This window comes from Carcharhinus amblyrhynchos, chromosome 7 (assembly GCF_965287045.1).
Source record: "Carcharhinus amblyrhynchos chromosome 7, sCarAmb.v2.hapA, whole genome shotgun sequence".
Lineage (NCBI taxonomy): Eukaryota > Metazoa > Chordata > Chondrichthyes > Carcharhiniformes > Carcharhinidae > Carcharhinus > Carcharhinus amblyrhynchos.
The window spans coordinates 5,435,049-5,553,761 of record NC_137330.1 but is presented as its reverse complement, the minus strand read 5'-3'; the positions used below and the strand labels follow the sequence as shown (position 1 = coordinate 5,553,761).

The 118,713-nt window shown below is 45.1% G+C and overlaps 3 protein-coding genes across 6 annotated transcripts; 2 read left to right on the top strand and 1 right to left on the bottom strand.

Moving 5' to 3' along the window:
* Positions 1-17,372: 17,372 nt before the first annotated feature.
* Positions 17,373-28,602, top strand: eef1a1a (eukaryotic translation elongation factor 1 alpha 1a). 4 transcript variants are annotated; one of them, XM_080191853.1, is made up of 8 exons: positions 17,373-17,394; positions 18,871-19,053; positions 22,508-22,687; positions 22,772-23,068; positions 23,845-23,995; positions 25,668-25,924; positions 27,900-28,134; positions 28,213-28,602. In XM_080191853.1, exons 2-8 carry the CDS (start codon positions 18,910-18,912, stop codon positions 28,335-28,337), a joined length of 1,389 nt encoding a protein of 462 aa, XP_080047979.1. In that variant the 5' UTR covers positions 17,373-17,394; positions 18,871-18,909; the 3' UTR covers positions 28,338-28,602. The 4 variants fall into 4 exon arrangements, with proteins under 4 accessions (XP_080047979.1, XP_080047978.1, XP_080047976.1 ...); XM_080191852.1 differs by having other exon boundaries at positions 17,394-17,508; XM_080191850.1 differs by lacking the exon at positions 17,373-17,394 and adding an exon at positions 17,563-17,911.
* A 2,825-nt stretch (positions 28,603-31,427) lies between these two features.
* Positions 31,428-52,545, top strand: cgasa (cyclic GMP-AMP synthase a). The gene is made up of 5 exons (XM_080193157.1): positions 31,428-32,399; positions 39,300-39,519; positions 47,435-47,704; positions 49,038-49,137; positions 51,778-52,545. Exons 1-5 carry the CDS (start codon positions 31,428-31,430, stop codon positions 52,124-52,126), a joined length of 1,911 nt encoding a protein of 636 aa, XP_080049283.1. The 3' UTR covers positions 52,127-52,545.
* A 7,442-nt stretch (positions 52,546-59,987) lies between these two features.
* Positions 59,988-117,722, bottom strand: ddx43 (DEAD (Asp-Glu-Ala-Asp) box polypeptide 43). Its single transcript, XM_080191849.1, has 17 exons — positions 117,435-117,722; positions 104,140-104,195; positions 101,166-101,304; positions 100,380-100,526; positions 100,167-100,248; positions 92,576-92,732; positions 92,361-92,479; positions 89,134-89,244; positions 88,268-88,409; positions 80,850-80,950; positions 78,997-79,084; positions 76,602-76,729; positions 72,475-72,584; positions 66,373-66,511; positions 64,571-64,658; positions 62,816-62,953; positions 59,988-60,346 (listed from the first exon to the last, which is right to left on the bottom strand). Exons 1-17 carry the CDS (start codon positions 117,715-117,717, stop codon positions 60,338-60,340), a joined length of 2,037 nt encoding a protein of 678 aa, XP_080047975.1. The 5' UTR covers positions 117,718-117,722; the 3' UTR covers positions 59,988-60,337.
* Between the last annotated feature and the right edge of the window lie 991 nt (positions 117,723-118,713).

Below are 118,713 nucleotides of genomic sequence, written 5' to 3'. Positions count from 1 at the left end.
AGGACCATGATGGGATGAGTGGATAAAACATTGTCAGCTGGAATTAAATGCGAGGTCATCCACTTTGGAGGAAAAAATGAAAAATCAATATTCTCAATAGCAAAGAGACTAGAAACTGGAAAGGCAAAGGGATGTACAGGTACAGAAACTAGAGCTGGTGCTCAGAAATGTACATTGGTGAATGTTATGAAAGTATTGGCCTTCCTCTCAAAGACTCTATTACAACGAGGAAGTTAAATTAAGTTGACTCATCTGTGTTTGGGTATCGTGCCTTTAACAAAACAAAATTCCCAAGGGCATCATAACATAAACAATTTGATACTGATTGTCTTAAAGGAAAGCGATTTAAGGATAGCATTTCACAGCATAAAGAGCGCTGAATGCAAAGACAAAGGAATCAGAGGTGCACTGTTATCACAGGGCTGCAGGAGGTAAGCGATAAAGAGAAGATAAAATTTGAGAAATTTAAATTGGTGAACATTAAACCAATATAGGTCAGTAAGTACAGTGATGGTTATATTAAACTAGGATATGGGCAACAGAGTTATGGAAAAGTTTGATATTTTTCACTCAGCTAAACTTATCAAAATAATGAGGGCTTAGAGGGTCACATGGAGGATACAGGTTAAACAGACTTGAGCTGTATTCCCTTGCATTTAATTCGTAGGTCATCTAATTGTGCTTTAAGCGATAATGGCATCCAGTTAACTGTTTTTTCTGGTGGGAATTCAGAACAAAGATGCACAACTTTAAGATCAAGAGGTGAGCTCCATGAGGGAAACGAGGAATCACTTTTCACAAGTGGGCCCAGAATTAATTGAAGTTTTAAAGCCTGAGATCAACAGATTTTATTTGGTAAATGTCTTGAGAAATAAGTTTAAGTTTTAAAATTTATTTATTAGTGTCACAAGTAGACTTACATTAACACTGCAATGAAGTTACTGTGAAAATCCCTTCCAAACCTGTTCAGGTACATGAGGGAGAATTTAGCATGACCAAGTCACCTAACCGGCACGTCTTTCAGATTGTGGGAGGAAACAGGAGCACCCAGAGGAAACCCACACACTCACGGGGAGAATATGCAGACTCCTCACAGACAGTGACCCAAGCTGGGAATTGAACCTGGTTCCCTGGCATTGTGAGGCAGCAATGCTAACCACAAAGGCAGGTAAAACACAATTAAGGTATAGACTATTTGTGGTAGAACTGAATGGCTGAGTTGGCGTGAGAGGATGGATAGTCTACATTTCTTCCTATAGGCTGCAATTCATAGCGATAGTTGGTTGTGATGGCCTCTCAGCAAGCTGTAGGCTTGAAAATTGGGTGAATTTGGTTTTCTACTGGATTGAAATGTAGCTTGGCATCAGTGTATCATAAAATGCCTCTCAAGGAAATATTAAACATGTACATCTTAGGAAAGAAAACTGCAGCCAAAAGGAATCACTTGCCATTGCCTAGGATGGTGAAGTCAAACGCAACACTCAGAAGCCCAGCTCTGGCTCAAAATAAATGTGTCGTAAGCCTTCAGTAGTTATGGTAGTCTAGTATTCATTTTGGCTAAACCATGGCCCAATTACACTGCTTTAAACTATCCCAGAGAGCTCTGAGTTTGTTGTAAGCAGGCATGCTTCTCTCCTTTGGTTTAGATCTAAGTGCTTCAAGAATATGGGTGAGAGCAACACTATCATTTAAATGGAGACGTAAAAGTATCCAAGGATATTCATTCTGGTAGCACATTAACAGTATACTTTGAGCACTGATTAAAAATGTGGTACAAGTACAGCTGACCCTCCACTTTTACCCTGACATGACTCACTGGAACCAGACCATTAGCCACAAACACTGAGTTCTAGCTTAGAATCTTAAATGGCCCTTCAACAAAAGCAGTAAATGTCATAGCATTTATACTTCATCAAGGAAACAAGCAGCTTCTCAATTTGATCACTTGATGGAAAGGACTTAACCAAAATTCCTACTTCAGATCAGAAAAGTATAGTTTAGTGTTAGTGGTGGCGATACAAGCTGAGCAGCCCAGAGTTTGTCAGTTGAAACCCCACCAGAGAAAGTTGTGAAATTGAGTTCAACAAATCAAGTAATTTGTCAGCTGGCTCCAGAAACTGGCCCTGAACTCTGCAAGATTGCAATAAAACCAGACTGTCTCATGGTTCAGTTGTCCAGAATGAGTGGGCAGAGATATTACATTAAATGCATGAGATGTAAGACAAACAGCAGAACAAACCTTTTTATACAGAGCATAGTGAGGCTGTAGGATGCACCACTTGATAAAGATGGGATTGAAGACTATGCTAAAATTTAGATGGTACAAGGAAAGAATTAGGACTATCACTGTCATGAAGGATAAAATGCTGTTCCCTCCCCCAGGGAAAGAGTGGTCTTGATGCTGGAGGTGACATTGCACAGAAGTTCTGACTTCACTCTCACCTCATTCCCCCTGCACGATCAGCTCCAGATGCTTTCACTACTTGTCTCTCTCTCTCTCTCACCTCCACTCCCCAAACGTGTCCCATTTTTCATGTAAGAAGTTGAGATTGCTGATTCCCCTCAGCCAGTTGAGGGGAAGGAGTCCAGTATCCCTGGAGATGTTGCAAACGCCAGTTCAGATACATACACCACGGAGGCTTTACGGCTACAGAGGGATCTGCGGGTAGTGGTTCACAGATTCATTGAAGCTAGAGCAGAGGAAGTAAGATCCATTGGTATCAGCAGCCCAAGGGTGAGGATGCATGCTGGTTCTGCTGCATAGCACTCAGATACGAACAGAAAACCCCAGCTTACTGCAGAGGATTCAGGGGTATACACTGGGTGCTTGGTGCACAGGGCAGTTAGCAAGACAGCTTGCACACAATGCATCAAGCACGGATGAATCAATCTCCAAGATGTCTCAAAGCTTTTGCAGAATTTGAAGACCATTTTGTTTAGTATAGAACAAGTGATCAAATCCATGATCACTGGCACAGTGGTTAGCACTGCTGCTTCACAGCTCCAGGGACCCGAATCTGTTTCCTGGCTTGAGTCACTGTCTGTGTGGAGTCTGCACGTTCTTCCCTTTATCTGCGTGGGTTTCCTCCAGGTGCTCCAATTTCCTCCCACACTCCAAAGATGTGTGGGTTAGGTTGATTGGTCTGGCTAAATTGCCCCCTAGTATCCTGGGATGCGTAGGCTCAAGGGATTAGCAGTGTAAATATGTGTGTTTATGGGGATAGGGCCTGGGTGGGATTGTTGTTGGTGCAGACTCGATGGGTCGAATGGGTCTTTCTGCACCTTAGGGATTCTATGATGAGCATCATAATGGAGCACCTTAGGGCAATTCCTAGTGTATATGAATGAGTGTTTCTCAGTAGCCTGTGCTCTCAATGACTGCACCTGATTCCTGTGTAGCAGGACTAGTATGCATCCTCATTCCTGGCTTGGGTCACTGTCTGTGCGGAGTCTGCATGTTCTCTCAGTTTCTGCGTGGGTTTCTTCTGGGTGTTCCAGTTTCCTCCCACAGTCTGAAAGACGCGCTGGTCAGTTGCATTGGCCGTGCGAAATTCTCCCTCTGTGTTCACTTGGGAAGTAGCCTGACCCTTTGGGAAATAGGTTCCTGTTCCATGAATCCAAGAGGAACCAAAACCACAAAGAATTACTAGAGGCCAGTTAAAAATCTGCCCTTGTTAGATGCCCATAAAGCAAACAAAGACACCATTAATGGCCTGCAAAAAGAAATAATTTTCATCTTGGTGCTGATCCAAGCATCTCATTTCAAGAAGGCATCATGAAACATGTTCTATCGAAATATCAATACTAAAATACCTTGCCAACATTGAATTATTTTTCTCTTTAAAATAATATCTACAGAACCTAATTTAAACTGTACATTAATGACTGTAACTGAAAGTGTGAAGCTGTGATAACATTAGTTTTCTAGTTCTATATAGTCCTTTCTAATCAGTAATCTTTCCTCTGAGAAAGCCCATATAGCAAGCAGTGATGAGGAGAACATAAGAACATAAGAAATAGGAGCAGGAGTAGGCCAACTAGCCCTTCGAGCCTGCCCCGCCATTCAATAAGATCATGGCTGATCTGTCGTGGCTCAGTTCCACATTCCCACCCTCTCCCCATAACCCTTAATCCCCTCTCTTATCAAAAACCCATCAACCTGCATCTTAAAAATATTTAGCGAGGTAGCCTCCACCACTTCAATGGGCAGAGAATTCCAGAGATTCACCACCCTTTGAGTGAAGAAGTTCCTCCTCAATTCTGTTCTAAACCGCCCCCCCCTTTATCTTGAGGCTGTGCCCCCTAGTCCTGCTATCCTTTCTGAGCGGGAAGAGTCTCTCCACCTCTATCCTATCCATCCCATTCATCATCTTACACGTCTCAATGAGATCTCCCCTCATTCTTCTAAACTCTAACGAGTACAAGCCTAATTTATTCAGCCTCTCCTCATAGCTCAACCCCCTCAACTCCGGCATCAGCCTAGTAAACCTCCTCTGTGCTCCCTCCAAGGCCAAAATATCCTTGCGTAAGTACGGCGCCCAAAACTGCACACAGTACTCCAGCTGCGGCCTCTCCACTTCACCTTAACTCCTTTTCTAGTGTCGATCACAACTCTGCAATTCATTTCTAGATTAACCTTTATCTACAAAACTAAAAACAAATGACTACAGTGACTTGTTTTAAACTGTTAGGATTTGCTAAGTTTTGGTTTTTGGGAAACAATGTCAAAATGGCAATGCAGTTTTCAACCATTTTCCGATAAGTTTACAACTTGAATGCAGAATCCTGATAGTGCAGGCATATTATAAAAAGTAGACTTTTCCTTTTTCACCTACTCTGGCTTGCTATTATTATATTATTAAATTTGTAATTGGATAAGAGATTACACATTTCTGAACAGTTCAATCATTTGCCCCTAAACAAATTATGTAAATCGAATGTGTGGGTTTTACCCTTCCCACAATGGTCAATAGGAAAGATTGTCACCATCTCTGACAAGCTTCTTAAAATGCAGGATCCAGGCTACAACTCTATTTTTCTGATTTTTTTCAGCTCATACATATACTAATCAAACTCAGCACCGTACAGACAATTAACTAGATAAAAGGTGAGTTTGTTGGTATATTGAGCTGGAGAGGTTCAGTTGGTTAGGCAGCCCAGTGAGCCACAAAACCAAGTAATAAAACCATAGGATCCCTACAGTGCAGAAAGAGGTCAGTCAGCCTATCAAGTCTGCGCCCACTCTCCAACAGAGCATCCTACCCAGGCCCTCCCCTCTGTCCCATTTACCATGCTAATCCACCTAACCTACACATCTTGGGACATGAAGCAATTTAATATGGCCAATCACCTAACCTGCACATCTTTGGACTGAGGAAGTAAACCAGAGCACCTAGAAGAACTCCACAGGGAGAATGTGCAAACTCATATGGTCATCTGAGGCCAGAATCGAACCTGGGTCCTTTTGCTGTGAGGCAGCAGTGTTAAACACTGTGCCACATTAGCTTCCACATAATATGAAAGAAAATAAACTGCTTGATCTTAGAAACTCCATTCTGTCCACATATTATAACCAGTTTGAATAACAAGTTGCCTTGTTTTATGTACTTCATCTCTTATTTTTCAAAATAATGAAAAATAATTTTTTTATTGGTTGTCAGGCAAAAATGAAAGCAAGATTTTAAGGGAAGTGTACTGGTGGAGATGGATGAAAACCAATCTCAAAACAAAAATAACTGGGTTACTTTATGGATCAACTCCAGCTTTTAATTTTTTTTCACTCTTAAATAAATCCTTTTAATGCTGCCATTTCTTTAATTACTATGCCACAAATAAAGTGGAATCCTTCACACTGCATAAATGTCAGATGTAATCTGCATAATTGTTGACAGTTGCTTTTAAAATGTTACCTGCCATTTCTTTCAGTTGACACACACAAGTATTTGAAGGATTCCAATCTGCTGCCTGATTATTTAGCTTTAAATACCAGGAACTCTGTTGCGTTTCTGAGGTAATCCTGAAATCCGGTAATAAATGCATTCTTCATTCCAAGATGTGAAGATTGTAGTTTCATTACTCAGTTGAAAATAAATAGTTAAAGTAACTTGGCATTTTTTATTTTTCATTTGTATCTTCAACCTAACTAAAGAACATCAAGTTGGTTATAGCTGATTAAAAATGTCCATGATCTTGTCATTGGCAGCATTTTGATTGATAAATAGTGGTATGATTATTCAAGGGTGGTGTTGCAGGCAGATACGACAGGGGTGTTTAAAGGGCTCTTAAATAAGCACATGAATATGCAAGGAATTGACCGATTTGGACCAAGGGCAGGCAGAAGGGATTAATTTAATTTGACATCATATTTGGCACAACATTGTCAGCCGAAGGGCCTATTTCTGTGTTATACTGTCCTTGGCCAGTCGTATAACTCAGAATGGGCATTCTGTACGTGGGATTGATTAACTCATCCCAAGCAGCACTGTGGCACAGTGATTAGCATTGCGCCAGGGACATGGGTTCGATTCCCGGTTTGGGTCACTGGCTGTGCGGACTTTGTGAGTCTGCATGTTCTCCCCGTGTGTGCATGGGTTTTCTCTGGGTGCATCTTTCAGACTGTGGGAGCAAACTGGAGCACCTGGAGGAAACCCATACAGATTTGGGGAGAACGTGCAAACTCTACACAGACAGTGACCCAAGCCACGAATCGAACCCAGGTCTCTGGCACTGTGAGGCAGCAGTGCTAACCACTGTGCCATCAAAGATTATGGTTTATCTCATTGTAGTTTCAATTCCACTTTCCTATCTGTTCCATAAGAACATAAGAACATAAGAAATAGGAGCAGGAGTAGGCCATCCAGCCCTTCGAGCCTGCCCCGCCATTCAATAAGACCACTTTCCCGCCCTCTCCCCATAACCCTTAATCCCCTCTCCTATCAAAAACCCATCAACCCGCGTCTTAAAAATATTTAGCGAGGCAGCCTCCACCACTTCAACGGGCAGAGAATTCCAGAGATTCACCACCCTTTGAGTGAAGAAGTTCCTCCTCAACTCCGTTCTAAACCGCCCCCCTTTTATCTTGAGGCTGTGCCCCCTAGTCCTACTGTCTTTTTTGAGTGGGAAGAGTCTCTCCACCTCTATCCTATCCATCCCATTCATCATCTTATACGTCTCAATGAGATCTCCCCTCATTCTTCTAAACTCTAACGAGTACAAGCCCAGTTTATTCAGCCTCTCCTCATAGCTCAACCCCCTCAACTCTGGTATCAGCCTAGTAAACCTCCTCTGCACTCCCTCCAAGGCCAAAATATCTTTGCGCAGGTGCGGCGCCCAAAACTGCACACAGTACTCCAGCTGCGGCCTCACTAATGCCCTATACAGCTGCAGCAAGACCTCCCTACTTTTATATTCAATCCCCCTCGCTATGAAGGCCAGCATCCCATTCGCCTTCCTGACCACCTGCTGCACCTGCAAGCTGGGTTTTTGCGACTCATGCACAAGGACCCCGAGGTCCCTCTGCACCGTCGCCTGCTGCAGTTTTTCGCCCCGTAAGTAATAGTCCTTCCTACCATTCTTCCTACCAAAGTTTCCCATAATCCTTGACTCCTTGTCTATCAAAAATCTGTCTAACTCAGCCTTGGATAAATTCAATGGCCAGCCTGAACTGTTTTCTGAGGAAAACAGATAAAGTAATTCTCCTCATCTCTGTCTTAAATGGTGGAGTTCTTATTTTTAAACTGTGTCCCCTGATTCTAGTTTCCCTCACAAGTGGAAACATTCTCCTGGTATTTACCCTGTCAAATTCCCTCAGGATCATTTATGTTCCAATAAGCTCACTTCCAATTCTTCTAAACTCCACATAGGATCAACTTGTTCAATTTTTCTTCATAAGCCCCTCTTCCCAGGAATGAATTAAGTGAACCTTCTCTGTACTGCTTCTAACACAATTACATATAGTTTTTCAAATAAGGAGACTAAAACTTTACACAGAGCAGCTTTTGCCAAGGTCTTATACAGTTGGAATAAAACTTCCCAACTTTTACAGTCCATTCCCTTACAAGAAATGCCAATATTCTTTCTGTCTTCCTAATTCCTTTCTGTACCTGCTTATTAACCTTGTCTGATCCATGTTCCAGGACACTCAAATCCCTCTAGATCAATGAATTTTGCAATCTCTCTCCAGTTAAATCGTGGTGCTTTTCTATTCTTCCATCCAAAGTAGATCAGTTCACATTTTCTCACATTATACTCCATCTGTCAAATGTTTGCCTGCTCACTTAGGCTGACCCCATCCCTTTACAGATAACACCATAAGATCATAAGACAGAGGAGCAGCATTAGGCCACTAAGTCCATCGAGTCTGCTCCGCCATTCAATCATGGCTGATAAATTTCTCAATCCTGTTTACCTGCCCTTTCCCCATAACCTTTGAACCTCTTAACAATCAAGGACCTATCTCTCTGTCTTAAATACACTCAATGACATGGCCTCCACAGTCTTCTGTGGCAATGAATCCCATCCTCTGGCTGAAGAAATTCCTTCTTATCTAGATTCTAAAGTGTTGTCCCTTTATTCTGAGGCTGTGCCCTCGGATCCTAATCTCTGCTACCACTTGAAACATATTCCCACATCCACTCTGTCCAGGGCTTTTCAGTATTCTACAAATTTCAATGAGATCCCCCTCATCCTTCTAAACTTCATTGAGTACAGACCCAGAGTCCTCAAATGCTCCTCGTACGACAAGCTATTCATCCCTGGATTATTCTCATGAACCTCCTCTGGAACCCTCTCCAAGGCCAGCACATCCTTTCTTAGAACGGGGCCCAAAATTGTTCACAATACTCCAAATGTAGTCTGACCAGAGCCTCACACAGCCTTAGCATCGCATCCCTGCTTTTGTATTCCAGTCCTTTGCCTCCCCTCGCTGATTTATTTTCTGACTAACCCTGGCGACATCAGTAAGTTCAGCTACCATACATTGGCTCCCTTCATCCAAACCATCAACTAAGATTATGATATATGGAGCGGCCAGCACTGCATTTGTTCCAGCTTGCTGGCCTAATACATTTACAGCAGCAGATGTCAATCTGTAAGTAGAAAGGAATCATGCTAATCTTCATAATCCATCATGCCACCTGCCTATTATCGATTAACACAGCACATGTCCAGGAATCAAAAATAGTCTGTATGAGCCAACTTCGATTGGAAAAGCCCGCAGAATCACTGGGCTAGGTTGTTGGGGCGGGTGGGGGGGTGGAGAGGCTGACCTATTCAGTATTCAGAGATTAATATACAGTGAATTATGACAATAACAAGCTCTTCAACCACTGTGCTACTATAAAGTGTAGATGCTATCATCCAATAACAATACTGCTTCAAGTCTTTAGCTTGCTTGGCCCAGACACATCTGTTACCAGGAATAGAAGGTTTGAATTATAAGGAGAGGTTGGATAAGCTGGGACTTTTTTCCCGGGAGTGTAGGAGGATGAGGGGTGACCTTATAGAGATTTAAAATTCATAAGGGGCATAAACAAGGTGAATAGCGAAGATGTTTTCCCCAGTGTAAGGGAGTCCAAAACTAGAGGGCATAGGTCTAAGGTGAAAGGGGAAAGATTTTAAAAGGGACCTGAGGGGCAACTTTTTCACACAGGGGGTGATGTGTGTATGGAATGAGCTCCCAGAAGAGGTGGTAAAGGCGGGTAAAATTACAACATTTACAACACATTTGAACAGGTACATGGATAGGAAATGTTGAGAGGGATATGGGCCAAACTTTTCTAAGACATAGAAGCAGAATTAAACCACTTGACTCATGGAGTCTGCTGTGCCATTCAATCATCCCCATTTTTCTCATCCCCATTCTCCTGTCTTTTCCCCATACTCCTGATCCCCTCATTAATCAAGAACCTGTCCATCTCTGTCTTAAAGACACTCAATGACCTGGCCTCCACAGCCTTCTGCAGCAAAGCGTTCCACAGATTCACCACTCTCTGGCTGAAGAAATTCCTCCTCATCTATGTTTTATAGGATCATCCCTTTAGCCTAAGGTTGTGCTCTCTGGTTCTAGTTTTTCCTACTAGTGGAAACATCCTTTCCACATCCACTCTATCCAGGCCTCGCAGTATCCTGTAAGTTTCAATAAGATCCCCCCTCATCCTTCTAAACTCCAATGAGTACAGACCCAGAGTCCTCAACCGTTCCTCATATGACAAGTTCTTCATTCCAGGGGTCATTGTGTACCTCCCCTAGACCTTTTCCAAGGCTGGTACATCCTTCCTTAGATATGGGGCCCAAAACTGCTCACAATACTCAAAATTGGGTCTGACCAGAGACTTACACAGCCTCAGAAGTACATTCGTGCTCTTGTATTCTAGCCCTCTTGACATGAATGCTAACATTGCATTTGCCTTCCTAACTGCCGAATGAACCAGAACATCAATCTTAAGAGAATCTTGAACAAGAACTTCCTTTGTGTTCCTGATTTCCTAAGCATTTCCACATTTAGAAAATAGTCTATGCCTCCATTCCTCCTTCCAAAGTGCATAACCTCACACTTTTCCACATTGTATTCTATCTGCCACTTCTTTGCCCACTCTCCTAATCTGTCCACGTCCTTCTGTTGTTGCTCTGCTTCCTCAATACTACCTGTCCCTCTAATACCTTTGTATCATTGACAAACTTGCTAACAGTGCCTTCAGTTCCTTCTTCCAAATTATTAATGTATATTGTGAAACATTGTGATCCCAGCACCGACCCCTGAGGCACACCATGAGTCACCAGCTGCCACACTAAAAAAGACCCCTTTATCCCTGCTCTCTGCTTTCTGCCAGTCAGCCAATTCTCTATCCATACCAGGATCTTACCCTTAACACCATGAGCACTTAACTTATTTAACAGTCTCCTTTGCGGCATCCTGTCAAAGGCCTTTGGGAAATCTAAGTAAATCACATCCACTGGTTCTCCTTTATCTAAATTCCTTGTTACCTCCTCAAGGTACTCTAACAGATTTGTCAGACGTGACCTCTCCTTGACGAAGCTGTGTTGACTCAAAGCTATTTTATCATGCACTTCCAAGTACTCTACAATCTCATCTTTAATAATGGACTCTAAAATCTTGCCAATGACTGAAGTCAGGCTAACTGGTCTATAATTTCCCATCTGCTGCCTCCCTCCCTTCTTAAACACCGGTCCTCTGGGACCCTCTCTGCCTCCAGTGATTGCTGAAAGATCACCACCAATGCCTCCACAATTTCCTCAGCTATCTCTTTTAGAACTCTGGGGTGTAGTCCATCCAGTCCAGGTGATTTATCCACCTTCAGAACTTTCAGTTTCCCCAAAACCTTCTACTTAGTGATGGCCACTACACTTATCTGTACCCCTGGATTCTCCTGGAACTCTGGCATCCCACTGGTGTCTTCCACCATGAAACCTGATGCAAAATAACTATTCAGTCCCTCTGTCATTTCTTTGTTTCTTATTATTACTTCTCCAGCCTCATTTTCCAGTGGTCCAATGTCTATTTTTGCCTCTCTCTTACCTTTTATATATTGAAAAAACACTTCCTATCTTCTTTGATATTACTAGCTAGCTTACGCTCATAGTTCATCTTCTGTCCTCTTATTGCTTTTTTAGTTGTCCTCTGCTCACTTTTAAAGGCTTCCCAATTCTCTGGCTTCCCACTAATCCTCACGACTTTGTATGCTTTTTCTTTTGCTTTTATGCTATCCCTGACATCCCTCATCAGCCATGGATGCCTCATCCTCCCCTTGTCATATTTCCTCCTCCTTGAGATGAATTTCTGTTGTGTCTCCCAAATAACCCCCAAAAACCCCTGCCATTGCTGCTCCACAGTCTTCCCTGCTAGCTTCCCTTTCCAATCAACTCTGGCCAGCTCCTCCCTCATCTTTTTGTAGTTACCTTTATTTAATTGTAATACCATTACATCTGATTCCAGCTTCTCCCTTTCAAACTGCAGGGTAAATGCTATCATATTGTGGTCACTGCTCCCTAAGGGTTCCTTCACCCTAATCAAGTCTGCTTTATTGCAAATCACCAAATCCAAACTTGCCTGTTCCCTAGTGGGCTCTGCCACAAGCTGCTCCTAAAAACCATCTCTTAGACACTCCACAAATTCCTTTTCTTGGGATCCACTATCTACCTGATCTTCCCACTCCACCTACATATTGAAGTTCCCCCATAATTATTGTAATATTGCCTTTTTCGTATGCCTTTTCTAACTCCTGATTTATTTTTGCCCCACATCCTGACTTCTGCTTTATGAACTCAGTAATTATATATTTTTTTCAAATTATCACTCGGCTACAGGAATGCCACTGACATGCTTCATAACTGGCTACTATTATCAAGTGTGTGTCTGTAATATCAGATAGCTAATCTGTATTTTAGTAATATTGAGAAATGCTGCCTTGTCCTCATGGTGGCCCACCATTCTGAAACTGAGCCTATGAATACACTCGACAGTCTGTCTCCCACTTCTTTTTCTGAAACCATATAGTACCTGTCAACCTCACAGTCACTCCAATTCAGATGAACTTCAGACATTGTCTGGATGCCCTAATTTAACAGAGGATTAAAACTACCTGTCAATTTTAAATGCTGGTTTAGCTAATACAGTAAGAAGTCTCACAACACCAGGTTAAAGTCCAACAAGTCACGCATATTGACACAGACATCAATTCCTATTGGACTTTAACCTGGTGTTGTGAGACTTCTTACTGTGTTTACCCCAGTCCAACGCCAGCATCTCCACATCATAGCTAATACAGTAGCAGAGTTGGTGCAGACACGATGGGCTGAATGGCCTCCTTCTGCACTGTAGGGATTCTATGATGGATGGCACAGTGGTTAGCACTGCTGCCTCACAGCTCCAGGGACTGGGGTTCGATTACCAGTTTCGGTCATTGTCTGTGTGGAGTTTGCACATTCTTCCCGTGTTTGCGTGTTGAAGAAGACAATTGGCATGTTTGGTTTCATCGGACAGAACACTGAACACAGAAATTGGAATGTCTTGTTGAAGTTGTACAAGACTTTGGTAAGGCCATAGTTGGAATACTGTGTGCAATTCTGGTCACCCTATTATAGAAAGGATATTATTTAACGAGAAAAAGTACAGAAAAGATTTACTAGGACGCTACTGGGACTTGATGGATTGAGTTATAAGGAGAGGCTGAATAGACTGGGACTTTCCTCTCCAGAGTGTAGGAGGCTGAGTGGTGACTTTATTGGGGTCTATAAAATAATGAGGAGTATAGACAAGGTAGATAGTTAATATCTTTTCCCAAAAATAGGGGAGTCTAAAACAAGAGCGCATAGGTTTAAGGTGAGAGGGGAGAGGTACAAAAGTGTCCAGTGGGGCAATTTTTTTCACACAGAGGGTGGTGAGTGTCTGGAACAAGCTGCCAGATGTAGTAGTAGAGGCAGGTACAATTTTATCTTTTAATAAGCATTTAGATAGTTACATGGGTACGATGGGAATAGAGGGATATGGGCCAAAAGCGGGCAACTGGGATTAGCTTAGGGGTTTTAAAAAAAGGGAGGCATGGACAAGTTGGGCCCTAGGGCCTGTTTCCATGCTGTAAACCTCTATGACTCTAAATACAGTTTGTTTGCTTCGTCCTGTTGAGGTTCAGCAGCAACAAATGACATGAACAGGGAATGAATTTATGAGTCGTAATAAGCAGTTGTTTTGATCTGACGGTTTGAGCTAACCTTTCTTTAGTCTCAGAGAAGGTTAAAATGGGTCTGTATGTGAGAGAGAAGTGTGTGTACTGGAATCCGTGTGATCCCCCAAACTACAGCTCTATAAAGAGAGCAGTAAAGCGATAAAGAAGGCAAATGGCATGATGGCCTTCATTGCGAGAGGTTTCAAATACAAGAGCAGGGATGTATTGTTGCAATACATGGCCTTGGTGAGGCCACACCTAGAATATTATGTGCTGTTTTAGTCTCCTTTTCTGAGGAAGAATGTTCTTGCTCTCGAGGGAGTGCACCAAAGGTTTACCAGGCTGATTCCAGTAATGGTGGGACTGATGTATGAGGAGAGATTGACTAGGTTAGGATTGTTTTCACTGGAGTTCAGATGAATGAGGGGGATCTCATGAGAGACTTATAAAATTCCAACATGACTAGCCTGGGTAGATACAGGGATGATATTCCCAATGGTGGGGGAGTCCAGAACTAGGGGTCACAGTCTGAGGATTCAGGGCAGAGATGAGAAGACATTTTTTCACCCAAAGATTGGTGAGCCTATGGAATTCATTACCACAGAAAATAGCTGATGCCAAAACATTGAATGTATTCAAGAGGCAGCTGGATACAGCACTTGGGGCAAATGGAATCAAAGGTTATGGGGAAAAAGCAGGATTAGGCTATGAGTTGGATGGCCAGCCATGCTCATAATGAATGGTGGAACAGGCTCAAAGAGATGAATGGCCTCCTCCTGCTCCTATTTTTAATGTTTCTATCAGGTAAATTTGAAGTTTGAAATTTCAGGGCATTTCATTCAACTCATATTTTCTTTCAATTTGATAAAATGAGGGACAAATTGCTTTAAGTGCACAATAATTAAATACAAGGGTTGACAAATTTGTCTCACCAGACCATCCAATGTCCACACCTTTCTCACATACACCCCACACCATCCCCACTCAACACCCACCTCACACCAGCGCTAACCATGCCCCCCCAACATATACATCTACCTTACATCTACTGCTCCACACACCCCCTCCACCAAGCACACACAATCCACCATCATTTCCACAACCCCCACCTCACACACACACACCTCTGCACAAACATGTATACTCATCACCATCCCCACCCCTCCTACATACACACCCAACACCATCCCCAAACCCTCTCCCTACACACAATCCCATCATTCCCAACAGCAACTCCAGGAATCAGCTGTAAAGGAACAGTGCTTTATTGCACTAAAGAAAAACACAACCACACGCTTGTGGTGAATACAACAGGCCCCAACCAAGCCAATGGAATAATGGACCCACTCAGGGGCCTGCTTTATACAGGGCTTGGTATATGAGCTCCACCTGATGAGTTAATTACCAATCCTCAGGGAGCTCGTATTCAACGAGTCTTAAAGGGAGGTCAATCTGTGATTCCCCATGCAAGTCCAGGGGTTTATAACATCTACCAATCCACCCTACCACAATCTCTCCCCACACACACCTACCACAGTGCACCTACATACACACCCAATACCATTCCCCCTGCTTGCCTTCCTACCACCCACATACACATCATAAACCTTATGCACTCATCATCAAACCCAACCAACACACAACCTCCAGCATCCCTATCCACACATCCCATACCTATCACAAATTGCAGCACAAATGTCCATTTAGCCCATAAAATCTTTTTTTTGGTGCATATTCACCCCCCCCCCACCTTTGCTGCCAATGATATGCTGAACTCAGATTAGTAATCAGTAAATTTTAGTACATGCATGTTTCACTTACCCACACCTTATGACTGGATGCAAGGGATCAAGCAGATACAGGCAGTGGTGAGGAAAGGCAGGCGTTTAAGACACATACACTCTTGGCATCAGATGCTGGTGACATTTTAAACTGGCCATGGTTCATTTTACTTGGGGAATAAGTTGCTTCCTGCTTCTGCAGCAATTTTTCCAGGCTTCAAATGTTGATTTATCTGCTGACATGTACAGTACCTCAACCCCTCTCATCACCTCTCCTGTTCCCCCAGCCCTGGTTCCTCTCTCCTGTAGCCAATTTAGCACAGTGGCTGCTAAGGCAAAGTTGTCACGGAGAGGGCGTCAACGGGGGACAAAGAGCTCATATAACAAATGAAGTAACAGATTATATTACAGCAGACAGGGAGAAACTGTTTGCATTGGAAGGATGGAGAACCAGCGGGCACGGATTTGAGGTTAAAGCAGCAATGGTCTCGTGACAAAAATTATTGATCTTTCTCTACACCCTAGCTATGACTGTAACACTACATTCTGCACCTTTCCCTTTCTTCTCCCTATATACTCTATGAATGGTGTGCTTGGTCTGTAAAGCGCAGAAGAAACAACATTTTTCACGGTTTCCTAATACATGTGACAATAATAAGTCAAATCTTTCCCATGGTGAGTGGTTAACATCTGGGTTATACTCCCTGCAAATGTGGATTTAATAGACGTTTTCAAAAAGATAATAGATTGGTCGGTTATGTGAAGAGGAAGAAGTTTCAGGGCTACCGGGGAAGGACAGGTTGGCAGGCGGGGAGAGGGGGGATTGGGTTCAGGTGAATGGGCAGCATTGGCACCGACGGCCCCAATGGCCTCTGGAACCGTTCAGCTCCACCCGCCCCCCAACGGTAAGAGCACGAGCCGGAGAAAAGAGGCGGGTACAGAACACGAGCCCGCGTGAAATGGGCGGAGTCAGAGCACAAGCCCGTGTGAAATGGGCGGAGTCAGCACGCGCAAGAGAGAAGAGGCGGGGTCACAGCACGAGCCCGTGTGAAAGAGGCGGGGTCTTAGCACGAGCCCGTGTGAAATATGCGGAGTCAGAGCACAAACCCATGTGAAAGGTGCGGGATCTGAACACGAGCCCGTGTAAAAGGGGCGGGGTCAGAGCACGCGCCCGTCCGAAGTGATCGAGCTCGATGCACGATCCGACGTGAAGGGGCGGGGCTTGAGCCAACGTGAAGGGGTGGGGCTAGAAGCGGTGAGAAGGGGACTGCTTGGTATGTCGAGACGTGTGAAGGAGGCGGGGTCAGAGCACGGACCGGTGAGAAGGGGCGGGGTCGAGTTCTCAAGCTGTTTGAAGGGGCGGGGCTCCAGCTGGTGCGAACGGGTGGGCTCTAGTCAGTGTAAAGGGGACGGAGTCGCGGCGCGAGCTGGTGTGAAGGGGGCGTGGTCGGCACGAGCCGGTGTGAAGGGGGCGTGATCGGAGCTGGAGCCGGTGTGAGGTGGCGGAGTCGGGGTTCGAGACGGTGTGAAGGGGCGGGGTGGGGGGTTCGAGACGGTCTGAAGGACAGCATCAGAACTGATGCTTGTGTGAAGTGGGCAGGGTCGGGCTTGGAGCCGGTGTGAGGGGGCGGGGTCAAGCTGGACACGGTGTGAAGAGGCGGGGTCGGATCTGAAATCGGCGTGAAAGGGGCGGGGTTAGGCTTGGAGCCGGTGTGAGGGGGCGGGGTCGGGCTGGGAGCCGGTGTGAAGGTGCGGGGTCGGAGCTGAAATCGGCGTGAAAGGGGCGGGGTTAGGCTTGGAGCCGGTGTGAGGGGGCGGGGTCGGGCTGGGAGCCGGTGTGAAGGTGCGGGGTCGGAGCTGGAGCTGGTGTGAAAGGGGGCGGATTCGGGGCTGGAAATGGTGTGAAGGGGGCGGAGTCGGGGCTGGAGCCGGTGAGTGTCGAAGGGGGGTCGGCAATTGACGTCAATCGGCGGACCCCCTCCGGGGCTTATTAAAAGCAGTGACGCAGCCGCTTTCGGCTTGTCTCCCGAGCGCGTGTGGAGCAGGTGGGTTACGGGAGGTGCTGCAGCTCGACGCGGCCATCCGGCCAAAACCTCCCCGGTTCCTTATGGAGGGGTGATGGTGGTGATGATGGAGTGACAAACGGCGGGGTTGGGGGGGAAGGAGCACTGCGGCCGAGAGCCGGTGCGAAGGGACTGAGGGGAATTGGAAGCCGCGGGGCCGACTCCGTTAGGCGCATCACCGGGTGGTCGGTCAGTCAGTGCGGTGGGAATCGGACTCTGTTCCCCGGGGGGAATCTCCGCTCCCGGGGGGGGGGGAGGAAATCTCCGCTCCCTGGGGCCCCCCAAACTACAGCCGCCGCTGGTCGTTTACTGTCCGTGAAGCTGCCTCTTCCCCATCTCTTGTAGCATCGACAATAAAAGGGCAGAGAGCCAGTGCAGCCGACAGGTGGGCGTTTTTATTGTGAACAATTCCTTGGGACTTATTTAAATACGAAATAATAAATCTGCTCGGGTTGTTATTTAATGAAGGGAACAAAATTCCTCGCTGTTTTTCTCTTTTTCCCGTTGCCCGGGCGGGGAGCGGCTCCCCGCGGCTCGGTGCCCGTTAGCCAGAAAATGGCCGGTGTCCCAGGCCGGGACCGTCAGTCAAAATGGAGGCGAGCGGCAGGGAGAGGGGGAGCTGTCCAGCTGGCAAAGCAGCAGCAGCAGCATTACCCCCCCCCCCCTCCAAAAAAAAAGGAGGGAAAAGACTTTGGAGGGCGAGGCAGGCTTTACCTCCCAATTGGTAACCCGGGAGAAAGCAACGTTTGCTTCCAGTGACAAGGGATTATTGTAATCACAGAATCCTTACAGTACAGGAGGAGGTCATTCAGCCCAGCTAGTCTGCACCCACCACAATCCCACCCTGGCCCTATCCTGGTAACCCCATATCTTTACCCTCTTAATCCCCCTGACACGGGGCAGGATTTTACCATGGCCAATCCACTTAAACTGCATGTCTTCAGACATTAAGGGGCAATAGCCTATTGCAAATCCATCTAAATTGCACATGTTTGGACACGTGGGCATTTTACCATGGCCAATCCACCTAAACTGCACATCTTAAGACCCTAAGGTGCAATTTTATATGGCTGATCCTTCTAAGCTGCATATTTGTGGAGTGCGGAAGGAAACTGGAGTACCTGGAGGAAATCCATGGGGAATGTGCAAACTCAGCACAGTTACCCAAGGCTGCATTTGAAGCTGGGTCCCTGGTGCTCTGAGGTGTCAGTACTAACCACTGTGTCATAATGAATCCCATAGGGTGGAGAGTGGGGTTTGCATGAAGGAGTTTTGGCCTCAACACTGATTCACTTTTCCTTTTTTTTCTCGCCAATGAATTGACTACCATTCCTGATTCCTTAGGGCTGAGTAGCACCTAGGCAACATCATCTGGCTGAAGCAATGGGTAAGGAAAAGGTCCACATCAACATTGTTGTGATTGGCCATGTGGACTCTGGCAAGTCCACCACCACTGGCCACTTGATCTACAAATGTGGTGGCATTGACAAGAGAACCATTGAGAAGTTTGAAAAGGAAGCTGCTGAGGTGAGAAAGCGAGGAAGATCAATTTTATTTGGATGCTAATGTAAAGCTGGAATGTTGCCTTGTTCAGTTCTATAATTAAAGACCTGATGACTACGACAATGTTTTAACTGCCATGTAGGATACTGAACAAGCTGCATTGTAATTAAATTGTCTTTTTTTAACCCTCCCACTTCAGTTGTATCCATCACTGCAACTAGACACGAAGTTACTATTCTGTTTTTGTGGATCCGAGCTCTTGAAAAATGAGAATGAAACTACCAAAATGAATGGTAGGCTAAATTCTGAAGAGAATCCAAGATGTTGCATCTATAGAGTCAGCAGGATTTGCGCTTACCTATCTTTCTCTCCATTCATTTCTGCTAAGCTCTAATTTACAGAAAACAGTTAATGTTCCACAATGTGGTAGAAGGTTTTCTGGCTTTCGGGTGGAAAAATAATCCTTTGAGTACAAGAAAGCTTTTATCCTGTGGTCTCAAATGAGTACTTGATTGAATATGATCAAATTTAAATTTCTCTATCTGTATGATCATAACCGGAATGAATGTATATCCAAGTTAAGTTATGGCTCAGTAATGGTAGAGTGCTCAAAGGTTTAAATTGCTTCTTGGTCTTGCATGATTGGAGCATTGAATTACTAGGATCCCTACATCAGCGTACTATAATGATTATCCTGTTTGTATTTTTCTTTTTCTCTAGAGAGGCCCCTAAATAGTAAATCCTGGAGTTGTTGTACTTCAAAGGAAGTAGTTGGATTGGGTGGGTGGTTAACTGATGTATAGATCTGTACAGGTTGATTTTAGTTTTTGAAATTGTGTCCTGGGTAAACAAATTCGAAAGTTAGTAAGTTGCTGTGTTGCAGGAGGACAATTTTCAAGTATTTTATTGCCAACTTTTTTTTCTTATCACACAATTATTTTTTAATGGTATAGGCTGCAGCTTGAGACCAGTCCCTGAGACATTTGTGCTGTCTTAGTTCAAATGCAACAGTAGATGTTGTCTGCTGTCAAAAGAAACAGATTGAGTTTACACAAGCTTTTGAAAATGACTGACTGACAGCAGTTCAAAAGAAAAATAAGTTGCAGTTTTAATTGTATTACTGTGAGGCTGCATTTCTCTTGCAGGATTCACTTATCAGCCTCAGGCTGATCTAGAGTACAGAGTTCATAGCAAATTCCTCTCGATTCTCTGTTTTAGTGCTCAGATCATGGCTGTCATACATAGCTTAAATCGTAAAGCATCGTAGAATGGTTGCACAACAGAAGGCCATTCCTTTCATCTTGCGTTAGTTTGAGAGCATCTTGGTTAGTCCCACTCTTGTCTGTTTTCCCTGTAGCCACTCAGCTTTTCTTTTCAAATAATTATTGTTCCTGTTTCAAAACCTCTATTGAGTCTTGCTCCACCATAATCTCAAATGCATTCCAGATCCTAACCACTGTTTCAAAACCTCTATTGAGTCTTGCTCCACCATAATCTCAAATGCATTCCAGATCCTAACCACTGTTTCAAAACCTCTATTGAGTCTTGCTCCACCATAATCTCAAATGCATTCCAGATCCTAACCACTTGCTACATCAAATAAACGTTGTCCCTCATGTTTCTCCTGGCTCTTTTGCCATCAGCTCAGGTAGAGTTGAGACTGAATCAGTGTCTTAGAAACATAACTTCCTTGCCTTTGTAGTCTGTGCCTTGATTTTATAAAACCCAAGATCTCCTATGCCTGACTTAACACACTGTCAAACTGCTGTGCCATCTTCAACAATTTGGCACACAAATCCCCAGGTCCTTTCTATTCCTGTTCTTCTTTGGAGTTGTATCCTTTGTTTTATATTCCTTTTCCTTATCCTACCAAAATGCATCATTTCATGCATTCCTCTGGATTAAGTTGTATGTCATATATCTATATATTCCACCAGCTTGTCTATGTCCTCTTAAACCCTGAAGTTCCAATACTTCTAAGTCTTGTTAATTACAAATTCTGATAGTGTTTTGCACACCCAAGTTAGATTCATGTAAATCACAAAGTAGTGATTTCTGGGGAACTGCACTGTATAGTGCGCTCCAATCAGGAAAAAGCAGCTGATCGCCACTACTGTTTCCAGTCACTCAGTCAGCTGTGTACATGTTGTCTTTCATTTCATGGGCTTCAACTTCACTGACAAGTCTGTTAATGTGACAGTTTATCTGATGCCTTTAGGAAATCACTGTCCACATCAATTGCTTAACCCTGATTATGTAACCCTGTTACATAGTCAAAAAACCCAAGCAACTTTTCTTCCCATTTATGTGCTATTGTGGAAGTTTAGATTCCTTTTATGTTGGCTGCCAGTCTATTTTCACATTCTGCCTTTCATTTCTTCCTTCACTTCCCTTCTGAATTTTTTGTCAGCTTAATTCTCATTTGTATTATCCACCTAGCATCTAGCCCCACACAAACATTTCAAGTGGCATACGCACAACTTTAAACAATCGATAGTTAAATTTTGTTCACTGAGAGCAGCCATTTGCAGCATTTTTGTGTATGTGGATTGAATGTAGAAATTGAATTATTCAGCTCCAAATGCAATTTTAATCTACTTTACATCCAAATCAACTGCTGCAGTCCTTGTGAAAGAAGGAAAGCATTTCTGAGTGACTAAGCAGCAAGTAAAATGTGGAAATACTTGATTGAGCATCTTAGGAAAGAATCAGTCAAACTAAACAAAATTCTTTAGGACACAAGACCTGCTGAACCTGGTTCTGGGGAACCTTGATGCTAAGGACCATGTGAACAAAAACTGGTATTTGCCACGATCCTTCTGAAAATTGATTGAAGGAACCCTGTCTCTCAAGTTCTGGATGCACAACCAAAGCCCTGATGTAGGTGCGTTGCTGAGTCCACATGCAAAATCTTCAGCATGACCACAGGAATCACCAGTTAAATCCTCAAACTTGCTTTCCATAATTTATTCCTGATTACTGTAATAAGTTGTGATCATCAGTAGTTAAGCTGGTAAAATGTGTCTTTTCTGCCTGATGAGAGACAGAAGCAAAAGAAAAGTAAGCTACAATTTCTCAACAGTTAGTGTCATTGAAGACCAGTTAAGAGGTAAAGAATACACTGAACCTACGCACATCTACTCTTCCATTCTGCAGTGGGGCAATAGGGAAGGCAGGAGTTTTAGTGAGTCACCAGTGTGAAAAATGCTTGGCTTTGTGGTCTGATTGAGGGAAAACAGCTATTTATTGGCTTCAGCACACAAAATATTGTGACAAGTGCTGATGTAGAAATCTGCTAGTGATTAGTATATAACATTGATCTGCATGAATAAGATTTGCTTTAAAACTTTGTCTTTGAAGCGTGTTTTCATTTAACAGAACTCATTAATGTGCTGGAATTATGTCCCCACATAATTTCAGCACTCTGTATTAGCTTGTAGCAGCTCTGATACACAATTAATTACATTTATTCTCTTAGATGGGCAAGGGTTCCTTCAAGTATGCCTGGGTTTTGGACAAGTTGAAGGCAGAACGTGAGCGTGGTATTACTATTGACATTTCTCTCTGGAAATTTGAAACCAGCAAGTATTATATTACCATTATTGATGCTCCAGGACACAGAGATTTCATTAAGAACATGATTACTGGTACTTCTCAGGTGGGTATATAACAAAGTTGCCAAGGTATTTTGAAATCATGGCAGTTTTGTCAATGAGTCAGTGAATTTTTTCTTTATTTATAGGCTGATTGTGCTGTATTGATTGTTGCGGCTGGCGTTGGTGAGTTTGAAGCTGGCATATCTAAGAATGGCCAGACTCGGGAGCATGCCTTGCTGGCCTACACACTGGGTGTGAAGCAGCTCATTGTTGGAGTAAATAAGATGGATTCCACTGAACCCCCATATAGCCAGAAGAGATATGAAGAGATTGTCAAGGAAGTCAGTACTTATATCAAGAAAATTGGTTATAATCCAGATACTGTGGCCTTTGTACCAATCTCTGGCTGGCATGGTGACAACATGCTAGAGGCTAGTGCCAACGTAAGTAACTTCATGAGGGACTGTTGGCTTTGCTGCAACTTGTTTGTTGGTTTGTAACAGCCTAATGTAATCTTAAATGGGTGGCACAGTGGTTAGCACTGCTGCCTCACAGCTCCAGGGGCCTGGAATCGATTCCCAGCTAGGATCACTGTTTGTGCATAGTCTGCATATATTCCCTGTGTCTGTGGGTTTCCTCCGGGAGCTCTGGTTTTCCTCCCACAGTCCAAAGATGTGCGGGTTAGGTGCATTGGCCATGCTCAATTGTCCCTTAGTGTCCTGGGATGTGTAGGTTAGAGGGATTAGTGGGGTTAATATATGGGGTTGCAGGCATTGGGCCTTGTGGGATAGTCAAGCAGACTTGATGGGCTGAATGGCCTCCTGCACTGTAGGGATTCTATGATAAAGGCTGCTAATGGTGGCTATGGTGACTGACAGTGGCTGGGATTTTGTTGGGTCACTGGGGTCTTGCCTTCTGGGCCGAAAACGAGTGGGGAAGCCCCCTGCTCATTAAGGAGCCCAGTTGACATCCAGTCTACAGCAGTTGGGAATTCTGACTGATGTGGTGTCTGTCATGTGGGCCTGTTTGCCATGTTTCCCTCTGAAGGGAAATCCAGACCAGCATTAATCTAATTGAATTGTTTGCTCCTTCCTAAGTGCTAAAATGTAAATAAGTTAGGTAATTACCTGTGGAATCTATTACAATATAAATTTTATTTTACATGGATTATCTTGAAGTTCAACAATAGGAAAATATATTTGAGTTGTCTTTTATGCAGATGACTTGGTTCAAAGGTTGGAAGATCAACCGTAAGGAGGGTAATGCTAACGGAGTTATGCTGTTGGAGGCGCTGGATTCTATCCTGCCACCTCAACGGCCCACAGAAAAGCCTCTTCGTCTTCCTCTGCAAGATGTCTACAAAATTGGTGGCAAGTATTTCAGTTTTCAAAGTAATCAGCTGGCTGTTGAAAGCAAAGCATATTCATAACATCTAGATTTTGACAGACAAATTAATAATGGACTTTCCCTTTTACAAAAAAAATCCATTATTGGGTGGCCAGAAATGACTATTGGACATCTTATGATGTGAAAATTCAGAAGGTGGCCCAGTTATCTACCTTCTGTACAGTACAATTTGTTAAAACTACACAAGTCATTCAGATATGAAATAAGAACATGAGAAATAGGAGCAGGAGTAGGCCATCTAGCCCTTCGAGCCTGCCCCGCCATTCAATAAGATCATGGCTGATCTGAAGTGGATCAGTTCCACTTTCCTGCTTTCTCCCCATAACCCTTAATCCCCTTGCCTACCAAAAACCTATCTACCCATGTCTTAAATATATTTAGCGAGGTAGCCTCCGCCACTTCAACGGGCAGAGAATTCCAGAGATTCACCACCCTTTGAGTGAAGAAGTTCCTCCTCAACTCTGTTATAAACTGCCCCCCCCCCCCCCCCCCCCAGTCTTGAGAACAACATAAGAACATAAGAAATAGGAGCAGGAGTAGGCCATCTGGCCCTTCGAGCCTGCCCCGCCATTCAATAAGATCATGGCTGATCTGTCGTGGCTCAGTTCCACTTTCCAGCCCTCTCCCCATAACCCTTAATCCCCTCTCTTATCAAAAACCCATCAACCCACTTCTTGAAAATATTTAGCGAGGCAGCCTCCACCACTTCAATGGGTAGAGAATTCCAGAGATTCACCACCCTTTGAGTGAAGAAGTTCCTCCTCAACTCCGTTCTAAAACGCCCCCCCTTTATCTTGAGGCTGTGCCCCCTAGTCCTACTGTCTTTTTTGAGCGGGAAGAGTCTCTCCACCTCTATCCTATCCATCCCATTCATCATCTTATACGTCTCAATGAGATCTCCCCTCGTTCTTCTAAACTCCAACGAGTACAAGCTTACTTTATTCAGCCTCTCCTCATAGTTCAACCCCCTCAACTCCGGTATCAGCCTAGTAAACCTCCTCTGCACTCCCTCCAAGGCCAAAATATCTTTGCGCAGGTGCGGCGCCCAAAACTGCACACAGTACTCCAGCTGCGGCCTCACCAATGCCCTATACAGCTGCAGCAAGACCTCCCCATAACCCTTAATCCTTGAGGCTGTGTCCTCTAGCCCTGCTGTCCTTTCTGAGCAGGAAGAACCTCTCCACCTCTACCCTATCCATCCCTTTCATCATCTTATACGTCTCAATAAGATTCCCCCCCCCCCCCCCCCATCCTTCTAAACTCTAACGAGTACAAGCCCAGAAATGCTAAAATAATAGTAACTCAGTACAAGTTCTTAAATGTCAAGGAAGCTTATCTAATAAAAAGCAGTCAGCAAACTTGTATTCATGACACTAATCTGTTGCTTTCTCATCAATTGAAATAAATGAAATGTATACTACATTATTGCATTGTAGAATTGTGAGGGTGTGGGAGGGCAAAAAGGTAGCAACTGTTAAAAGAAATGTCTGTGATCTGAATGACAATTTGTTGCAATCATATCTATAGTTGCTGTTTATTCAGCAACAGTTTAAGCAGTGGTGTTGTTGAACTGGGTCAGCAAGTGTGAACACTTAATATTCTCTTATGAATCTAAACTGATTTCTTTTCTCACAGGTATTGGTACTGTACCAGTGGGTCGTGTTGAAACTGGTATTATGAAACCTGGTATGGTAGTTACCTTTGCTCCTGTTAACGTGACAACAGAAGTAAAATCTGTTGAAATGCATCATGAAGCCCTGACTGAAGCTATGCCTGGTGACAATGTTGGTTTCAATGTCAAAAACGTGTCTGTCAAAGATGTCCGTCGTGGCAACGTTGCTGGGGATAGTAAGAATGATCCACCGATGGAGGCTGCAAACTTCACTTCGCAAGTCAGTGATTTTTCATTCATTCCTATTAGTTTGGTTAATCGTGAGGCTGGCTTTTGGTCCTGAAAGGAAGCCTATTCTGTAGTTTTTGAGATTTTTGTTCTATGATTCTTGAATTGTGGTACTGGTAACGTTAACAATTGCATCCTTGTCGCTGTCAAAATGCAACCAGCAGTTGGAGCAACAGTGATTGGAATGGTGCCTGCTCTTTTTGATCTTTGATGTAATGGCAGCAACAGCTGGGAACTAGTTCCATAGAACTTTTTTCACAATCAAATCTTTATTCTCCATTTTTGGTTAGAAAAATAGTGCCTTCTTCTATCCCATTATCAGCAGTGATTCATAAGAGACTGGTAAGCAGACATTCTTGGTATGGGCACTAGTAGCAGCTGTTTCACTAGGGCCAAAGAAAATATTTGAGATATACACCTCGTTCCAATATACACTTTGGTTCATTCAACGTATTGGTGACCAGATGTCAGTTCATTGCTGATTCTGTCTAATCTACAGTAACTTCATCAGACCTTGAATTTTAATCTTGGTTTTCCCATGTCTGTTTGCCTGCATGCATTTACTGCTGCTGTGAACCTGAGCCCTCACTCTTTCTTTTGCTCTTTACCCCTGCCTTTTTACTGTGCCTTCTTTCTTTTTTCTACCTTCCACATACTCTATCTTCAAAACCAATACTTGTTCTGTATTGCCTGCCCAAATGTGGCACCAAGTTTCTTCCTCCATCAGCCTCTGATCAACTTCTCAGCTTTGACTTCAACTTCCATCTCAACTGTTTCTCTTTCCCCCTGAGTTTACTGCTGCCCTATCCTTTCAAAATCTTTCCCACCCATATATATGGCCACTCCTCTGAATCTTCTGAACTCACATGGTCTCTTCAGTCCCTTTTGAAAGCAATACTAAGGCAAGCGAGTCTTTGATTTTCTTGTATAGCTCTATGCCCATTGTTACCTTCCCCCTTCAATTTCATTTTTGTCTGTCTGTGGAAAAACTTCCAGGAGTAAATGACCATTTACTCCTGAACTTGAATTCCCAATTGTTTAGCCTGTGGACTACAATTCATGACTTTTTTGTGGTTATTGATAAACCAAACCATTTGATGCCCTTGTTCCCATTAACCTTGGTATATCCCTCATTCTGTTCCCTTGGCTGCTAAGAGTTACAGATCTGGCTGGAACACTTGAAACATTCAGTTATCCTATCTATTACTAAAATTGTTTGAAGAACATCCAGGAATGCAAATTTATAATCCCTGCTTTTCTTCGCCACAAATCATCTTCTTAAAATCTGTTTCTTCCAATTCTGATCTGGTCACACACACAAACAGTCCTAGTCAAAGACAAATATAAAACATTCTTTGTAACTCTGAGTATAGAAACTTGTCCTTTTTCTCATTCGTTCAGTCTGTCTGCAACCTTTGATAAGGTTGACCATACCATCCTCCTTCAACCCCTCTTCCTTTACCAGCTGGATGAAGCTACCCTATCTTTTGTTCCATTCTTATTTATCATGTCTTAATCATGGCTTCTGTCATTCTGTAACCTCGAGTTCTCCAAGGATTTCTGCTTGAACAGACCAGCTTCCACACGTCTGCCAGTGACATGCTTTAACACCTACCACTGCCTTTTTGGATCCCTCTGCTTTTTTTTTATTTGTGATGTTGCTTGTCTGAGCAGAAATTTTCTTGTGCTAAATATTAAGAAGACTGGAGCTGTTGTCTTTTGGAGCCATAACAAAAATTTGTTCCCTAATCGCAGTTTCTTTCATTGGTAATCTGTCTTAAGCTTGTACTTGAGATTAAGATGCCCCTTAACTGATCTCAGCAGTAAAGCTTTTGATCATCTGTTCTAATGTTTGTCTGGGTTTGTGTATTTATTGATATTACAGCTGTATAATTGTAATTATCCTTTCTTTAAAAAAAGTCCTGTTTGTATTACACAGTGCAAATCCAATTTGATGCTTATTGCAGGTAATCATCTTGAACCACCCAGGGCAGATAACTGCTGGCTACGCTCCTGTCTTGGATTGCCATACTGCTCACATTGCTTGCAAGTTTGCTGAGTTAAAGGAGAAGATTGACCGTCGCTCTGGAAAGAAGCTGGAAGACAATCCCAAGTCCCTGAAGTCTGGGGATGCTGCCATTGTTGAAATGATTCCTGGAAAGCCCATGTGTGTTGAAAGCTTCTCTGAGTATCCACCTCTGGGTAAGTTAAACCACATGCACCTGCTTCCCCTGTTGCCATACCAAGCTGAAAGTAACAAAGACTCTTTAAATATTGCAGGTCGTTTTGCGGTTCGTGACATGAGGCAGACTGTGGCTGTTGGTGTCATCAAAGCTGTTGAGAGGAAGACTACTGGTGCTGGCAAAGTCACCAAGTCTGCCCAGAAGGCTCAGAAAAGCAGATGAATTCTACATCTCTTAGCTGCCACTTCAGCCTCAGTTGGAGGCCCAGCTTTAGAGTGGAAGATCACAGTTTATCATTTAAGCTCTATAATGAAAGACTGGTTAATCAAAATGCATCGAAAATACTTCAGAAGGAAAGGATTGTGGACCATTTCATTAATCTACGTTGTAGCAGTTTTAAGTTATTAGTTTTAAAAGCTGTACTTTTAAGTGGAAACCAATGCCTTGACCAACATTTCTGTCATAGAAATTAAAGCTGTTAAACATTTATGGCACCCGTTTTCTCAGTTTTCTGGCAAGAACTCAACTTCTGAAACCCACGTCTTTCTTTCTTGCCCAGATTCCATTCTTATGTTTCATTCAGTTGCTTCAGACTATTGTGCTGTTATCTCTTCACTCATTTGCTTTTGCGTCCATCCCTTGATGCTCATATCTTCAATCTAGCAATCCATGTTTTGAGAAATCTAGCAGGACTAGTGATTAGTTGTATAAAACTAACGTTTATGTTAAAATTTGGTGATAAAACTAACATTTGAGTGGTTACACAAATACATTTGAAATGGCTGGTTGGAAGCCATTGGGTTTTGTTTGTAGTTACTGTTACTATGCAAGGTGGATCTTGCATCTGTTTGACTTTGACAGTGTTATTTCATAAACAGCTGATATTTTGTATAGATTATGCATGCAAGAGGGGAAGCAAAGAGGATGGTGTGAGGGAATATCACATGGGGAGGTGGTGGTGTAGTGGTGTTGTCACTGGACTAGTAAGCCAAACATTTAGGTACTGCTCTGGGGAGCCAGTTGAATCTCAAAATCTGGATGATCATGAAAGGGTGGCATAGTCGTTAGCACTGTTGCCTCACAGCTCCAGGGACCTGGGTTTGATTCCCAGCTTGGTTCACTGTCTAGAGTCTGCACGTTCTCCCCCTGTCTGCATGGGTTTCCTCCAGGTGCTCTGGTTTCCTCCAACACTGCATTCTAAATTGACCCTTAGTGTTCTGGGATGTGAAGGTTGGAGAGATTAGCAGGGTAAATATGTGGGGTAATGGGGATAGGGCCTGGGTGGAATTGTGGTCAGTACAGGTTTAATGGCCAAATGGCCTCCTTCTGCATTGTAGGGATTCTATGTTCATTGTCAATTGTAAAAACCCATCTGATTCACTAGTGCCCTTTTAGGGAAGGAAATCTGCTGTCCTGGCCTGTTCTACATGTGAATCTAGACCCATAGCAATGTGGTTGACTCTTAACTGCCATACAGTTCAAGAGCAATTGGATGGACAACAAACGCTGGCACCCACATTCCACAATTTAAAATAAAACATACAGGATCACAAACGAGCACCACTTAAATCATTCCAGTTTAAATTGATAAGTGTAATTCCTGGGTATTGTTTCATTAAATTTGTAAATCAATATGATAAGCCCCTCAAACGAGATTGGCTTCTTGGTATTGATATGGTTCATGAAGTCATTATGTTAATTGAGCTAGTGTACAGGAGGGCACGGTTGTCCAGTGACTAGTGACCCAGAGGTTGTAAATTTTGTTGTGGTCAGGAATGTTACTGGCACCAGCAAAGACTACAAAACTTGGGTTTGCTGATCCTGTTTTGGGAGGAAAGGGATCTGCCAACCAGTCTGTGCGTGTGACATCATATGGTCTATGTTGCCATTTAGGTAACAAGTTAGATGAAACAATTATTGACTTGTCCCACCCATAGCCAATTTTTTTTAAAAAGTGATTTCCATATTCTAAGAGGTTTACGAAGTGCTGGATCATTATTACCGTAATTTTGAAAGCTCTGAACAAGGATCATCCGGTCTCAAAATGTTAATTTTTTTTTCACTCTACAGATGCTGGAGACCTACTGAGTTTATCCAGCATTCTCTGCTTTCATCCCAGATTTCCAGCATTTAGTATTTTGATTTTAATAAATTGGAACCTTCCCAAATTAATGTTATCTGGTGCTGCTATGCTCATCAGTGGGGTTACTTTGTAAGTTTTGAGTTTTTTTTTATTTTCTGACATCAGTTTGGGGTTCTTGTCTTTTTCGAAAGTACATTGTTTCTCTCCAGCGCCTCCATAGATATAAAACAGCGCTGTAATACTTGCTCACAATACCATTTAAATAGATAGAATAAACTGTCAGAGACATCTGTAGTAGTGAGAAGCTACAATAGCTGTCTTTTAACATTCAGCAGGTAAAGAGTCCATCAAATTAATCAGCCTGCCATTGGGGAATTGAGTGTTCTTTGGCTTTGAACGGAGAATGGAGCAATTGCAGCGATTAAGTGCACAGTGGGCGTGGGATACTTGGAGCTGCCAGGGTTCTGTCAATCCATACTAACAAACTGCTGAGTCCTAAATTTACAACGCCAAAGAGAAGTCTTGAGCACTGTTTAACTTAAGTTCTACCCAATGATCTTTTCAGCTGTAAATGTTTTTGCTATCTTTTATAATTCACATTTTGTTAGCATGGATTTTGTGTTATTGTTGCTGACAAGTTAATGCTCTCCATGGTCCTGTCATGGTTGTGCTACTAGTTGGAGCTGTAATGGTCATTTGATGGCAATACCACATTTTTCTCATGGACTATTGAAGAACCCATTGGGACTAACCGAATAAGTCAGAACAGGTATTTTCGGCCAACCAGTGTAATTCCTTGTTTGAGAGTGTAGATGTGTGACACGTTCTGCTTTATCTGACTAAACTGTACTTGTGATTCTCTGCAGCATGTAGTCCTGTGTTACAGCCCTTTCGTGCTGTGCCTCTAGTAATGGATGGCTAGTAGTCCTGTGACTAATCAAACATCAAATGAAAGAACGCAGGAGGCAGTGCAACAGCACTGAGTTCTGACATTTTGGTTGTATAACTGAAGTCTTCAGTTATACAACCAAAATGTTGTCAGAACTCAGTGGTTTTAAACTGGCTGCACCAGCCAAGCTGTGGATCCAGAGTTGGAATGGGAGTAACTGCAAGTGATTCTGGATTGAGAGGGGCGGGATCGCAGCCAGATTTGGGCGGGGATTCGTCCACTTCCGTTTCGGCGCCAGTTTGAGAAGCGCGGGCAAAGTGGGACCGAGTTTCGGAGGGAGATGAGCCGGAGGAAAGCAGCAGGGACTGGGGTCAGGGTCGCTGGCCGGCCAGCAGCTCCAGCAGGCAGCCCATCTGCCCAGCACCCCGCCCTCAAAATGACTGCTGGTGCCAACCCAAAGAACCAGCCGAGGAAAGTCTCCAAGGAGCGGCAGAGCAGCTATCCCGATAGTAAATCCCAGAGCAGCTCCGCAGACCCCAGCAGTAAGAGTGGCAGCCACAAAGAGGGGAATGGAGGCAAGAATCAGGGCACCAGGTCCAGCAGGGCTGGGGGTGAGCAGGGAACCAGGACCAGCAGGGCTGGGGGTGAGCAGGGAACCAGGTCCAGCAGGGCTGGGGGTGAGCAGGGAACCAGGACCAGCAGGGCTGGGGGTGAGCAGAGCAGCAGGACCAGCAGGGCTGGGGGTGAGCAGGGAACCAGGTCCAGCAGGGCTGGGGGTGAGCAGGGAACCAGGTCCAGCAGGGCTGGGGGTGAGCAGGGAACCAGGACCAGCAGGGCTGGGGGTGAGCAGGGAACCAGGACCAGCAGGGCTGGGGGTGAGCAGGGAACCAGGTCCAGCAGGGCTGGGGGTGAGCAGGGAACCAGGTCCAGCAGGGCTGGGGGTGAGCAGGGAACCAGGTCCAGCAGGGCTGGGGGTGAGCAGGGAACCAGGTCCAGCAGGGCTGGGGGTGAGCAGGGCAGCAGGTCCAGCAGGGCTGGGGGTGAGCAGGGAACCAGGACCAGCAGGGCTGGGGGTGAGCAGGGAACCAGGTCCAGCAGGGCTGGGGGTGATAATGAGAAGGATCTGAATTTGAACAAAATCTTGAGAAATGTGGTTGAAAATCTGCGGATTCGATCTGACCAGAAATGCCGAGCATCGAAGCAGGTCAATGAGGTGGTGGATCATTTGCTGCGTTACATCAAGAAGGATTCTGCTGGATGCTTTGCAGCAATTGAAAAGTTAGCGAGTGGCAGCTACTACGAGAACGTGAAGGTATTTTTAAATGCATCTGCCTGTTTCACTGCTTATTTCCCCTCCATTTTTGTTCAGCAAAGATTTCCCTTCCCTCGGACATGGTTTCTTTTGGTTTCATTTTCTCGAGTGTTGGAACGGATTCCACCTCCTGTGGTGTGAAGAATAAGTGACTAGGCAGGTTGGGCCGCATCTGGAGTACTGCGTGCAGTTTTGGCTACCACACTACCCAGCAGGACGTACATGGTCTGGAGACCGTGCAAAGAAAGTTTACCAGGATGTTGCCTAGTCTGGAGGGTTTTAGGTATGAGGAGAGGCTGGATAAGCTGGGATTGTTTGGAAAGATAAAGGTTGAGGGGTGACCTGATAGAGATCTACAAAATTGAGGCATAGAGGCTTTTTCCCAGGGTAGGAGGGTCAAATACAAGAGGGCACAGGTTTAAGATGAGAGGTGGTAAGTTTAGGGGGAGATGTGTGAGGAAAGTTTAAGGTTATTAGTGTCACAGCTTACATTAACATTGCAATGAAGTTACTGTGAAAATACCTCAGTTGCCACACTTTGGCACCTGTTAGGGTAAACTGTCAGGGAATTTAGCATGGACAGTGCACCTAACCAGCATGTCTTTTGGACTGCGGAAGGAAACCGGAGCACCTGGACGAAACCTATGCAGACATGGGAAGCTTTTCACAGAGGGTGGTGAGTGCCTGGAACGCACTGCCAGTGGAGGTTAGCAATGTTCAAAGTGTATCTTGATAGACACATGAACAGGAGGTAAACAGAGGGATAAAAACTGTGTAATGGCACAGATTTGGTGGGCTGAAGGGCCTGTTCCGATGCTGTTTTGTTCTTTGTTGAGGCGAGGTTCACACTTTGGTCTTGGGCTCTGTCTGAACAGCCTTGGCTTTTGGATAGATATTTTATCCCTGAATAGTTGTGGGGGACTTTCCCAAACCACGCTTGCAATCTCAAAATGTATTTTGCTTGAAAAAAACCTGACAACAGCCAGTTGATTCTCTCTGAATTTCCAAATACGTGTTTGTTCTCTTCACACACTCTCTCTTTATCTGCTTGTAGCTGCTCCTGGTACCGTGGTATGCCACACCTGTCAGTGCTGTGCCATATCCACACACACGTAACTCATCTGTGACGCCTGTCATCCAATTATGTCAAGGTTGGCTCCCCTTATTGCTGCCCTGCACCTTACCCTTTAGTGGAGATTTGTGTAGCTTTTCCGCTCGGATCAAATGGCCAAAATGCTGACATTTTCTTTCTCTTCATCTACTGACAGGAATTTAGTTTGCCTGTGTTTGCTAGTGACTGTGTAACTATTAAAAAGGATTTGCATTTATATCACGCTTTCCATGACCGGACATTGCCAAGTGCTTTAAAGCCAGTGGAACACTTTTGAAGTGCAGGGACAGTTTAAACATAGGAAACAGAACAACCAATTTGTGCACAGCAAGCTCCCACACATAGCAATGTGATAGTGACCAGATCATAGAAACTAGAAGCAGGAGGAGGCCATTTGGTCCTTTTGAGCCTGTTCCACCATTAGTTGTGATCACGGCTGATCATCAAATTCAATATCCTGATCCCCCCTTCCACCCCACATCTCTTGATCCCTTTAGCCCAAAAGCTATATCTAATTTATTTTTGAAATCACACACGTTTGGCCTTAACTACTTTCTGTGATAGTGAATTCCACATATTCACCATTCTCTGTGTGAAGAAATTTCTCCTCACCTCAGTTCTAAAAGATTTACCCCTTATCCTCAAACTATAACCCCTAGTTTTGAATTCCCACACCATTGGGAACTTTCTTTCTGAATCCACCTAGCCTAAACCTGTTAGAATTTTATAAGTTTCTATGTGGTTCCCCCTCGCATTTTAAAACTCCAATGAATTCAATCCTAACAGACTTAATCACCCCTCATTTGACAGACATAGCCCAGTCCATCACACACACCAGCCTCCCATCCATTGACTCCGTCTACACTTCCTGCTGCCTCGGAAAAACAGCCAGCATAATTAAGGACCCCACACATCCAGACAATCTCTCTCCCACGTTTTTCAGCAGTGAAAAAGATACAGAAGCCTGAGATCACATACCAACCGACTCAAGAACAGCTTCTTCCCTGCTGCAATCAGATTTTTGAATGAACCTGCCTTATATTAAGTTGATCTTTCTCTATATCCTAGCTATGATTGTAATAGTATATTCTGCACCCTCTCCTTTCCTTCTCCCCTATGTACTCTATGAATGGAATGCTTTGTCTGTATAGCATGCAAGAAATGATACTTTTCGCTGCATAGCAATACATGTGACAATAATAAATTAAACCAAAAAAGACTTACCATCACAGGAATCAGCCTGGTAAACCTTCTCTGCACTCCCTCTGTTTATTGTGATGTTGATTTGAATATTGGTCAGGATTTCGGGGGGAATTCCGCTGTCCTTTGTTGCAGTGATGCTATGGGGGGGTATAAAAACCCACATGAGCAGGGAGATGGGGCCTCAGTTTAACATCTTATCCCAAAGCAGTCCCTCAGCACTGAACTGGAGTGTCAGCCAGTTTGTGCTCACGTCCCGGAGTGCGACTTGAACCCAGAATCACATGACTCCGAGGCGAGCCTGTTACTAATTGAGCCAGTGTTGCCACTAACTGGAGAGTTATTCATTGTCAACACAGGAACAGATGGAAAGACATTGAGAAAGAGATCGGGTGAACAGGCGATGGGAACCAGGACACAAAAAGAGTGGGCAAGTTGAACAACTCTTCTGAAACAAAATAAGGGGCACTTTGACGTGGGACGGGTGAGGGGAGCGGGTGGGTTGGGGCAACATAACAACCCTTGGTTGCCAGAGGCAAAGGCGAGAGGATAGTCCCAGGCCCAGCCTCCCATTGGCAGTCTGAGAAATAAGGGACAAATGAGATCCCTGAGGACAAACGATCAAAATAAGGGACAATCCCTTGAAACATGTACCAGGGAGCAGGCAGACACGGAAGAGAGGCAGGGAAGAGGGTACGGAGGATGGGGAGGCTTGGGGGAGCAGATAGGCAGAGAGAAAGGGACAGGTTGAGGCAAAAATAGCAGAAAGGCACAGAGAGTGTCTGGGAGAGGATTTTGATTTGATTTATTGTCACATGTATTAGTAAACAGTGAAAAGTATTGTTTCTTGCACTATACAGACAAAGCTTACCATTTATAGAGTACATAGGGAAGGAAAGGAGAGGGTGCAGAGTGTAGTGTTACAGTAATAGTTAGGGTGGAGAGAAAGATTAGCTTAATATAAGGTAAGTCCATTCAAAAGTCTGATGGCAGCAGGGAAGAAGCTGTTCTTGAGTTGGTTGGTATGTGACTTCAGACTTTTGTATCTTTTCCCCAACGGAAGAAGGTGGAAGAGAGAATGTTCAGGGTCCTTAACGATACTGACTGCTTTTCCGAGGAGTAAATGGAGTCAATGGAGAAGGAGGGAGAGTGAGAGACAGGCAAAGATTTTGAGAGACAGGGGTAGGCAGAGAACATAAAGAGGGACAGATAGAATCAAAATGAGAGGGAGAAGGATGATCAGAAAGAATGATGGAAAGCAGCTTTGGCAATGATTGGTAAAATAAAGCATGGATTTGATTGTCTCTTACACATCTTTAAATAATACGAGTTTTATCTGCATTTCATTGCATGGGCAGCACAGTGGTTAGCACTGCTGCCTCACAACACCAGGGACCTGGGTTTAATTCCTGCTTGGATCACTGTCTGCGTGGAGTTTGCACATTCTCTCCATGTCTGTGTGGGTTTCCTCCGGGTGCTCCAGTTTTCTTCCACACTCCAAAGATGTGCGGGTTAGGTTGATTAACCATGCTAAATTGTCGCTAAGTGTCAGGAGGACTAGCTGGGGATAAGGTCTGGATGGGATTGTGGTCAGTGCAGACTTGCTGGGCCTAATGGCCTCCTTCTGCACTGTAGGATACAATGATTACTTGTTAATTTGAATGAAAGCAATGCAACAAATGATTTAAATCAATTACCACAAAGTATCTAAAAACTTGAGATTTTTCAAGTTAAAAATAACTTTGCATGAAACAGAATAAGATGTAATTTTGAAATATGTAATTTATCCGTTTAATGTCCTAGGTAGTGATCTTTTTTAGAACAGTCTCTAAAGAAAAGTGAATTTTGACAATGTTATCTTGGATTGTTTGCAGCCTAGGGAGGCTCTTTCAGCCCATTATGTGCATGCTGCCTCTCCGAATCTCATTATACCGCAACGATATAGTATTAAACCACGAGGGAAATAAAGGCTTGTTATAAATTGGCGATGGAGATCAAGGTTTGAGGCATAGCATTTGTATACCACCCATGGTTACATCTGCTGAGCCCAGGGCTAATGAGCTGCATGTGTCACCAGTATATACCCTGGAGTGAAGGTGTGGCTTGCTCCCACACAGCCCAGGCATAGAGGCACACATTTAACATTTCTGCATGTCACACAAGATACTGGGCAAACCTGAGAAAAGGAGGCCTCACTTCTCCTCAAGGGCAGCAAATCCTCCTTTTCCCCAGGGAAAAACTTTAAAGTTTTTATTTATTAGTGTCACAAGTAGGCTTACATGAAGTTACTGTGAAAATCCCCGAGTCACCTCACTCCGGCGCCTGTTCGGGTACACGATGGAATTTAACATGACCAATGCACCTAACCAGCACATGTTTCGGACTGTGGGAGGAAACTGGAACACCCGGAGGAAACCTGCGCAGACACGGGGAGAATGTGCAGACTCTGCAAAGTCAGTGACCCAAGCCGGGAATCAAACTCGTGTCCCTGGCGCTGTGAGGCAGCAGAGCTAACTGCTGTGCCACTGTGCCCCACCCTTAAGAACATAAGAACTAGGAGCAGGAGTTGGCATTTCAGCTTCTCAAGTCTGTTCTGCCATTTAATAGAGCCATGGCTGATCTTGTGTCAGCCTTAACTCCTCTTTCCTGTCTGTTCCTCATAACCCTTCAACCTATTGCTAACTAAAAACTCATCTATCTCCTCAAATTTACTCAATGTCCTGGCACCCTCTGCATTCTGGCGTAGTGAGTCCCACAGATTCACAACCCATCGAGAGAAGCAGTTTCTCCTCGTCTCTGTTTTAAATCTGCTATCCGTTATCCTAAAACTATGACCCCTTGTTCTAAATTGCCCACAAGAGGAAGCATCAGCTATACCTCTACTTTGTCTATACATTTTATCTATATACTTCAATGAGATCCCCTCATTTTTCTAAACTTTGAAGAGTATCAATCTAAACTGCTCAATCTCTCTTCATTAGATAAACCCCTCATCTCTGAATCAATCTAGCGAATCTCCTAAGAACTACAACCTTCCTCAATTAAGGGAACCAAAACTATACACAGTACACTAGATGTAATCTCACCAATGTCTTGTATAGTTGCAGCAACATTTCCTTACTGTTATACTCTATTCCTTTGGCTGTAAATGCCAAATTCCCATTTACTTTCTTATTACCTCAATACCAACCATAAGCAACTCATTCACAAGAACACCTAGTTCCTTCTGCACCAAGGCACCCCAAAGTCTCTCTCCATTTATGTAAGTTGCCTTTCCATTTTTCTGACCAAAATGCATGACCTCACACTTAACCATCTGTCACATGTTGGTTCACTAACCTGACCTATCTATATCCATTTCTCAATTTCTGATTTCCTCATTACAACTTACTATCCCACTTATTATTTTAGTGTCATTTGCAAACTTGGCTTTTGTACCTTCTATCCCTGTATGCAAGTCATTAATATAGATTGTAAATAGTTTGGGTCCAAGGATTGAACCCTGTATCATACCACTTGTTACATCTTGCCAATCAGAAAAATACCCATTTAGCCTGATTCTCTGCCTTCTGCCAGTCTTCTATTCAAGCTAATAAATTACCATTAACCCCATGTGATCTTACCTTCTTTGTGGCCTTTGTGAAGTCCAGATATACATCTACAGGATCTCCATTATCCACCCTGCTTGTTATATCTTCAAAGTTCTCTCACAAATTAGTCAAAACACTATTAAGATTGGAGGATGTTCAGTTAGGTGAAAGGAGTTTCTGGAAAGTGTTGTGGAAGGATATGAAGGATAGGAAAAGTTTGCATTCCTATCCTGATCTCATGGGTAGATGGCAGGCAAGAGCATTCGAACACATGACCAGAGTCTCAGAAAGCAATTACAACTTCCTATCAAAGCATAAGAAATAAGAGTTGGAGTAAGCAATAAATCCCTGAAGCTGAGTCATTTACTAAGTTCATAGTTAAACTCACGTTTGAGTTTTAATTTTAAGTTTATTCATTAGTCACAAGTAGTTTACATTAACACTCATGAAATCTCTGGCACCCATTCAGATACACCTGGGTTAATTTAGCATGGCCAATCCACCTAAACTAGCACGCCTTTCAGACTGTGGGAGGAAACTGGAGCACCTGGAGGAAACGCACACAGACACGGGGAGATTGTGTAGACTCCACACAGACAGTGACTCAAGGCTGGAATCGAACCTGAGTCCCTGGAGCTATGAGGCAGCAGTGCCGACCACAATGCCACCGTGTCACATCAACTCTGCTTCCCTACCCTCTCCCTTGGTTCCACTAGAGTCCAAAAATCTCAATCTTAGACCCACTGAACGACTGAGTGTATCCAGCTGTCCAGGGGCTGGGAATTCTAAAGATCCACAACGCTCAGGTCATCATAGTCTCAAATGGACAAATCATTCTGTCATTGGAGCGAGGAGGGTATTTCTTGGCAGGATCACACTGAAGGGGGTATTTGCTGATAACGTGGGGTGCGTGCTGCTGGTTTGGGACAGGGATGTGGTGGGGGGGGTCCAATCAGCCAGTCAGCTTCATTTCAGCAATTCCTTTGGAATCTCTTGCAGATCTCAGCACCGAATGAGTTTGACATAATGATCACCATTCCTGTCAAAAGGATCGATTTTACCGAAGTGGATTCTGAAGGCGCTTTCTACCAGGTGGCATTTAAGAGAAACTCGGGGCCCAACCCACTCAGTCAGTTTGTTTACAATGGAACTCTGTCTGCTGAAGAAATGATCGGACACCTCAGGAAACTCATAAAAGAAGCAGCAAAAACTCTGCCAGGTGGGTTCCAGGTTGTACCCATTGAAATTACTCCCAGTGCAGGGGGGGGGGGTGGTTTGTGTATTGAAATTACTCCCAGTGTGGGTGGGGGTGGTTTGTGTATTGAAATTACTCCCAGTGCAGGGGGGGGGGTGGTTTGTGTATTGAAATTACTCCCAGTGCAGGGGGGGGGGGGGTTTGTGTATTGAAATTACTCCCAGTGTGGGTGGGAGTGGTTTGTGTATTGAAATTACTCCCAGTGCAGGGGGGTGGGGGTGGTTTGTGTATTGAAATTACTCCCAGTGCAGGGGGGTGGGGGTGGTTTGTGTATTGAAATTACTCCCAGTGCAGGGGGGGATTGTGTATTGAAATTACTCCCAGTGTGGGTGGGGGTGGTTTGTGTATTGAAATTACTCCCAGTGCAGGGGGGTGGGGGTGGTTTGTGTATTGAAATTACTCCCAGTGCAGGGGGGTGGGGGTGGTTTGTGTATTGAAATTACTCCCAGTGCAGGGGGGGTTTGTGTATTGAAATTACTCCCAGTGCGGGGGGGGTTTGTGTATTGAAATTACTCCCAGTGCAGGGGGGGGGGATTGTGTATTGAAATTACTCCCAGTGCAGGGGGGGGGGGGTTTGTGTATTGAAATTACTCCCAGTGTGGGGGGGGGGATTGTGTATTGAAATTACTCCCAGTGCAGGGGGGGATTGTGTATTGAAATTACTCCCAGTGCAGGGGGGGGAGGTTTGTGTATTGAAATTACTCCCAGTGCAGGGGGGGATTGTGTATTGAAATTACTCCCAGTGCAGGGGGGGTGGTTTGTGTATTGAAATTACTCCCAGTGTGGGGGGGGGGAGGTTTGTGTATTGAAATTACTCCCAGTGCAGGGGGGGGGGGGTTTGTGTATTGAAATTACTCCCAGTGCAGGGGGGGATTGTGTATTGAAATTACTCCCAGTGCAGGGGGGGGAGGGGTTGTGTATTGAAATTACTCCCAGTGCAGGGGGGGGATTGTGTATTGAAATTACTCCCAGTGCAGGGGGGGGAGGGGTTGTGTATTGAAATTACTCCCAGTGCAGGGGGGGGATTGTGTATTGAAATTACTCCCAGTGCAGGGGGGGGAGGGGTTGTGTATTGAAATTACTCCCAGTGCAGGGGGGGGATTGTGTATTGAAATTACTCCCAGTTCAGGGGGGTGGTTTGTGTATTGAAATTACTCCCAGTGCAGGGGGGGATTGTGTATTGAAATTACTCCCAGTGCAGGGGGGTGGGGGTGGTTTGTGTATTGAAATTACTCCCAGTGCAGGGGGGGATTGTGTATTGAAATTACTCCCAGTGCAGGGGGGTGGGGGTGGTTTGTGTATTGAAATTACTCCCAGTGCAGGGGGGTGGGGGTGGTTTGTGTATTGAAATTACTCCCAGTGCAGGGGGGGGGGGGTTTGTGTATTGAAATTACTCCCAGTGTGGGTGGGAGTGGTTTGTGTATTGAAATTACTCCCAGTGCAGGGGGGTGGGGGTGGTTTGTGTATTGAAATTACTCCCAGTGCAGGGGGGTGGGGGTGGTTTGTGTATTGAAATTACTCCCAGTGCAGGGGGGGATTGTGTATTGAAATTACTCCCAGTGTGGGTGGGGGTGGTTTGTGTATTGAAATTACTCCCAGTGCAGGGGGGTGGGGGTGGTTTGTGTATTGAAATTACTCCCAGTGCAGGGGGGTGGGGGTGGTTTGTGTATTGAAATTACTCCCAGTGCAGGGGGGGTTTGTGTATTGAAATTACTCCCAGTGCGGGGGGGGGTTTGTGTATTGAAATTACTCCCAGTGCAGGGGGGGGGGATTGTGTATTGAAATTACTCCCAGTGCAGGGGGGGGGGGTTTGTGTATTGAAATTACTCCCAGTGTGGGGGGGGGATTGTGTATTGAAATTACTCCCAGTGCAGGGGGGGATTGTGTATTGAAATTACTCCCAGTGCAGGGGGGGGAGGTTTGTGTATTGAAATTACTCCCAGTGCAGGGGGGGATTGTGTATTGAAATTACTCCCAGTGCAGGGGGGGTGGTTTGTGTATTGAAATTACTCCCAGTGTGGGGGGGGGGAGGTTTGTGTATTGAAATTACTCCCAGTGCAGGGGGGGGGGGGTTTGTGTATTGAAATTACTCCCAGTGCAGGGGGGGGGGGTTTGTGTATTGAAATTACTCCCAGTGTGGGGGGGGGGAGGTTTGTGTATTGAAATTACTCCCAGTGCAGGGGGGGATTGTGTATTGAAATTACTCCCAGTGCAGGGGGGGATTGTGTATTGAAATTACTCCCAGTGCAGGGGGGGGAGGGGTTGTGTATTGAAATTACTCCCAGTGCAGGGGGGGGATTGTGTATTGAAATTACTCCCAGTGCAGGGGGGGGAGGGGTTGTGTATTGAAATTACTCCCAGTGCAGGGGGGGGATTGTGTATTGAAATTACTCCCAGTGCAGGGGGGGGAGGGGTTGTGTATTGAAATTACTCCCAGTGCAGGGGGGGGATTGTGTATTGAAATTACTCCCAGTTCAGGGGGGTGGTTTGTGTATTGAAATTACTCCCAGTGCAGGGGGGGATTGTGTATTGAAATTACTCCCAGTGCAGGGGGGGATTGTGTATTGAAATTACTCCCAGTGCAGGGGGGGGATTGTGTATTGAAATTACTCCCAGTGCAGGGGGGGGTTTGTGTATTGAAATTACTCCCAGTGCAGGGGGGGATTGTGTATTGAAATTACTCCCAGTGTGGGGGGGTTTGTGTATTGAAATTACTCCCAGTGCAGGGGGGGATTGTGTATTGAAATTACTCCCAGTGCAGGGGGGGAGGTTTGTGTATTGAAATTACTCCCAGTGCAGGGGGGGATTGTGTATTGAAATTACTCCCAGTGCAGGGGGGGGGAGGTTTGTGTATTGAAATTACTCCCAGTGCAGGGGGGGATTGTGTATTGAAATTACTCCCAGTGCAGGGGGGGGTTTGTGTATTGAAATTACTCCCAGTGCAGGGGGGGGGATTGTGTATTGAAATTACTCCCAGTGCGGGGAGGGATTGTGTATTGAAATTACTCCCAGTGCGGGGAGGGATTGTGTATTGAAATTACTCCCAGTGCAGGGGGGGATTGTGTATTGAAATTACTCCCAGTGCAGGGCGGGTTTGTGTATTGAAATTACTCCCAGTTCAGGGGGGGATTGTGTATTGAAATTACTCCCAGTGCAGGGGGGGATTGTGTATTGAAATTACTCCCAGTGCAGGGGGGAGGTTTGTGTATTGAAATTACTCCCAGTGCAGGGGGGGGATTGTGTATTGAAATTACTCCCAGTGCAGGGGGGGATTGTGTATTGAAATTACTCCCAGTGCGGGGAGGGATTGTGTATTGAAATTACTCCCAGTGCAGGGGGGGATTGTGTATTGAAATTACTCCCAGTGCAGGGGGGGGTTTGTGTATTGAAATTACTCCCAGTGCAGGGGGGGTTTGTGTATTGAAATTACTCCCAGTGCAGGGGGAGGATTGTGTATTGAAATTACTCCCAGTGCAGGGGGGGGTTTGTGTATTGAAATTACTCCCAGTGCAGGGGGGGATTGTGTATTGAAATTACTCCCAGTGCAGGGGGGGGTTTGTGTATTGAAATTACTCCCAGTGCAGGGGGGGTTTGTGTATTGAAATTACTCCCAGTGCAGGGGGAGGATTGTGTATTGAAATTACTCCCAGTGCAGGGGGGGATTGTGTATTGAAATTACTCCCAGTGCAGGGGGGGTTTGTGTATTGAAATTACTCCCAGTGCAGGGGGGGATTGTGTATTGAAATTACTCCCAGTGTGGGGAGGGATTGTGTATTGAAATTACTCCCAGTGCAGGGGGGGGGGTTTGTGTATTGAAATTACTCCCAGTGCGGGGGGGGGGTTCGTGTATTGAAATTACTCCCAGTGCAGGGGGGGATTGTGTATTGAAATTACTCCCAGTGTGGGGAGGGATTGTGTATTGAAATTACTCCCAGTGCAGGGGGGGGGTTTGTGTATTGAAATTACTCCCAGTGCAGGGGGGGATTGTGTATTGAAATTACTCCCAGTGCAGGGCGGGTTTGTGTATTGAAATTACTCCCAGTTCAGGGGGGGATTGTGTATTGAAATTACTCCCAGTGCAGGGGGGGATTGTGTATTGAAATTACTCCCAGTGCAGGGGGGAGGTTTGTGTATTGAAATTACTCCCAGTGCAGGGGGGGGATTGTGTATTGAAATTACTCCCAGTGCAGGGGGGGATTGTGTATTGAAATTACTCCCAGTGCGGGGAGGGATTGTGTATTGAAATTACTCCCAGTGCAGGGGGGGATTGTGTATTGAAATTACTCCCAGTGCAGGGCGGGTTTGTGTATTGAAATTACTCCCAGTTCAGGGGGGGATTGTGTATTGAAATTACTCCCAGTGCAGGGGGGGATTGTGTATTGAAATTACTCCCAGTGCAGGGGGGAGGTTTGTGTATTGAAATTACTCCCAGTGCAGGGGGGGGATTGTGTATTGAAATTACTCCCAGTGCAGGGGGGGATTGTGTATTGAAATTACTCCCAGTGCGGGGAGGGATTGTGTATTGAAATTACTCCCAGTGCAGGGGGGGATTGTGTATTGAAATTACTCCCAGTGCAGGGGGGGGTTTGTGTATTGAAATTACTCCCAGTGCAGGGGGGGTTTGTGTATTGAAATTACTCCCAGTGCAGGGGGAGGATTGTGTATTGAAATTACTCCCAGTGCAGGGGGGGGTTTGTGTATTGAAATTACTCCCAGTGCAGGGGGGGATTGTGTATTGAAATTACTCCCAGTGCAGGGGGAGGATTGTGTATTGAAATTACTCCCAGTGCAGGGGGGGGTTTGTGTATTGAAATTACTCCCAGTGCAGGGGAGGATTGTGTATTGAAATTACTCCCAGTGCAGGGGGTTTGTGTATTGAAATTACTCCCAGTGCAGGGGGGGGGTTTGTGTATTGAAATTACTCCCAGTGCAGGGGGGGTTTGTGTATTGAAATTACTCCCAGTGCAGGGGAGGATTGTGTATTGAAATTACTCCCAGTGCGGGGAGGGATTGTGTATTGAAATTACTCCCAGTTCAGGGGGGGTTTGTGTATTGAAATTACTCCCAGTGCAGGGGGGGATTGTGTATTGAAATTACTCCCAGTGCAGGGGGTTTGTGCGCAATAACTGGGTTAGTGTGTTTCTGTATTGAAATTGCCCTCTTTCTCTTCCATTCTGTTGCCACCCAGGCTGGGATACAGCTCGTCTCACTCACATTTAATCACAGAGCTTGACCAATGGCTCTTTTCTGGGTGAGATGACAGCATTGCTGACACATTGGTTTGCGTACCAGTTGTGTGTGAGACACCTTGACACCTCCATCCGGGTTGAGGGATACTGTTGTCTGCGCCCCACTCGGCTGGTTTCAATTTCAACCACTTCTGTATCTCTCTCACACAGCAGTCATACAAAGGGTTTGATTTGATTTGATTTATTATTGTCACATGTATTGGGATGCAGTTAAAAGCATTGTTTCTTGCACACTATGTAGACAAAGCATACCGTTCATAGGGGAGAAGGAAAGAAGAGTGTAGAATGTAGTGTTACAGTCTTAGCTCGGGCGTAGAGAAAGATCGACTTAATATAAGGTAGATCCATTCAAAAGTCTGATGGCAGCAGAGAAGAAGCTGTTCTTGAGTCGGTTGGCAGGTGACCTCAGCCATTTGTATCTTTTCCCGATGGAAGAAGGTGGAAGAGAGAATGTCCGGGGTGCATGGGGTCCTTGATTGTGCTGGCTGCTTTTCCGAGACAGCGGGAAGTGTAGACAGAGTTAATGGATGGGAGGCTGGTTTGTGTGATGGATTGGGCTGCGTTCACAACGCTTTGTAGTTTCTTGCAATCTTGGGCAGAACAGGAGCCCAGACCAAGCTGTAATACATCCGGAAAGGATGCTTTCCGTGGAGCATCTGTAAAAGTTCGTGCGAGTCAGACGTGCCAAATTTTCTGAAGCTTTTGAGAAAGTAGAGGCGTTGGTGGGCTTTCTTTCCTGCAGTGTTGGCTTAGACGGAGCAGGACAGTTTGTTGGTGATCTGGACACTGAGGAACTTGAAGCTCTCTATCATTTCCACTTTGTTTTCATTGATGTAGACAGGGGCACGTCCTCCATTACACTTCCTGAAGGCCTTCGTTTAGTTGACATTGAGGGAGAGATTATTGTCATCGAACCAGTTCACCTGATTCTCTATCTTTTTCCTGTACTCAGTGTCTCATCATTGTTTGAGAGCTGACCCGCTATGGTGGTATCATCAGCAACCTTGAGAATGGAGTTGGAGGGGAAAGGTGATGGAAATCTGGTCTTCCCACTCCTCCCAAAAGACTCTGGATGTTAGGGGACCAGCGAAAGTTTCCAAGAACAAGAGCAAAAGATTATTGTTGGTTGCCGAAGGATATAGATCGGGGGTGGGTAATGGAGCTGAGGAGAGCAGATTGATCAGAATTAAATTGAATAATGAGACAGGCTTGAGGGGCTGAATGGTCTCCTATTATTGTAATAACTCAAGGAGCCAGCTGCAAAGGAACAGTGCTTTTATTGCACAGGATAAAAAAAGGGCAAAACCATAATCCCATGGTGAACACAACAGGTCCCAACCGGTACTAAGCAATAGTGAACCCACTCAGGGGCTTGCTTTATACAGAGCTCGGTATACGAGCTCCACCTGGTGGGTTCATTAGCAATCCACAGGGAGCTCGTATTCAACAAGTCCGACAGGGAGGTCACTCAGTGATTTCCCCAAGCAAGTCCTGGGGGTTATCACAATGATCGCTTTCCTTTAGGTTACTGGGACAGGGAGCCATCCACAGCCACCAACAGTCCCTTCACCCTCTGATTCTGGCTTCTTCCTGTTGGCCGTTAGTCACTCACTGCGGAGGAGAAACGCCAGTGAATGTTTTACTGGGATTGCTCTCCCGGGAAAGAGGGAGGCTGAGGGGCAATCTAATAGAAATTTATAAAATGATGAGAGGTATAGATAGGGTGAACATTGAAATCTTTTTCCCAGGGCAGAAATGACAATTACAAAGGGAGCTTAAGTTCAAGATAAGGGGGGGGGAAGGTTCAGTGGCGATGTGTGGGAGATGTTTTTTTACACAGGGGGTGGTGGGGGCCTGGAATGCACTGCCAAGTGAAGTGATTGAGGCAGATACATTAGCCACATTTAAGACTGATCTCGATAGACATTTGAACAGAAGGGGAAATAGGAGGATATAAGCGTTGGTCTAGATTGGTAAATGTGATTGGCGCAGAATTGGTGGGCCAAAGGACCTGTTCCTGTGCTGTACTGTTCTTTGTTAACATAGAAACATAGACGACAGGAGCAGGAGGAGGCCATTTGGCCCTTTGAGCCTGCTCCACCATTCATTACGATCATGGCTGTTCGTTCAACTCAATAACCTAATCCTGCTTTCTCCCCATAACCTTCGATCCCATTGCCCCAAGTGCTATATCCAGCCGCCTCTTGAATACATTCAATGTTTTGGAATCAACAATTTCCTGTGGTAATGAATTCCACAGGCTCACCGCTCTTTGGGTGAAGAAATGCCTCCTCACCTCCATCCCAAATGGTCTACCCTGAATCCTCAGACTGTGATCCCTGGTTCTGGACTCCCCCACCGTTGGGCATATTGTCCCTGCATCTACCCTGTCTGGGCCTGTTAGAATTTTATACGTCTCTATGAGATCCCCCCCTCATTCGTTTGAACTCCAGCAAAAATAATCCTAACCTAGTCAATCTCTCCTCATGTATCAGTCCCGCTGTCCCCGGGATCAGCCTGGTAAACCTTAGTGGTCTAACCCCAGTGCTCTAAGATTATTCAAGATTGACGTTATTGATAGAACTCCACAGGGTCCAAAATGTAATTTTTTGCAATTGATTCTTTGATAGGACACAAAATCAAAGTGGAAAAGAAAAAGGTTGGAAGTCCCGCTGTGACCCTGCAGATTGAGGATAAGGAGCACGGTCCGATCTCGCTGGACATGGTGCTAGCTCTGAAAGTTCATGCACAGAGCTGGCCAGCCAGTACCACACATGGTCTGAGGATTGAAGATTGGTTGGGAAAGAAGGTTAGGAGGGATTTCCGAATGGAGCCCTTCTATCTTGTACCAAAGCAGCCACCTAATGCAACACAAGCACCACAGAGTCAGTCACCTAAAGGTATTTACCTACCTGTTACACCCACTTTGGCTCCAACTCACTGCTATCTGGAAGTATAGAGAACCCCATATATACCAGCAGCGTCACCACGCCTGTCCTCCACATATCGGACAATTTGCCATAAACACAATAGGTTTATTTATTAGTGTCACAAGTTGGCTTACATTAACACTGCAATGAAGTTACTGTGAAAATCAGCAGAGTGGCACAGTGGTTAGCACTGCTGCCTCACAGCGCCAGGGACCCGTGTTCGATTCCCGGCTTGGGTCACTGTCTGTGCGGAGTCTGCATGTTCTCCCCGTGTCTGCGTGGGTTTCCTCCGGGTGCTCCGATTTCCTCCCACAGTCTGAAAGACGAGCTGGTTAGGTGCATTGACATGAACAGGTGCCGGAGTGTGGCGATTAGGGGAATTTCACAGTAACTTCAATGCAGTGTTAATGTAAACCTGCCTTGTGACTAATAAATAAATTTTACTTTATTTCTACTTTACTGTGAAAATCCCCTAGTTGCCACACTCCAGCGCCTGTTCGGGTACACTGAGGGAGAATTTAGCACGGCCAATGTACCTAACCAGCACGCCTTTCAGACTGTGGGAGGAAACCGGAGCACCCAGAGGAAACCTACGCAGACATGGGGAGAATGTGCAGACTCCACACAGACAGTGACCCAAGCTGGGACTCAAACCCGGGTCCCTGGCACTGTGAGCGCTAACCACTGCATCGGGAACATCCTTCCTACATCTCCCCATCTAGTCCTGTTAACATTTTATAGGTTTCTATGAGATGCCCCTCATTCTTCTGAACTTGAATAGAATCCTAACTGATGTAATTTTTCCTTCTATGCCAGACCTGCCATCCCTGGGATCAGCCTGGTAAACCTTCCCAACACCCCCTCGAGAGCAAGGGCATCCTTCCTTAGATAAGGAGACCAAAACTGCACACATTATTCCAGGTGGGACTTCACCGAGTCCCTGTGTAATTGCTTCCGAACATCCCCGCTCCTACATTTGAGTTCCCTCGCAATGAAGGCCAACATACCATTTGCTTTCTTTACTGGCTGCTGCACCTGCACGCTGTACGAGGACACCAGGTCTCATTGCACATTGCCATCTCCCAATCTGTAGCCAATCTGATAATAATCTGCCTTCCTGTTTTTGCTACCAAAGTGGAGAACCAAACATTTATCCAAATTAAACTGCATTTGCCAATCACTTGCTCACTCACTCGACTTGTCCGCGTCACACTGAAGGGCCTCTGTACCCTCCCCACAGTTCACCCTCCCACCCAGCATCTGACCCGAACCTGAGCTTTTGAATTGATTTGAATCTTTGCAGAAATGTGGCGGATTTCATTCTCACATATTGAGAAGAAGATGCTCTTGAACCATGGCAGTTTAAAGACATGCTGTGAGAATGGATCACCCAAGTGTTGCAGGTTAGACATTTGTCTTTGCTCTACCATCTTGGACTGTTTCCAATCATTTACTTTCTCTCGGAGACTCCAGTCTGAGGGTGTTAGCAGATAATGTGCTTTACACAAGTCTCATAAAATTGTCTGCACAAAGTGAATAATGGTGTGGGAAATCGAAATAAAACACACAGGAAGATTGTGGATTAATGTCAGTTACAGAGTGAAAAGTGAGGAACAGGAACAGGATTAATGTCAGTTACAGGACGGACGGTGAGGAACAGGATTAATGTCAGTTACAGGACGGACGGTGAGGAACAGGATTAATGTCAGTTACAGGACGGACGGTGAGGAACAGGATTAATGTCAGTTACAGGACGGACGGGGAGGAACAGGATTAATGTCAGTTACAGGACGGACGGGGAGGAACAGGATTAATGTCAGTTACAGGACGGACAGGGAGGAACAGGATTAATGTCAGTTACAGGACGGACGGTGAGGAACAGGATTAATGTCAGTTACAGGACGGACGGTGAGGAACAGGATTAATGTCAGTTACAGGACGGACGGGGAGGAACAGGATTAATGTCAGTTACAGGACGGACGGGGAGGAACAGGATTAATGTCAGTTACAGGACGGACGGGGAGGAACAGGATTAATGTCAGTTACAGGACGGACGGGGAGGAACAGGATTAATGTCAGTTACAGGACGGACGGTGAGGAACAGGATTAATGTCAGTTACAGGACGGACGGTGAGGAACAGGATTAATGTCAGTTACAGGACGGACGGTGAGGAACAGGATTAATGTCAGTTACAGGACGGACGGTGAGGAACAGGATTAATGTCAGTTACAGGACGGACGGTGAGGAACAGGATTAATGTCAGTTACAGGACGGACAGGGAGGAACAGGATTAATGTCAGTTACAGGACGGACGGTGAGGAACAGGATTAATGTCAGTTACAGGACAGACGGTGAGGAACAGGATTAATGTCAGTTACAGGACGGACGGTGAGGAACAGGATTAATGTCAGTTACAGGACAGACGGTGAGGAACAGGATTAATGTCAGTTACAGGACAGACGGGGAGGAACAGGATTAATGTCAGTTACAGGACGGACAGGGAGGAACAGGATTAATGTCAGTTACAGGACGGACGGTGAGGAACAGGATTAATGTCAGTTACAGGACGGACGGTGAGGAACAGGATTAATGTCAGTTACAGGACGGACGGTGAGGAACAGGATTAATGTCAGTTACAGGACGGACAGGGAGGAACAGGATTAATGTCAGTTACAGGACGGACGGTGAGGAACAGGATTAATGTCAGTTACAGGACGGACAGGGAGGAACAGGATTAATGTCAGTTACAGGACGGACGGTGAGGAACAGGATTAATGTCAGTTACAGGACGGACGGTGAGGAACAGGATTAATGTCAGTTACAGGACGGACGGGGAGGAACAGGATTAATGTCAGTTACAGGACGGACGGGGAGGAACAGGATTAATGTCAGTTACAGGACGGACGGGGAGGAACAGGATTAATGTCAGTTACAGGACGGACGGTGAGGAACAGGATTAATGTCAGTTACAGGACGGACGGGGAGGAACAGGATTAATGTCAGTTACAGGACGGACGGTGAGGAACAGGATTAATGTCAGTTACAGGATGGACAGTGAGGAACAGGATTAATGTCAGTTACAGGACGGACGGGGAGGAACAGGATTAATGTCAGTTACAGGACGGACGGTGAGGAACAGGATTAATGTCAGTTACAGGATGGACAGTGAGGAACAGGATTAATGTCAGTTACAGGACGGACAATGGGGAATTTGGGAACAGTGTGGAATGATGTTTGTAGGGTGATGTGTGTCCTCGCTAAATTGTAGCGCCTTCTGAGATTAGCTATGTTGGCACAGCCTGCTATGTAAGTATTAATGATGCAGAGTTTTGTAACCCTGTCTGCTGGCTGAAGTACTGAGTTAAAAGTATCACCAGATCCCAGATTTCTATTCTTTGCACGGCAGCACAGTGATTAGCACAGCTGCCTCACAGTGCCAGGGACCTGGGTTCAATAACAGCCTCGGGTCACTATCTGTGCGGAATTCTCCCCGTGTCTATGTAGGTTTCCTCCAAGTATTCTGGTTTCTTTCCACAGTGTAAAGATCTGTGGGTTAAATGGATTGGCCATGTTAAATTGCTGCTTAGTATTCCAACTTGTGGCGGTTAGCTGGATTAACCATGGTAAATGTGTGGGGTTAAGGGGATGGGGCAGCATGGTGGCCCTGGGCAGGTTACTCTATCAGAGACTTGATGGGTCGAATGGCCACCTTCACTGTAGGGAATGTGTGAATCTAATTAGGTGATGTCTAGCAGAGTAGATACTGTAACTAGGCCTTGTGTTTGGGGCCCATGTGGAGTGTAGCACTCGGATTGCTGATACAGGTCACTATGCCATTCACCATCATGGACATGATGGGGCACAGCTTTGTTCCTTTGAATGGTTGGCGCTGTAGTTGATGGTCAGTGCCCAGGCTGATCCGTGAACCGTAGAATGGGTGAGGGACACCAGTTGGCGTTTGCGGAACCATTGTTTCCATGGGTCGGGGAGGAAGTTACACAAAGCCACGTGGACTCAATCCATCGTGTTGTCCTTTTCACAGGAAATCCTGTCTGAAACTTTTGAAGAACTTGATCCAGAAACTGAAGGAGAGGAACCCTCGCATCCTGGCGAGTGTGTGCTCCTATCATGCAAAGACAACTCTGCTCCATGCCTGTGTCAAGAGGCCCAAAGATGAAATGTGGTACTGTGAAGATCTGGACACGCACTTTCTTCAGCTCCTGGATGACTTTGTCCAACATCTTAAGGCCACTAATCTTCCTCATTTCTTCATCCCTACCTACAATCTCTTCCAGCCTTGTCTTTTTGATTCGAGATGTCGGGAAGCGCTGCTACGGCTGATTGAGAGCGAGAGAAATAACAATTTTCCCATCTTCTCAGGGCCTAATTAACTACATGGGCGGCACGGCGGCACAGTGGTTAGCACCACTGCCTCACAACGCCAGGGACCCAGGTTCTATTCCCGGCCTGGGTGACTGGCTGCGTGGAGTCTCCACATTCTCCCTGTGTCCGCGTGGGTGTCCTCCGGTTTCTTCCCACAGTCCGGAAGATGTGCGGGTTAGGTTGATTGGCCATGCTAAATTTCCAGTTCGCGTCAGTGGGATTTGCAGGGTAAATATGTGGGGTTACGGGGTTAGGACTTGGGTGGGATTGTTGTCAGTGCAGGCTCAATGGGCCGAATGGCCTCTCAGCACTGTAGGGATTCTATGATAGCCCATCACGGTTCAGTTTAAGAGAAAAAAGACCAGAGGGCATGGGTTAAGGGTGAAAGGAGAAAAGTTTAAAGGGAATATCGTAGGGGGGGGGGGTAGGGGCTTCTTCACACAGAGAGTGGTGGGAGTGTGAAATGAGCTGCCAGCTAAAGTGGTAAATGTGGGGTCACTTCTAACATTTAAGAAAAACTTGGACGGGTTCATGGAAGAGAGGGGTGAGGAGGGATATGGTCCAAGTGCAGGTCAGTGGGACTAGGCAAAAAAATGGTTCGGCACAGACAAGAAGGGCCAAAAGGCCTGTTTCTGAGCTGTAATTTTCTGTGGTTTTCTAAATACAGGCGGAAGAAGAAGCACCTGGGGGTTAAAGTTACAAAAGAATAGAGTTACAAAAGACAGGAAAGTATGTGACACACTTCTAAGTTACAAGTCACTCTGTAGCTGGAGAACTGGACTGAATTTTAGGAAGGCTTTGGAAGGCGCACATTTATAAGAATAGATTCGCCGATGAGGGAATTCAGTTATGCGGAGAGGCTGGGATGATTCTCACTGGAACAGAGCAGATTATGGGGAGGTTTTTATGAGCAGTTTCAAAATCAGAAATGATTTTAATTGAGGAGCTAAGGGACTGACAGGTGGATCGGTTTCATATTTAAGATCATTGACCAAAGGGGTTGGGAGATGGAGAGAATTTTTATTTCAGTGAAATGCCTGTTGACTGCCATAGAGATTGGCAGAAAGAATTCAATAGTAGCATTCGAGAGGGAATTAGAGATCATGTTAACATTTGCGGGACAATGGTGGACACAGGCGAGTAAGATCAAAAGCTTTTTTTCCCCAAAGCGACAACACAGTTTTGATGGGCTGAATAGCCTCTGTCTTTGCTGCAAGGGTGTGTGGTTCTGTGAAATCAGATATTTTGAACCAGTTTGGCTCAAATGATAGAATCCTGCTTTTTATCTTAAAAAAGTGTCAGGTGTAAAAGGTGGTTGATTTGCTGAGATTAAAAATGTTCAAACTGTCGAATGTTATACAAAGATATAATGTGAATTCAAGAACTATAGTGCAATAGGAACCTCAGGGACATTGTTACAATATGAAACCTTAAGGCTGCACAAGTGGTTAGCTGTGCCCATTATGAACTCCAAAACTTACATTTGCTGCAGTCCACCATTGATGAGTGGGTGTAATTGTAGTGTGACTACAGTGTAACGACTTCAATCCGGCCATTGAGGTTGGCTTATTGGAGTATGAACTCCCTGATTAAGGATCCAATTGATGGGTCAAAAAGGGAGTCTTTGCCTTGTACTTAACTGGCAGTGTCAGTTCCTCTGACACCCCCGGAGATAAACTTCTAACTACTGGCACTCTAGAGTTTGTAAATAAAGGGATCTTGGTAAAGGGATTTCTGCCTCCGAAGACTTATTACAGTTTCCAATGTAAATATGAACTGAGAGTATTATAACATATATAAAACTAAGGAGAGAATGGTACTAGATCACATCTATAAGCACTGTCCTAATTAACTCCTGACTTGGAACCCTAGTCAACCTGGAAACTGCATTTTTGTTCTGGATTTTGTGTATTGTCATTGGCGGGGTGGTGCTGGGAGCCGGGAGGGAGGGAGGGAAACCATTGATCTTTATGTCCCTGGATGCTAAATTAGAAGTCTGTGCAGATTGTAATATTTAAGTCAGGATGTTTGTTACATTGGTTCCTGGCTTGTAATAAGGATGGGAACTTGTAAGAACAAAAAAACAGAAAATGCTGGAAAATCTGTGGGTCTGACAGCATCTGTAGGAGAGAGAATGGAGCCTACGTTTTGAGTCTAGATGACCAGGAAATATTAGCTCATATTCTGTCTTTGATTCTAGCATTTGCATTACCTTGTCTTTTTATCTTAATGTGAGACCCTCTGGGAGTATTTTGACAAGTCCCCAAATCAGTTCAAAGGTCAGTGAAGAATCAGTCAGTTTCAGGCAGTTTGCCAGATAGAAGCCACAGGGACAGGGACAGGAATAGGCCACATCGAGTAGACTTAAGGGAGCAAAGCAATAGGCTCTGACCTGAAGAGGTACAGTTAGCAGATCAACGCCATACTGTGGGTTGCAAATGTACTTCCTTTGGAGCAGAGATGTTCTGCTTTGGCATAACCATAGATCTGAAGGTGTGCTTATGAGCCAGTGTTTGAGTGTACCCGGGATTCCAGGGAGAGGGAATTTCGGAAGATGAGACCGTGAGGTGTGTCATTGTTAAAGCCCACGAGTGGGAGCAAGCTTTGGGGAGAGAATTCCATGGAATCTGTTTGGGTCGCGTCTGTCATTTGCTCTGTGTTCAGTGTGTCCAGCCACAGTTTGTCTGTTAATTCACATGTAACTTACACCCTGAATGTTAAAATGTTAGATAGACAGTGTAAATAGTTTTATCTTTCTGAACTTATGTAGAAAATGTTTGCTTTTTGTTTGTTCAGAATCCGTGGAACCACATTCCAAAACAGATGTTTTAATCTTAATCTTTTTATCTACTTTTAAACAAAACATTATTAATCTGATGTCCTCCCACGACCCAGGATGTGGTTAAGGAGCCTAACAGGAGAGATTGATTAAATGTATCTTGTTACTCATCCTCTAGAATACACTGCCTGCCCACAAATCTTGCTTCTGCTTGTCAGCATTTCATCATATCTCTCCATTTATTTTGCCAGCACCGTGGTGCAGTTCCCAGCTCTACCACATGGTGGCTGAGAAGCGAATTTCCAAAGTTCAATTTCCCAAACCACCTCCGTCTCCCGTATGAGAGGAAGCACTGCTTCATATTCAGTGCACTGAATGTGTCAGGTTTGAAGCCTGGAATAAAATAAAATCAGGAAATGTACATTGCTCCAACTAATATCAGATGTTGTACAGCTTTAACTTAAACACCTTCCAAACATTCCAGTTTAATGAGACAAATAAGAACAGTAATTATTTCTTTATTTAACACTTCTAGTACCAACTCAAACATAAACAGTTGCAACTCATTAACTCTTTACTGAATATCAACTTTAACTGTTCATCAACTTAAACTATTTACCTGAAAATAGATACCACTGATTTTAGGAAACCTTGGTCAAGAAATATCCTCGATGTAGAATCTATCTTCTTGTTCTCACTGAAGCATCCTACAGGGTACACTTCTTCTTGCCACGGCTGGTCTCTTTGGGTTATCGCTGCCAAACAAAGGACTTACACGTCTTTCATCCACAATTTTCCACTTGCTTCCGGAAGATTCTCTGTCATCCAGCCAACTGTGTCAACACAAACTGATCACATGGTTCAAACATCCGATGAAATTACTTTTGAACAAAGCCATTTCACTTAGTTCATTTGACATGTCCTATACATAGCAGTCATTAATCAGAGTCACATTGTCTCAGTTAATGTAAAAAAAATTCCCTGATCCGACCAACACAGGAAGCTTCAGATCTCAGCTCCCAGACTAGAGCCTCTTCATCACCTGCATCCAGTTTTAATCTACAAGTTAACCAAAATTCCCAGCATTCTTAGCTCTCAGCCAGAATAGCCATTTTAAAACCACTATTGCCATTATTGGAGTTAAATCATTGTAGCTATTCCTTCTCCATCCACACAGAAAAGTACAATAGCGTTAACTATAAAGGTGGATACACCAAATTATGATTCTTATTCTTTTGTCTATTATAAACTGCAGAACCAGAGATTCAACCCAGCACTTCAGTACCAACTGTTGTCACCTCATTTACATAAACTTCTGATTTTGATTTATTGTCACGCGTTTTGGGATATAGTGGAAAGTATTGTTCCTTGCGCGCTGTACAGCCAAAGCAAACCAGTCATAGAGTACATGGGGAGAAGGAACAGAGAGGGTGCAGAATGTAGTGTTACAGTCTTATCCAGGCTGCAGAGAAAGATCAGCTTAATATAAGGTAGGTCCATTCAAAAGTCTGGCGGTAGCAGGGAAGAAGCTGTTCTTGAATCGGTCGGTACGTGATCTCAGACTTTTGTATCTTTTTCCTGATGGAAGAGAGCATGTCCAGGGTGAGTGGGGTTTGTAATTATGCTGTAATGGTTTAATTAACGTTTATTAAAGGGGACCTAGAAAATGGTTTACCTGTAAATTGCTGGGTTTTGCACCGGTTAGTGGGTAGGAAATTGCAATAGCAAACCATTCCACTTTGTACCTCCGCCCTAATATACCCGGCATCTACTCACCCCCAATCACCAGCACTGAGCACCATCTTAACATTTAAACGTAAAAGAATTACAACACTGAAAGAAACAGTGTGGGGCAGGGGAGGTGTGTTTTTATTGTGATGGTCTGTAAATCTGATGTGTACCCTGTCTAAACATGAGGTTTGTGAAGTACCAGTGAAGGATAAACGAAAGGACTGCACACGTTCACACCAGTTCCTCCTATTGGAGGCCGTCTCGCTTCCTGATTTCAATTGTTATCTTTTTTACACTTCAGCTTTTCCTTCCCAAATAACCATTTTGTTCATCCACTCTCGCCCTGCAACTGATAGGGTTATAGTGTATATGTATAATGTAGGTTTTTTTATTCATTTGTGGGATGTGATCATCGCTGGCTGGCCAGCCAGCACTTATTGCCTAGCCCTAGTTGCCCTTGAGAAGGTGGTGATGAGCTACCTTCTGGGATTGCTGCAGCCCACATGCTGTGGGTTGACCCACAAAGCCATTAGGGAAGGAATTCCAGGATTCTTACCCAGCGCTATTGAGGGAAAGGCAAGCAAGGATGGTGAGTGGCTTGGAGGGGAACTTGCAGGTCATGGTGTCTCACACATATCTGCTACCCTTGTCCTTCTAGTTGGAAGCAGTTGTAGGTTTGGAAGATGCTGTCTAAGGATCTTTGATGAATTGCTACAGTGCGTCCTGTGGCTAGTACACACTGCTGCTACTGAGTATCAGTGGTGGAGGGATTGAATGTTTGTAGATGTGGTGCCAGTCAAGTGGGCTGCTTTGTCAAGCTTCTTGTGTTTTATTGGAACTGCACCCATCCAGGTAAGTGGAGAATATTCCATCACACTCCTAACTTGTATCTTTGGAGGTGGTGGATAGGCTTTGGGGAGTCAGCAGATGAGTTATTCACCACAATATTCCTAGCCTCTGACCTGCTCCTGTAGCCACTGCGTTCATGTGGCAAATCCAGTTGAGTTTCCTGCAATGGTAATCCCAAAGATGATGCAGTAGTGATGGCTTATTGACGTTTGTGAATGGTGTAGCTTCCACCACACAGGCTCGCTGGTTAGAGTGTTCCATTCAGTTCTGACCTTCTGTGGCCAAATAAATGACCGAGAATTTTGGACTTGTTATCCGATGTCTAAATTGTATTTTTCACTTTCAAAGGTGAGCAAAAAAAATTTTCAATGGCCGTCAAAAGAGGTGGATGGAATGTCACCTATCTGTATGTACTGTGGTTTAATGTGAAGGTACTGATCAGAGAAAGCATTAACGAAGATGAAGAGTTACATTGATGTATAGTCAGATGGTCAGAGAACTGCCTGATCTCCAAATGCTTCTTTTCGCCTTTACTTGAAACTCATGAAAGTGGCAAACCCAACTTATTCTCAGCCCCATGGATTTTGTCCCCCTGCAGAGTGAGGCTTAACTTCAAGGAAGCGGCTTGCCAAGCAAATAGTGCCAGGGCAGATTTATCTCACTGTATTGATCCCATCGCGCATTCATCACTCTAGATTTAACCAGAACTCCACTCCCGATGGTCGTGTGGATGTACGTACACAAGGAACCCAACAGTTCAAGTAGGTCGCTCATCGCTATCTTTCCAAGGGCAATAAACACTGGCCTTGCCAGCAATGTCTGCATCACACAAATAAATAAAAAGCTGTGTGAATTGATTTCTATACAGACACAAGATGTGGACTTCTCTCTCAACACAACGTTTATCCAGTTTAACCCAGACTCAAGAATCCAGATATTGATGTGGCATTCTGCACACGTCCCTATTTCAAAGTTTCAATTCCCCTCACTGCTGAATGTGGTCATTCTCAGCTTATGTTCAACCTAACAATAGATATTAAGGGGGAAGTTGGCTAAGTATTTAGAGCAGAGTTCAACAATCAGCAAGCTGGGTGGTATTTACTTGGTAGACTATAGGAGAAAGCTTTGGGTGAAATTCTGGTTTTTGTTCCTTTAAATCTGGAAGAGTTTTACTCCCAACGTGCAATGGGAAATATCTGCTTCGAGTTTTGTGATCTCTGAGATCGGAGCTCAGGCCCAGTCAGTGAACTACTTGGAGGGACAATTTGGCAGAATGGCAGCGTGCTCCCCTGTCTGAGTTCAATCCCTAATGCAGAACCAGATTCAATAGAAACCAGAGGCTGGAGCAGGCCATTCATTCAGTTCAATATCCTGATCGCCCCATATCCCTTTAGCCCCAAGAGATCTAATTTCTTCTTGAAATCACACAACATTTTGGCCTCAACTGCATTCTGTTGAATTCCACACACCGCCCTCTGGGTGAAGAAACTTCTCACCTCTGTTCTAAAAATTTTACCTCTTATCCTCAAACTATGGCTCCTGATTCTGGGCTCCCCCACCATCAGCAACATTCTTTCTGAATCTATCCTGTCTAACCCTGTTGGAATTTTAAAAGTTTCTACAAGACCCCCCCCTCACTCTTCTAAACTCCAGCGAATATAATCCTAACCAATTTAGCCTTTCGTATGACAGATCTACTGTGCAAAGAACAGAACAGCTCAGGAACAGACCCTTTGGCCCTCCAAGCCTGCACTGATCACATTTACCTATCTAGACGAACCACTTATATCATTCTATTCCCCATTTGTTCATATGTCTATCCAGATCATAACTGCCTCAACCACCTCATGTGGCAGTGCATTCCAGGCCCCCACCACCCTGTGTAAAAAAGCCTCCCCCCATCTCCACTGAACATTTCCCCCCTTATCTTGAACTTCTGCCCCCTTGTAATTGCCATTTCTGCCCTGGGAAAAAGCTTCCAACTGTTCACTCTATCTATACCTCTCATAATTTCAAACTTTCTGTCAAGTGTCCCCTCAGCCTCCTCCCTTCCAGGGAGAACAATCAGAGTTTATTCAGTCTCTCCTCACAGGAAATACCCTCTATCCCAGGAATCACCCTGGTAAATCTCTGCTGCACTCCCTCTACAGCAAGGACATCCTTTCTCAGATAAGGACACCAAACTTCCCTCAGTACTTCAGATGTGGCCTCACGAATGCCCTGTACAATAAATAAAGGCTGACACTTCAATGCTATGCCAAGGGAGGACCGCCATCTAAACACCTTCACAGTCGCCAACACTTAGACTTACCCCCAGCTCAGAAAAATAGAAACCGATGAACACTAGCATATTTTCCTCCAATCACTTCCATAAAGTTTGCTGTGTTTAATAAAAAGTGTTGAAGATGAATTAGATACGCGTTCTGTTATGGGAATAATGAACCCTGGAGGATCCATGGCAGACTGCTCTGGAGCCTCAGGCTAGCCACATACACAGACAGGGACATTAATATTGGAACTGGCTGCATGTTTATTCATCTTCCAATAAAATACAGTGAAATGTGTCAAGTTAAACATCAACACCCAGGGACAGCACAGCTTGCTGCTGTCCCAACTACGAAATGGAATCACACTCCTTCCCTCCACAAGAGGTCGGCCTCATTAGAAAATAACATTAAAGGAAAAAAAAAGCAATTCTTCAAAAAACATTTCTGTTCTCGGCTTTCGAAAGAAGTGAAGGATACAGGAAAGTGCAGTGTTCGTGTACCTCGGAGTAGTGTCTGCGCAGTAACTTCCATTGCACGATTCGCGCTTGCTTTTCCCTTTTACAGGAATGACAGCAAGAAGTGGCACTTACTGTTCAATATCTCTGCAAAAATATAATTGTGCAAATTAATCAACTGTTTGGCTGTAAAACAACTAATACTCCTTTAGTTTGAGCTTGTAATGTTGATTTAAAATTTGTTTATTAATGTCACAAGTAGGCTTACATTAACACTCTAATGGAAGTTATTGTGAAAGTCGCCACACTCCGGCACCTGTTCAGATACACTGAGGGAGAATTTAGCATGGCCAATGCACCTAACCAGCATGTCTTTCGGACTGTGGGAGGAAACTGGAGCACTGGAGGAAACTCATGCAGATACGAGGAGAATGTGCAGACTCCACACAGACAGTGACCCAAGCTGGGAATGGAACCCAGGTCCCTGATGCTGTGAGGCAGCAGCGTTAATCAACATGCCACCCTATTTAGCATTCATCGGCCGTTTGTGATATCTTTGAGACTCCGGTGTTGTTAGAGGATGAACAACTTAAAGGAGGATAGTTTTCATTCAATGCTAACTGGACACTGTGCTCCCTCCCCATGGGCCCTCGCCCTAGATTGACAATGCTGCAGAACCAAGAACATAGAACATTACAGCGCAGAACAGGCCCTTTGGCCCACGATGTTGCGCCGACCAGTTTTTTAAAAAAAAACACTGACCCACTAATCTAAACCAATCCCTTTTCGTCCATAAACCTATCCATAGATCTCTTAAATGCCCCCAAACTAGGCGCATTTACAACCGCAGCAGGCAGGGCATTCCAATCCCTCACCACCCTCTGGGTAAAGAACCTACCCCCGACATCCGTCCTATAACTACCCCCCCTTAGTTTAAAGCCATGCCCCCTCGTGCTAGCATTCTCCATCCGAGGAAAAAGGCTATCACTATCCACCCTATCTAAACCCCTAATCATCTTATATGTTTCAATAAGATCCCCTCTTAGCCTCCTTCTTTCCAGTGAAAACAACCCCAAATCCCTCAGTCTCTCCTCATATGACCTCCCCTCCATACCAGGCAACATCCTGGTAAACCTCCTCTGCACCCTCTCCAAAGCCTCAACGTCCTTCCTGTAATGTGGGGACCAGAACTGCACACAGTACTCCAAGTGCGGCCGCACCAGAGTTGTGTACAGTTGCAACATGACGCTGCGACTCCTAAATTCAATCCCCCTACCAATAAACGCCAAGACACCGTATGCCTTCTTAACTACCTTATCTACTTGATTCCCAACCTTCAGGGATCTATGTACACATACACCTAGATCCCTCTGCTCCTCCACTCTATTCAAAGTCCTCCCGTTAGCCCTATACTGAACACATCTGTTAATCCTACCGAAATGAATTACCTCACACTTCTCCACATTAAACTCCAGAACTTAAAGAACTGCCAGTTTGCCTGATAATTCGAACCACACAATCCTGTGCCAATGCACTGCCAGCTCGATTTAGAAAGCTGTGTTTTTAAAACCTTTTGCTCCAGTGTCAAGGATGAGTCTTTGTTAGTTCCCTTGTGCACGTGTGACAAGCAAGTCTGAGAGGACAACAGTGTTACTTCATAACTTCCTCAGGAGATCAATGGAAGAAACACTCGAACCTAACATCTCAGTTCTGTGTGGCAGCCTGTCAGTGACTGCGTGAGTAACCTCACCCTGGGATTGCTGTCGAAACTAGCCATGGCCCTAGTATTATTAAGCAGCAGCCTCAGAGCTGTGAGAATGGCACACTATCAAACACACTAAAAACCTGGACAGGAAGCATAACATTTCCTTCAGCTCTGCCATTAACAACAATATTTCACCAACGCTGTTTGTTTTTTTACATCGGGGCTAAAGCCAAGTTTGACAGGGGTGTAAAGGATTGGATACAAGATCAATCCTTGGTTTCCACTACTGTCAGTGTCACTATTGAGAAAGAGTTTTTCTCTGCACAGATGGGTGGAGATTCAAGTCTACCCGTGGAAATGTGGTACCCTTTCATTCTGTTGTTTTCCTCTCTAAGTATAAATGTCACCATCAGATCCAGCACTCTGACTGAAGTATTGAATTGCAGAACAATTTTTTTCATTCATTCGTGGGACATGGGTGTCACGGGCTGTTCAGCATTTATTGCCTGAGGGTAGATAAGAATCAACCACATTGCTGCGGCTCTGGGCCAGATCAGGCAAGGACAACACGTAGGCAAGACCTGGAAAGAACGGCAGATTTCGTTCCCTAAAGGACATTAGTGAACCAGATGAGTTTTTCTGACAGTTGACAATGGTTTCACGGTCATCAGGAGATTCTTAATTCCAGGTTTTTTAATAGTGAATTCCAATTCCACCATCTGCCTTGGCGAGATTCGAACCCGAGTCTCCAGAACATTAGCCAAGTTTCTGGATGAATACTCTGATGATACAACTAGACCATTGCCTCCCCTGAACAGCATTAAGTATTTAATCGAGGCACATCAAGATTTGGAATTTGATACAGTCTAATGCAGGAGAGTTTAAATTGAGAAGGTGGTTTTCGATCTTACTTTGTTCCAGCCTCTTTTGCCTTGCCCACAGCCTCTGCGTCCTTCACCATGGGAGGTTGCAAGCTCCCTCTCATGCTCCTTCTTCATTTTGTTTTGCTCGTACCTTTTTGCCATTGTCAGAAGCTCTTCAGGAACTGGCTACAGGTGGGAGAGACCACGTTGCATGATCAAGTTCAATTAGAAAAACAAAGCAGCGGCACTATCTCACACCTTGTCAACGGCAGGTGGAAATAACATTACATAGAAATTACAGCACAGAAACAGGCCATTCTGCAACACTGGTTCACGCTCCACATAAGCTTCCTCTTGCTTCTTTCCAGCCCATTGACATATCTTTCTATTGCTTTCGCTTTGACCAGTTTCCCCTTAAGTCTAAATATACTATTCATCTCAGCCACTCGGTGACAATCAGCTCCACGTGAGAACAGGGAACAGGCCCTTCGGCCCACAATGTTGTGCCGCACACAATGCCAAATTAAACTAATCCATTCTTCCTGCCATTGGTCCATATCCCTCTATTCCTTGTGTATTCATGTGCTTATCTAAAAGCCCCTTAAACGTTCTTATCTGCCTGCACCACCACCCTGGAAATGGGTTCCAGACCCCTACCACTCTGTGTAAAGAAACCTGCCCCTCACATCTCCTTTGAACTTTCCCCCTCTCACCTTAAGTGCATGCTCCGAGTATTAGACATTTCAACTCTGGGATAAAGATTCTGACTCAACCCTGTTGAAGCCTCTCATAATTTTATAGACTTTTATCAAGTCTCCCCTCAGCCTCCACTGCTCCAGAGAAAGCAATACCAGTTTGTCCAGCCTCTCCTTATAGCTCATACCCTCTACTCCAGGCAACATCCTCACCACTTTCTGTGTAATGAAGCTTCCCCTGAGTTCCTTGCTGTGTCTGTAACTGTTTTATACTTGCAGCCCTTGGTATTGGATTCCCAGCCAGCTGGAAACATCATTTCTATTGAAATATAGACCATCAAACAAGTTCATAACTTTAAACATCGCCGTGAGGTCATTCCTCAGATTTCTTTCAAGAAGTTTGAGTACAGAAACACCCTGGGAATCCTGAGCTATTCAATTCAGATTATCTTGACTGAATGCTGTGGTTTCTGGATCATTGGGGACCTGCACGGTCTCGGCTAAAGGATTTACAAAGAGTTGTGAATGTAATCCAATCCAGCCTCCCATCCATTGACTCTGTCTACATTTCCCAGTACCTCAGGAAAGCAACCAGCATCATGAAGATCGCCATGCATGCCGGACATTTTCTCTTCCACCTTTTTCCGTTGGGAAAAAGATACAAAAGCCTTGAGATCACACACCAAATGGCCAAAGGGGTGGGATTTTCTGACTGTGCTTGCCCCGAAACCAGAAAATCCTGCCCAAGATCAATGGACCTTTCCATGGTCTGTCCCTCATCCGCTTCGATTCCCATGGCGGGCAGAATGGGAAAATTTGCCCCAAAATAGCTTCTTCCCTGCTGCCAGACTTTTGAATGGACCAACCTTGTATTAAGTTGATCTTTCTCTACTCCCTAGCTCTGAGCGTCACACTATATTCTGCACCCTCTCTTTTCTTTCTCCCATGTACTCTATGTACAGTATGCTTTATCTGTATAGCGCATAAAACACTTTCCATTGTATCCCAGTGACAATAATAAATCAAATCAAAAAGACGAGATGTTTAGAATGGAATTCTCTATCAGTGAATTCTGGATATGCACGCCACGAGAAGTATAAACACGTACTTGACACGCTCGTTCCAGAATTGCAATCAACTCTGCAGCAAATCGCCAGTCACTCCTGGTGACGAGGGTTATTGCTGATCCCATGCGACTGAAAGAAAAGACAGCATGTTTAAAACACAGACAAATCCCCAGTGTCCTGTATAACTTCATTAAGTAGCAGGAGTGGCAAGGTGTACAGCATTAAAGGAAGTTACAATGTGCTTGCTACCAGGAGAGTCCCCAAATGGAGAAAGGTAGTGTAGTTATAAATCGAAATGTTCTTCCATTGACTCTGGGAACATTCATTGATAGCAGGTATCTAACATGGCTCTAAGACCAAATTAAAAACGTGCAAGGTGGCAGAATCAAAGAAATCAGATTGATAAGAAGACAATGAATCGGCAATGGGAGCTGGTGGGAAATGCTCACACAGGCCAGCATTGCTCTTTTATCTTTTACAAATAACTTGAAAAACAGCAGTTTCAAAAGGGCCTAAATTTGGAGATCTCACGGTGGCACAAATGGTTAGCACTGCTGCCTCCCAGCGCCACGGACCTGGGTTCAATTCTCGGCTTGGGTCACTGTCTGTGTGGAGTTTGCACAGTCTCCCGGTATCTGGGTGGGTTTCCTCCGGGTGCTCCGACTTCCTCCCTTAGTCCAAAGATGTGAGAGTTGGGTTGATTGGCCATGCTAAATTGACCGTAGCGTCAGGGGAATTAGCAGGGTAAATACATGGGGTTACAGGGACAAGGCCTGGGTGGGATTGTTGTCAGTGCAGGCTAGATGGGCTGAATGACCTCCTTATGCACTGTAAGGATGCAATGATTCACCAAGAGTGCACAAACTGGGAAGGAATTCGGAACAGGTATGCAGCAGATGCAGTTTAATGTGATTGAGAGTCCCTCTGGTACATGTACCTGTCAGGAAGATGCTGGAAGCTATCAGCACAGTACAGAACTCTCAATATCGGCATATTGTTCCCCAAGCCATTAAGCCTCCAGTGGCTCCAGACAGCAATCCAACACAGCAAAGAGCTACATTAATGAGCTGATTTTAGAAGAGGCAGGGATTTATTGGCATCTCACCGCGAAAATTATTTCCCTCAAAATTTCATATCACTAGAAGACAGAACGGATCAATAACAATATTTCAAACAGGGAGCAGAGCAGCCAATTGGGAGGATATTTTGTCTTTTGTGATAAGACAGTTAACTAGAAGTTCAGGGTGGGTTGTTAAGTTCCGAAGAGATTTTCCATGTTATGATCTGGAAAGAGGCACGGTGGCACAGTGCATAACACTGCTGCCTCACAGAGCCAGGAACATGGGTTTGATTCCAGCCTTGGGTCACTGTCTGTGCGGAGTCTGCACATTCTCCCTGTGTCTGCGTGGATTTCCTCCGGGTGCTCCGGTTTCCTCCCACAGTCCAAAAGACGTGCATCGGCCATGCTAAATTGCCCCTTAGTGTCCAGGGGTGTGTAGGTTTGGAGGATTGGCCATCGTAAACGGGTTGCGGGGCTGGGGAGGAGAGTGGGATACTCTTTCAGAGAGTCGGTGTGGACTCGATCGACCAAGTGGCCGCTTTCTGCGCTGTAGGTTTTCTAAGGGTCTATGGCACCCGAGAGGGCAGAAGGGAGAACTTTAATGTCTCATTTGAAAGGTGGCACCTGGGAAAGTGCAGCTCTCCCACAGTACAGAGTGTATGATTGAGACAGCACTGAGGGACACAAAGACAGAAACAGAGACCAAGAAAAAGAAAGATAGATACAGGCAGGGAATACGTTAGCAATAGTTTCAACTGAACGGGTAATTCTATGTGTTCTTACCCTGCTCTGCCAGTCCGCCCGATTCTGTGCACATACTCTTCTATGTTGCGAGGGAAATCGAAGTTAAACACATGTGTGATATCGTGCACATCAAGTCCACGTGAAGCCAGATCAGTTGCAATAAGAATCCGGACTCTCCCTGGAGAGCAGAGGTTTGAATTAGTTCCTTTATGGTGATGTTTCAAAATGACTTGTATCTGATACACAGCAGAAACACCCTGGACATAGAGCTGATCAATTCTCTGTGCCATGGGCAGTATGTGTGTGTCTGTGTGCGCTTGGGGGGGGGTGCGGGAAGAGGAGAGACAGTTGCTATGGACTGTGTAGGGGGGGAGGGGGGAGACAGTCACTATGGACAGTGTGTGACGGGGGATGACAGTCGCTATGGACAGTCAGTGTGGTGGGGTTGACAGTCGCTACGACAGTGTGCGTTGGGGGTCGGGGGAGATGACAGTCGCTTGGTCTGTTTAGATGTTAACCATTTCTGCTTGATTTGGATTTCGGAAAATCAATTTAATAATTGAGAGGCTGGAAAGGGGTTTGGGTGCTCGCAACGTGCACGTGGTAGTTTATATGTTTCTATTTGCAGAGTGAGAGGGTGTCTCATAGAAATTTATAACATTCTAACAGGGTCTCTCCCTATTCCAACACTGTCAAACTATCAATCCTCCCACTGCTTCTCATCCACATGCTGCCTTTCAGTTACATCATCCAAAAACACATCAGCTTCATAAAGAATCAGAAGCTAGAAGCAGGAGGAGGCCATTTGGCCCTTCGAGCTTCCTCCACCATTCATTTTGATCATGGCTGATCATCAAATTCAATATCCTGATTTCCCCCCCCATATCCCTTGATTCCTTTAGCCCCAAGAGCTATATCAAATTTCTTCTTGAAATCAGACAACGTTTTGGTCTCAATTACTTTCTGTGGTAGTGAATTCCACACATTCTCCATTTCCCCCGACAGTCACAATGGAAAGTAAGCGCCATTTCTCCTCACCTCAGTTCTAAAAGGTTCACCCCTTTTCCTCAAACTATGTCCTCCTAGTTCTGGACTCCCCCACCATAGGGAACATTCTTTCTGAATCCACCTGTCTAACCTTGTTGAAATTTTGTAAGTTTCTATGAGATTCCCCTTCATTCTTCGAAACTCCAGTGAATATAATCCTAACCGATTTAGTCTCTCCGCCGATGATAGACCTGCTATCCCAGGGGGATAGCTCTGGTAAACCTTCGCTGCGCTCCTCCTACAGCAAGCTCAGAGCAGCCAGTATAATTTCTGTCTAATAGGAGCAGCCCAGTATGAACTCCAGTCCCAGCCAATCACTGTGTCGCTCTTGAACATCTGACCAGCGAGGCACATTGCGCAATGTAACATTTCATGGTCATTCCATCACAGTAGTGCAGGGGGAGGGCGATATGGAAGAGATAGGGATTGAGTCGCTGTGGGTGGAGTTGAGGAATAAAAAGGGAGAGATCACACTGCTAGGGGTGTACTATAGGCCACCCAACAGCCCAAAGTCAGTGGAGGAGGGAATTTGCAGGGGCATTTTGGACAGGTGCAGAAAGAATAGAGTGGTTGTAGTGGGTGATTTTAATTTTCCCGGAGTGAATTGGAGGGGGCCTAGAGCTGGGGGTACGGAGGGAGAGGAGTTTGTGAAATGTGTTATGGAAGGGTCGCTAGAACAGTATGTAACTTGCCCGACGAGGGGAGGGGCTATACTGGATTTAGTGTTGGGAAACGAGCCAGGGCAGGTGGGTGAGGTAGAGGTAGGCGAACATGTGGCGAACAGTGACCACAAGTCCGTCTACTTTAGGATAAAAATGGAAAGGGATGAGTGCCGTCCAAGCGGGAGTGTGCTGAACTGGGGAAAGGCGAGCTATGGCAGGATTAGGAGGGAGCTGCAGCAAACTGACTGGGAGGGACTGTTAGCTGGCAAGTCCACGGTTGGCAAGTGGGAGGCTTTTAGGGACAAAATGAAATGGTTGCAGGGGAGGTTTGTTCCGGTTAAGCGAAAGGATGGGAAAGGTAGGATTAGAGAGCCGTGGATTACGGGGGATATTGAAGACTTGGTCAGGAAGAAGAGGGAGGCGTATGATAGGTCCAAACAAATGGGTACGGAGTGTGCGCTGGAGGAATATAGAGAGAGTAGGAGGGAGCTAAAAAGGGGAATTAGAAGGGCGAAGAGAGGGCATGAGATGGCTTTGGCCGGTAGGATTAAGGATAATCCTAAGGCATTTTATTCCTATATTAGAGGCAAGAGAGTAGTTAGAGGGAAAATTGGTCCTCTTAGGGACAAGAGTGGAGAGTTGTGTATTGAGTCGGAGGGAATGGGGGAGCTCCTGAATGAATACTTTGCGTCGGTATTCACGAAGGAGAGGGGTTCGGAATCGTGCGGTCTCTTGGAGGGAGCGGAGGTTCAGTTGCAGGATATAGTTATTACGAGAGAGGAAGTGCTAGGGCTTTTAGGTAGCGTAAGGACGGATAAAGCTCCGGGGCCTGATGGTATTTATCCCAGGCTGCTTAGGGAGGCGAAAGATGAAATTGCTGGGCCTCTGGCGCACATCTTTGTCTCTTCTTTGGACACAGGTGAGGTCCCAGAAGACTGGAGGGTAGCAAATGTGGTCCCGTTGTTCAAAAAAGGTAGTAGGGATAACCCTGGGAATTATAGGCCGGTGAGTTTGACGTCGGTGGTAGGGAAGTTAATGGAAAAAATACTTAGGGGTAGGATGTATGAGCATTTGGAGCGTTGCGATCTGATTAGGGATACGCAACATGGCTTTGTTAGAGGGAGGTCTTGCCTTACGAATCTGGTGGAATTCTTTGAGGAGGTGACAAAAACGGTTGACGATGGGAGAGCCGTTGATGTCATCTATATGGATTTCAGTAAGGCGTTTGACAAAGTCCCTCACGGTAGGCTGGTAGAAAAGGTTAAGGCGCATGGGATACGAGGCCAGGTAGTTAGGTGGGTTGAGAACTGGTTGGGAAATAGGAGACAGAGGGTAGTTGTGGAGGGTACCTTGTCGGGCTGGAGGCCAGTGACCAGTGGTGTGCCGCAGGGCTCGGTACTGGGACCTCTCCTCTTTGTAGTCTACATAAATGACTTAGAAGAGGGAGTAGGTGGTGTGATCAGCAAGTTTGCTGATGACACCAAGATGGCAGGGTTGGCGGGTACAGAACTGGATTGTCAGGTGATACAACAGGATATAGATAGGTTGGTGCAGTGGGCAGATAGGTGGCAGATGGCATTTAATCCTGACAAATGCGAGGTGATGCATTTTGGAAGGAATAATGCAGAGAGGAGCTATGTGATAAAAGGTAGGCCGATTAGGAGTATAGAAATACAGAGGGACCTGGGAGTGCAGGTCCACAAATCCATGAAGGTTGTGTCACAAGTGGAGAACGTTGTTAGGAAGGCTTATGGGATGTTAGCCTTTATAGGAAGGGGCTTAGAGTATAAAAGCTGCCGTCTAATGCTTCAGTTATACAGAACGTTGGTTAGACCGCATTTGGAGTACTGCGTCCAGTTCTGGTCACCTTATTACCGGAAGGACGTGGAGTCTCTGGAAAGGGTGCAGAGGAGGTTTACCAGGATGTTGCCTGGCATGGGGGGACTGGGTTACGAGGAGAGACTGAGGAGACTGGGGCTATTCTCCTTGGAAAGAAGGAGATTGAGAGGGGACATGATAGAGGTATATAAGATACTGAAGGGAATAGATAGAGTTAATAGTGAGAGACTGCTCCCTAAACTGGGTACGAACACAAGAGGTCATCACTTAAGGGTGAGGGGGGGGAGGTATAATTTGGAGGTAAGAGGAAGGTTCTTTACACAGAGAGTTGTGGGGGTCTGGAATGCGCTACCGAGTAGGGTGGTGGAGGCAGGCACGTTGGACTCGTTTAAGATGCAGTTAGATAGGCATATGAGTGAAACGGGAATGGAGGGATATGGTAGGGGCTATTAAATAGGGTTAAACCTCGGGAGACACCGGAAGGGCAGGCTGTATAACTAATATGTTTTGTCTTTATTCCACAGGTGGAGGTCCACCTCGTGTCAAGCGAGGGGCATGCACACGGCGGGTTGTGCGTGGGCTGCTCTTGGAAGTCCAGGAGTGGCCTAGTACTTCATGTCGGTGTGTGTGCTTGATCCTGGACCGATAGACGGGCTCCACAACAGCTCAGTGACTAGCACTGCTAGCTGTGCAGATACATGGATTTGGGCCTGTGTCTGCGGGAGTTTGCGCATTCTCCCTGTGGTTGCGTGGGTTTCCTCCGGGCGCTCCGGTTTCCTCCCACACCCCAAAGATGTGCTCTTAGGCTAATTGGTTTCCACCAAATTGACACTATTTCTTCCCTGAATCTGACTGAGTAGGGTCCCATTCGTAGACATGCAGGGTAGAATAGGTGTAGGGCGATGTGGCGGCGCGGGCTCGTTGGGCCGAAGGGCCTGTTTCCCGTGCTGGGTTGTTCTTTGTTCTCTTTGTTCCCAAATCCCATTTTAGATAAGGGATCCTTTCATTTCCTGATTCAAATTATTCAGTCACTTCATAAGACCATAAAGATACAAGAGCAGAATTAGGCCATTCAGCCCATCCACTATTCAATCATGGCTGATAAGTTTCTCAACCCCATTCTTCTGCCTTTTTTTCCCTGCAATCTTTGATCCCCTTACTAATTGAGAACCCCACCTATCTGTTTTAAATATACTTGATGAACTGGCCTCCTTTTGTGGCAATGAATTCCATAGATTCACCACCTTCCACCTGAAGACATTCCTCCTCATCTCGGTTCTAAAGGATCATCCCTTTGCTCTGAGCCTGTTTCCCTGGATTCTAGTCTCTCCCACTAATGGAATCATCTTCTTCACGTCCACACTGTCCAGGCCTTTCAGTATTCTCTAACTTTCAATGAGATCCCCTTTATCCTTATAAACTTCATTGAGCACAGACCCAGAGTCCTCAAACGCTCCTCATACATCAAGCCTTTCAATCCTAGGATCATTCTCCTCAGAGTCCAATCCAAGGCCAGCACATCCTTCTTTACATATGGGGCTCAACATTTCAAATGTGGTCTGACATCTCAAGCCTCAGGCAGAAAGGATGCCAAGTGCTAATCTCATGGCTCCGGCAGAACGCTGCTGCAAATGCTCATTTTGTGCATCGTTTAAAAAGTAGGTTTGCTCTCTGATAGTTACAGACCAGAAGAAGAATGATTGGGTCACTAAAAACAACTATGTGTGTCATTTTCTTACAACACTTTCGTTTATCATGGGTGGAAAATATGGTTGTTGATGGGGGATCAGAGATGGAAAATGGTGAAACTTCCAGGAACACATCTGGCCAGACTTGCCAACCTTCTTAAATGTTCATCACACTAAAGCCCAGTGGATTTCGATTTCCACTTGGTAGGTGGGTCAAGATCTTTACATTTTTACTCCGTTCCTAATGTTACGCAGCCAATGCTCAGAGTGGATCGGGCAAGCCTGAATCCAGCTCCTGGCTTGCTCCAAAAGCCAAACTCAAATTGAATCCAATCATGGTCCCCCATAAACAAGATCTAAGCTGACAAGATAAGGCACGTTGCCACCTTGAACTTGATCTGAGCCAAAAGGTGGGCGGCCCAGGATTACTGAGGGCGAGGAATTGTTCTGAGGCTCTGTATGCATGAGAGAGAGAGAAAAAGAGAGAGAGAAAAAGAGAGAGAGAAAAAGAGAGAGAGAAAAAGAGAGAGAGAAAAAGAGAGAGAGAAAAAGAGAGAGAGAAAAAGAGAGAGAGAAAAAAGAGAGAGAGAAAAAGAGAGAGAGAAAAAGAGAGAGAGAAAAAGAGAGAGAGAAAAAGAGAGAGAGAGAGATAACATGCTCACTTGTTACGCAACATTATGCGCTTGACAGTAACTCCTTGTTCTTCAGGAACAAAGGCAACAGCCAAACATGTCACAAGGTGTACGGCGGGTGGGGACATCAAAACAGGATGAGAAAAAACTCAAAGCTGCCAAGTACTTGAAGAGTCAACAATGGCTCAGTTATCCAAGTGATGCAGAAAGTGTTTAATTGACGGAAAACCTCCTCAATCCTTAGGGTTACAGAAATCCCCTTCGAATTACTACCTTCCTTGAAATCTTCCAGAGCCTGCTCTCGGTCATACTGCTCCCGATCACCATGAAGAGACTGGACCGGGATCCCATGCAGGCTGAAGTCACTTGACAAATCATCAGCTCTACAACCAAATGATATGCAGTCAGTCACCAGGTAAAAAAACTTACAAAAAAAAGGATGCTACCACTTTGACCAGTGCCCCCAGCCCCCTCCTGAATGAAACCTCCAAAGATGCATGAGGGGACTGTCAGAGACTGAGTAGTACTCACTGCAGTGATTTACTGCTTTAAGCAGGGTGGTGCGATCTCCCTCATCAGGTTTCACTTATTAAAACACATTTTAAACACGTTTATACTTGCTTGCCCTACTGGTTCTACATATTTATCCAAATCACAATTTAGTAGGACATTCCTAGAATCCATACAGTGCAGGAGGCCATTTGGCCCATCCAGCCTGCACTGAAAGCAATCCCACCCAGGCCCTATCCCCACGTATTTACCATGCTAATCTCCCTGACACTAATGAACAATTTAGAATGGTCAATCCATCAACCCCACACATCTTTGGAATGTGGGAAGAAACTGGAGCACCCGGAGGAACTCCACGCGGACACAGCGGGGGGGGATAATGCGCCAACTACGCAGTCACCCAAGGCTGGAATTGAACCTGGATCCCTGGCGTTGTGAGGCAGCAGTGCTAACCACTGAGCCGCCCATGAATAAATGTTTCCAAAAATCATTTTGGCAGAGTGTGCAGAAGATTGAAGCAAGTGCCTCTGTGATATTTGAAATTAAAAAAAAAATCAGGAAGGAAGGAGTTCTGAGCTGTGGATTTCCGCTGATTCAGACTTAATGACACATCATTCTGACTGCTGCTTACAAAACCACAAAGCAGCTTATGTCCTTCAGGGTTCTGACAAACCTGATGCAGAGATTTCTCGTAAAGGAGGCAAGCTCACAAAAATATTTTCTCATTCGAACATCACAAATTCGGTAATTTGACCATGTGGGTTTTGATTAAGCAGAAATGAAACACTTCGGACAATTTCTTCCAGTAACTTCAATGAAACTTGACCATGTCAGACAACCTGCTCTCCAATAATTGCCACTCATACATTTCCTCTAAATCATACAATCCCGGCAGTGCAGAAAGGGGCCATGAGCATTTTCCTGCTCAGCCAATTGCAAGGATTTAATATACATTGGTTGATGGGTTGAAGAGCCTTTTTCCCTTTCCATCCCTGTCTCAGTGTTTTATACACAGGACTCCCAGTGAAAGACTGGCTTACGTGGACCCTTTCCCAATCAGAATCTAAAAACCCACGTTACAATGGCACAAGTAAAACTTTCCTACACAATGCCATCTCTGGACCAGAAAGGCAGCAAATTATAAATGGGGTAAGGAATCAGGAAGCTTTCTGTGGGCAGAGTTTACTTTGAGAGTCACCTGATGAAGGAGCAGTGCTCTGAAAGCTTGTGATACCAAGTAAACCTGTTGGGCTTTAACCTGGTGTTGAGAGACTTCTTACTGCACCCACCCAAGTCCAAAGCTGGCACCTCCACATGTTGATGTTAATCGACAGCGAAAGGCAACACGGTTAGTGAGAAGTTTATGTGGAAGATAAGCAGTGATACAGACAGGTTGGGTGTAGGGGTATAGACCTGATATGGAGCAGCAATAAGATCTAGAAGCAGAATTAGGTCATTTAGCCCATGGAGTCTGCTCTGCCATTCAATCATGGCTGGTATGATTCTCATCCCCATTCTCCTGCCTTTTCCCCATAACCCTTGATCCCCTTATTGATCAAAAAGCTAACAATCTCTGTCTTAAATACACCTGGCCTCCACAGCCCTCTGTGGCACAGATTCACCAGCCGTTGGCTAAAGAAATTCCTCCTCATCTTGGTTCTAAAAGAGCGTCCCTTCACTCTGAGGTTGTGCTCTCTGGTTCTTGTCTCTCCCATTTGTGGAAACATCCTCCCCAAGTCTACTCTATCCACACCTTTCAATATTCTGTAAGTTTCAATTAAATCTCCCACCTCATCCTTCTAAACTCCATTGAGTATAGACCCAGACTTCTCAACCACTCCTCATGCGACAAACCCTTCATTCCAGGGATCATTCTTGTGAACCTCCTCTGGACCCCCTCCAAGTTCAGCACATCCTTCCTTAGGTATGGGGCCCAAAACTGCTCAGAGTGTTCCAAATGGAGTTTAACCAGAACCTTATACAGCCCAAGCCATACAATGAAATATTCTTCCTCTGTGCTCGGGGCATTTTTGGACAAAAAGATAAGTCTGTGACTCATAATGAACTACAACACAATCAGTATCAAATATCGCTTACATTTGAAAGTATTCTCCTTTAGGCTGCATCTTTATCATTGGAAAATCCTCTATAGTCAATGTCTAAATCAGGTGACCAGAAATACAACTGCTGATTGTAACAGAGTCATAAAGCACAGCATGAGGCCACCATTCGGACACTTGTCCCTGGCTTTTTAGTAGAAGTACAACTTTTAATTCCCCGTAAGAAAGACACTTTTGAATTATATCTGGTGTAATTTAAACAAAAAAACCTCTTGTTATTTGTTCTGGGGTAGTAGCCATTACCGTGAGATGTCCTCCCCCAGTATGAAATACACCCGATGCCATGACTGTATCTAGCTGTGACTATAGTACATGAAATCCAAGACCCTCTGACACTGTCTCACCAGCAATAGTACTGGTACTAAGTCAATAATAAAGGGAAGGAAACCTGATATTAGCCACTGTACAAAGAATATAAAAATATGAAAAACCGGATAATTCATTGAGGACATGGAACAGTACAGCACAGAAACAGGCCCTTTGGCCCACAATGTTGTGCCGAACATGATCCCAAATTAAACTAATCCCTTCTGCCTGCCCTTGGTCCACATTCCTCTATTCCTTACACGTTCATGTGCTTATCTAAAGGCCCCTTTAATGCCCGTCATATCTGCCTGCACCACCCACGCCTGGCAGCACGTTCCAAATATTTTCCACTCTGTATAAAAACTTAACCCTTACATCTTCTTTGAACTTTGCCCCTCTCACTTTAACTGCATCTTCCCTAGTATTAGAAATTTCAACTCTTGGGGAAAAAAAAATTCTGTCAACCCTATCTATGCCTCTCGTAATTTTAATAGACTTCTATCAGGTCTCCCCTCAGCCTCTGCCGCTTCAGTGAAAACAACCCTAATTTGTTCAGCCTCTCCTTATAGCTCATATCCTCTAATCCAGGCAACATCCTGGTAAACCCTTTCTGCACCCTCTCCAAAGCCTCCATACGTCCTTTCTGCAAAGTGGTGACCAGAATTGAATGCAATAAGTGCAGCCTAACCAAAGTTTTATAAAGCTGCAACATGACATCCAGACTCTCCTACCTAATGCCCCGACCAATAAAGGCAAGCGTGCCATATGCCTTTCTCGAGTACCCTATCTACTTGTGTAGCCACTTTCAGGGAGCTATGGACACAAACCCCAAGATCCCTCTGTATATCAAAGCTGTTTGGGATCCTGCCATCAACTGGATTCTTACCCTTAACATTTGATCTCCCAAAGTACAGCACCTCACATTAAAATCTATCTGCTGTTCCTCTGCCTATATCTGCAACTGATCTATATTCCCACGTAGCCTCTGACAACCTTTGACACTATCCTTTCTTCCCAGCCTCACTGCAGTGAGGTGAATTTTCCCTGTTATTCTGGCCATTATTTATTCCTCAACCAAGCTGACTAAAACAAGCCTGATCATTATCACATAGCGCTGTGGAATCTTATTTGCAAATTAGCTGTTGCGTTTCCTGCTGTACAATAGGGTGCACACTTCAGAAGTACTTCATGGACTGTGAAGGGCTTTTGGAAATCCTGAGGTCATGAAAGGTGTAAAAATCACTGCCACATCCAGAGCTGGACTGTTGCACAACAGATTGTGATCCTGCTCCCTGCAGGGGCATTAAATACCCTGATGAAATATAAATGTATCAAGGCAGTCTGAGTCAGTGCAACCAGCCCCCAGAACCTCCAGAATTCTAACATTTCAGATTTTCAGTATAACAAAGAGGAGAATTGAGGAAAAGCGGATGGTTAGTCCCACTCTGCTAACACTGAACGTACGTAAGCTTTCTTCCCACAAAGATGATGACTTTGTCTTTGGGGTTCATGGATTCAATGAAGTGCAGTGTATAGCTTCTTTTGTCTTCTTCAGGGATAACCAGGACACTCTGTTCCACTGTCTCCACAGCCTAAGAGAAACAAGATTATTTATCTTCTTAGCACTCTTCGACTTTTACCTGTGTATAACATCGAATCAACAGTCCAGGAGGCATGTTTTGGCCTATCGAGCCTGTGCCAACAACAATCCCACTCTATCCCCGTAACCCCCTCATATTTACCCTACTAGTCTCCCTGATACCAAGGGGCAATTTATCATGACCAATCAACCTAACCTGCACAACATTGGACTGTGGAAGAAAAGCACAGCACACCTGGGCAAAACCCTACGCAAATATGGGAGAACATGCAGACACCACACAGACAGTGATTCAAAGCTGGAATTGAACCCGGTTTCCCTGCCGCTGTGAGGTAGCAGCGCTAACCGTTGTGCCACCATGCTGCCCGTGCACATGTTCACTGCGATGATTTAATTATAATACACACGTATTATCTTTGGCACCATAAGATAGATCCAGTCAAGCTGCTTTCCCAACATGAAGGGAGCACTGAAACCAAAAGAGAAACTGCTGGAAAATCTCTGCAGATCTGGCAGCATCTGTAAGAAGAGAGAAAAGAGCTGATGTTGAATCCAGATGACCCTATGTCAAAGCTAAAAGACATAGAAAGTGGGGGATATTTCTATGCTCCCAATACTTCCCACTTTCTATAGCTTTTAGCTTTGACAAAGGGTCATCTGGACTCGAAACGTCAGCTCTTTTCTCTCCTTACAGACACTGCCAGACTTGCTGAGATTTTCCAGCATTTTCTCCTTTGGTTTCAGATTCCAGCATCCGCAGTAATCTGTTTTTATGAAGAGAATATTAGTCGAAGGGCTGGCACCATCTCTCATGGCAATCCTTTCACCATGTCTCCCACCAGGATAGTAGAATTTAGACTTTTAATTATATATCAATTCCTTGCTTAGTCAATTTATCTCATGGGTTTCCACTGCACATCAGAAACGGACTTCCAGGCTGAATCAGATGTATGAATACACACACCTAATCCAGGAACACCCCCCTCAGCAACCCCAAACCTACCACATCCATTGATTTTTCAAGGACCAGAAGTTCAGATTTCCACTGGAATTGTATGCAGAAATGCTTCACACTTCAAGAGCCAGGCTCCAATTTTAAGATTACGTCCCTTTATCCAGGACTCCTCCCTCAGAGTCCTGATAGGGCAAGAGACACCATGCAGCCTATTGAGTCTGCATCAACTCTCTGATAGAATATCTTATCCAAGTCCTCTCCCCATACCCTAGCCCTGCGACCCCACACATTTACCACAGCTAATTCCATCTGAGCTACATATTTTGGGGTACTAAGGGGCAATTTAGCATGGCCAATCCAACCAATCTGCACATTTTTTGCACTCGATCCTGTTTCTGAAGCTGGTTATAACACTCAGCCTGTGCTGATGGCTGAAATTGTTTGGCAAAGGGTCTGTACTGCCCACACAATGGATTTCATGCTAACTGCGAGTTATTAGTTGCCAGTTTTCAAATCCAGCCACCAGACTAGTTCTTTAAACCATTTTTAATCTCTGGGAATGTCAGCTACAATGGTTAGTGCAGCTTTGTGTACTACACTTGGAATACTGCATACAATTCTGGTCACTCTATTAGAGAGAGGATATTAAGCTAGAAAAAGAGTGCAGAAAAGATTTACTGAAGTACTACTGGGGCTTGATAGTTTGAATTATAAGGAGAGGCTGGATAGACTGGGGTTCTTTTCCTCTGGAGCATAGGAAACTTAGGGGTGATCTTATAGGGGTCTATAAGATAATGAGGAGTATAAATCTGCTAGATAGTCAACATCTTTTCACAAAGATAGAAGAGTCGAAAGCGAGAGGACATAGGTTTAAGGTGAGAGTGGAGAGATACCAAAGTGCCCAGAGGGGCAATTTTTTCACACAGAGGGTGGTGAGTGGAACAAGCTGCCAGAAGTAGTAGTAAAGGCTGGTACAATTTTATCTTTTAAGAAGCATTTAGACAGTTACATGGGTTAGATGGGTATAGAGGGATATGGGGCAATTGGATTACCTTAGTGGTTACAAAAAAAAGTGTGACATGGACAAGTTGGGCTGAAGAACCTGTTTCCGTGTTGTAACCTCTGTGACTCAGTGTTCGATTTAACCTGCAATAACCTTCTTTATCAAACTAAAATCATCAAGGCTCTCCACTGATCCGCAGAGCTTACTTTTACTGTGTGGTGACACAATGTAAATCATGGTAACCTTCTGAAAGTTTCACAGATCGCAAACAAAACCAAAATACTTATTTTGCTGCACTCACTGCCAGATCCAGAGTTCCGACATAAACCATCATCGGATTCTTCAGATAGGATTTTGCCAATCTCCGAACACCATCAGGCCACGTTGCACTGCAGAAGGAGGAGAAGGGTTAACAGAAAATAGTGGTAATCAAAACTTTGCCAGTACACAAAGCTAAGTGCTGCAAAGATGGGGACATGTGGTTGATTCCAGCACAACATAGCAACATATCTATGTATATAGTGCTCAAGCGTTCTCTGTCTTCAACCCACCCAGCTTCAGTATTTCCATCAAAGCTTTGAATTGATGCTGGTTATCATAAAATCATGATGTGGAGATGCTGGCGTTGGACTGGGGAAAACACAGTAAGAAGTCCTCACAACACCAGGTTTCTCCGAAAGCTAGTGGCGTTTGCTACTAAATAAACCTGCTGGACATTAACCTGGTGTTGAGACTTCTTACTGTATCATAGAATCATATAACATTGAAGAGGTCCTTTGGCCTATCATGTCCGCACCGACACATTAGAAACACCTGAACTCCCACCTAATCCCATCTGCCAGCACTTGACCCATAGGCCTGAACCTTATGATGTGCCAAGTGCTCGTCCAGATATTTTTTAAAAGAGAGGCAACTCCCCTCTACCACTCTCCCAGGCAGCGTATTCCAGACCATCGCCTCCCTCCGAGTAAATTAACTCTAGGTGTGGAACCACACCCTAACATCTTTGGACTGCCGGAGGAAAGTGGAGCACCTGGAGGAAACCCATGCAGACATGGAAAGAACATGCAAATTCCACATAGACAGTGACCCAAGCTGAGATGCTAGCCACTGTGCCAACCTACCACCTAGTTGTATAGAAGTTTGATGACGCCACAGCTAGAGTTCAGTGTGCAGTAAAAGGATTTTTCCTCACATCCCCCCCAAAACTTCTCACCTTGAACCTATGTTCCCTTGTGACTGACCCTTCAACTAAGGGAACCAGCTGCTCCTTATCCACTCTGTTCATTTCTCTCATAATCTTGTACACTCAACAGGGTCACACCTCAGTCTTCTCTGCTCTAACTAAAACAATGCAACTCTATCCAATCTCTCTTTGTAACTTAAATACACCATCCTAGGCAGCATCCTGGTGAATCTCCTCTACAATCCCTCCAGAGCAATCATATTCTTCCAATAATGTGGCAACCAGAACTGCACACTGAACTCTAGCTGTGGCGTCATCAAACTTCTATACAACTAGGTGGTAGGTTGGCACAGTGGCTAGCATCCCAGCTTGGGTCACTGTCTATGTGGAATTTGCATGTTCTTTCCACGTCTGCATGGGTTTCCTCCGGCAGTCCAAAGATGTGCAGATTAGGTGGATTGGCCATGCTAAATTGCCCCTTAGTGTCAGGGGGACCAGCTAGGGTAAATTCATAGGTGGGATTGTGGTTGGTGCAGGTTCGATGGGCTGAACGGCCTCCTTCTGCACTGTACAGATTCTATGATTCTATAACTCCAACATGACTTCCCTCGGTCGTTCCAAATATGATGCTCGATGTTAGGGTATGGTTCCACACCTAGAGTTAATTTATGGCATGTGGGTGCCACTGGTTAGGCCTGCATTTATTTACTACCCCGTCTGATATCGCTGCCTAATGAGTGAGCTACACAAGCAGAAAGGAGGGATCAGGGACAGCCTAATCCTAGAAATGTTGATAACCAGTGAAGGGAATCAAACTAGACCTCCTCCCCCAATTCCCAGCCAGGGAAATGGGCAATAGTACCACAGTGGCCAGTGAGGAGGCCTTGATCAATTAGGAAGATCAATTAACTGGAAATTTTGACGGATTACCACTAGGGTGCTGAGGAAGCCAGTTTATCCTTTTCTACCTGGTCATAATGGTCTGTCTGTCAGGTCGTATGTCCAAAAGAATCTTCATAATCTGTGGTTCAAATCCCATATCCAACATTCGATCTGCTTCATCCAGCACCTGTTAGAGAGAAATAGACAAAGATTATTCAACACAAGTCATTCTCTACTCAAATGACTCAAGTAGAAATAACTTATTTCTTTGTCAAACAGGCATTCAAACAACAAGGAGCTCCCTGTGAGATACAATTAGGCTGAATCTATCCAGCATGTGGCATCCAGTGTTGAATGCAGCATGATGAGGACTCTATAGAGCACTGGAACAATGTGACTTCTTCCCTAACAGCACAGAGGGTGTACCTACACTTCAGGCACTGCAGTGGTCCAAGGAGACACTTCATCACTCTTCGAGGGAGCAACAGGGAGGCAATAAATGCTAACCTAGCCAAATGATACCCATGTCCCACAAATGAATTATACAGGAAAGAGTGGCAATGCCCTTTTCAAGGGGCCCAGCTATTAACGCCCAAAGATCATAGGGTACCATTATAACAAAACTGTGTTCAGAGAGAACATAGGGACATGGGAGTTAAGCAATTCAGTCCTTTGCGCCTGCTCCGCCATTCAATCAAATCATGGCTGATTGCTCCCTGGTCTCAAATCCACCTATCTTTCTTTGTATCACCTTATCCGTTTTTATTAGAAATATATCTATTTCTTTCTTGAAACCAATCAATGATTCAGGCTCCACCGTGTTATGGGGCAGCGAGTTCCACAAATTCATCTCCCTCTTGGAGAAGCAGTTCCTTTCACCTCAGTTTTAAATCTACTGCCTCTCAACCTATACCTGTGACTTCTTGTTCTAGATTGCCCCACAAGGGAAAACAGTTGGTCTACATTTACTTTATCAATCCCTTTTAAAATTTTATATACCTCCATCAGATCCCCTCTCATCCTTCTAAATTCCGGTGAGTATTAGCCCAAACTGTTTAATCTCTCAACGTTCAACCCCTTCATCCCTGGAATCAAACTGGTAAATGTCCTCTGAACTGCCTCCAATGTCACTACATCCTTCTTCAAATAAGGAGACCAAAACTGACACAATACTTCAGCTGTGGTCTCACCAACACCCTGTACAGTTGCAACACTTCTCTACTTTTATACTCCAGTCTCTTTGCAATAAATGCCAGTGTTTTTGCAAGAAAGTGTAAATCATTACAAATCTCAAAACTCAATATCTGACCTGCAGTGGTGCCCAAGGTGAAATATAGCAATGCAATCACTGAACATTTGAACACGATTACTGGCAAGGATAGTTAGCATACCACATTCACAGAATAGGGAACTCGAAAACACTTCCTGCCAACTTTCTACATTCCAGTCTCCACATTTCTAATGGAAAGTGTCCAAACACACTTGTCCTGCTATAATTAAACTTCCCTGCCAGTGGTGACAGGATGTGTACCAACAGCATTACACTTGCAGTGCAGTATCTACAATAAAAGCGCATACAGAAATTTATTTTGTTAATAGTGTTAGGACAACAAAGGCAACTTTTAAGTGATCAATATTTGTATTGGTAAACATTAGAAATAAGGTTTAATTTTAGGTGGGCTTAATATTTCTATACCTGGAAGGGTAAAACTTTTAGATTTATGCTGTACAAAGATATTTGTATGTGTGAGGGTTGGTTTTAATTGTGCTTAAAGAGGGTTATGGTATGATGAGTAAATAGAACTAGTAGTGGCTTAGCAACTGTGGGCCTTTTAAGGTAGAATTGTTTTTGTCCTTAGTTTTCACTGCCCTCTGAAATGGAGGGTGGTTAAGTACGGGCAATAATTACTGGGTCAGCCAGCAATACTGCATCACACAAAATTAACTGAATTTCACTGGTTTCCTTTGTGGCAGCCACGTTCACCCAGATGGGTGGGAAGTGGTCCATCAATCACATTCCTGACATGTACCTTGTAGATAGTGGAAAGGCTTTTGGAAGGCAAGAGGTAAGTTTCTCACCTAGCTTCTGACCTGCTCTTGTAGCTTCAGTACTGATATGGCTGGTGTAGTTAAATTTCTGGCCAATGGTGGCCCCCCCAGGAGGTTGAAGGGGAATTCAGCAGTGGTGTTGTGTGTCTGAGAGAGGTGCCTCTCACAGATAGTCATTGCCTGACACATCATCAGCTGCTGAAGATAGTTGGCCTTAGGACACTACTCCGAGGAACTCCAGCAGCAATATCCAGGGGAGATTGACTAGTCAACATGTATTGAATAGTCCACATGTATTGAATAGTCCATTGCCCTTGAGCTGAAAGGAGAAGGTATTCTACTTTGACCGCTACCAGTCTGTGCCCCCAGTGCCCATTCTCTCTGGAAGAGAGAGTTACCATCCAGACTGATGTGAAGACCACCCTCTTTGTCAAAGTTGCCTGGCACGTACATTGTACCTCAGTATAACTGCCTTTGGGAAACTGAAAACTGCTGAAACTCGGATGAGAGGTTGGAATAAAATGCCACCTGCTGGGGAAATAATGCCAGAAATCTCACTCACCTTTGGTGAATGAATCCATTGTCATCACCTCCCACATTTTAATACTGTTAGATACATCCCGACTAAAATCCTATTAAGGGCTGGCTAACATAAACAGTAATGTGATTCACGAACGTGATGTCCAGTGTTAATAACTGAGATACTGACAAGCTTGGACTGAAACCCCCATTATCTGCTGGCTGGCAGAGTCCCTCCCATATGAAATGAATTTAGCCGGTCTTAACACAGTCACTGAGCACCCAGGGAACTGTCTGAGGGAGCGAAGCATTGTCGGATGGATGGTCAAAGGGACGGTCTGAGGGAGCACCATGTTGGAGGTACTGTTTCTCAGATGAGATGTACACGATCCCAAGGTGTACTACACAGAGTAGGGGATTTGAAGGGAGCTAAATGAAAGCCAGTTCATTCCTCTCTGTAACTTTTCATTCTGGTAAAGAACAAGTCGCACAGTATGACTGCAATATCCAGCTTCACCTCTTTTCAAACTGCAAATCTGGGATGATTTTGACAGTGAGAACAAATTACACTTTGTAAAATCATACAGCGCAGAAGAGGCCTTTCGAGTCCACAGCGACAGATTAGAAACACCTGACCTCACACCTAATCCCATTTACCAGCACTTGGCCCACAGCCCTGAATGTTATGATGTGCTCATCCAGATACTTTTTAAAGGATGTGAGGCATCCCGCCTCCACCACCCTCCCAGGCAGTACATTCCAGATCGTCACCACCCTCTGGGTAAAAACATTTTTCCTCACATCCCTCTGAACCTCCTGCCCCTCACCTTGAACCTATGTCCTTTTGTGGCTGACCCTATAACTAAGGAGAGCAGCTGCTCCTTATCCAGCCTGTCCATAATCTTATACACCTCGATCAGGTCGCCCTCAGGCTTCTCTGCTCCAATCAAACCAAACTTCTCCAGCCTCTCTTCATAATTTAAATGTTCCATTCCAGGCAACATCCTGGTGAATCTCCTCTGCACCCCCTCCAGTACAATCACATCCTTTCGATAATGTGACGACCAGAATAGCACAGTTTTCTGGCAAACACAGAGCAAGATTCCACCAGAGACAATGAAAGCAGTGGTCAGTGATTCAGTGCTGCCCCTACGAAAGCATGGCGCTCCCTGGGCACTGCCCCAGGTAAAAGGTCCTGTTGTGCTAAAGGGAGACTGTTTACAGCCAGATAATGCTGATCAATTTAATTTTTTCCCATCTTTAGAAAGCGGGAGCAATTAGCCACTGTAACACTGTCATCAAAACTGTAACACTGGAACAAACCATCAAGAATAAAGCTTTGCTCTGGGAAAACATTGATCCCACTGCCTAATACACTCTGCAACTCGCTAATACATGGGGAGAGGCCAGAACTGCTACTCTCCACACACAGCTTAGATCAGAAGATTATTTTAACTCTTCCCCACTGCAAATTTATTTAAAGAAAGGCACACAGGGCAAGATTCTGATAAAAGGAGGTCGTGGAAACCATTCAAAACCCATTGTTAATGTTCTGGTGCTCAGAAAATACTTAAAGTAAGAAGGCATTGGCTGGTTGAAAGAACAGAAGTGCAGGCATGTTTGATACACCACAGGTATACTTAAATATTTAACATATTATTCAGGGGATGAAAATAATGAGATTGAAGTTAACTGGGCCAAAACTGCTTCAGCCAAAGAGGAAAACAATGATTTTCAGAGTATTAACAATAAAATCAGCACCTCGAAGAGGAGGGGGGAAGTGGGATGTCATTCTAACTCCAAGAGGTGGGTTGGAGTGGAGTAAGATGTAAACCAAAATAAAAATCTAAAACTCTGCAGGTTTAACAGACACAGGTCTGATGCTGGAGTTGGGGGGGTGGGGGGCGGGCGTGAATTTTGGTCAGACAACCAAGCCACCCCTGTGGTGGGATGGGGTGTGTTTAAATATTACAACAAGGCCGCAGAGCTCACGTTTAGTCAGATTTCACACTGGCCAGCTGCAATTTCCAAAATGGAGGAGGTGCAATGACTTCAGTCAGGCCATTGAGGTTGGCCTATTACAGTGTGAACTAAAAGTTAAAACTTATTTATTAGTCACAAGTAGGCTTACATTAACACTGCAATGAAGTTACCATACTCTAGCGCCTGTTTGGGTACACTGAGAGAGAATTTAGCATGGCCAATGCACCTAACCCAGCACGTCATTCAGACTGTGGGAAGAAACCAGAGCACCCGGAGGACCCCCACGCAGACACGGGAGAACGTGCAAACTCCACACAGGCAGTGACAATCCGGGAATCGAACCCGGGTGCCTGGCCCTGTGAGACAGCATTGCTAACCACTGTGCCACCCCACTTAACTCCCTACTTAAGGAGTCAATTGATGGGCTAATTAGGGAGTCTTTTTTGGGAGTGTCAGTTCCTCTCGCACGCTCAAAGGTAGACTACTGACTGATAGCACTCAGCGTACTGATGTTGGAATTATAAATGAAGTGATTTTGGTGAAAGGACTTCTGCCACTGAAGACTTATGATGTGGGTATGCCGGCGTTGGACTGGCGTAAACACAGTAAAAAGTCTGACAACACCAGGTTTTAGTCCAACCTATTTATTTGATAATATACTCGCAAGCTTTCGGGTTAGCCCCTGACGAAGTTCACCTGACGAAGGGGCTAACCCGAAAGCTTGCGAGTATATTATCAAATAAATAGGTTGGACTAAAACCTGGTGTTGTCAGACTTTTTACTGAAGACTTATTACAGGAGGATTTCTTTGTAGAAAGGCAAATGCCTTTACAGCACTTCTTAAGGGCCGGGAAGAGGCGGACTGCTTCAGTCTGGCCCATTCCCTGAATCCAACCTCTCCCCATTACCTTCTTCCCTGCCATCAGGCACCCTCTTTGGAGCCAGGGATCAGATTAATTAGCCTGGCTGTGAGGCAGGAATCCTGTTTAAAAGTAAATAAGAACATAAGAAATAGGAGCAGGAGTAGGCCATCTAGCCCTTCGAGCCTGCCCCGCCATTCAATAAGATCATGGCTAATCTGAAGTGGCTCAGTTCCACTTTCCCGCTTTCTCCCCAGAACCCTTAATCCCCTTGCCTACCAAAAACCCATCTACCCGCGTCTTAAATATATTTAGTGAGGTAGCCTCCACCACTTCAACGGACAGAGAATTCCAGAGATTCACCACTCTTTGAGTGAAGAAGTTCCTCCTCAACTCCGTTCTAAACTGCGCCCCCCCTTATCTTGAGGCTGTGTCCTCTAGTCCTACTGTCCTTTCTGAGCGGGAAGAACCTCTCCACCTGAACCCTATCCATCCCTTTCATCATCTTATACATCTCAATGAGATCCCCCCTCATCCTTCTAAACTCTAACGAGTACAAGCCCAGTCTATTCAGCCTCTCCTCATAGTTCAACCCCTTCATCTCCGGTATCAGCCTAGTGAACCTCCCCTGCACTCCCTCCAAGGCCAAAATATCCTTGCGCAAGTGCGGCGACCAAAACTGCACACAGTACTCCAGCTGCGGCCTCACCAGTGCCCTGTACAGTTGCAGCAAGACCTCCCTACTTTTATATTCAATCCCCCTCGCTATGAAGGCCAGCATCCCATTTGCCTTCCTGATCACCTGCTGCACCTGCAGGCTGGGTTTTTGCGACTCATGCACAAGGACCCCCAGGTCCCTCTGCACCATAGCATGCTGCAGCTTTTCGCCCTGTAAGTAGTAGTCCTTCCTACTATTATTCCTACCAAAGTGGATAACCTCACACTTGCCAACATTGTATTCCATAAGATGGGCCAACGTAGATGAGGCTTGCAATCCACATTGAGGAGCTGTGGCCAATGCTCCCCCACCAGTTCCTGCAACCGTCCCTAAAGATAGGGGTCTTGATGACAGTCTGCCTTAACGCAATTTAGTCAAAGTTCTCGTCTTAAGGTTTTGTCTTGTAAAGGAACTGACTTATCAAGCCTGGTTACATTTTTCAAACATATCAGCACCTACAGATTAACGGGGAGGTGATGGCGAGTGGTATTGTTGCTAGACTGTTAATTAATCCAGAAACTCAGCTAATATTCTGGGGGATCCAGATTCGAATCCTGTTACAGCAGAGGGTGGAATTTGAATTCAATTTAAAAAATCTGGAATTAAGAATCTATGATGACCATGAAACCATCGTCGATTGTTGGAAAAACCCATCAGGTTCACTAATGTACTTTAGGGAGGAAATCTGCCATCCTTACCTGGTCTGGGCTACATGTGACTCCAGAGCGACAGCAATGTGGTTGATTCTTAACTGCCTTCAGGCAACTAGGGATGGACAATAAATGCTGGCCAGCCAGTGATGCGCACGTCCCACAAATGAATTAAAGAAAATACCATCCGACATGAATGAGGCCAATTATAGAATCACAGAAATCACTGAATTCCTACAATGCCGAAGGAGGCCATTCAGCCCATTGAGTTTGCACTGAACATAATCCCACCCAGTCCCTAGTCCTGTAATCCATCATATTTACCCCACTAATCCCCCTGATGTTAAGGGAGAATTTAGCATGGCTAATCAACCTAACCTGCACATCTTTTGGACTGGGAGGAAACCGGAGCACCCAGAGGAACCCCATGCAGACATGGGGAGAATGCACACAGACAGTCACTTGAGGGGAGAATAGAATCCAGGTCACTAGCACTGTAAGGCAGCAGTGTTAACCGCTGTGCTACCTTTAGGATGGAAGGGGAATTAGAAATTCCTCACTCTGGAATCAGTTCTGTGACTGTTTCCCTCATTGCAAATCACATGCAGGATCTCATAAGCGCCCAGATCAAAAGCAGATTCAGAGGAACTCTTGTAAAATACAAGCTCCTTGTGAAAATGGCAGAGACTGGGTTAGATTCTGCCTCTCTTCCCCTGTTCACTCACCAAGTAAGTGATGCTCTTCAGATTGATATAACTGTTCATTTGAAGATCATTCAGCCGTCCGGGAGTTGCGATGATTATATCCACTCCTTTTGTAACAACATTGATCTGATCTTTACGGCTTCCTCCTCCATAAATACACATGCTGAAAAATTCAATGTCTGACATGGATTGACAGGGAACATGAGAATATTTAAATATGTTCAAAGACATGCAAGGGTGCAAAACAAAATCTCCTGTTCAGATGAATGAAATCAGGAGTCTGGATTCCTACTGGGATTGTCCTGATCTGGAGCCTGAATTTTCCATTGAGATTGTCTCGATTTGTAGCCTAAATTTCCCACTGAGACTGTCTGGATTTATAGTCTGAATTTCCACTAAGATTGTCCTGATTTAGAGCCTGTATTTCAACTGAGATTGTCCTGATCTGGAGCCTGAATTCCCACTATGATTGTCCTTATTTGGAGCCCGAATTCCCACTATGATTGCACTGATTTGGAGCCTGAATTCCCACTGAGATTGTTCTGATTTGGGTCCTGAATTCCCAATGAGATTGTCCTGGTTGGAAGCCTGAATTCCCCAATGGGATTGTCTTGATTTTGAGCCTGAATTCCCATGGAGATTATCTTGATTTCCCACTAACTTTCATGACATGTAAAATCTATCACTGGAATGGAGTCTGACATTTGATAAATCAGCAGGCAAAATGCACTGGTTAGCCAGACTGTCCTTCCTTTACCACTCTATGTCCTGTAAACTCAGTGCCTGCTTTATCAGGAAAGGTATGGCAAGGCTCGTGCACAAAAATCTGGAGGTAATGGGTACAAAAATGCTGTTAGCATCACCTATTGCACAGCTATCATCAGTACCTTTTAATTCCTTTGTAACTGTACTTGTTGCACTCTTCCTGTATCTGAAGAGCGAGCTCTCTAGTTGGAGTGAGGACCAACATCCCAGGGCCATCAACCTTCTCCCGGAGCCTAGATAGAAAGGAAGCTGTTATGGAGTACAGGCATGGCATAATCCAATGGGATAGGAGGATAGCCTTGATCAACCTAATGACCCTTAGCAAGTCTCAAAACAGTTATAACAAAGGCTGAGGCTTTGGAGTATTCATATCAACACAATGAATAATGTTTCAGCATTATTGAAATTTCATAGAATCCCTACAGTGCAGAAAGAGGCCTTCAACCCACTGAGTCTGGACCAAATCTCCAACAGAGCATCCCAAACAAGCCCTGTCCCCATAACCCTATCCCATTAATAACCCGCCAGTCAACTTACCCGCACATCTCTGGAGTGGGAGCTATCCACAGCACGTGGAGGAAACCTATGCAGACACGGGGAGGACGTGCAAATTCCACACAGAGGCTGGAAGTGAACCACTGTGCCACCCTGCCATCAATTTTTGACACCAAATATATGGCGTTATTTAGGATGTACCTGATTTGCTAGCATGTTAGAAAACCACAAAAGAGCGACTTATCCATGAGTACAAGCCCTGACAGTGCCAACAGCGAGTGAACGTTAAGTCTAACAATTGAATTATGGAATGGTTATAATGCAGTAACCCCATTGATTAACGATTATAGTCACAGGAACTAGTGTTAGACTGGGGTGGGCACAGTAAGAAGTCTCACAACACCAGGTTAAAGTCCAACAGGTTTATTTGGAATCACAAGCTATTGGACTTTAATCTGGTGTTGTGAGATTTCTTAAGTTGTGTTTGTGGACCACCAAGGTCTCTCCGCTCATCTACACTTTTCAGAGTCACGATATTTATCGTATACTGACTTTCTGTATTAGTCCTTCACACTTCACTGCATTTAGCTCCAATCTGCAATTCTTCTGTCCATTTAGCCATCCTGAAGCCTATAGTGATCCTTATTAGTGCAGTAATCTCACCAATTAATGATTACAGTGAAGTAATCGCACCAATTAATGATTACTGGGTCAGTAATCTCTGGAGGAATGGTACAATGCACAGTGGCACAACTGAGCTGTGAAACTGGTTGAATTTGCTCTGTATATACTGCACCAATTTACATTTTTAAAACGTACAGACTATGGCGTTGGTCGCAATAGTTTCACTTTTTCGCAGCTTTTTTTGTGATTGTGCTGGTTTCACATCACGCTGAGAGTCGGTTTCAGTTCCTGCTACAAAACAAACTCATTTAGACTTCAAATGATCCAATTGAAAGGAACAACAGCTTAGATTAGAGCTACAACACGGACGGGCAATCCATTACTGAGTGACAGCGAAGGTGCTTCCAATGTTGAGGAACGTCTGTCCCGAGTTCAGGCTAGGAAATCAACAACACTATGTTTCAAGCAGGTGAGCGAGGAGATTTCATTTGCGACCCTGATAATAGTCTTTGCAACAGGTCTACTTGTTCAAGTCACATGCTTCTGGTGTGCGCTAAAGCCAAGCAATTAATGCAAAAAATGTTTCCAGCAAAGCCACTAACGCTGCAGTTTATGCAAAGCCCAGGGTTAATCTGGCAGTCTGACTGAAAACTGGCAAAGCACACAAACGTTCAGTTCTTTTATTCTCCACTGAACTTTTGACTCAATTTTGTTGTTACTCCAATGATCACTGAACTACTGAATAGTACAGCACATGGCAGGCCAACTGAGCCCCTTTCACCAGTGTCAGGGCTAAAAATTATATACTGCGTATTTATCTCTAACCCCTCTGTCCTGCTCCACACCATCACGCCCCCCTCCCTCAGCCCACTCCTTTCCACCCACAATCTCACTTTGAATTAGCTTTCCCCACAGTTCCATTCCACTGATGTCTGCATTCTCCTTTCTCAAATATTTAGCTTTTTTGCTCGAAGGACTTTGCATCTTATACTGTCTCAATAGCTCAGTATCCATCTGCGTTCAAGACTTCCAATTCTCTGACTGAGGAGTTACTGATCTGAAGTTTATTTATTAATGTCACTAGAAGGCTTACATTAACACCGCAATGAAGTTACAATGAAAATCCTCTAGCTGCCACACTCTGACACTTGTTCAGGTACACAGAGGGAGAATTTAGCATGGCCAATGTACCCAACCAGCACATCTTTCGGACTATGGGAGGAAGCCGGAGTACCTGGAGGAAACCCACGCAGACTCTGCACAGACAGTGACCCAAGCTGGGAATCGAACCCAGGTCCCTGGCACTGTGAGGCAATGGTGTTAAGCACAAACCAAATTGGCACCCTCATGCTATTATGCAGCAAACCAATGCAAACTACTTCTCAGAACACCCTTTTAATCTTCCAAAGTACTATATAGACAATCTTAAATATCTATCCTCATGGTGTTCCAATAAAGATGTCTTGACCTCAGAATAGAATCCCTACAGGGCAGAAGGAGGCCATTTGGCACATCTAGTCTGCACTGACATCAATCCTACTCAGGCCCAGCCCCGTAACCCCACGTATTTACCCTGCTAATCCCCCTGACACTAAGGGGCAATTTACCATGGCCAATCAGCCTAACCTGCACATCTTTGGAGTGTGGAATGAAGCTGGAGCACTTGGAGGAAACTTACACCGACATGGGGAGAATGTGCAAACTCCACACAGACAGTGACCAGAGCCAGGAATTGAACCTAGGTCCCTGGCCCTGTGAGGCAGCAGTGCTAACTACGGTGCCACCTCTATGTTGCAGAAATCTCTTCCTCTCTTGCTAATTTCTCTCCCACAATCCATGCTCTGTCAGCTAACCCATTGCTTTTTCATTCCTCGTCTTCGTCCTGTTCTACTCCTGACTCTGGTTTCTCGATATTGCCAGGGACTGGAATGTGCTGCCCAAGTGGTGAAGCCAATGCAATTGCTATTGGCTTGTGTGTTTTCTGTTGTTTTCTGCCAGTTTTCAGCAGGCTGCTAGAGACAATCATGACAAAAAAAGCAGCAGAGTTGGCCTCACCACACGGTGCACCGCTCCTGTACTCAGCTGATTGTGTATCGGAGGAGATATGCCTCCCTCAGGCCTGGCTGGAAGTGGAGGACACAGAAGGTTAATGATGGGAACGACGATAGAGGAAGAAGGGAGATGGAATTTTAGTGTCAGGAAGCAACGCAGAAAACAGCAAGTCACTTACGTTGGCTGCAGGTCCAGGTGGATGAACCCAGGTAAGAGATACGCCAGGGTTTTACCAGTTCCAGTCTGTGCTATTCCAATCAAGTCAATCCCCAGGAGAATTACCGGCCACGCCTGAGACTGAAACATGAATACAACCCATACACAACATCATTAAATCTCTCAGAATGGCCAGCATACAGGAAAACAGTTGAATAAAAGGTGAAGTTTCAGTACCTGGATAGGCGTTGGCCGCTGGAACCCGACTCTCTTAATATTGGCCATGACCTCTGGATAATGCTGAAAAGCTTCCAGGAAGGTGCGCACTGGATTAGGAACAGGTCGCTTTTTGCTTTCGGTCATGTCTTCGCATATTATATTGTTGTTTAACTTTCTGTTAAAATGAGCGAGTCAGTTCAGAGAGATCCATGTGGTCAACATTTTAAGACATACACAACGTTTCTTAAAAAAATTGAAAGAATACATCAGCTTCCAATAGCCCCTTCCAATCCTATTCAGATCTTGGGGCCAAGAGTTGTTTTTAAAACCAGTTGTGAGGGGGCACTGGGAAGATGAAACTCTGCCTGCTTTTAAATGGAAAATCCTCATACCTCCCCATGGTACCAGCTGGAGGGTAGAATATCAAACCAAAAACAAAGTGTAGCAATTTTTGAAAATCCATTCGTGGGACATGGGTGTCGCTGGCTGGTCAGCATTTATTGCCCATCCCTCGTTGCTCAAAGGTAGTTGAGAGTCAACCACATTGCTGTGGCTCTGGAGTTACATATAGGCCAGACCAGGTAAGGACGACAGATTTCCTTCCCTAAAGTACATTAGTGAACCAGATGAGTTTTTGTGACAATTGACAATGGTTTCATCAGTAGATTTTTAACTCCAGGTTTTTTTTTTAAATTGAATTCAAATTCTGCAATCTGCCATGGTGGGATTCGAATCCAGGTTTCCAGAGGATTAGCTGAGTTCCTGGATTAAAAGTACAGCGATAAAACCACTAGGACATCACCTCCTCTAATATAAAGCACCATTCTATCACGTCAGGGATGTGTCTTCCATTTTATCAAAACGCAGCTGTTCAGAAAATATGGTTAAGGTCTGAAACCACAGGTCAGACCACATCTGGAATATTGCAAACAATTTTGGGCCCCGTATCTAAGAAAGGATGTGCTGGCCTTGGAGAGGGTCCAGAGGAGGTTCGTGAGAAACATAAGAACATAAGAAATAGGAGCAGGAGTAGGCCATCTAGCCCTTCGAGCCTGCCCCGCCATTCAATAAGATCATGACTGATCTGTTGTGGCTCAGTTCCACTTTCCCGCCCTCTCCCCATAACCCTTAATCCCCTCTCTTATCAAGAACCCATCAACCCGCTTCTTAAAAATACTTAGCGAGGCAGCCTCCACCGCTTCAACGGGCAGAGAATTCCAGAGATTCACCACCCTTTGAGTGAAGAAGTTCCGCCTCAACTCCGTTCTAAACCGCCTCCCCTTTATCTTGAGGCTGTGCCCCCTAGTCCTACTGTCTTTTTTGAGCGGGAAGAGTCTCTCCACCTCTATCCTATCCATCCCATTCATCATCTTATACATCTCAATGAGATCTCCCCTCATTCTTCTAAACTCTAACGAGTACAAGCCTAGTTTATTCAGCCTCTCCTCATAGCTCAATCCCCTCAAACGATCCTGGGAATGAAAGGCTTGATGTACGAGGAGCGTTTGAGGACTTTGGGTCTGTACTCGATGGAGCTTAGAAGGATGAGGGGGGAATCTCGTTGGAATTTACAGAATACTGAAAAGGCCTGGATAGAGTGGAGTGGGGAAGGTATTTCCATTAGGAAAAGAGACTAGGATCAGAGGGCATAGTCTCAGAGTAAAGGGACAACCCTTTAGAACCGAGAGGAGAAGGAATTTCTTCAGCCAGAGAGTGGTGAATCTATGAAGTTCATTGCCACAGAAGGTTATGGAGGCCAGGGCATTGAATATATTTAAGACAGAGATAGATAGGCTCTTGGTTGGTAAGAAAGTCAAAGGTTACAGGGAAAAGGCGAGAGAATGGGGTTGAGAAACTTATCAGCCATGACTGAACGGCAGAACAGACTCGATGGGCTGGATGGCCTAATTCTGCTCCTATATCTTATGGTCTAAATCACCAGGGAGTTGCCAGGCATTATCGAAAAGACAGACATCAGTCCCACCTCAAGAAAATCCTCCACAAAAAGAACCTTCGACAAACTAGAATAGGCAATAGTGAAAGGTGCAGTCGACTGGGTTAGGTGGACTAATCCAGTGGACTTTCTGGCCATACTCACCGCAAGACTGGAAAATCCCATTTGAGGTCAATGGACTTTTGCTTGGTCCATTTCCCCTGCCCGCTATGATGCAGGTGGCGGCTGGGATGGGAAAATGGCTCATTGTCTCAAACACAGGAACGGGAACATGCATTGGTGGCATCCCTACAACTCACCATGACTTACTTATCCAAGGAAGTTTGGTCAAGAGGGATTCTCACAGTCAGGCCCATTGCTCAGATGGCAGGCGTGTTCAAAAAGGAGCATGACAGGTGCTCTGCCAAATTTGTTGCTAAAATACATATTCACCTGAACACACATTAATCCGCAGGCCCACGCCGAGGTAAGATATTTCAGTATTATGCCCATGAATCAGCACGAAGGTGACACTGATTTAGTTCTTTATTCTTCATTCATTTTACAAAGAATGGAGCATTCAGAAAATAGATTTGGTTGTGTGAATCTACATTAAAGGCAAAGAGTCCCAACTCCAGGAATCATCCAAATAACTAGTTTCCAAATTGATACTGATTTCTCAATGCTATTGGCTGTTAAAAAGTTGCTGTTCATAGTTAAATAAGCTGTAATGGTGACTGAACGATAGGTTCGCTGCTGACAGTGGCACAGTGTGGATATAGGGGCCCTTTGTATCTGAAAACCCTATCAATACATGATGGAATAAGAATAAGAATGAAGTCTCAGAGGGCAAGCCAGTGGCTTGACTGAAAATACAGAGCTTGAATGTTGCTTAAAAAAAGCCAGATTGCTGAAGTTTTTCACCCTGCACTCATCAGAACTACAAGAATGCCAAATTTAAAACAATCACAACAATTTAGACAACAGGAGAAAGCATTTGATTGTTTGGCAAGTGAATGCTGATGGGCTGAGATGTTGCTACGGGGAACTCAACAGTGGGCTTCCCAATCTCCTGGGAAATTGGAAAAAGGCAGAAGAATTGAACGTATTTCTCTGTTTGCAGAGAACAAGTTTCTGAAGATAAATATGTTCTGTTGGTGTTCCCTGGATATTTCTGTAGAGAATTCTCATCTTTTTCAATTCAAATATTTGGTATGTCCCCATTTAAATTATTCTCAGTCCCTTCCCTCAATCTAGATACTTTGAGTGTGGTCCATGCCCTTTACTCCATCTGGAATATTTTGGTCAATTTAAGGGGTGGGTTTGTTGAAGGATTTATTTGGTGGGCAGTGCTTGTTGCAGGGGGAAGACAGTGGGGGTGTGCAGGGATCAGAACATACGATACACCTGTAACTAACAGTGATGGGGGTAGTTGGTGGATTACAATCAGCGGAAGATAAAAGGGAGCCTAGTGAAGCTATTCTGGCTGGAGAGATGGTTTCTTTACAGAATGGCTTGGGAGAGGTGACAAAACTGCGACGAAATTATTTGACACCACCTATTATGCGAAAGCTATTCTTTTTCCTAAAGATAAAGCTTTTCTGATTGAAACAATGACATTTTAGAAAAGCTGTCAGATGAATTAAAATAATGCATTAGTATTGATTCTAGAAATGATGATGATGATAACAGTCTATACCCTCAGGAACTACTATATTGGTCCACTCCAATGGGCCATGTTCAAACTCAGGCTAAGGAACAGCGGTTATAATATTGGGGGAGGCAATGGCCTGGTGGCATTGTCACTAGGCTATTAATCCAGAAACTCAACTAACTATGAGGATCTGGGTTCGAATCCCACCATGGCAGATGGTGGAATTTAAATTCCATACAAAAAAATCTGGAATTAAGAATTTACTGATGACCATGACTCTATAGTCAGAAAAACCCATCTGGTTCATTAATATCCTCTAAGGAAGGAAATTTACCATCCTTACCTGGCCTACATGTTACTGCAGAGCCACGGTAATGTGGTGGATTCTCAACTGCCCTTGGACAACTAGGGACGGGCAATAAATGTTGGCCAGCAGTGACTCCCATGTCTCACAAATAAAAAAAAATTCACCAAAACTACATTTAAAAAAATGAGCAGATTTGCCTTTATTTACTAAATAGTGTCAGTGGAATGAAACTTTATGAATACTCCAGTTCAGAAATGACACGTGCTCTATGCAGAATGCTCAGATTCATAGGGGCGGCACGGTGGCTGGCACTGCTGTCTCACAGCGCCTAGGACCTGGGTTCAATTCCCAGCAGTCTGTGTGGAGTTTGCATATTCTCATGTCTGCAAGGGTTTCCTCCGGATGCTCTAGTTTGCTCCCACAGTCCGAAAGACATGCTGCTTAGGTGGATTAGCCATGCTAGATTGACCCTTAGTATCAGGGGGACTAGCTAGGGTAAGCGCACAGGGCCTGGATGAGATTGTGCTTGGTGCAAACTCAATGGGCCAAATGGCCTCCTTGTGCACTGTAGGATTCTATAATTCAATGCTACTGATCCAAGTGGGACATTTTCACATAATTAGGAAGATATGGTCTGAGAAAGGTGGATGCTGAACTAGTTTCCTGGGAATTATGTGAAAATTATAGATCAAATCAAATGTTTCCAATAACTTACCCAATTGATTTACTTTTAACCCTGGTGATTTACAGTTGGGGGTGGGAGGAATGCACTTAATAGCCCGAAGATGCTGTTTCGAATCATGAAACATGATTTGCACTGAACATAATTTGTGCTCCAATCTGTGATCATTCACACCAGTTACGCCAATTTTGGATTAATTACCAAAAATAAACAGAATTATGCATAAACTCGACTCTACAACATAAAAATGTGAACTTTGCTCTTTGGGTAAAATATGCAATGTAAGTTTAAATTTTAAGTTTATATATTAGTGTCACAAGTAGGCTTACATTAACACTGCAATGAAGTTACTGTGAAAATTCCCTATTTGCCACACGAGGGAGAACTTAACATAGCCAATGCACCTAACCAGCACATCTTTCAGACTGTGGGAGGAGATCCATATAGACACGGGGAAGACATGCAGACTCCACACAGTGACCCAAGCCAGGAATTGAATCTGGGTCCCAGGCAGCGCTAACCACTGTGCCGCCTAAATACAGCCAAGTGGAAATTGTTTAATTCCAAAAAAAAAGAAACTGTCTTCTAATTTGTTCAAATTAATTTTCAATAACAAAAGGGAATATTTTGCACAATTTTAATTTAAATGAACACGCAGTATGCTGAATATAATGACCAGAACAGAAGGAGCACAGGTCAAAGGAAGGACTGAAAGGTTCAAATGTCTGGCTTGCTCTCTTTCAGGGTGGGATGACAAGAACTGCTCAGAGTAAAAACAGCACTCTTGCCAAGAGAGGGACTGAAAGAGATTGATAACTTTACAGCTATCAGCTCTTCCCATCTGGTCATGGGGCAACTCCCTATCCAAAATGACTCCTCAGAGACTGGGCTGTTTAATGGAGAGTGTTGCTTTAAGACAATGACCTCCTGACCCTGATCCACCTGGAACTGCTTGTGTGAAGGGTCCACCTAGACCCAGAGCCAGAATATGGAACTCAGACCCAGTTCCTTCCTCACAAACACCAAGTCACTCCTGCTGCAGCTTTCCAACAAATACAGACACTCAGGAAGGTCTTTACTTAGACCTGACGACACAAAACAGAACAACATCTGCCAGAACAATCACTTGACATTTGTGTAGCAGTCAGGGCAAAGCAAGTCACTAAAACACAGATGGCAAAAGCAATAACTCTCCTTGGCTGTCACTGAGAAGCCTGCCATATTCTATTAAATGGAGAGCATGTCAACAGCTGATAACAGTGAGAGTGCAAATACCATCACTCAAACACCACCACAATTTCCAACTCTGAATTAAATCTACTTGCTTCAAGCTTTTGAATCCATGATTTGTACAACTGCCCAATCAATTAAAGCACAGTTATACGAGATCAGCCACTCCTCCCCTTTGCCTGCAGATGTAGCAAGTATACAGGAAAGTGACTGCATTAATTTAGCACCTTAAAGTTTATTAATTAGTGTCACAAGTAGGCTTACATTAACACAATGCAGTTACTGTGAAAATCCCCCAGTAACTCTGGCACTTGTTCTGGTACACCGAGGGAGAATTTAGCATGGCCAGTGCGCTCAACCAGCACGTCTTTCAGACTGTGGGAGGACACCGGCACATCTGGAGGAAACCCACGCAGACATGGGGAGAACGTGCAGACTCCGCACAGACAGCAACCCAAGACAGGAATTGAACCCAGCTCCCCGGCGCTGTAAGGCAGCAGTGCTAACCACTGTGCTGCCCTTACCCGTGCCAACTTAGAATGCTCCAAACTGCTTCAAAGACAATTAAGTGATTTCTTTGGAAGTAACTGGGCTGCTAATTTGTACACAGTAAGATCCCAAAACCAGCAATGAAACAAATGATCAGGTAATGAGGTGCAGTGATGCTGACTGAAGGGTAAACATTGACCAGATAGTAACCTCTGCTTCAAAATAGTGCCACAAGATATTTGACATCCACCTGAATGGACAGAGCAGCCCCTCAGGGGTTTTCACCTCATCTGAAAAGCAGCACCTCCAAAAGTCTGGCCCTCCCTCACCACCGCCCCTCCGATAGTGGGGTCCCTCCCTCGCCACCGCTCCTCCGGCGGTGGGGTCCCTCCGTCTGTACTGACCCTCCAGTGGTGGGTACCCTCCCTCACCACTGCCCCTCCGGCAGTGGGGTCCTTTCCCCGCCACCACCCACATAACAGTGCTTAAATCACTGAGGTAGGATCTGAACAAAAATTTCAGCGACAGAGGCAAGAATCTTGTTCGCTGAGACACAACCCCCTTGCCATTTGTTTGGAGTTTCCAGCCACCTAAGTGACAAGGCCCTTGAAACTACTTTGCACAGCTGTGCACGCACAGCTAACTGAAAGGGGCTAGTTTGTACTCCATCTGCTGGGAACATTCAGGCTGCTTAGAGCAAACATTGACTGACGCTTAGAATGATGGAATCCCTGCAGTACGGATGGAAGCCTTTCGGCCCACTGAGTCTGTACTGACCACAATCCCACCCAGGCCCTATTCCCGTAACCCCACATATTATCCCGCTAATCCCCCCTAACATGAGGGTCAATTTAGCATGGCCAATGAATCTAACCTGCATATCTCTGGACTGTGGGAGGAAACCATTGCATCTGGAGGAAACACATGCAGACATGAGAAGAATGTGCAAACTCCACCCACGTAAACTGACCCAGGGTGGAATTAAACCAGGGTCCTTAGCATTGTGAGGCAGCAGTGCTAACCACTGTGCCACCCTTTACACTTGTACAGCAATCTGTTCTGAAGTGAAAGTAGAAATGCAGCAGATACTGCATCTTAGCCGATTGTAAGCTTCAGTTTAGCAAAAGCACCACTGAGTGTTGGCCAGGGAAGTCTAGAGACCAGGTGGCAAGATAATGGCAAGAGAACTTGCAGAAGGGAAAAGGAAACATTTAGTTTTTTTTTCACTTGTTGGAGTCAAGTTCAAATCACTCGAAATATTTTGGAATACATATCTCTGAATTCGTATCATTAGATTCCAGAAAAAAACGTTACCTCCAATTTGTAACTTCTTCTGTTGTCATATTAACAACTGTCTCAGCCTCAATGTAGAAGTTTTTTTTCATTGGTGAAAGGCCTTAATGCAAAAAGAGAAAGTTGTTATTGGTAAATCTGATTCTGTCCGATCAAGTTTAAAATGGGCCTCAGCCCACACTGGTAAGCAGGGTTTCAGAGTGTTGGGGAGTGAGGCAGGAGTGAAATACTAACCAGCCCATTTCATAGCCTCATATTTCTCCTTATTCTCCCGCAATGAGTTCCAGTTGATGACAGGACGGGGCGCATTCATGCTGCCACACTTAACTGAGTAAGCATCCAAGCCGCTCCTTGCGCCACTGCTTAATTTCGGTGCAAAGCCTTTAGAGAAGGGGGGAAAGAAGTCAAACATTTAATACCGATTTCCAACAGACTGACTTTCTTCTCACATCTGGGATGTTAAGATGAGTTGTCACAACACAGAATCCCTACAATGCAGAAGGAGGCCATTCTGCCCATCGAGCCTGCACCGAACACAATGCCACCCACGCCCTACCCCCATAATCCATGCATTTACCCTAGCTAGTCCCCACTACATTAAGGGGCAATTTAGCACGGCCAATCTGCCTAACCCGCACATCTTTGGATTGTGGGAGGAAATCGGAGCACTGGAGGAAACCCAAGCAGACATGGGGAGAATGTGCAAACTCCACAGTGATCCAAGCTAGGAATTGAACCCGGGTCCCTGGCGCTGAGAGGCAGCAGTGCCAACTACAGTGCCACTATGCTACCCCAATGTGATTATTCTATTTGGTATATCAGTGGAGGCAATCCTTAACCCCACCCCATGGTGAGGTAATATGACACTACCACCACTGCCCACCCCATGTCACTGCGTGCGCTCCCCACCCTTTCTCCCCCTCCCCCACTACAACTTTGCAATCAAGTTGATCTAATGTGATCAAACATTTCAACCAAAAAAAAGGGCACGACCTTTCTACAAAGACCTCCCAGACTCACTTCGGTCAGTCCTCCGAGCTCCATTCCACTCGTCTGTATTCCTCCTTTCAATAATATTCTCAATCAGCTCCTTGGCTTTCAGCTGGGCTGCGTGGCTGCCAAAGAGCTTCACTTCCGCTTCAAAGTCTCCTTTTAATATCTAGCATGAAAAAGAGAGAAATACAGACAGTGCTCCACAACGGGGCAAAGCAGCTTATTTTAGTCCTTGCTTGTGCTGACATTTTCAGACAGGGTTAACGGGTTCCAATCTCTTTCACAATCGCATGCGTTTCGGTTTGGAGCGCTGCTGAGCTGCTCACACCATTGGTTACAATGAATGCCTTTAACATTTGATGGGTGGCACAGTGGTCAGCACTGCTGCCTCCCAGCGCCAGGGGCTCGAGTTCAGTTCCCGGATTGGGTCAGTGTGCGGACTCTGCACATCGTCCCCGTGTCTGCGTGGGTTTCCTCCGGGTGCTCCTATTTCCTCCCACACTCCAAGGATGTGCAGGTTAGGTGGGCCAAATGGCCTCTTTCTGCACTGTAGGGATTCCATGAAAGAACCTCAGTTCTGTTACAAGGGGAAGACAATCTTTTTACTCACTGCAATGCTCCAGTTGGTGGTTCTCCTGTTCTCAGGAATGTATGAATATATTAGGATTGATGGTTTATGTTTTCAGTTGACAAAATATTGCTTCTACACTATTACATAAAATGAAATTAAAAGTCTAATGTTGACCACAAAACCAATGTCAATTGTTGTAAAAGCCCATCTGGTTCACTAATCTCCTCTGAGCAAGGAAATCTGCTGTCCTTATCTAGTCTGGCCTACATGTGACTCCAGAGCCACAGCAATGTGGTTGACTCATAACTGCCTTCAGGGATGGGCAATAAATGCTGGTCCAGTCAGTGACACCCACATTCCATGAACAAATAACAAAAGTGTGCAGGTACAGCAGGTAGTAAAGGGGGCAAATGTTATGTTGCCGTTCATAGCAAGAGGGTTTGAGTATTGGAATGGAGATGTTTTACTACAATTGTATAGGGTATTGGTGAAGCTACACCTGGAGTATTTTGTGCAGTTCTGAGGAATGATGTCTTTGCTGTAGAGCGCAGCTTCTCATTGAATGTTTAGTTAAACATCCTCATTTTCAACAGTGTCTTCTGACTGCCTACACACTAGATGAATGATAGAATGGCCACAACCTAGGAGGCCATTCAGTCCATTGAGTCTATGCTGACCTTTTCCCTATTGCCCTGGAAATGTTTTCTTTTTCAATTCCCTTCTGAAGGCCTTAACTGTCCCCATCTGTGCCACTCACAGGCAGTGCATTTCAGATCGAAACCACCCCAATGCTTGAAAAGGGTTCTTCTCACGTTGCCACTGCTTCTTTTGCCAATTATTTTAAAAGTTCTGCCCTCTGACTCACGATCTTTCCACCACTGGGAACAGTTTCTCCCTATTGACTCTGCCCAGACCCCACATGATTTTGAACTCTTTGATCTAAATCTTCTGAATGTCACTCGATACCAAGGTTACTCAGTATCAGGCTGAGCACCACAATTCTACTCAATATTGGTGCCTTTCATTTGCTGTCTAGATCCTGGACTGCCCCCCATTACATCAAAGTATCCCTTTACTTGTTCTCAAAGTACAACAGGAGTCCAAAGATGTGCAGGTTAGGTGGATTAGTCAGGCTAAACTGCCCCTTTGTAGCTTAGGGGGATTAGTGGGTAAATACGTGGGGATGTGTTGCTAGGGCCTAGGTGGGATGCTCCATCGGAGAGTCGGTTCTGACTCGATGGGCCAAATGGTCTGCTTCTTCACTGTGGGAGTTCTATGCAATCACAGTTCCAGCTCTCTTGCACAGCCAGATGGGGCAACATCTGTGCTAAATGCTTTTGTAATAACTATTCCATCAAATAATCAAAGATCTGAACTAAGTAACAAAAGGAGAGGCAGTGGCTTAGTGATATTGTCACTGGACTAGTAATCCAGAGCCCCAGGGTAATGCTCTGTGGGCCTGGTTTCGAATCCCACCACAGCAGATGGTGAAATTTGAATTCAATAAAAATCTGAAATTAAAAGTCTAATGTTGACCACAAAACCAATGTCAATTGTTGTAAAAGCCCATCTGGTTCACTAATCTCCTCTGAGCAAGGAAATCTGCTGTCCTTATCTAGTCTGGCCTACATGTGACTCCAGAGCCACAGCAATGTGGTTGACTCATAACTGCCTTCAGGGATGGGCAATAAATGCTGGCCCAGTCAGTGACACCCACATTCCATGAACAAATAACAGAAGTGTGCAGGTACAGCAGGTAGTAAAGGAGGCAAATGTTATGTTGCCGTTCATAGCAAGAGGGTTTGAGTATTGGAATGGAGATGTTTTACTACAGTTGTATAGGGTACTGGTGAAGCTACACCTGGAGTATTTTGTGCAGTTCTGAGGAATGATGTCTTTGCTGTAGAGTGCAGCGAAGGTTTACCAGGCTGACTCCTGGGATGGCAGGTCTGTCATACGAGAAGAGACAAAGTTGGTTAGGATTGTACTTGCTGGAGTTTAGGAAAGTGAGAGGGAACCTCACAGAAACTTATAAAATTCTAACAGAGCAAATTCAGAAAGAATGTTCCCAATGGTGGGGGAATCCAGAACTTGGGATCATTTTTTGAGGATGAGGGGTAGGCTGAGGTGAGGAGAAACATCTTCACTCAGAGAATGATGAATCGGTGCAAATTCACTACCACAGAAAGTAGTTGAGGGTGAAATGTTGTGTGATTTCAAGAAATTAAATATGGTTCTTGGGGCTAGAGGGATATGTTGGGGGCGGGGGAGGGAGGGAAGGAGACAGGATCAGGGTGTTTAATTTGTTGATTAGTCATGATTATAAGTGACAGAGTAGGCTTGAAGGGCCGAATGGCTGACTACTGATTCTATTTCCTACGTAACTAGATCAGAATGAATTCTAGTTTTGAAGATCTCATCGATTCCTACCTGTATTTTGGATCCTGATACTTCCTCCAGCTCACGTATTTTAGATCCGCCTCGACCTAAACAGACATGAATGTTATATCAACCCCTGAGCGAGACAGTGCTGTTAAACAAAGAACTGTAGTTTCTTGTCTGATTTAAAGTTGTCTTGCCATACAGTTCCAAATATCGCTCAGTGTTTGGAGCTAATCCACTTCCTTTGATGTTGTTACAGTAAGGCCCTTCCAAACAGTAAGACCTTGCACGTTCCACAGATTATTGGAATAGGGTGGAATCGGTGGATCGGTTAAGACAATGTTGGAAAAGTCCCGGACACCAGAAACCCAGTGAATCCTGCATATCGTGCCAATGATCTCTGCTTCTGTTCCATACTTAAACTGATAAGTTCCCACCCACCACGCAAACAAGCCTCCCATCCACTGACTCCGTCTACAATTCCCGCTGCCTTAGAAAAGCAGCCAGCATAATCAAAGACCCCACTCATCCTGGATATACTCTCTTCCACCTTTTTCCATCGGGAAAAAGATACAAAAGTCTGAGGTCACATACCGACTCAAGAGCAGCTTCTTTCCTGCTGCCATCAGATCTCTGAATAGACCTACCTTATATTAAGTTGATATTTCTCTACACCCTGGTTATGACTGTAACACTACATTTCTCCTTTGCTTCTCCTCTATGAACAGTGTGCTTTGTCTGTAATGTGCGCAAGAAACAATACTTTCACTGTATCCCAATACATAGAATTATCATAGAAGTCGCAGATGGAATTATCATAGAATTCCCACAGTACAGGAGACCATTCAGCCCATCGAGTCTACACCGACCACAACCCCACCCAGGCCTACTCCTGCAACCCTACACATTTACCCTGCTAATCCCCCTGACACCAGACTCAATTCAGCATGGCAAACAACCTAACCCGCACATTTGTGGGCTGTGGGAGGAAACCCATGCAGACACGGGGAGAATGTGCAAACTCTGCGCAGTGAACCGAGGTTGGAATTGAACCTGGGACCCTGGTGCTGTGATGCAGCAGCGCTAACCATTGTGCCACCATGTCGTCCCATACTTTCGACAATAATAAATCAAATCGGATCACACTGTGTCTTAATGCAGAGTAAAATGGGCTAAGGCTTCAATATAGCAGTCAGCACGTATTCACATTATGCTCCTGAAACATGGAATTGATCCTCTAGGTAAGCCAATGTGGGACTATCACCTATTTCAAGCTCCCTTTGTGAAACTGGATTGTAAGTGATAACAGTTGATGTTGTGCCTGGCGTGGGAACTTTCATCAGGTGCTCAGTAGATAAACCACTCTAGAAGAAAGCGCCAACTTCCGCTGCTTCCATAAAGTGGAATCGGGAGAAGCAGCTGAGCTCCCTGCAGCTCCATATTAAACTGCACAGCACTGACAGCAATCATTAGCCGTCTACCCGCACATCTGAGTGAGAGTGGAGGGAGAAGTCAGGGAATGGGAGCAATTTATGTCAGTATTCATCATCAGAATTTAGTACCATTATTCATCTCTGGGGATTTACCCCAGATTATGATTATAGAGTCACAGTTTTAGGAAGAGGAAATGGCATTTGATAAAGTTTTGAGAGAGCAACTCGTAGGAACTAAGAAACAGGATTCGGTTATTTAGCTCCTTGAGCCTGTTCTGTAATGCCATGAGACAATTTGATCTTGACCATACTCTATAGGCCTGTTTTTACCCCTTTTCCTTCAACACCTAGTTAAAAATCTCTCAATCAAGAATAAAAAAATAATCTAACGTCAAACATCATTTGTGGGAGAGTTCCAAATTTTGTCCGTCCTTAACACTTAGAAGGATTTTCTAACTTCACTCCTGAAAGACATGATTCTAGTTTTTGTGACATTGCTCCTATCCCTACACTCCATAACCAGAAGGTTTTAATCTACCCTGTTTCCTTGACTACTTTGATCACATCACCACTTAGCCATCTAAATTCCATGAAATTCAACACTCTTTTGTGTAATCTTAGAAGAATGAGGGGAGATCTCATTGAGACGTATAAGATGATGAATGGGATGGATAGGATAGAGGTGGAGAGACTCTTCCCGCTCAAAAAAGACAGTAGGACTAGGGGGCACAGCCTCAAGATAAAGGGGAGGCGGTTTAGAACGGAGTTGAGGAGGAACTTCTTCACTCAAAGGGTGGTGAATCTCTGGAATTCTCTGCCCGTTGAAGTGGTGGAGGCTGCCTCGCTAAATATTTTTAAGAAGCGGGTTGATGGGTTCTTGATAAGAGAGGGGATTAAGGGTTATGGGGAGAGGGCGGGAAAGTGGAACTGAGCCACAACAGATCAGCCATGATCTTATTGAATGGCAGGGCAGGCTCGAAGGGCTAGATGGCCTACTCCTGCTCCTATTTCTTATGTTCTTAATATGCCATAATTCCAGTAGCCTTTCTTGACCATTTTCTGTACCCGTTCTGACATTGTGATGATTTATTACATGGAACTCCTCATTTCTTTGGACCGTCACTGTTCTTAGCTTCTTACCACTTGGCAAGAAACCTGTTCTATCCTCTTCAGGTCCAAAGTGGATCACTTTGTATTTGTCTATATCAAAATCCATTTTCACTCTTGCCCACTCAATCCATTTTCTCTTTGCAATTTTACATTTTCATCTCCACCGCTTACAATGCCCCCTAAATTTGTGTATCCCGCAAACTCGTGTTGGTGGCTTTCTGTCCAATCTTGTAAGTTGTTAATAAATGTATCAAATAGCTCTGGCCCCAACAGATTCTTGAGGGATACCACTGGACACATGATGCCAATTAATACATCTGCCCAATATCTCAAACTCAAAATGTTGGCTGTATTCTCTCTCTGCAGATGCTGTAAGACCTGATGAGATTTGGCAGTATTTTCGATTTGTTTCAGATTCCAGCATCTGCAATATTTTACCTTTAGCCCATAAGCTCTATTGTCTCTTGCTACTCAACCAATTGCTTAAGCAAGTCAATAATTAGTCTTCAACTGCATGAGTTGCATCTCCTGCCAAGTCTTTCATAAGGAATTTTCAATTCTTCTGTAGCCACAGGAGGAGGTCATGATGTGGAGATGCCAGCATTGGACTGGGGTAAAAAAGAAAGAAATCTCACACCAGCTTAAAATCCAACCAGTTTATTTGTAGCAAATGCCCCAAGCTTTCAGAACACACTGTTCCTTCATTGGGTGGGTGGGAGTTCGAAGGAACAGCGTGCTCTGAAAGCTTGGGGCGTTTGCTACAAATAAACCGGTTGGACTTTAAGCTGGTGTTGAGATTTCTTACGGGAGGAGGTGCCAGGTGACTGGAGAGCAGCTAATGTGGTTTCACTATTTAAGAAGGGTTGCAGAGATAAACCAGGGAACTACAGACCAGTCTCACGTCGGTAGTAGTGAGACTATTAGAGAAACTTCTGAAGGAGAGCACCTAGCTCCACTTGGAGAGGCCAAGCTTGATCAGGGATAGTCAGCATGGCTTTGTGAGAGGGAGGTCATGCCTAACAAATTTGACTGAATTTTTTGAAGAGATGACCAGGTGCATAGACGAGGGTAGTACAGTCGATGTAGTTTACATGAATTTCAGCAAAGCCTTGACAAGGTCCCACATGGGAGATTTATAAAGCAGTTAAATTACATGGGATACAGAGTAATTTGATAAAGTGGTTTCAAAATTGGCTCAGTTGTATGAGACAGAAGGTGATAATATAAGGCTTCTTTAGTGACTGAAAACCAGAGTCCAGTGGTGTACCACAGGGGTCTACAATGGGCCCCCTATTATTCATCGTTCATATAAATGACATTGATGACAATGTGGGGGTAGGGATAGTAAGTTTGCAGATTACAAAAGATTAGACAGGTGGTTAACAGTGAGGTGGTGTGTCTTGGGCTACAAAAGAGATAGACGGAATGGTCAAATGGGCAGATAAATGGCAGATGGAATTTAACCCTGAAAAGTGTGAGATGATACACTTTGGAAGGAGTAATTTGACAAGAAAGGATTCAACAAATGGTACGAAGTTCTGTGGAACAAAGGGACCTTGACGTGTTTGTCCACAGGTCTCTGAAAATGGAAGGGCATGTTAGTAGGGTGGTGAAAATGGCATATGGGACTCTTGCCTTTATCAATTGAGGCATAGATTACAAAAGCAATGATGTCATGTTGGAGTTGTATAGAACTTTGGTGAGGCCATAGCTGTAGTATTGTGTGCAGTTCTGGTTGCCACATTACCAGAAGGATGTGATTGTACTGGAGGGGGTGCTGAGGAGGTTTACTAGGATGCTGCTTGGGATAAAACATTTAAATTATGAAGAGAGATTAGATAGGTTTGGGTTCTCTTCATTGGAGCAGAGAAGGCTGAGGTGTGACCTCATCGAAATATACAAAATTATGAGAGGCATGGATAGGGTGGATAAGGAGCAGCTGTTCCTCTTAGTTAGTCATGAAGGGACATAGGTTCAAGATGAGGGGCAGGAGGTTTTGTGGGGGGTGGGGTGGCTGCGGAAATTTCTTTTTTTAACCCAGAGGGTGGTGACGATCTGGAATGCGCTGCCTCGGAGGGTTGTGGAGGCAGTTGCCTCACATCCTTTAAAAAGTATCTGGACGAGCACTTGGCATGTCATATTATTCAGGGCTGTAGGCCAAGTACTGGCAGATGGTGGGAGTTCAAGTATTTCTAACGTGTCAGTGCAGACTTGATGGGCCTCTGCTGCGTAGTATGATTCTATAAGTTCCCCTCGAAGTCCAGATAAATCTCTCTGTCCATTATTTTAGTCACATTTTGAAAAAAAACTTCAAGTGAAGCGTGCCTTACTCTTTTTACAATTGGTTGCAGGAGTGTAATTATTCAAGCTGGTTAGTCACTCTATTCCTAATAATACACTTTTACGAGTTTCCCAACCAACTGGTCTATACTCGTCTGGTTTCCCGCTCGCCTTTCTTAAATAATGGGGTGACGTGCACAATTGTCCAGTTTAAAAAGGGCTTCTGAATTCATAGATCTTTTGCAAGATTATAATTAGGGCATTGCAATGTTCTTAATTCCTTCTTTTAAAACATTGGAATAGAAACCATCTGGTCCTGGGGATATGGTTACACTTTCAAGTTATTTTCCTTCTTGCTATTTTGTTCACATTAATTTTGAGAGACTGTTTTAAATTCAATACTAGTTTTTGGGAGATCTGGCCTGCTGATTGAATCCCTGCATTTATACAATCTTCCACTTCAACAGTTACTGTCCAGGTGGTGCTGGTGGTGGTGGGGGTATCTACATAAAACTCCCTTCTCTATTTCATAATTCTGCCCATAAACTGCCTGCTTACTCTTCATATAATTAAAGTGATTTCATTCTTAGCAAGAGGTCACTCGAGTAGAATGCATATCCCCACCACACTGTGTTAACTCAATGCTGCTACAATTACACAGCTCTACTTTGAGACTTTCCCACACCTGGGAGATACACTGTAACTACAAAGCTGAAGAAAATAAATCTTTTCTTTAAAAATGAGCTTCAGTTTCCATGAGGAGATTTCAGGTCAATTCACAATGAACAATCTGCTCTGAAAACACGGCTCACATTTTGACAGCTGTGATAAGTTCCAGAGCAGCCGAGACAATCCATAACATTCCAGAACATTCTAAATAGAACCTACAACATCCTATAAAAAAAGTAAATTTTCCTTACTTTGCAAAATTCCAGGATCTGGATCACCATTAAAAACACATCAGTTCTTCTATTCCATATCCTGCATATTAAAATTTTGTTGAAATCTGTTTCTGAGATATATTATTTAGACTAATAGGGGTGGAAGCTTTACCATTTTCTATATTTTCTGGGGACCTTTGGGCCTGAAATATTTACTTATAGGCAGGAACATGGGAATGAGGAGCATATCAGCCATGATTGAATGGTGGTGCAGACTCGATGGGCTGAATGGCCTAATTCTGCTCCTATATCTTATGAACCTACAATATTTAGTTCCCACTGCTGAACATCTTACAGCCATATCTCAGCAATGCCTATGCTCATTAACCCTTCCAAAATGAGAGTAAAACAGTAGGGTAGAAGAACAGGTAGTTAAAATACTACCTGTAGACACAAACTGTGCCTGCAATTCATTTAATTTGTTCTTTATGCTCCATGTTTTTTATTTGAAGGTTTGACTACCTGTTCTTCTACCTTACTGTTTTACTCTCATTTTTTTTCAGATTCCTCCTAGTTTCATGTTGCATCTTTTAGTTTTTTCTTTACCTGCTTAAAGCACGATACTCTACTCTTTTCGCTTTTTAGTCTGTTCTTGAACTATTTTCATTACCTTTTCTTATGAAGCCCCCCTCCACCTCAATTTCTTTTCACTTTATCCTTGACTCCAGTCCAGTTCAGAATAGCCCACTTCAACAACAGTTCCTTCCTATCCCAACGCTTGTGTCAACATTCCAAGCAATGGAAACCCTCAATCAGCCAACCATTCATTTCCTTGACTTGCTTATGCCTCCACCAATTGGAGATTATAGCCTCTAAGTTCTTACTCTTTCACTGAGCTCCTGGCATACTCAAACAGGACCCTCGTTTACTCTTCCCAACAGGGGTCACAATGGCTCATTCCTTCCCATCCCAGCTCCAATACTTTCTAGGGCGTTTGAGATGCTCCTCACCCTGACACTAGGTTGCCAACACACCACATGGGCCTCTTGATCCTGCCGACAAAGAATGCTAGCTGTCCTGCTGTTTAGCGAATTTCCTACAAATTGCCATTCCCCACCTCACCCAGTCTTGGATAGCCTTCTGACCCACTGCGCCATGACTGATATTCCAGCTGTGCTTCCAAAGCTCATTATCCTTAGCACCTATGTTGTACCTGTTGAATAGGATCAATTTCTAGAGGTGCATCCTCTATTCCACCCACAGGGCAACACGGTGGCCCAGTGGTTAGCATTGCTGCTTCACAGCACCAGGGACTTGTGTTCCAATTCCAGCGCCAGGTCACTGTCTATGTGGAGTTCGCACATTCTCTCCGTATCTGCGTAGGTTTCCTCTGGGTACTCCGGTTCCCTCCCACAGCCCAAAGATGTTAAGTGGATTGACCATGTTAAATTACCCCTTAGAGTGTCAGGGAGATTAGCTTGGGTAAACGTATGGCATTGTGGGATAGGGCCTGGGTGGGGGATTGTGACCACTACAGACTCAATGCGCTGAATGGTCTCCTTCTGTGCTGTAGGATTCTATAATATATTAAAGATAGGTGTCAGCAAACTCATTCTCCATGAGATGTGACTGAAGTCTGCAGCAAACTGTCCAGATACTGTGTCCCTCTATTAGGCACCGGGAAGTCTCCAACTCCCACTCCAGCTCAATGACGCTGAGCCAGAGAGGATCGAAATATAGACATGTACTGCCAATGTGCTCATGAGGGCTCTCCATAAACACGCACAAACTACCATCCAGACTTTCTGCTCTGCCATGTTAAGTCTAGATTATTCATATTTACATTTTATGTTTACTGGAAGTTTTGCTTCCACAAACTAGTTTGCAATAAAACACTGGGCTTTTAAGACAATACTTATTGCCTCAAACTTTGAAAGACGGAATGAGGGGAGACTGAGAGAGGTCTACAAAATCATGAGAGGCATAGACAGGGTGGACAGTCAAAGCCTTTTTCCCAGGATGGAAGTGTCAATTACAAGGCGGCACAGGTTCAAGGTGAGAGGGGGAAAGTTTAAGGGAGATGCTGGTGGCAGCTGTTCAAGCAGAATGTTGGATGCCTGGAATGCACAGTCAGTGGAGATGGTGAAAGCAGGCACATTAGCAACATTTAAGAGGCATCTGGATAGGTACATGATTAGGAAGGGAATAGAGGGATATGGACCGAGTAAAGGCAGAAAGTTTCTTTCAGCTTAATTGCGGCATCGTGATTGGCACAGTCTTGGAGGACCGAAGGGCCTGTTCTTTTCAAACGCCTTCTGAACATTCAGATATGCTGCATCTACAGGTTCCCCCTCATCTAGAGTGATCAGAAAAGAAGCAGTGTAAATTGAATGTAAAAGTTCTCATATAACCCACAAATACTGGGGCAAAAAGCAGCATCGCTGAGCACACAATGCCAACTTTTCCTAACTTTTACATTTAATTTACACTGTGCTTCTTTTCTGACCACTCTAGATCAGGGGGAACCTGTAGATGCAGCATATCTGAATTTTCAGAAGGCATTCAAAAAGACGTCATACAAGATTTTATTAACAAGTCTGGGGCTCAAGAGATTGGAGTTAGGAGTGAAGATTGGTGAATGGAGAGAAAGAAGGAATAAATAACCATTTTTGCGATGGCAGGCTGTAGCCAGCGAATGTTGCAGAGATCAGTGCTTGGGCCTCAGCTGCTTGAGCCATTTTCAGTAAGTTAGGTGTGTGAGACAGAGTGTAATATTCCCAATACAATAACAGCAAAGTACTGCAAATGCTAGAAATTTAGAATGAAAACAGTAAATGCTGGATAAAATCAGCATGTCTGGCAGCGTCTGTGGAGAGAGAAACTGAGTTAACATCTGTATGACTCTTCTTCAGAGTTAAAGAGAGGGAGAAATACGATGGATTTTATACTGTTAGCCCGTGGAACAAAATAGGTCAGCGATAATGAGAGCTTGGAGAGAGTGCACAGAGATGTATAGGGCACAAGGGAAGTGTCAATGACAGTGCTAAGGACAACAGTAAGGACTGATAGTGGCATAAAGGTAAGATAGCAGGATGTGTTAATTGGGTGAACAAAGGCCAGTGCTGGTCCTGTTTGGGAGCAGGGAGTTGCATTCAGACAAAAAACATGTTAGGATTTTAAAAAAAGGATCAAGACGGCAAAGGAAGTCTAAAATTGTTGAACTCAACAATAAAGGAAACCCATATTCTCCCCGTCTCTTCGTGGGTTTCCTTCCACACTCCAAAAGGTGTGTGGGTTAGGTAGATTGGCCATCCTAGTGTTAGGGGGATTAGCAAGGTAAATGTGTGGGGTTACGGGAATAGGGCCTGGGCGGGATTGTGGTCGGTACAGACTCTATGGGCCAAATAGCCTCCTTCTGCACTGTAGAGATTCTATGGAATGTTGAGCCCAAAAAGGCCTAATCGGAACATGAAATGTTGCTCAAGCCCAGGATGGATATGTGGACATGAGGGCAAGGCATACATCCAAGCAAAATATATACAAGTCTGATGGATACAAAGCTAGGTAGAAAAATAATTCGAGGAGGTTGTAAGGAGATGGCAAAAGGATAGAGACTGGTTAAATGATTGGGCAAGACCAAGAGCAAGGAGTATAATGTTGAGAAGTGTGGAACTCACTCTGCTAGAAAGAATGGAAAAAATAGAAGATTCTTTCTAAAAGAAACTACTCCATGATAACATTCAGGAGGATTTGGTCATCTTTGTACACAGTTATTATGCAAATATAGCAAGCAATTAGGAAGGCAAAGGGTTGCTGACTTTTATTGCAAAAGGCAATTAGAGATGACAATAAATGCTGGCTTAGCATGGACTGAAGGGCCTGTTTCCATGCTGTAAACCTCTAAGCTAGCAAAACCTACATCCCTCAAATGAATAAAAAGAGTAAGGAGGTTTTGCTGTGAAAGTGTTGGACTTTCACGAGACCACACCTGGAGTATGGTTTTGGTCTTCTGTCCGTGGAAAAGATATACTTGCCTTAGAGATGTGGACAAAGATCCATGTGACGGATTCCTATGAGGGCTGTCCAAGGAGAAATTGATAGCATGGGCCTCACGTTCTGTGCAGTTCTGATGGATAAGTGGTGATTCTCATTGAAACGTACAAAATTCCCAAAGAATCTGACAGGATAGATACCAAGAAGCTGGTTTTCCCCAGGCTGGACACTCCAGGATTGGTGTCAGAGTCTCAGGATAAGGCAGTCATTTCAAGTTGAGGTGATAAAATTCTTTGCTCTGGAGCATTGTGAACCTTTAGAATCCTCTATCCAAGAGGGCCCAAGTGGGGTCAGTCTCAAGAAAATTACCTGAATATATTTTTTGGTCTCTATGTGAATCAAAGGACATGTATAAGTTCAGTCTTAGTGACTGGCATGGCAGCCTTGAGCTGTTGTGTGATCGATCTTGCCCTCGTGTTCTTAACCCAGCATTTCCCAATTGATAAACACCCAATGTGCAACCCCAACTATTTAAACCATTAACCCAGTTTTCATGCCCTGACATTTAATCCAGGCTCAATTCTGTCGCATTGACCTGTCCAGTGCACATATTTGGATCCTGATACTTGTCTGCTTTACTCACACCTAGGTGCTTAACACTAATATAGTTAAGAAAGCCCACCTATGGCTCTACTTTCTCAGACTAAGGAAATTCAGCATGTCCACTACAACTCGCATCAATTTTTACAGATGGAAAACATTCTTTCCAGTTGTGTCACAGCTTGGCACGGTTCCTGCTCTGTCCAAGGCTGCAAGAAACTACAAAGGGTCGTGAATGTAGCCCAATCCATCACGCAGACCAGCCTCCCATCCACTGACTCTGTCTACACTTCCTGCTGCCTCGGAAAGGCAGGCAGTTTAATCACATGCATCGGACATACTCGCTTCCCTCTTCTTCCGTTGGGAAAAAGATACAAAAATCTGCGGTCACATAGCAACCAACTCAAGAACAGCTTCTTCCCTGCTGCCATCAGGTTTTGAATGGACCTACCCTATATTAAGCTGATCTTTCTCTACACCCTAGCTATGATTGTAACACTACATTCTGTACTCTCTCCTTTCCTTCCATATGAACGGTATGCTTCATCCTTATAACGCACAAGAAACAATACTTTTCACTGCATTGTAATACACGTGACCATAATAAATCAAATACACAGGGCATTGAGCCCTCTGGATTATTCCCTCCCTTTCCAAACCCTATTATTTATCCTGGCTTTCACAAAAGGATATTTATCCTGGTATTTGCCTCCCCCAATTCAAACTTGGATGTTTGCCATCTTTATCCCAAAATAATATATATTTTAATGTATGAACACTGGGCCCTCCTAGTATCTGGCTAATAACACCCCATGGTAATCACAGCCAGGTTTATATCTCTCGTTTCCTCCGGTACTTACCCCAGTAATTACATCTGATTTTCACATATACTATCAAGGAGAATCCTGGATACAGAAAAAGACTGTGAATCTTGACGGTAAAGAAGCATTTCACCAACTATGGCATCAAGGAACCCTAGCAAAGCTGAGAATGAGAGGAAAATCTCTGGCTGGTGTCATGCCTAATGCAAAGGAAGATGGCTGTGGTTGCTGGAGGCCAATTTTCTTAACGCATTGCAGCAGAAAGTCCTCATGGCAGTATCCTAGGTCCAAGCTTCGATGATTTTTCCTCCATCAGGTCAGAAGTGGGAATGTTTGCTGATGGTCGCAGTGTTCAGTACTATACGCAAATCCTCAAATATCGAAAGCAGTCTGTGCCCACATGCAGCAAGACCTGGAACAATGTTTAGGTTTGGGCTGATAAACAGCAAGTAACATTCAAGCCACACAAGCACCTGGCAAAAGAGAAGCTAACCACTGCCCCCGACATTCAATGGCATAACCTTCACTGGACCTCCATCATCAACATCTTGTGGTTGGTGGGATGGGGGTGGGCGGTAGGGATGTGTGACCAGAAACCCAGCTTAACCAGACACACAGATAGTGTGACAACAAGGACAGGTCACAGGCTGGGATTTCTGCGGTGAGTAACTCAACTCCTCATTCTTAACATAAACAGGGGTATGTACAGAAAGGAGGGGGGGGGGGAAAATATGTTTCTATTAAGGGGTATGAGGGGGAAAAGGGGGAAATCAGGATATTGAATTCGATGATCAGCATGGTCAAAATGAATGGCAGGAGCAGGCTCGAAGGGCCTAACGGCCTACTCCTGCTTCTAGTTTCTAAGGATGTCTCACATCTGGTATTTACAGCTGACACGTACACCCAGATGTTCATCACTATTTACTCCTGAAAATTCACCCTTAGGTATTTATCACTAATGTTCACATAATAATGTGATTATGTGAACATCATGATAATGTTCACCGTAAATGTTTACAAAAAAAAAATCGGATTTAGCGCTTGTATTTGGAGCACTGAATGAGTCCCCAGGTATTTATAATGCTTGGGCAAGTGCTTTTATACTTACCTCTGGTTTTTACACCCGGCTATTTACAACTGACATTCAAACCAGCAACATATTCTTGGATTTCACACCAGAATGTAACCAGCCAAGCTGGGAAAAGCAGGGCTTTATATCGCAATACACTTGTTAGTTAATCTCAACAAACACACAATGCTCTGATGCAGATGTCCAGATATTTACCCTGCAGCACCAACACTTGGATGTTTGCCCCACCAATGCCTGGGGGATAACACACTGATAGCCCCACTACAGGGGGATTAACCCTTACAACCCCATTAGGTTAGGATTAACCCATCAAAAGTCATGCCACCCCACAATGCACACACCTTGGAGCTCACTCCATCAATGCCCAGCAGATTACCACACACACCAGGTCCTCGCACAGTCACTGATGTCTGACACTGATGCACATCCAGGCATTTACCTCCTGGAAGGCATGGTAATTTAACCCCCCAATATCCACACCTAGGCATTTACCTTCCAACAACCACACAACTGGGCACTTACCTACTGTCAGGTATTTACCCACCCTGGGTTATTTACCATCTGACAACCTCTCCCAGGGGATATTCCATTCCTCTGGGAGCACACCTGCCGTCTTGCGGGTGGGAGGGCACACATGCCCTCTCCCCAGTTGGGTGGTGTACCCACCCTCCCCTGGGGTGGGCTGTATCCTCCACCCACGGGGGGGGGAAGCCACCTTCTGGGGGTGGGTGGGGGCTTGATTCCACCTCCCCCTGGCCTGGGGGGGGGGGGGGGGGAGGGGTGTGGGGGGTGGGTTTGCATCCGCTCGGCCCTCTACATCTGTGTCTGCCTGGGGGGGGTGGTGTATCTGCCCTCCCCCCCGGGGTAGGTGGGGGGTGTATCTGCCCTCCCCCCCGGGGTAGGTGGGGGGTGTATCTGCCCTCCCCCCCGGGGTAGGTGGGGGGTGTATCTGCCCTCCCCCCCCGGGGTAGGTGGGGGGTGTATCTGCCCTCCCCCCCGGGGTAGGTGGGGGGTGTATCTGCCCTCCCCCCCAGGGTAGGTGGGGGGTGTATCTGCCCTCCCCCCCGGGGTAGGGGGTGTATCTGCCCTCCCCCCCCGGGGGCGGGGTGTATCGGCCCTCCCCGGGGGTATTTACCGATCACGGTGCCCACCGCCGCGCTCTCCATCCGGAAGCTGAGGGAGGGGGATGCCGGCGGGCCCAAGTCCCGGCTCTGAGGCGCTGCGGCCCCGCCAGCCCCGGGCTGCCTCCCCCGGCGGGCCCGGCCCCAGTCCCCGGCGCCCAGCTCCCCGCGGGGCCGGGGCCGAGTCCCAGTCGCAGCCCCGCCCCGGGCCTGTCCCCGGCTGGCGGCCGGCGGCCTCCACTCGGTCCGCGGGCTCGGCCTCCCCTCATCGCCGCTCTCCGCCTCCCAGTCCGACATGGCAGCTCCCCCACTGCGCCTGCGCAGACACACGCGCGCGCTCCCGCCGCCGCCGCGCGCGCACTCTTATCGGGCACGCGCGGCCGCGGGCACCGGGAGCGCGCCCCCCGAAACCCACCGCCCACAGGGCACCCTAAACCCAGCAGGGGCCACCCACCCACCCCGATCCCACCGCACCCACCCACCCTGCACCCCCTCACCCACCCACCCTGCACCCCCTCACCCACCCACCCTGCACCCCCTCACCCACCCTGCACCCCCTCACCCACCCACCCTGCACCCCCTCACCCACCCACCCTGCACCCACCCACCCTGCACCCTCTCACCCACCCACCCTGCACCCCCTCACCCTGCACCCCCTCACCCACCCACCCTGCACCCCCTCACCCACCCTGCACCCCCTCACCCACCCACCCTGCACCCCCTCACCCACCCACCCTGCACCCTCTCACCCACCCACCCTGCACCCCCTCACCCACCCACCCTGCACCCTCTCAACCACCCTGCACCCCCTCACCCACCCTGCACCCCCTCACCCACCCACCCTGCACCCTCTCACCCACCCTGCACCCCCTCACCCACCCACCCTGCACCCCCTCACCCACCCTGCACCCCCTCACCCCCCCACCCTGCACCCTCTCACCCACCCACCCTGCACCCCCTCACCCACCCACCCTGCACCCCCTCACCCACCCACCCTGCACCCCCTCACCCCCCCACCCTGCACCCTCTCACCCACCCACCCTGCACCCCCTCACCCACCCACCCTGCACCCCCTCACCCACCCACCCTGCACCCCCTCACCCACCCACCCTGCACCCCCTCACCCACCCCGATCCCACCACACCCACCCACCCTGCACCCCTCACCCACCCACCCTGCACCCCCTCACCCACCCACCCTGCACCCCCTCACCCACCCACCCCGAACCCCCTCACCCACCCACCCTGCACCCCCTCACCCACCCACCCTGCACCCCCTCACCCACCCACCCTG

Bases quoted from the DNA above. Each gene is read 5' to 3' on its own strand.
- eef1a1a (XM_080191853.1), top strand. From the start codon at position 18,910: ATGGGTAAGGAAAAGGTCCACATCAACATTGTTGTGATTGGCCATGTG. The intron at 19,054-22,507 runs GTGAGAAAGCGA...TTATTCTCTTAG, and splicing joins TTGAAAAGGAAGCTGCTGAG to ATGGGCAAGGGTTCCTTCAA. The intron at 28,135-28,212 runs GTAAGTTAAACC...TAAATATTGCAG, and splicing joins CTCTGAGTATCCACCTCTGG to GTCGTTTTGCGGTTCGTGAC.
- cgasa (XM_080193157.1), top strand. From the start codon at position 31,428: ATGAGCCGGAGGAAAGCAGCAGGGACTGGGGTCAGGGTCGCTGGCCGG. The intron at 32,400-39,299 runs GTATTTTTAAAT...AATCTCTTGCAG, and splicing joins GCTACTACGAGAACGTGAAG to ATCTCAGCACCGAATGAGTT. The intron at 47,705-49,037 runs GTATTTACCTAC...GAATCTTTGCAG, and splicing joins ACAGAGTCAGTCACCTAAAG to AAATGTGGCGGATTTCATTC.
- ddx43 (XM_080191849.1), bottom strand. From the start codon at position 117,717: ATGTCGGACTGGGAGGCGGAGAGCGGCGATGAGGGGAGGCCGAGCCCG. The intron at 101,305-104,139 runs GTAGGAATCGAT...TTTTCATGCTAG, and splicing joins TATCAGGATCCAAAATACAG to ATATTAAAAGGAGACTTTGA. The intron at 92,480-92,575 runs GTACTGAAACTT...TTCATGTTTCAG, and splicing joins AGCGGCCAACGCCTATCCAG to TCTCAGGCGTGGCCGGTAAT.